General features: G+C 52.2%; 9 protein-coding genes across 19 annotated transcripts in view; 5 read left to right on the forward strand and 4 right to left on the reverse strand.

Moving 5' to 3' along the window:
* The window catches only part of MRPL11 (mitochondrial ribosomal protein L11), a 3,256-nt gene extending 1,067 nt beyond the window's left edge, over positions 1–2,189 (reverse strand). The window contains exons 1-4 of the mRNA XM_082682795.1: positions 1,966–2,189; positions 1,518–1,613; positions 654–747; positions 407–566 (exon numbers count right to left, since the gene is read on the reverse strand). Coding sequence (XP_082538921.1) covers positions 407–566; positions 654–747; positions 1,518–1,613; positions 1,966–2,088 — 473 coding nt within the window. The 5' untranslated portion in view covers positions 2,089–2,189. The remainder of the gene's footprint in view (positions 1–406; positions 567–653; positions 748–1,517; positions 1,614–1,965) is intronic.
* A 10,495-nt stretch (positions 2,190–12,684) lies between these two features.
* PELI3 (pellino E3 ubiquitin protein ligase family member 3) lies at positions 12,685–21,457 on the forward strand. 2 transcript variants are annotated; one of them, XM_082748528.1, is made up of 8 exons: positions 12,685–12,828; positions 13,971–14,123; positions 14,656–14,727; positions 16,772–16,901; positions 17,544–17,645; positions 18,432–18,626; positions 18,934–19,122; positions 20,450–21,457. In XM_082748528.1, exons 2-8 carry the CDS (start codon positions 13,972–13,974, stop codon positions 21,017–21,019), a joined length of 1,410 nt encoding a protein of 469 aa, XP_082604654.1. In that variant the 5' UTR covers positions 12,685–12,828; position 13,971; the 3' UTR covers positions 21,020–21,457. The 2 variants fall into 2 exon arrangements, with proteins under 2 accessions (XP_082604654.1, XP_082604655.1); XM_082748529.1 differs by lacking the exon at positions 14,656–14,727 and having other exon boundaries at positions 12,686–12,828.
* Positions 21,458–24,723: 3,266 nt separating this feature from the next.
* On the forward strand, positions 24,724–54,708 carry DPP3 (dipeptidyl peptidase 3). 4 transcript variants are annotated; one of them, XM_082748485.1, is made up of 18 exons: positions 24,724–24,813; positions 25,868–26,145; positions 33,111–33,200; positions 33,733–33,870; positions 34,386–34,460; positions 35,060–35,153; positions 37,074–37,204; positions 37,317–37,447; positions 37,528–37,586; positions 40,677–40,871; positions 41,052–41,164; positions 41,457–41,549; positions 42,857–42,919; positions 43,019–43,143; positions 43,259–43,379; positions 44,489–44,668; positions 50,517–50,679; positions 54,160–54,708. In XM_082748485.1, exons 1-18 carry the CDS (start codon positions 24,762–24,764, stop codon positions 54,330–54,332), a joined length of 2,274 nt encoding a protein of 757 aa, XP_082604611.1. In that variant the 5' UTR covers positions 24,724–24,761; the 3' UTR covers positions 54,333–54,708. The 4 variants fall into 4 exon arrangements, with proteins under 4 accessions (XP_082604611.1, XP_082604612.1, XP_082604614.1 ...); XM_082748486.1 differs by having other exon boundaries at positions 24,754–24,813; positions 25,871–26,145; XM_082748488.1 differs by having other exon boundaries at positions 24,812–25,115; positions 25,871–26,145.
* Positions 54,709–55,309: 601 nt separating this feature from the next.
* On the forward strand, positions 55,310–74,320 carry BBS1 (Bardet-Biedl syndrome 1). The gene is made up of 18 exons (XM_082748501.1): positions 55,310–55,459; positions 55,802–55,878; positions 55,978–56,012; positions 58,938–59,210; positions 59,321–59,367; positions 59,509–59,547; positions 59,665–59,737; positions 61,776–61,907; positions 62,753–62,859; positions 64,183–64,303; positions 64,456–64,614; positions 65,914–65,983; positions 66,371–66,529; positions 68,973–69,106; positions 70,147–70,281; positions 70,968–71,054; positions 71,252–73,950; positions 74,164–74,320. The coding sequence occupies exons 1-17, from the start codon at positions 55,413–55,415 to the stop codon at positions 71,336–71,338; spliced, it is 1,782 nt and encodes a 593-aa protein (XP_082604627.1). The 5' UTR covers positions 55,310–55,412; the 3' UTR covers positions 71,339–73,950; positions 74,164–74,320.
* A 6,724-nt stretch (positions 74,321–81,044) lies between these two features.
* On the reverse strand, positions 81,045–86,136 carry ZDHHC24 (zDHHC palmitoyltransferase 24). Of its 3 annotated transcripts, none has more exons than XM_082748557.1 (3): positions 85,796–86,136; positions 84,246–84,523; positions 81,045–81,603 (listed from the first exon to the last, which is right to left on the reverse strand). In XM_082748557.1, exons 1-3 carry the CDS (start codon positions 86,074–86,076, stop codon positions 81,308–81,310), a joined length of 855 nt encoding a protein of 284 aa, XP_082604683.1. In that variant the 5' UTR covers positions 86,077–86,136; the 3' UTR covers positions 81,045–81,307. The 3 variants fall into 3 exon arrangements, with proteins under 3 accessions (XP_082604683.1, XP_082604685.1, XP_082604684.1); XM_082748559.1 differs by having other exon boundaries at positions 85,586–86,113; XM_082748558.1 differs by having other exon boundaries at positions 84,605–86,113.
* A 215-nt stretch (positions 86,137–86,351) lies between these two features.
* ACTN3 (actinin alpha 3) lies at positions 86,352–99,806 on the forward strand. The gene is made up of 21 exons (XM_082682568.1): positions 86,352–87,125; positions 90,762–90,876; positions 91,052–91,171; positions 91,468–91,554; positions 91,640–91,727; positions 92,166–92,244; positions 92,329–92,410; positions 93,124–93,209; positions 93,517–93,609; positions 93,983–94,213; positions 94,321–94,468; positions 95,750–95,900; positions 96,480–96,588; positions 96,683–96,823; positions 97,049–97,231; positions 97,643–97,777; positions 97,873–98,052; positions 98,472–98,618; positions 98,707–98,772; positions 99,275–99,433; positions 99,516–99,806. Exons 1-21 carry the CDS (start codon positions 86,979–86,981, stop codon positions 99,672–99,674), a joined length of 2,706 nt encoding a protein of 901 aa, XP_082538694.1. The 5' UTR covers positions 86,352–86,978; the 3' UTR covers positions 99,675–99,806.
* A 142-nt stretch (positions 99,807–99,948) lies between these two features.
* CTSF (cathepsin F) lies at positions 99,949–104,921 on the reverse strand. Of its 4 annotated transcripts, none has more exons than XR_014316252.1 (14): positions 104,592–104,919; positions 104,260–104,358; positions 103,890–103,974; positions 103,736–103,797; positions 103,532–103,607; positions 102,819–102,932; positions 102,549–102,694; positions 102,364–102,460; positions 102,204–102,284; positions 101,404–101,523; positions 101,260–101,324; positions 101,071–101,161; positions 100,602–100,743; positions 99,949–100,517 (listed from the first exon to the last, which is right to left on the reverse strand). XR_014316252.1 is itself a non-coding variant. In XM_082748516.1 (14 exons), the coding sequence occupies exons 1-14, from the start codon at positions 104,799–104,801 to the stop codon at positions 100,443–100,445; spliced, it is 1,428 nt and encodes a 475-aa protein (XP_082604642.1). In that variant the 5' UTR covers positions 104,802–104,919; the 3' UTR covers positions 99,949–100,442. The 4 variants fall into 4 exon arrangements, 3 of the variants coding, with proteins under 3 accessions (XP_082604642.1, XP_082604643.1, XP_082604644.1); XM_082748516.1 differs by having other exon boundaries at positions 100,602–100,660; positions 101,404–101,571; XM_082748517.1 differs by having other exon boundaries at positions 100,602–100,660; positions 104,592–104,917.
* A 22,064-nt stretch (positions 104,922–126,985) lies between these two features.
* On the reverse strand, positions 126,986–129,767 carry CCDC87 (coiled-coil domain containing 87; the record flags this gene model as incomplete). Its single annotated transcript, XM_082748484.1, has 1 exon — positions 126,986–129,767. One exon carries the CDS (start codon positions 129,765–129,767, stop codon positions 127,182–127,184), a length of 2,586 nt encoding a protein of 861 aa, XP_082604610.1. The 3' UTR covers positions 126,986–127,181.
* Positions 129,768–129,929: 162 nt separating this feature from the next.
* The window catches only part of CCS (copper chaperone for superoxide dismutase), an 11,903-nt gene continuing 5,761 nt past the window's right edge, over positions 129,930–136,071 (forward strand). Inside the window, exons 1-3 of one of the 2 annotated variants that reach the window (XM_082748560.1) lie at positions 129,930–130,064; positions 130,373–130,445; positions 136,049–136,071. The exon at positions 136,049–136,071 is cut by the window's right edge and continues 115 nt beyond it. In XM_082748560.1, coding sequence (XP_082604686.1) covers positions 130,026–130,064; positions 130,373–130,445; positions 136,049–136,071 — 135 coding nt within the window. In that variant the 5' untranslated portion in view covers positions 129,930–130,025. Of the gene's footprint in view, positions 130,065–130,372; positions 130,446–130,917; positions 130,956–135,873; positions 135,948–136,048 lie in introns of those variants that run through there. The other variant, XM_082748561.1, reaches the window with a different exon arrangement.

Genomic DNA, 136,071 nt, shown 5'->3' on the forward strand with positions numbered 1-136,071 from the left:
ATGTCACCTCCTCTCTGCAGTCCTCACTGACATGCCAGGCCAAATCAGGAACTCTATTCTCTGTTCTCCAGACACCTGCATTTCCTTTTGTCAACACGGACTATTCAGCAGCCTAATTCTCCACTTAGCATCTGCCTCCAGCCTTGAACTTGGAGCTCTGTGGGAGTGGGGCCGAGCATGGCTACCTCGTTCCTAGCTGTATCCAATGTCCAGAACAACGTCTAACCCATAACAAGTATTTAATATTCTTATTCCACACGGATGAATAAGGCTCCCCATTCGCAAGAATCCAAGGTCCTTGACCCAGAAGCTGACCCTCCCACTGTAATAGGCCCTCTCGGCTTTGCCTCAGAGTCAAGAACTTTCCAAGCCCTCCCCTCACCCTGCACCTTCCCGAGACACTCACTCCTTCACCACACGAATGCCCAGGGAACGGGCAGAGCCAATGATGGAGCGAACCACAGAAGACAGGGGCACATCCTGCAGGGCGAAGGCCTCGTCCTGAGCTTTAACTTGGGCGATCTCGTACACATGCTTCAAGGTCACCAGGCCTGCCACTTCCTTCCCTGGGAGGAAGAAACAAGTCGGCCTTCAGGTGTCCCTGCTTCCTTCTAGAGCCCCCCAGAATCCCAGGTGCCCACCCTGACCCTTACCTGTCTGCCGGGCCCCCTTCTCAATCCCAGCAGCTGCTTTCAGGAAGTAGGAAACAGTGGGTTGTCCAATTTTGATTTCAAATGTCCTGTCGGGCTTCATAGGAAAGAAAATACATGAGAATATCTCCTGTCTCCCTTAACCCCTGCTGCCTCAGCCCAGAGAACCTCTAACTTCTGTCCCCTCTTCCCTTGACTCATCTTCCAACGGTGTCCATCTAAGAGACCATGAAACCACAGCGAAAATAAACCTGTAGCTAACAGTTTAGTCACCTCTAGTCCAGGCCCAACTCTGCTCTAGAAGCCCCAGTGAAATGGAGAGGCAAAGGGAGGAACTGCAATATGGCAAGATGGGTTCAGAGAAGATACCGCCTCGGGGCGCCTGGGTGGCTCAGTGGGTTAAGCCTCTGCCTTTGGCTCAGGTCATGATCCCAGGGTGCTGGGATCGCTTCCCTTCCTCTCTCTCTCTCTACCTGCCTCTCTGCCTACTTGTGATCTCTGTCTGTCAAATAAATTAAAATCTTTAAAAAAGAAAAGAAAAGAAAAGATACCGCCTCGTCTCCACCCTGTAAATGGGGAAAGTGGGAGTCCCTAATGGGAAGAGCCTCTCCCAAAGTTAGAAGCAGAGCAGCAACCCCAGGGGACCAGTTCCTCAGGAACTAAGAAGACTAAAGGCAAAGAAAAAGAAACAGGACCACGAGGCGATGGGGACTGAGGAGAGCACTCGTGGCAACGAGCAGGGGGCAGGTGATGTACAGAACTGACGAATCCCTACACTGCACACCCAGAACGAAGACAACACCGCATACTGACTGGGACTAAACTAAACACTTAAAGCCACACAGGATCAGAGTCCCGACCGCGCACCTTCACAAAAATCTTGGTAGGCAAAGGAATGCCTTCTTTGATGTCCTTTGTCTTCTCGTTGAACTCCTTGCAGAACTGGTTGATGGAAACACCTCTCTGGGTGGGAAGCACGGGCGTTAGTGCGGCGAGGACATCCAGGAGTCTTCCGCCCGCTTCCCCCTTCGTCTTGACCCCCGGACGTCCCCGCACGCCTTCCGCTACCCAGACTCCACTGACACTCCCCGCGCGACGACCTGCACGCATCAGCCCCTCTCCTCCCAACAGCCCGCTGAGGAAGGACCGAGGAAGCTCGAAGAGGTTACGGAACGAACGCCAAGACAAAAGGCGTGTGGGCAGCAGAGCCGAGCTTTAAGCCGAAGCCTCCCTGGCGTCAGAGCCCGCACGGTCCACCGCGTCCTAGCTCCCACCCCACGGCGCCTCCCGCTCCCAGTTCCAGCCGCGGGTGCACCTGACCCAGGATGGGGCCTAGTGGGGGCCCGGGCATGGCCTGGCCTGCCCGCACGATGGTCCGGATTACGCCGCCGGCCTCGGGCTTCCTGAGGGCCCGAGTGGCCCGACTCAGCTTCGACATGACGCGAGGATCCTGGCCCTTAGATCACCTCAGGGAGACAGCAAGAGCGACGGCTTCGGGCGCCGCCATCCTGGGTCAGAGGTCAAGGGTCCTCGAATTAGGTTTGGGCAGGTAAGGCCAATAAAAAGGAGCGTTATTTCAGCCCTTCTCTACTCCAACCAGTAAGACAAGGAGAGCAATATGAAGGGGAAAAACCTTTTAACTCGCGAAACGGAGATAGGGGAAGGCGCAATGGTTCAGATACACACATTCCTCCTGCAGCACACATAGGCAATACCTCGGACGGCTAAACTGGAGGCGGAGGAGGACCTAATGCTCGCACAGCATTGTGGGCATGGTAGTTTTGACCGCTTATGCGACTCTCGCACGTTGCTACGCTCTGGCGCGCCATCTGCTGGATGTGATTATAATCCTTGGATTTGAAAGGAACACAGATCACCTTCTCCCGCGTGAGAATCTCTTTTTTCTTTCCTCGCCTGTTTCCTCGCTGGTTGTTGAAAGGCACGATGGTTAAGAGTTCACACCCAGGAAGCAACTACCTTGCTGGCTGTGAACTTGTTCAAGTTACTTAAGTTCAGTTTCCTCCCCGTGTTCAGTGAGGATTATAGTATGTAGACATAGCTTCAGGGATTGTAGTGAGGTCTGAGTTACCAAAGTGTTACAGCAATGCCTGGCACCTAGTAAGCATGTGCTATGAACTCTACGATGAGGACAAAACCTTCACAGGGCTGTTGTGAGTGAGTGAGTGATGTTTGATGCACCATGCCTGGTAAAATAAGATAATAAAATAAAAATAAGGGAGCGTTTTACTATGTCATTTGATTTTTTATTTTTTTAGCAGTTGCAACATTCCAGGCACAATGCTGAGCACTTTAAGGGCATTATTATCTCATATAAAGGTAAATTCTTTTATTATACCCCTTAAAAAATGAGAATGTTGAAGCACAAAAAAGTAAAAAACACTTACCATGTGTGTGAAAGGCTGGGAAATAAATATTGGTGTTATCTGATTCTAGACCTTGTGCCATATACCATGACTCTGTATTGCCTCATCTAGTAAAAGGAGATAATCTGTGTTAAACCACACTGTAAACTGTGAGATTTTTTTATTGTGGATTTTTTTTGGACTCCCGCTAATTAAATGTGTTCCTGCTTCTGAAGTTTATCAAGGTCTTTCTATAATGCTCTACCTCCTTAGCCTCAGCAAGAATCTGCAATCAAGCTGACTCTTTGATTTAGTAGTTGTAAAACTCTGGGCAAAATAATTAACTTCCCCGTGCTTTGGTTTACTGACTAGTAACACGGGGCTAATAATAGCACCAACCTCCCAGGAAATTAGTGAATTTAGTTGAAGTGCTTAGAAGAGAGTCCAGTCCAGAACAAGCCCAGCTAGATATGATTTATCTCTGGGCACCCCACACCGCCCAGCCTTTAATTACAAATTATCTACAAATAAAGACATAAATCCTTCCTAAATGGAGGAATCAGGAAGCAGATGGGCATGGCAGGTGCTCAGGGAGCCAAGAAAGCTGCTTGGGACAAAGTGGGTTCTGTTGCCAATTTCCACTTTTTGTCGATGGAAGGATAGTTTTGATTATTCCAGCTCTTACAGATTTTAAGGAAGCAACTCCCTATTCTAGCTTTGGGAACGTGTGAGGTCAGAGCGTTCAGAGGTGAAAATGTCAGTGTGACAGGCGAGTGTGGGTCGGATCATACAAGTCTTGTCAGCCCTGCTAAGGCTGTGGCTTGCAGCAGGAATCACTGGAGAGAGTTAAGTAGTTGCATTTTGAAAGGTGACCTTAGCTTGGGTAGGTAGAGGGATTAGAGGAGGGCAAGGCTGGATGTAGGAAGACCCATCAGGCCAGGGCAGGAAGACAGTGGAAAGACGTTAGTGGCTTGGGACCAATTCAAGAGATACTTAGAAGGTAGAAATATACTTTAGTCAAGAAATGCTTGTGCAATATGTACTGTGTCAGTCTTTATGAATAGTAACTCATGTATACTTCATTATAATCCTATGAAGTATAAGTGCTATTATTATTCTCCACTTTAAAACTAGAAAACCGAAGCCCAGAGAGGTCAAGTCACTTGTCCAAATTTATGCTACTAGAAAGTGGCAGAGTCAGAATTTGAACCCAGACCTCTGGTTCTAGTGCACCGGACCACTCTCTAGGCTGCCTTGTCAATCAACAGAACTTAGTGCTTGGTGGGTGATTTGTTGGGGAGAGGGAGAGAGGAATCCAGGATGATACTCTAGATTCTGGCATGGAGAGTTTAGGCAAATGAATGATAAGGTCTTTCACTCTCAGTGTTGGAACACGGGAGCTGTAGGTGTGGGTGGAAGATGGTGAGTTGCGTTAGGAAGTATAATATAAGCCTAGACAGCTGGTTTCCCTTTTTTGTAATGTCAGTGCCTGGCTTAAGCTTTCGTTATGGAGGCATCCCCTTGAAGGAGACATTCATTTCAGAGATGGCTATCTAAACACATTGCCAGCCACAAGTCTAGATATAAAGACTCAGGTCAAGTCCCCTCTCTCCCTGAGGCTCCTTTGTTTTAGAGATCTTGGTAACTGAGCATTCGAACTGCTTGATTTTAGTCTTTGCGTGCTTTGGATTCCAGCTCTTCTGTTTTAAATTCGCCAGTAAATAGTGTGTCTGTGAAATTTTAGGCTCCCACCCTGGACCCCAATAAAAGCAGAACTCAAGATGGTCCCCTTTTTCTCTCTTCTTCTGAGAACTGGTTGTGTGGCCCCAGGTGTGCCATGCAATTTCCAGGACCTGTGAGTAATAACCTTTTTTAATTTTTTTGTAATAACTCCCCCCCCCCGCCAAGTTCCATGATGGTATTCCTGAAGGCATCGTCCATTCAAAATACAAACCATATGGGGGCGCCTGGGTGGCTCAGTGGGTTAGGCCGCTGCCTTCGGCTCAGGTCATGATCTCGGGGTCCCGGGATCGAGTCCCGCATCGGGCTCTCTGCTCAGCGGAGAGCCTGCTTCCTCCTCTCTCTCTCTCTGCCTGCCTCTCTGCCTACTTGTGATTTCTCTCTGTCAAATAAATAAATAAAATCTTAAAAAAAAAATACAAACCATATGGTGGGAGGCACCTGGGGGGGCTCAGTCGGTTAAATGCCCAACTCTTGATTTCAGTTCAGGTCATGATTTCAGTGTCCTGAGATTGAGCCCCACTTTAGGCTCCACACTGGACATGGAGCCTGCTTAGAATTTTCTCTCTCGGGGCGCCTGGGTGGCTCAGTCATTAAGCATCTGCCTCCAGTTCAGGTCATGATCCCAGGGTCCGGTGATGAACCCCACGTCGTGCTCCCTGCTCTGTGTGAAGCCTGCTTCTCCCTCTCCCACTCCCCCTGCTTGTGTTCTCACTGTCTCTCTCTCTGTGTGTCAACTAAATAACTAGATAACATCTTTTTTTAAAAAGTTTTTTTGAGAAAAAAAAAAAGAATTCTCTCTCCCTCTCCCTCTGCTCCTCCCCCCGCCACTCTCTCTAAACAACAAAAATGAACAAACAAACAAACAGAAAACACCAGGCCTGTCCAGCCGCAACACTGGTTGTCAGGAGCTGGGACTGGCACACAACAGGGTTGCGTGTGTGGCGTGTGGGCCCCTCAGCCACAGGGCCTGGTCTGGGAGAGATGCCTGTCCCGCACACAGAAATGCTGGCATCTGTAGCGCAGGGACTGATAATCCCTGGGGCCAGGGCCAGGACTGAGCTCACCCAAGGAGGAAAGAAGAGAAGCCAGCATTTAAAAAGGGGAAAGAAGAGAAGAGAGAGCAAGCAAAGGAAACCAAGAAGGAGCAGCCACAGAGTAGGAAGGCCAGGAGATGGGGTATCGGAAGCTGCAGGAGAGCAGTCTGAGAAAAAGAAGTGAAGAAATAGAACTCAAGCTAACACTGAGCCTGCGCCCAGCAGAAAATGAAAACGCCGGGACAATACATTGTAAGTCGGGGTTTTATACTGTGACTCCACCGTACCTGGCATAGAAGGATTCGCTGGGCTGCAAGGAAGAGAAGAAAAGAGGGGTGTGGTGTGACAGGGAGACTTAGGAGGTCCCATCTGCAAAGCTTGAAGCCAGCTCTCCAGGTGGGTAGCGGACCCCAGAAAAGCGGTTTAGGCCAGGAGTCAGTGGGTGGCTAATCCCCTTCTGCAAGGAGGCACAAGACTTTAGAGAGGGAACAGCTGTGTAGTCACAAAGGCATTCTAGGCAGGAATGCCTGTGCCCCGGCGCAGCAGAAAGGCTCCTGTGCTTTGAGGTGTAATGGAGAGAGAGCAGAGAAGCCACCAGCCATGGAGACTAAGGTTGCCTGGACAGAGGCCTTCTTAGGGTGGAGGTCCTGTCCAGCCATCTCATCAGGGACCCATGTGTACAGACAGCATTGGGTGCCAGTTGTGTCCTCCTGGGCTAAAGGGAAGGAACTCCAAATTTCCACCAAGAGAAACAGATAAGGTTGAGTCAGAAAAAAGCAAATTCTGTGTCTTATGTGCAGGAAGTATGACCTAAGATCTGTGCCTGCCATGCAAACAATATTCAGCCCTGTTCCTGGTACCCTGGGAGACCCTGGAGCAGCACAGAAGTGCAGGCAGAGAAGGGGGAGGCAGAGGGAGAAGGAGTAAGCTGAGCCGCCTTCCACTTTCGATTGCAGATATGGAGAGTTAAGGACCCAGAACTGCCCACGTGCAGTTCACCCCTCTCCCTTAGCCCCCATGTTCAATCTGTCCTGAATCCCACCCACTTATGTCAGCACTGATCCCACCAATTCTGCCATCTCCTCTGTGACTGCCAGAGATTGGGGCTGGCATCCCAAACACACACTTCTCCCTAGCTCCGTGACTTGAGGCGAATCCTTGCAGCTGTCTGGGCTTCAGTTTTCTTAACTGCGAAATAAGAATTTAAAAGCACCTACCATACAGGACTGTTGAGAGAATTTAACATGATTCCATAGACAGGGTACTTAGCTCAGGCATGGCTCAAGGCATCGGGTAAGTACTCTATGAAAGCTAACTACTAGTATTGTCATTTGGGTACTCAGGGCAGCCCCTGCTATGGCCTCTCTGCCTCCATTCTTGCCCCCCGCCCCAAGTCTATCCTCTCCAAGTCAGCCAGTGTCAGGCCCCATCTAAAACTTGTCAGTGACACCTACAGCTTCTTTTCCCAGGTGTGGGTCTTGATCCATTTGAAACGCTTGTTAAGTTCAGCTTTCTGGGATCTCCCTCCAGGGTCCCAGGGGATCCTGCTGGGACTCAACACTCTTCAAACTAAAGTCGACACTTCATAGCCCCTGCCACCTTCTCCAACCTCATATTCCGTACTTCACCGACCAATCAACCAGAGTGTACACTCCCTTGTTGCCCTATACCCCCCATTTGTAGATGTATAGACCTGGAAATTCTTTCTTCCTTTTTCTCCTGACTCCCTCTGCCTCCCTACCCCTCAGGAAGGTGTTTCTTATGGGCCAAATTCTCTTCTTTCCAAATTAATATCTTGAAGCTTTAACCCCCAGTACCTAATAATGTGACTGTGTTTGGAGATGGGTCTTTAAAGAGGTAGGAGCCACCCAGGTGGCTCAGTTGGTTAAGTGTGTCTGCCTTTGGCTCAGGTCCTGATCCCGGGGATCCTGGGATAAAGCCCTCGTCCCTGCTCAGCAGGGAGTCTCCTTCTACCCCCTCCTCTGCCCCTCCCCAAGCTTGTGCTCCCTCTCTTGCCCTCTCTCTCTGTCTCAGATTAATAAACAAAATCTTTAAAATAAAATAAAACAAAACAAAAAGGTAGGTGAGTTAAAATGGGGCAGTTAGGTTGGGTCCTAACAATCTGACTGATGTCCTTATAAGAGGAGATCAAGACACAGACATGCACAAAGACCACGTGAGGACACAGCAGGAGGGTGGTCATCTGTAAACCAAGAAGAGAAGCCTCAAAAGAAACCAGACCTGCTGACACCTTGATCTCAGACAAGACTTTTCATTTATTTATTTATTTATTTTAAATATTTTGTTTATTTATTTGACACAGAGAGAGAGATCACAAGTAGGCAGAGAGGCAGGCAGAGAGAGAAGGGGAAGCAGGCTCCCTGCTGAGCAGAGAGCCCGATGTGGGACTCGATCCCAGGACCCTGAGATCATGACCTGAGCTGAAGGCAGAGGCCATCCAGGCACCCACAGACAAGACTTTTTAAAAAACTAGCATTGTGGACTATCAGTGGACTATCAAATTGATTTCAAATAACATTTTTAACAACATAGAATGGAACAGAATAGAACACAACCAAGTACATCACATGGAGAGAAGATATGTATTGTCTCGTCACACCGGTGTTTGGTGTGCCTGTGTGTCTATGGGACCATAATAAAAATGTCTTTCTTACTAATGCTCATGGGCAAAAAGAAAAAGGAAAAGAAAAAGAAAGCCCCTGTAGTTTCAGCTGGAACAAGTCCCTGCCTGTTCAAATTGCAGAGTGTGAGAGTTTGGTTGAGCCAAATCTTCTTATTTTAAACACTTCTATTTTAAAATATAATAAACAAACAAATAGCCTACACAACATAAATGTACAGCTTGACTATTACAAAACAAGTACCCAGGTGAGTACCACTCAGTCAAGAAACTGAACAGCACCAGGGACAGCTCCCTGAAGCCGTGCGGCCCCCACCCCCACCCCTCTGGAAGCTCCTTCCCAATTATGACCACCTTCCTGATTTTTACACTATTGACTTCCTTGACTTTCTTTATTTCTTTTTTTTTTATTTTTTAATTTTTTAAAAAGATTTTATTTATTCATTTGCCAGGCAGAGATCACAAGTAGGCAGAGAGGCAGGCAGAGAGAGAGAAGGGGAAGCAGGCTCCCTGCTGAGCAGAGAGCCCGTCGCTGGATCCCAGGACTCTGGGATAATGGCCTGAGCCTGAGCCAAAGGCAGAAGCTTTAACCCACTGAGCCACCCAGGCGCCCCAAATGTCTTGATTTCTAACGTTCTATTTCTCTTGGTATACACCTAGGAGTGGAATTGCTGGCTCATGTGGTAACTCTATGTTTAACTGTTTGAGGCACTGCTGGTCTGTTTTCCTAACCAGCTGCATCATTTTACACTCCTGTGAGCAGTGTGTGAGGTACCAAATTCCCCACATCCGGACAACGTCTGCCTGCTTTTGTCCCAGTCTATGGGTCATCCTTTCCTGTTTTTTTGCATGAATTTTATTTTTTGTTGTTGTTGGAAACTGAAGATTTAAATTCCTATATTGTAGCAACTCAGTGCTGGTCTACCCTCTCCAAGTCTTGTTATGGTCCTTTGTCTGTTTAGTGACTGACTGGGTTATTTTATTTTATTTTATTTTTTAAGATTTTATTTATTTATTTGACACAGAGAGAGAGAGAGATCACAAGTAAGCAGAGAGGCAGGCAGAGAGGTGGGGGGGAAGCAGGCCCCCTGCTGAGCAGAGAGCCTAATGCTGGGCTTGATCCCAGGACCCTGAGTCCATGACCTGAGCTGAAGGCAGAGGCTTAACCCACTGAGCCACCGAGGCGCCCCTGGCTGGGTTATTTTACAATTTTTTTTTTTTTTAATTTGACAGAGAGACCACAAGTAGGCAGAGAGGCAGGCAGAGGCGGGGGTGGAGGGTATGCAGTCTCCCTGCAGAGCAGAGATCCTGATGTGGGGCTCGATCCCAGGACCCCAGGATCATGACCTGAGCCGAAGGCAGAGCCTTTAACCCACTAGGCCATCCAAGCGCCCCTGGCTGGGTCATTTTAGTGAAGTCTCTCGCCCCCTAACTCCCCCACTTCCCAGTCTAAATATAAAGCCTGCCTTGATCCTGAGGAAGTGCAGCCTTGGGTGTGCCCACAGTCACCCTGGGATGACCGTGGTCTGGGCAGCGCTCTCCTTGACTGACTCTTTCCCTGGCCACACCCAGCGGTTAAACTCCACTCAATGCTAGCCAAGTCTTCTATTGTTTTCAACAATGTCCTGGGACATAAATTTCTCCATAAACTGATCCAATCAAATTTGGTCTCTTTAAAGGGATAGGATTTGGATCCCCGAATCGACCCGAGGGTTCATTCTTTTCCCCAGCCCCCATTCTCACGTACAAGGGTCTCAGAGGTACAGCCCACCATCTTAGCCCTTCCTTCTCTCCAGATCTCTTAACCCAGAGAGTTCCTTGTTGTTGGTTTTTCTTCAACATCTTTTCTGAAGTATATACACAAATTTTCTTCCAAACTTAATGCCAGCCACTTGTCTTCAGACACTTGGACCCAAGAATTAAAGAAATAGAGAACAATAGTGCAAATTTGTATCCCATGATAGGCAGGCAGTACTATTATTCCCATTTTATAAATAAGGAACATGAGGTCTGGAGAGATTAAGAAGCTGGAGTTCTTTTTGTTTAAATATTTTTAAAATTTATTTGACAGACTGAGATCACAAGCAGGCAGAGGGGCAGGCAGAGAGAGAGAGGAGGAAGCAGGCTCCCCACGGAGCAGAGAGCCCGATATGGGCCTCGATCCCAGGACCCTGGGATCATGACCTGAGCTGAAGGCAGAGGCTTTAACCCACTGAGCTGCCCAGGTGCCCCAGAATCTGGAGTTCTTAAGACAGAGCCAGAAGTCAAGGCTGGAACTTGGGCATTTGTGTCTGTTGGTGTCTCCCTTCCTCTCTCCCACCTGGACAATGCTGGGACCAGGCTCACCCCAGGGTTCAGGAGACCTTTTGTGGTCTGGCCGTGCTCACCACACGGCTCTGTTCCAAGGTGCACTGTACCACCGGAGAAATCTCTGCCTCCTGCGGTGCCCTGGAATCTCTCTCTGTCCTTCCTGCCTGCAGTCCGCTGTCAGATGGTAGCCCTGGGGCTCAGCTGTGTGCTTGCATGAGTGTGTGACCTGGGGCAAGTATCTCTTCCCCGGTTCCCCGAGCCTCAGTTTCCTCATCTGTAAACTGGAGATTCTGATAGTTATTGAGCCCATGTTTACTGAGGGCCTGTTCTGGCAGGCAATGTGCTGGAAGCTGGGAATGCGAAGAGGAGTGAGACTGTCCCACTGTTCCTGTGTGCCATGGTGGCATGGAGGTGGGCACAGAGCAGGCATTCAGGGATGGCAGCTCTCCTGTGATGCAGGATTTGTAAGATCTGCTGCTGACAGCCCAGCAGTCTGGCCTCCTCAGTGGTGGCCTCTCAGGGAGCCTCTCTTTGTCCCTAAAGGACGTGCTGCTAGCTGCCTTCTTGTTTCATCTGGCTGCTGGGCCCCCCAAACAGTTGGCAAAGCAGTTGGCATCATGGACTATTTTTAGGTGGGGGAGTTAGTGGGGTGTGTGGATGTGGTGGGCCCCAGGGGGGTCCAGGAGACAGTTGCTTCACAAGCAACAAGATGGGAGGAGACGAGGAAGAATGCTCTCTTTCAGAATGTATGGACAAACTTTCACTTCTCCTTCATGACTGGAGCCAAAGGACACCTCCTCCGTACAGCCTTCCTTGATTTCCTCAATAAATACTCCAGAGAGTATTTAAGGGTCTACCCTGTGGGCTTCCCCCAGCTCTTGGTTATAATGTGAGAAATAATGTGCTGTAGGGATCTTATCTGATGCATTTCTGAGTCTCTCCTGCTCAGTACCTCTGAACCTCATCCTGTCATTCCTCATCATAACAACAAGGTATAGAAGTTAAGAGGCCAGATTTTGGAGTCACACGGCTGAGATCTACTCCTGTTCCTTTTCTAGCAAGATAACCACGTTCCAAGTTAAGTTTGTACAACTCTGTTTCCTCATCTGTAAAATGGGGGATTATCGTGCCTGCCTCCCAGAAATTAAGTCTTATTGCGCTCAAATCACAGAACATGGCACCTGGCATAGACTGCGAGATCTCTTGCAGGACCGGAAGGAGCTGCGTGCTCCCCAAGGTCTCCATCCTCTTTTTGGCTTCTCCGGTAGTGTGTGTGTGCTAGAGGGAAGGAGGGAGGTGTTCCCGGACACCCCGGGTCCAGAGGTCACCCCGCGAGAAAGTGACTGAGCTAGGCTGAAGACAGGTCTTCAAGTCGAGTCAATAGCAGCATTCTTCCTCGTCCTTCCTGCTAACGGACAACCCTCTCCTCCGATTCCTCTAGTATTTTTCTCCTCTCCTTCAGCCCTCGCTTCTCTCCTCTAATTCCACGGGTTCCCATTTGGGAGGCGGGGTCTTGGGCAGGAGGTGGAGAGTCCCGCAGCCAAAGGTGGGAAGAGGGGCCTCGCGTCCAGGGCGAAGTCTCCGGCTTGCGGTGTGTGTGTGGGGGGGTGCCCGTGTCTCTGGGAGAACCCGTAAGTCCCCAGAAATGAGGGCGGGGTCTGGGGAGCCAGAACCCGGGGATGGATCTCAAAGATACCGGGGAGTCCCCCAACCAGTGAAGACTGGTTAGGGAGTTCCTGACGCGGAGTGGTGGGCCGGGCTTTCCAGAGCCTGGGGCGGGGTGAGGGAGGGGGCGTGGTCTCCCCAGAGGGGCGGGGCTCTGTAGACCCGTGTTAAGCTTCGCCGCAGGGGGCGGGGTTTCGGGTGGGGCGGGGCTTCTGGGGGGCGGGCCCAACGGGGCGGGGCATCGGGACAGGGGGCGGAGTGTGGTGGTTCGCATTCGCCCCCTCCCCCGGCCCCGGGTGTCCCCGTGACGAGGCAGCGCGGAGCCGCCGCGGGCCGGGCCCATCCCGCAGCAGCGGCCCCGGGGCCAAGCAGGGGCGAGGCGCGAAGGGAGAGGCGCCGAGCGGGACCGGGAGCGCGGCCAGGTGAGACCGCCGGGGCGGAGGGGGCGGGGGCTGCGCCGGGCGGGCTTCGGCGGGCGCGGGGGGCGTGTTTGCGTGTCTGGGGGCGGCAGGGGGAGTGGGTCCGAGGGCCGCCGCCGGGGTGCTGTTTGCGCGCTCTCGGGTCCCGGGTGGGCTCGGCCCCCGTCCGGGCACTGCCTGCGGGGCTCGGGGTGTGCGGGACTGTGTGCGTGCGCGCGCGTGTTTGTGGCGAGGGGCCGCCGGGTGTGTATCTGCGTATGCGCTGGGCCGTCATTGTGCCTGCCCCCAGCGCGGGGCGCGGGCCTGCCCCGGCGCAGTCCCTCCTGCGCGGGGATGTTTTCCAAACAGGCTTCCTGCGGAGACGGGCTCTGCTGCAGCCCCAGCCGGAGGGGGGAGCGCCGCCCCCACAGGCCTCCAGAGACCCGGGCGGCCCTGGGACTGCAGACAGACACCTGAGGGAGGGAGGGGGCGCGCACCCGGGAGGGGTCCAGAGGCCTGCCCGCCCCGGTGAGGCCAAGGTGGGGAGACTGAGGCAGATGGATGGGGAGAGGAAGGTGGCCAGACAGACGGAGATGGGGAGGAGGGTGAGGAGAGAGACGGCGGAAAAAGGACAGCCCAGGAGGGCAGAGAGTCATTGAGAAAAAAGATAGACAGACAGGAGGCCTAGACCTGCAAAGGATCTGAATGATTAAGATGGATAAATAGATTCCAAAGACCCCACAGAAGGGTTACTCGGAGGCCACTGGGCCAAGAGCCAACCCAGCAACTAAGTCTAAGATGAGGAATAAGGGTCCTCCAACTCCTGAGGTGTCCCTCTTCCAAGCAGATCCCAGACTGGTTGGTGTCCTGGCCAAAAAGAAGCCTCTTGCCACCCCGTGTTGGTCCACCTCTATGGCCCCACCAAAGATCCTGACTCTCTGAATGGGGGCCCTCTCCCCTTGGTTCCATCCCACCCGGTTCCCTTCCCCCGTATCCTGGCAACCCCGGGACAGTTTAAAGGAGGCAGAGGTGAGCAGTTGCCATAGCAACAGAGGTGGTGAAAGGTCACTTAGCCTAGGTGGCCCTGCAGCAGGCCTGAGCTGGCATTGAGGGGGGTTGGGATGGGAGGTTGCAAAATTCTTTTTCTCCTCTCCCACTCTGCCCAGAATGGTGCTAGAAGGAAACCCTGAAGTGGGGTCTCCCCGAACCTCAGACCTCCGACGTCCAGGGACCCAGGGCTCTTGTGTCCTCTCTTCTCCTGGTGAAGATGCACAGCCAGGCGAGGAGCCCATCAAGTATGGCGAACTCATCGTCCTGGGGTGAGCGACCCTGGTCCAGGTGGGGCAGGGCACCAGGCACCCCCAGGGCAACAGACCAAGGGCCCCAGCTCTCCCCACGTATGACCTTCTGCTGTTTGTCCCTCTTCACCTTCCCAACTGAGAGACAGAGTTGATCAAACCCACCTCTATTCTTGTTAATTTATCTTCCCATTTTTTATAAATTACTGAGAAATCTCTTACTGCCCACCTAAGTTTCTGATCAGAAAAAAAGCAGCACCATCTGCCTTTCAAAAGCACCTAGCAGATGTAGGCTGGCGTGAAGAACTCTGGTTCTCCAGCAAAAATGCTTGGTTCAAATCCTGCCTCTGCAAGTTGCTTAACTTCCCTGTGCCTCCATTTCCCCATCTTACAAGTAGGGACGATAACAATACCTCAGAGGGTTGTCAGAGGAATGAAGGAGGAGATTTCTGTAAAGCACGTAGGACAGTGCCTGGCACATATCAGGTGTTCTGGGAGGCAGGCTTGTGCCAAGCCCTTTCATGGACATTATTTCATTTCAATCTTCACAAAGATGCTGTGAGGAAGGAGGTGAGGAAACCGAGGCTCAGAGAGGGGAAGTGACTGGTCCAAGGGCACACAGCTGGTAAGTGGCAAGGCTGGGATTCGGACCTAGGTCTTTCTCACTCCAGGTCGAGTGCACTTTGACTAAGCCACAGCTGACCCTCATGCTACAGATGAGAAAACCGAGGCCAGGAGGAGGGAAGCGATGTGAGCTGGTGGCTGGGGAGACCTCATTCCCTTCCTGGTCTCCCCCTGACCAGGAGCCTTGCACCACCCACTTAGCGCTGCCCCCAGGCGCAGATCCCTCTTCCTCCTCCCCCATCCACACTTCCTTTTGGCCTCTCTCTCTGCCATCTGCCTGGAAGAAGATATTTGATGAGCTATGCTATCATTATGATTATTTAGAAATAATAGTGGCTACCGTGTGCTGACATGTACACGTCATGTGCTTTTTCCTAATAAGTTAACATTTATCAAGGGCTTGCAATCTGTATATGTCAGACGCTGTGCCAAGCATGTTCAAATGCTTTATCTCATTTAGTTCTCACAATGAACCTGCGAGGTAGGTCCCGATTAATTAGCACCATTTTACAGAGGTAATGTGATAAGTGGAAGAGCCAGGATTGAAGCCAGGCCCATCTGTGAGTCCCGAGCCTGTGTCCAGAACTGGCCCACACCCCCTAAGTGGGAAGAGTTTAGGAGGGCAAAAGTGATTTTGCCCCTGTCAGGGCTGCTTGCGTGAGAAAAACAGCTGCTGGGTGTCCCAAAGGAAGGGCAGACTTTCAGTTGAGGGCGAGGCCACTGATGAGGGAGAGTGAAGACCTAAGGGTAGAGGCCCTCTTTGCTGTGGTTTATGCTTGCTAGAGCAATGAAGCCCCACGCTGGATAGAGCCACCTGGAGAGCACACTGAAAAGACCCCCTGACACTCCCATCCCAAACCTACAGAATCAAAGTCTTCATGGGTGGAGCCAGGGAATCTACATTTTAACAAGCCCACAAGAAAACTCTGAATCAAGTGGTCTTTGTCTGTATTTGGCACCTCTTCATCCTGGCACTCCTAGCTCCAAAACCTTCTGTAGCTCCCTAGTCTCACAGAATAAAGTCCAGACTCCTAAGCTTGGTGTTCAAAGCCCTTCCCCCAGCTTCACCTGCCTCAACTTCAGCTGAACACCCAAGTCACCACTCCCTGATCTCACCAAACCCTGCCAGTCTCAGGCCCTTCGCTTGGGGCGAGCCTTCCCTCTGGAAGGACTTCTGCAAGAGGGGCCGGAGTCAGACAGACCCGAGTTCAAATCTCTGACTTTTTCACTTACTAGCCTGGGACCTCAGGCAGGTCAATTTACCTCCCTGAGCCTCAATTTTCCTTATCTGTAAAATGGGAAGAAAGATACTTGCCTGGCAGGACATTGCACAGATTCCATTAGGTAATTAATAACGTGAAACTCCAGGAACACAGGAGGCTCCAGTCCATGGCAGTGATCAAGGCTGTGACTCACCCCATCTTTGCCTTCCACAGTCACTCCCTCTGGATAAAAGCTGGAAGGAAGGTAGAAGTTTGACATGTATGGATATATGGAGCTGGTGGCATTGTGGGTCTGTCTGTTTCTTTCATTCTGGTTTCCATTCGTACTTGTGGTGTCGTAAATGAAAGTTTGCAGTAAAGGTGAATTCCTTCCCGTTCTTCAAGGCCGAGTAAAGGTGTTCCCCCTCTCCGAAACCTGATCTGAGAATTCCCTTCTCCTGCCTCTGGGCCTGTGGTATACAGTTCGTGCCCAGCTTCCTTGAAAAGCTCAGGACACCCCTTCCCTGCCACCAAGGAGACAGAACTGACCTGCGGTGTGCCCCCTGTGGCACTCCAGCACCCAGCAGCTGACCAGTCAGGTGTCCAGGAAACTGGATAATTGAATAAAAGACCTTTTGAAGATATTCTGCTCTTCATCCTTCTCCCCAAATGCAGACTGGTAGGGTATGGTCTCCTAGTTTCCTCTGGTTCTAGAGCTTGTTTATGAAGGTAGACTGCCCAGAAGTTGGCAGTTCCTCCAAATCGCTCAGGTGCTCACTCTCTCTCTCTCTCTCTCTTTCTTTCTCCCGGCAACCCCTTCTTTTTAACCCCCTACACCCACAGCTACAACGGGTGTCTGGCAAGTGGGGACAAGGGCCGCCGGAGAAGCCGCCTGGCGCTGAGCCGCCGGCCCCATGCCAATGGCGTGAAGCCCGACGTTATGCACCACATCTCCACACCGCTCGTCTCCAAGGCAAGCAGCTTATCCCAGTGGACCTGGACAAAGGTCCTGTGCTCTCTGCCCAAGTCCCAGGTCTTCGGCCTTCCGGGTCCTACCCCCACGCGACGGCACTGGAGCAGCCTTGTGTCTTCACTCACTCATGGCCTTAGGCTGCCAGAGAAATGGTGCGGGGGAGGGATCCCTTGTAGTGCACCGTAGTAACAATTCACAAAATATTTCTTGGATGACCAGACCCCAGCCATTGAATGGAAATGGTCAGCATCATTTTGAGGCAGCCACGGCTCAGAGGAGGGACATGACAGTCACACAGCAATGGCAAAGGAAAAGCCTTTGGCTTCAGAGCACTGGGGTTAAGATACAAGCTCTCCTGTGTCTAGCTGTGTGTCTTTAGGCCAGCTTCTTCTCCTCTCTGAGCTGCAGTTCCCTCTGCTATAAAATGGGAATGATAACGATGCCTCCTTCTTGGGGTGGCTGTAGGGGTCAAGTAAGGTAACCTGCATATAGTGCCAGCCACACAGCACTTCCTTGGTGAAGGTAGAGCAGGCCCCTCGCTGGGATTGGTCAGCAGGCCTTGGGTTCTAGCCTCTGGCTCCAAGGCCCACACTTCTTCTGGCCACATGCCCTGGGAAATGACTTCTCCTTTCTCCCCACCAGGCACTGAGTAACCGCGGCCAGCACAGCATCTCGTACACGCTGTCCCGGAGCCACTCGGTCATCGTTGAGTACACACATGACAGTGATACGGACATGTTCCAGGTATACTCAGGCCCTTCTGCATGCCTCTTGGTCACTGGGCCACCAGGCCTCGAGGTCCAGCTCTGCGGGTGTTCCAGGGTGAACTTGGAAGACCAGGGCCCTGGTGAAGTTGCTCTGGGGGCCCCCAGTACAGTCGACTACGCTCCAGATGAAGAAGCAGGATGTCCAGGGAAGGCTGTTGACTTCCTGGAGTCACACAGCAAATCGGTGGCCACCTCAAAATTTAAAAAACCCAAGACCAGACACCCAGGCCACAGGCAGCTTAGGGGTTCAGAGTGTGACATGAGAGTCACACTGCCTGGGGCAGATCCCAGCTCCATCACTTACCAGCTGGGTGACTTTGGGCAAGAGTCACTCACTCGCTCTGGGCCTCAGTTTCCTCCTCTCTACAGTGGGCCCATAACATACCACTCCATGGACTATCAGGCAGATCAGCTGAGATACTGCACGTGAAGCGCGGGGCTTGGTATCTAGTACCTACAAAAAATTCACTTCCAGACTGGGTGTCACCTTTCCACTGATCATTCAAAAAAAGAAAAAAAATCAACTCGTGTTTATTAAGTAGGGGAGACAGAGAAGCCCCAGGCCCCAGTGACTGGATTTGGAGACGCCAGCTGAGAGCCCAGAGGGCCTGGGGAGCTGGGATGTTACTGCTCCTTCCTCGTTGTTTGGTGACCCTGCTTACAGAGCAGCTGCCGGGAACCCGGGCTGGCGGAGGTTGGGGGAAACCCTTGGGACTGACCTGCACACATAGCATATCTGGGCTTGCTCCCCTCTTCGTCCCAGATCGGCCGCTCCACAGAGAACATGATCGACTTTGTGGTAACAGACACATCCCCCGGGGGAGGGGCTGCCGAGGGCCCCTCAGCCCAGAGCACCATCTCCCGCTACGCCTGCCGCATCCTGTGTGACCGCCGGCCGCCCTATACTGCCCGCATCTATGCCGCTGGCTTTGATGCCTCCAGCAACATCTTCCTTGGAGTGAGTGAGCCCCCCAGGCAGGGACTGGGACGTCATCTGAGAGTGAGTAGAAGGGTCGGGTAGGGAGGGGCAGCGCCCTGGGTGACGGACCAGCCGGCAGCCATCCTAACCAGGACCTGTGCTGGGACCGGCGATGCCACTTAACAAATGAGCACTGAGAGGCTCCAAGAGTTCCGGCTGTGCAGTGTCCATTCCAGTCCTCTCTGGGTCGCCTCTTACGGTGAGGGTAGAAGGGCAGCATCCCTGGCTCACAGCTGGCTGGGGGGGGCCACTCGGAAATAGGATCTGATCCCACGTGTGGTCTCAGGAGCGGGCGGCCAAGTGGCGGACCCCCGACGGCCTGATGGACGGCTTAACCACCAATGGGGTCCTGGTGATGCACCCAGCAGGCGGCTTCTCGGAGGACTCAGCCCCGGGTGTCTGGAGGGAGATATCCGTCTGTGGGAACGTGTACACTCTGAGGGACAGCCGCTCTGCACAGCAGCGAGGGAAGCTGGTAGGCGGCCTGCTCCCTGCCCACCCTCTCCCCTCATCCCTGCCGGGCCCTTCCCCCTGATCTCCTCCCCTCCTATCCAAAGGAGCCCCAACAGGCTCCATCTAGGGGCCGTGCCCCACTTGCCCCACAGAAAGGGCCAGACCGTAATCTCCAGGAAGTAGCCCACGTGCTGCTGGAGGCCCCTGGGGTGGCGTGTGTTAGAGCAGACGTGAATGCTGCAGTACCTGGTGGCTTTAGGGAGGAATCACAGCCTCTCACGAGGCTGACACTTGGCCCATGTGTGAGCGGATTATAGCCTAAAGTGTTGGCAGTCTGTAAGGTGTCTCTCACGTTCAGATGGATTTAGCCTTATTATCCTCGCCTCGCCGGAAGGGCCCTTAGAGGAGTTCTGACTGAGGGGACAGTGAAGGCTCCACGTGGCACAGATGAGAGAACCCAGGTTCAGAGCTGCGAGAGAGACCTAGAGAGAGGTAGGGGCCAGCCCAAGGTCACGGGGCCAAGCTCGTCAAATGGGCCATGAGGCAGAGCTCTTCAGCATGTGAGCACATCGGGCCCGTGGAGGCAAAATCGCAGGGAAGAGCAGGGCTTCTCTTTCCAGAGCATCAGTTCTACCAGGAGATCTGGGAAAACGTTACTTTTAAAAACACTGTGCATGTAAATTTCACTAGCACCTGCTTGCGGAGTATCCACGACGTTCCAGGTTCCGTTCTAAGCATTTACAGTGATTGCTTCCTGAGAACCACTTGAGATAATGGGAAGTATGGGAAGTAGCATCCAGCCTGAGGATAAGGAAATGAAGACGCAGAGAGGTTGAGTAACTCGACCACAGATGCCGAGTTATAGACAGTGAAGCCAGAATTCACACCCAGACAGGCTAGCTCTAGAGTCCTTGTTTTTAGCCACAGCCAAGAGGACAGCTGCCTTGGGCGGAGTCCCCAAGTTTCAGATTGAAGAGTTTCCCACTTGTGCCCTTAGGGGAGAGCCTGGGTGTGAATTTATTTTGGTCCCGATCTCCTGATTTGACTGCTGACATGACTAAGTCCCCGCCCCACTGTGAGGGACAATGCATGCCTGGAGACTTTGACTTGCCCTCCTGTGTGGCTTCTCAGCTCTCCTGGCTGCTCTGCCTCCATCCTCACCGCTAGTCGGCCCCAGCCCTGCCCCCGCCCCGCTGTCTCCTCTGGCCTAGCTGGCCCCCCTATGCAGGGTGTGTTCTCCAGGGAGGTTTGGTGGGATGGACAGGTGGCTTGGCTGAGGGGATGGCCGCCCAACGGCCAGGGTTTGAGCGGCCTCTTGAGCAGTAAGGCCCTTCTGCTGTCTCTGGCAGGTGGAAAATGAGTCCAACGTGCTGCAGGACGGCTCCCTCATTGACCTGTGTGGGGCCACTCTGCTGTGGCGCACGCCGGCGGGGCTGCTGAGGGCCCCCACGCTGAAGCAGCTGGAGGCCCAGCGGCAGGAGGCGAACGCGGCACGGCCCCAGTGCCCCGTGGGCCTCAGCACCCTGGCCTTCCCGAGTCCGGCCCGGGGCCGCACAGCACCCGACAAGCAGCAGCCCTGGGTCTACGTCCGGTGTGGCCACGTCCACGGCTACCACGGCTGGGGCTGCAGGAGAGAGCGGGGCCCCCAGGAGCGCGAGTGTCCTCTCTGTCGCCTCGTGGGGCCCTACGTCCCCCTGTGGCTTGGCCAGGAGGCAGGCCTCTGTCTGGACCCTGGGCCGCCGAGCCATGCCTTTGCACCTTGTGGCCATGTGTGTTCGGAGAAGACTGCCCGCTACTGGGCCCAGACGCCGCTGCCCCACGGCACCCACGCTTTCCATGCTGCCTGCCCCTTTTGCGGGGCCTGGCTCACCGGCGAGCATGGCTGCGTCCGGCTCATTTTCCAGGGGCCGCTGGACTAGGCTCCCCCGGGGCCCCGGCTGCCACGCCCGCCTGCCCACCTAGATCCCCCACCTCCTGCAGCCCAGAGGGAGCTCTGCATGTGGGACTCTACCTGCTGGCACATAGCCACACCAGATGGACATGTTGGATGGATGGGCTGTGCTCCTCCCCTCTTAACTCTGGTCCCTGAAACCCCTACCCCGGTCGGAATGACGGGGCCCTCAGCACCAGCTCTGTCCTGGGCTGATGGAGGGAAGCCCATCCCTGTGCCCTGGCCCTTCCTGGGGTGTCCCACATCATGCCGCCTACACTGTGTCCCTGGGGGCGTGAAGGGGCCGTGGGTTCCTGACCCCCAGCTTAGGCTGGCCGTGCCCTGAGCCTGCCGACCCAGCTCCAGATACCCCGCTGCTGCCGTGGGTTCCTCTATAAATCTCGCTGCTCAGCCTGCCCTCACAGATCCCGCGTGTCCGGCATGCGTGCGGTGCCGCCAGCCCCTGCATGAGTGAGGGGTGGGCAGCAGGCCGGGGCCGGCATCTGCTGGTACCCACTCCAGGCTGGACTCCACGCCACGTGAGCTCTGGGGACACAGAGACGATCGGACTTGGTTCCCTGCCCGGTGGAAGGCATAGTCTAGTGGACGACAGACCTGATTACCGAATGGCAACACGGTTTCCTGGGCACCAGGATCAGAGAATCATCAAGGGCTGCAGAGCTGGTCTCCCAAGCAGGCGCGAGAGTGAGGGAGGCTCGCGTGGGAACTCCCTACAGGAAGGGGAGGGTGCTCTGGGCAGGGGGGAGGCTGAGCACAGGCGAGGGTGTCAGGAAGCAGGGACCTGAGTGAGGGGCTGGAGAAGGGGTTGCAGAGGGGGCAGAAAGAGGGCTGGAGCAAGAGGTTGGGGCTGCCCTGACGGGGAAGATGCTGGATGGAGGCTTTGGAACCTCGTTTGTGGATAGTCAGGAGCCGGGGGCAGGAAGGGGACTCGGGGTCCCAGAGTGCTGGCTGTGACAGAAGGGCCACTATTACCAAGTGCCCACTGTGCCCTTCACTGTGCTGCTGCTGCTAATAACTATCTATTAACTAACCAGAAGCTTTTGCTATTTAATGCTCACAGTAACGGGGTGGGGGTGGGGAGAGGTTACCGTTTCTGTTTACAGAGAGATTAAGGCACAGGCGCCAAGTCCCACAGCTAGAAAGTGGCCAAGCCAGGACCCAGATCCGTGACTGCCTGCCTGGCCTCAGCCTGGCCTCTTCCATCACCCTGGGCTGCTTTCCTTGGATGGGGGCGGGAGGGGAGGGGCGGGCAGCCCAGGTCACCGGCACAGCGTGTGCAAATGTGTGGCAGGGAATATGCTTCACCCACAAAGGAGTCGGGTCTGGAGGGGCAGAAAGGAGAAATGAGAGGTGAGGACATTGGGTTGGGGTCTGGTGGCCCTTGGTTGCCATGGAGACCAAGACGGAACCGGACCCTGACTCATCTTGGCTAAGCGGCACCTCTCCCTGAGAACCAAGGCAGGCTCAGTGTGCTGCTGGGGTTGCTTTTAGACCATTCCTGGGGGGAGCAAGCTAGGGAGACTGGGAGATGGAGATTCTGGAAATATAAAAAAATCTGGAAAAGAGTTTGCTAAGTATAGGCCTCCTGGTCATCATCCCCAGTTGAAGACAGCCGCCAGAGCCTTACAGAGTATAGATTCCAAGGGGAGGGCCTGCTGCAGGCCGCACAGCTGGTCGGGGCCACAGAGACCAGACCGGGGGCTCTCGAGAGGACAGAGGGCTCCTGAGGGTGGTGAAAAGGGGATCTGGTGAGATTCCTGCTCCCGGGCCCCCACATACCACAGTGGGGGAGCCCAGATGGGGAGGCTCAAGCAACTGTGGGAATATTGCGAGCCCTACATGCACACACAAAACACTGATAATCCAGTTCTCTCTTCTGGCCCTGTTGGGAACCAGGTAAGGGATGTTCCGATCCTGTTTCCAGTAAGGAGAGGAGAGAGTAGAGGCAAGCACAGAGCATGGTGCTGCCCCAGGGAGAACTTGGAGGTGGTGGTGGCGGTAAGACAGCCCTGATCTTGGCCCACCTCTGCTCCTTTCCAGCTCTTGGAGCGTCCGTCTCCTCACCTTTTAAATGGAATAGCAATTCCTATATGACCAGATGGCAGTGAATGTTCTGAGAGCACCTGTAGCACAGCAGGTATTTAATGTTCATTCCTCACCTGCCCTTCCTGCATGTCCATGGGGAAGAACCAAGGCTAGGGATGGCCGAGGCTCCAGTGACTGGATTTCTCCGTGTGATTATGCATGTGTGCATACTGGGGCCAGTGGAGGAGACAGCGTGGTGGAAGTTCTTAGGAAGGCTAGACCCCAGTTCAGGGACTGGGTGGCCTCAAGAAAGTCAATGAAACTAATAGTCCCAGTTTCTCCATCTCCTACAATGGGTAAAATGGTGATATCCTATCAGGGTTTTTACAAGAATGAAATAGCCTCCATGTTAAGCTGGTGGCATAGGACCTTGTGTGTTAACCGTGAACATAAAAACGTGGCTTTGAGGATCCCAGGAGTCCTGAGATCTTTTGCGAGCCTGAGCTGCCTGTTGATGGCTAGAGAGCACCACCTCCTTTACTGGTGCCCCACTCAAATTCACCCAAGTCAGGGGAGTATACCCATTTTAAAGACAATAAAAATTGAGACACAGGGAAGAAGAGGGGTGACCTTCCTAAGGACATAGAGAATTTATTGAGCTTTTCTCCATGATGATAGTCATCATCGGAGTCAGCCCCTCCGGGCACAACACTAGGCAGCAGACTGCCCAGTCATCAGTTTACTCCCAGCTATAGCATCCTTGGGAGTGGAGGCCGTTGTTAGCTGGGTTTTCTGGCTGAGGAAGCTAAGACTCAGAGAGGTAAAGGGTCCTGCCCAAGGCTACACAGCCAGTAGATGATGGTGGCCAGATTTGACCTTAGATGACCTGGCTCCGCCCACGCTGACCCAGGCCCCTCACAATATTCTCCACTGATCCCAGGCCTGGCACCAACGCTTGGACATGCCATGCCTGACCCAGGCTGTCCTCTTGTGAGTCCATGCAGAGGTGCAAAGCTGGGCCTCAGGCCCAGCTCGGTCCTGGTCCGCCTTTTGGGGTCCCAGGCAGCTCTCCCAACAGGCATCGGGCGAATACCAACAAGTTCCAGGCCCCTCGCGTCTTTGTGCTGAGGAAACTGAGGCTCGGAGACGTTTAGTGGCTGCCTTCCAACCCCTGGCGAATGGATGGCGGTGCAGTGAAGCACTTGTCCCTCCACGAGTGTGATCGCCTCGGCTCATCGGCAGCTGACCTTGTAGGTTCCCAGTGTCCTAAAAGTCTCCAGCTCCTGACCCTCGAATCCACTGAGGGAGGGAGAGGTTCCCACCTGCAAAACTGAGGTCCCGGGACCCAAAGGAGGGCGGCGCTGGGGCTCTGTGGGGAAGTCCCCGCTGCTCCGTACGTGACATCCATGCCGCCCCGCCCGGACTCGAAGCGTCAGCCCGGTCTGCCGGGACTAGGCCGCGGCCGGGCCGGCCACTCCGGTTCCCAGCTGCCGAGCCCGCACCCTCGCGAACAAAGGCCAAGGCCGCAGGGACCATGCCGCGCGCGACCCAGTAGGGCCCGGGAGCGGAGAGCGGCGGGCGGGCGAAGCGCGCCGAAGGGCGCCTATTGGCCGGAGCTGACGTCCATCCGGGCCCCGAAGCCCGACGATTGGCCGCGGGGGGCGGAGTTCGCGGAGCCCCAATGAATGGGGGAGCCGGAAGCAGGAAGTGAGTTTGCGATGAGAGCAGCTGCTGCAGGTGAGGAGCGGCGCCCGGGTTTCGGGGTCACAATGCGTCATCCTCGGGGGACAGGGCGAGTCTGGACCGAAGGCAGGATTATTCCTTTTCTGCCTTCCATCCAGGACCCCTTCCACGTTCCCCGCGGCCCCGAGCCAAGGAACCCTCCGGGCAGCAAAGAGTTAACCCCGAGGGTTGTGCTATTGGGGCGGGGCATCCGGAGCGGTGGGGGAGGCTGGACTCTCAGTCCCGGGACGGGAGGGCGGTGTGGAGAATGTCCTAGGTTGGGAGATCCCGTATCCCAACGGGATTGTGAGACTTCGGTAAGTCGCGTGGTCTCTCTAAGCCTCAGTCTCACTGTCTGTAAAATGAGTTTTCTTCCAGCTCCGAACTAACGTGGCTCTGTAGTTCCCCTGGCCAAGCACAGGGAGAGGGTTGGAGGATGGAAGGCCAAAGGAAAGGTGTTTAGAAGGATGAGAGCGAGACAGATTGCACACCCTCCTGGTGAGGTCGGCCTTATCATCGCCCCCATTTTATAGAGGTGGAAACCGAGGCACAGAAAAGTGAAACAACTGACTTGGTTTTAGGAGCTAAGAGCTGAATCAGGTTTGGAACCTGGATTTTCCAGCTGGTGGCCTGAAACTCTACCCTTGCCACCACAGTGCTGGGTGAAATTGAAGAACTTATAGGAGAATTCTGAAGAGGAAGCTAAGAAGTCAGGGCAGGAGTAGGGGTGCCTGAGGGCCCTGGGCTGGGAGTCTAGAGATTCAGGTCTCAGCTTCTGACCTCTCCCTTTGTGTTAGTAGGCAAAGCTCCTAGCCTCTCTGGGCCTCAGTTTCCCCATTGGTAATACTAGGTAGTTTAATTCAGTCTTTAAGGTTGAGGGCCCCAGGCCAAATATGACCTACCGGCGTATTTTGTAATATCTTTGCGTGTGTTGCCTAACCTCTGAGCCTCAGTTAACATATCTGCGAATGGGTTTGGGGGAGGATTAAGTGAGACCATGAGAGCGCTTAGCTAGGTGTGTACTCCGTATGCGGTAAATGATGGCTGTGATGATGGCGCTGGTTCTCAGCAGGGCCCATGGCGGACGCCCAGTACATCCTGCCCAATGACATCGGTGTGTTTAGCCTGGACTGCCGGGAGGCCTTCCGCCTGCTGTCGCCCACAGAACGCCTCTATGCCCACCATCTGTCACGGGCCGCCTGGTATGGAGGCCTGGCAGTACTGTTGCAGACCTCTCCTGAGGCCCCCTACATCTATGCCCTGCTCAGCCGCCTCTTCCGCGCCCAGGACCCCGACCAGCTGCGCCAGCTTGCCCTGGCTGAGGGCCTTACCGAGGAGGAGTATCAGGTCAGTTCTTTTAGGTCATTTGGCATTTCCTGAATGGCTTCTGGGTATGAGGGACCACAAGCAGGAGTACAAAGGTCCTTCTCTGTAGAGTAGACCAAGGGCTACAAATATAGGAACGTCTCCTGGAGCCTCAGTCTTCCCATCTAGAAAATGCACATGAGGGTAGTCTGTACCTCCTGGGGTTGCAGTGACCTGATTCCAAGATAAATAGTGGCCACTGTGAGTAAAGGAAACAGCTATGGACACTCAGAGATGGTAGAGAAGGAAGTTCAGGGTAGGAATCAGGAGGTCTGAGTTCGGACCAGATCTTCCTCTACCATGTTGTGGGTCCCTGCCTCTGCCCTGGCTTTTGTTTGTTTGTGGGTTCATTGGCCAAGAATTACTTAGACGCATTTGTAGTGCATTGCTGCGGTGCAGAAAGACCCAAAATGAAACGTGAACATCGCCTATTCGATGGTGGCGTGTTCAGCCTTTCAAGTCCTCTGTCTGTGTATTGCATTCCTCTATGTGTACATGAGCATGTGCACCAGTTCCTTCTTTTGTCCTTTACATAAATGGGATCATAGTCTCCGTGTTCTTTGGAGTCCTACTTTTTTTTTTTTTTTTTTTTTTAATTGAACACCATGTCTTGGAGAACTTCTGTGGGGTACATGGAAAGGCACCTCATCCTTTTTGTTGACCGTGAAGCACTTCACTGCAGTGTACACCAGAATCAGTTTATATTGTTGGACATTTGGATTGTTCCTGATTCTTCTTAGAACTAGTGCCACAGTGAGCATACTTGTGTGCATGTATGAGGAGGCTCTATTTCTAAAAGTAGCATTGCTGGGTCAAAAGCTCTGTACATTTACAAGTGATTGATGTTGTTAGGTCATCTTTTATAAAAGTTTCGCCAACAATGTATGAGAAAGTGGCCTGTGTTTCTACATGTAAAATAAAGGGATTGAATTGCTTATCTCTGAGCTGAGGCCCAGGCTGTTTCTTCTCCTTTTCTTTAACTTTTAGTGATCACATCCCATCTCTAGACCTTGACTTATTAAAAGAGCTAATGGCTGGGGAAGTGCGACCTGAGTGTTGCTATTCTCCGTGGGACACTTTTGCTTGCAAATAGCAGAAACCCGCCTCAAACTGGCTTGAGTGGAAATGAAAATCATGACTGCCAGTTTCCAGTCCGGCATGTACGGAGCTCATAAGTCACCAGTCTGTCCTAGCAAGTAAAAGGTGGAATATGCTGGAAAAATCAGTAACATTTCATCTGTCCTTAAGTAAGTGATGCCACAGGGCTAACTGCTGCCCCCACATGGGAGAGATAGACAGGTGGGTACAGAGAATCACAACTCACCAGTGCAGAAATTCATGAGCAGAAACCTCCCCCAGAACCAGTGCTGAAAACCTGATTGACAGATTGCTGGAGGCTCAGTGTGGGCAGCTCTGAGAGTTTAAAAACTCCAGGAGAATCCAGTCAGAGGAGGGGTCTCCACACTTTCAAGAATTTGGGCAATTTTACCTCTAGGATCTTGGTCCTCACAATGGATTGGATTTCAGAGAAAAAGCCCCTTGTGCTTCTGGCCAAGGGAGGGGCAGGGGAACCATTTTTGAAAAATGCCAGAACATTCTATTCTTCCCACTTAGCTCTCGGGAGAAACTGTATCAGCAGAGCCTAGAGCCTAACTGACCTGGGTGGAGGAGAATATCCCATTTCAGACAGTTCAAGAACTGTCCTGTCCCACCTAAGGAGGAGGGCGGGGACATGGGACACAGAGGCGCATGTGAAGTTCTTTGAGGTAAAGGTTCACTGAGAAACTGCCAAGACCTAATCGTGGGACTGGAGAATGCTTCACCTGCTCCCACATCTTACCATTGTACGACTAAAGGGCCCATTTACAGCAGTTCCTTTTACCAGTGCATCATGTCTGACTGTCAAGAAAAAAATGACAAAAACATACTAAAGGCAAAAAACACAGCTTGAAGAGACAGAGAGAGAAAGCATGAGAAGCAGATTCCGACGTGGCAAGGATGTTGGACTTACCAGACCAGGAGTTAAAACAACTATGGCTGATACGCTGAAGGGCTCTCATGGATAGAGCAGACAACATGCAGGAACAGGTAGGCAGAGACTCGGAAAATCTAAGAAAGAACCCAAACTGCTAGAAGTCAGGAAACATAGAAAAGTCCTAGAAGAAGCTGGAGAAAAAAATGGATCTTACCTTTAGAGGAGCAAAGATAAGAATTTCATCCAGCTCCTCAGAAACCACACAAGCAAGAAGAGAGTGGATTGAAGTATTTGAAGTATTGCAAGAAAAAGCTACCAGCCAGGGGTGCCTGGGTGGCTCAGTGGGTTGAGCCTCTGCCTTTGGCTTGGGTCGTGGTCTTGGGGTCCTGGGGTCGGGCCCCACATCGGGCTCTCTGCTCAGCGGGGACTCTGCTTCCCCCTTTCTCTCTGTTTGCCTCTCTGCCTGCTTGTGATCTCTTTCTCTGTCAAATAAATAAATAAAATCTTAAAAAAAGAGAGAGAGAGGAACAGAGGAAATCCTTCCTAATTAATTCTATGAGGCCAACATTATCCTAATACCAAAACCAGACAAAGGCAATACAAGAAAACTACAGACTATTCTCTCATTTACATAGATAAAAAAAAATCCTCAAAAATATTAGCAAATCAAATCCAAGAATGTATAAAAAACCATACACCATTACATAGTAGGATTTATCCTGGGCATGCAAATCTGTCTCAACATTTGAAAATAAATAATTTGTCTCCTCAACAAGCTAAAGAAGAAAACCACATGATCATATCAGTAGATGTAGAAAAAGCATTTGACAAAATCCGTCACCTATTCACGATCAATCCATGCAAATTAGAAATAGAGGAGAGCTTCCTCAATTTGATAAAGATAAAACCCATCTACAGAAGCCCTACATCTAATATCATATCTAATGGTGAAAAACTCAACGCTTTCTCACTTAGATCAGGAACAAGGCAGAGAAGTCCCCTCACTGGTTTTCAGCATTTTACCAGAAGTCCTAGCTAATGCAATAAGGCAAGAACAGGAAATAAAATGTATGCAGATTAAGGAAGACACAGAACTGTCTTGGTTCACAGAAAATATGATTGACCATCTACGTAAAAAAATCCAAAAGAATTGACCAAAAAACTCCTAAAACTCATAAGTGATTATAGCAAGGTTGCAGGGTGCAAAGTTAATATGCAAAAGTCGGGGGCACCTGAGTGGCTCAGCCATCAAGTGTCTGCCTTCAGCTCAGGTCATGATCCCAGGGTCCTGAGATTGAGTCCCACCTTGGGCTCCTTGCTCAACAGGGAGCCTGCTTCTCCTTCTGCCTGCCTCTCTCCCTGCTTGTGCTCTCTCCCTGCCTCTCTCTCTGACAAATAAATAAATGAAATCTTTAAATATGTAGATAGATAGATAGATAGATAGATAAAACCAGTTGCTTTTTTTTTTTTTAATTGATTTGACAGAGACAGGGAGAAAGAGAACACAAGCAGAGGGAGTGGGAGAGGGAGCCAAGCAGGGAGCCCGACGTGGGGCTTGATCCCAGGATCCTGAGATTATGACCTGAGCCAAAGGCAGCCACTCAACAACTAAGCCACCCAGGCACCCTAGTCGGTTGCTTTTATTTTCTTTTCTTTTAAGATCTGTTTGTTTGTTTATTTATTTATTTGACAGACAGAGATAACAAGTAGGCAGAGAGAGGGGGAAGCAGGCTCCCCGCTGAGCAGAGAGCCTGATGCAGGGCTCAATCCCAGGACCCTGGGAATCATGACCTGAGCCGGAGGCAGAAGCTTTAACCCACTGAACCACCCAGGCGCCCCAGTCAGTTGCTTTTAATATACCAGAAAGGAACAATAAAAATTCAAAATGAAAACCATAATACTATTTCTAAGTAGGACACAAGGAAGTGAAATACGTAGTTCGAAAATATAACAAAACGTGTTTAAAACTTGGGAAAATTACAAACTGATGAAAGATATCAAAAAAACTTAATAAGTGGAGAGATAGTCCATGTTCATGAATAGGAATATTCAGATTTATAAGGATGTCAGTTCTTGGGGCACCTGGGTGGCTCAGTCAGTTAAGTGTCTGCTCAGGTCATGATCCTGGGGTCCTGGAATCAACCCCACGTTGGGCTCCCTGCTGAGCAGGGAGTCTGCTTCTCCCTCTTCCCCTCACCCTGCTTATGCTCTCACTCTCTCAAGTAAATAAATAAAATCTTAAAAAAAAAAAAAGATGTCAGTTCTTCCCAACTTTATAGATTCAATGCAATGTGATTAAAAATCCCAGTTATTTTATTTTCAACACAATATTGGGGAAAGAGGGAAGAAGAACAGAGCTGGAGGATCACCACTCACCTTCAAGACTTACTCTAAAGCTGCAGTAATCAACACAGTGTGGTGTTGGCAAAAGGGCAGACAAATAGATCAATGCAACAGAATAAAGAGCCTGGAAATAGACCCCCATAAATACAGTTAGCTGATCTTTGACAAAGGAACAAAGCAGTATCGTGGAGTAAAAATAGTCTTTTTTTTTTTTTCTAAAGATTTTATTTATTTGACAGAGAGAGAGATCTCAAGTAGGCAGAGAGGCAGGCAGAGAGAGATGGGGTCGCAGGCTCCCTGATGAACAGAGAGCCCAATGTGGGGCTCTATCCCAGGATCCTGAGATCATGACCTGAGCCAAAGACAGAGGCTTAACCCACTGAGCCACCCAAGTACCCCTGAAAATAGTCTTTTCACCAAATGGTTCTGGAGCAACTGGACATCTACTTGATAAAAAGAAAAAAAGAAGAGAAAAAAAGAATCAAGACCAGACATGGACATTGCATCTTTCACAAAAATTAATTCAAAGTGGATCAGAGATTTAAATGTTAAATGCAAAAGTGTAAAACTCCCAGAAGATAACATAGGGAATCTAGATGACTTTGGGTATGGAGATGACTTTTTAGGTACGACACCAAGTATGATCCATAAAGAAATAGTTGATAAAGTGGGCTTCAGTATAATTAAAAAGTTCTGCTTTGTGAAAGAAATTGTCAAGAGAATGAAAAATCAAGCCACAGATTGGGATAAAAATATTTGCAAAAGGTAATATTTGATAAAGGACTCTTAGCCAGAATACATAAAGAACTCTTAAAACTCAACAATAAGAAAACAAGCAACCCAATTAAATGGGCCAAAGACTGTAACAGATACTTCACCAATGAAGAATGCAGATGGCAAATAAGCCTGTGAGAAGATGTTTTACATCGTATGTCATTAGGAAATTGCAAATAAATAAAGTAATGAGAGAACCACTACACACCCATTAGCTTTGCCGAAATCTACAACACGGACGACACCAGATGCTGTTGCAGGGGTAGCAACACCAGGAATTCTTGTTCATTGCTGGTGGGAATGTAGAATCACATAGCTGCTGTGGGAGGTCATTCGACAGCTTCTTGCAAAAGAAATGTACTCTTCCTGTGGGATCCAACAGTGATGCTTCTTGGTTATTGACGGAAGTGAAATCTTGAAAGGAGGTAAAAACGTAGGTCCACACAAAAGCCTGCAGATGAAAGTGTGTAGCAGCTTTATTCACAATTGCCAACGATGGGAGCAACCAAGATGTCCTTCAGTAGCTGAGCTGACAAATTGTGATCCATCCAGACAATGGAATATTAGTCAGTGCTGGAAAGAAATGAGGTATCAAGCCATGAAGAGTCATGGGAAGGTCAAATGCGTATTACTAAATGCAAGAAGCCAATCTTGCAAGAAGCCTACGTACATGTGATTCCATCTATACGATATTCTGGAAAAGATAAAACCATGGAGATAGGAGAGGGGATCAGTGGTTGCCAGGCATTGAGGGGAGGGATCGTAGGGTGCTAAAACTACTACTCTATAGTACAGAGTAACATGCCTTACGTAATAGTGGATATATGCCATCCATTTGTCCAAACCCACAGAGCGTGCACCAAGAGTGAACCCTTATGTAGACTGGTCTTGGGTGGTGATGTGTCCAGGTAGGTTCACCTGTTGTAACAAATGTGCCACTCCAGTGGGAGACGTTGATGATGGGGAGGGCTGTTCATGTTGGGGGGTCAGTGGGTACGTGGGGAATCTGTATACTTTCTGCCCAGTTTTGCTGTGGCTCTAGAATGCTCTAAAAAATGAAGTCTATTTCGAAAAAGAGAACGTTACTGGCTCATATAATTGAAAAATCCAGGGCTAGAGCAGGCTTCAGTCATGGCTGGATTCAGGGGCTCAGGGATACCATATTGATGCAGTCTTCATCTCTCAGCTGGGCTTTCTTTCTTCACCGCAGCAGGGGAGGTCCAGGGGCCCCAGGCTCTATGATCCCTTGTATAAAAACAGAGGCTCTTTGGCACTAGGAAATTGCCTAGGTAGGGCTCTTACCGTCTAGCGTGAGCCTGAGCCTACCCCCGGAGTCAGGGAAGGGAGATCCCTCCACCTTCACAAGAGGAAGATTGAGGTCTTGTTGCCGGAGGAAGGGAGACTGAGTTTTGGGCCTGCGATGATGTCCAGATGACCAAGGGCCCTCTAGCTCTAACATCTGATGCTTCCGATGCCAGCTGCCTGCTGGCTGGGAGCAGAAGGCAGGCTTTCTGCACAAGGAGGCAGAGGCACAGTGTTTCAGAGGTCATATGGAATGGCCGTGGGTGGCTGAGAGGGTGCTGGGCATAGTGCGAACAAAGGTTGGGTATGTTTGGGGGGCTGCTGAGAAGACCAGTTTGGCTGGACAATGGGCGTGTGAAGTTGGTCTGTGAAAGTATGTTGGGGCCAGACTGGGGCCTCCTGGGATCTGGGTCCTGCCCCCAGCTTTCCCAGCCTCGCCTGTACTGGTTCCTCTGGGTGTTAACATCTCAGGCAGGAACCTCCCTGGGGTGGGGTCTGGTGGGGCGTGGGGAGACACTGTGCTTCTGGGTCTCTGATGCCCACCTCCCTTCAGGCATTCCTGGTCTATGCGGCGGGTATCTACTCCAACATGGGCAACTACAAGTCCTTTGGCGACACCAAGTTTGTTCCCAACCTGCCCAAGGTGAGTTGAGAGCAGGCCGGGGGAGGTGAGGAATTTGGGGCCGGTGGGACAGTAGTGGGGGCCTGGTCACTGCCATGCTCCTCACCTAGCGAGGGAAAGCAGTGTGTCTTCCTGACGGTGCTGACGTGAGGGCAGACAAGGGAAGGGCGTGTGAACTTCAGTGCTTGCAAAAAGGGAGCCTGGTCATCTCATCCCTGGGGATGGTGGAGAGGCGGGGCGCTGTGAGTCCCTTGCGGGCTGGGACTGTGGAGCTCGGGCCCGTCTTGGGCATCAGCAGTTCTTACTCGCCGGCTCTCAGCACTCGCTGTCCACACGAGTCGCCTGGCCGTCTTGTTGAAATGCAGCTTCTGACTAACAGGTCTGCGGGGGGCCTGAGCTCCAGCATTCCTTCAACAGCACTGACGCTGCCCGTCGCTCAGCTGCACTTTGAGCCTGGCCTTAGGCTTCGGGAGAAGAGCTGGGGGGTGGATGTGGAGGGTGCAGAAGACAGGCTTGGGCGCTGTGGCCCAGCCAGTGGCCTCCTCCCCTGCAGGAGAAGCTGGAACGTGTGATCCTGGGGAGTAAGGCAGCCGGGCAGCACCCGGAAGAAGTCAGGAGCCTCTGGCAGACCTGCGGGGAGCTCATGTTCTCTCTGGAGCCGCGGCTTCGACACCTTGGGCTGGGGAAGGAGGTGAGGACCCCCCGATCATGCAGGAAAGTGGAGGGCATCCTTTGGAAGTCACCTGGCATGGAGGGAAGGGTACCGGGCAGGGAGGCAGTGGGCTTCTGTTCTGGCAGTTGTAAGCTAGGAAGCAGGTTGGATGCAATGCTTTCTGAATGCCCTTCCCGTTCCGACAGCCCGGGGTGGTGTGTGCAGGAGGGAGGAAGAGAGGAGCTGGGAGAGGGAGCTGCGGAGGGGCAGGTGGGAAAGGGAGGAGCCTGGGCTTCCCGCCTCTGGAGGCCACTTGGCCACCACGTGGTGCAAGGGACATGGCAAGCCTCCGGGGCGGGCCAGCCTGCGAAAGGCTGGAGCAGAGCTGCAGGAGGGCTGGAATGGGCCTCTGTGTGCGATTTGTGTTACAGTTTTGTCCCCTGGAAAGAGATGAGGGGGCAGGGGAGAGGCGGCTGGGAGGAGGGGTGGGAGCTGGAAGGAGTGTGTCCCAACCGCGGCAGTTCCTCCTTCCCACCTGTCCCTTGCCCCGACAGGGAATCACCACCTACTTCTCTGGGGACTGTACCATGGAAGACGCCAAGCTGGCCCAGGACTTTCTGGACTCACAGGTTTGAGGGTTAGGGAACGTGGGATGGGGGTTCACAGGGTCCCCTTGCCACTGGCACCCACTCTGGGGTCTCAGCTTGGGTCCAGAGACACAGCATCCTGAGCGTTTGAAGTAGGAAAGACTTGGGAATCCTTGTCTAAGAGTTGGCCTGGCTCCAGTGAGGCAGATGTTCCCAGATGTGCCAGGGACGGAGCACCCCCCTGCCGCCCGCCGCAGGCTGGAGGCCTTGGTGACAGAATGCGGGCAGGACAGCGGAGACCTCAGAGCCACTTCGGTTGGGCTCCGGAGTCCACTTGTGGCGTTTACCCCCCCAGCAGCTGTGTAAGCAGTTTCCGGGTCTGCTGCATCGCCTCGCCCTGGGTCAGCACTTAGTAAACGTTGGCGCTCAGTGCCCAGAGCAGAACGTCTCCGAGAGCCCGGCCGGGGCTGCCCACCCGCTCGCTCCCCTCGCCGTGGACTCAGTCAGGCTCCCCCGCACGCCCCAGCCTGCTCTGCCTGCGGACCGCCCCTTCCTGGTGTGAACCCCTTTCCCTCCTCCCGCCTTGTAGCCCGCTCTGGACTTACTCTTCTTCCCCCAACCCCTGCCCTGGTCTTTTCCAGAACCTCAGTGCCTACAACACGCGACTCTTCAAGGGCGTTCTCGAGGACGGGAAGCCGTGCTACGAGGTGCGGCTGGCTTCGGTGCTTGGCGCAGGTGAGCTGCTTCCCACGGCCCTTCTGCTCCCTCCTCAGCACCTCTGCCCCGGGGCCGGGACCGGGCCGGACTCAGGGCAGGGCTTAGTGGGTCCTGCCGGGAGTGACAGGCACGGTAGTCACTGCAGACGCTGACGGTGGACTTCCTGCCGCTGTGGTCACTGCTGTGCAGGATTTCTCTCTCGGCCTCCGGCCTCCTCTCTCTCACTTCATCTACGGCGTGTTCCTCCCACACGGGGCCTGATAGTCACCAGCCTGGCCACTCCAGCAGAAAGAGGGCCCTGAAAACCCCGTGTTTGTTGTCACATCTGCTGTCCAGAACTTCGCCCGGTCTGTCCCCTTTCCCACCTCAAAGCCCTGCCTCGCATCTACACCTGACGAACACCTCACTAGCTACTCCAGGACCCTGCCCGGTCTTTCCATGACTTTCTTCCCCTTTCCATCATCATACCCAGTAGCTGTGTGGGCATTTTGTTGTCACTGTTGACGCGGGCTTCTCAGGAGGACGAATTGTGTGTTTCACTGACCACGGCCCCCCAGTGGCTAGCACTCGGCAGAAACTCAGATCTTTGGTGTGGGACTAGATGAAGATGGCACCCGATCCTTTGGTGGGGGGCACAGAGCGTGGCGGAGGGAAAGTTTAGCAATTGGCACGTTGTTGGGTTTGACTAAGGGAAAGGACGCCGGGTCCATGGGACTAGGAATCGATTACGCTGCAATGTAAGCCGAGCCCATGCTTCCGTATGCTCTGCTGTGTGCAAGACAGGGTGCGAGAGGGAGGCTCTGGGGCCCGAGTGCCGGTTGTGTTACCTCCTGCTGTGTGCAGCTGCCCCCCACATTTAGGGACATAAATCCACCTCTTCACACTCGCAGACTCTGTGGGTCAGGAATCGGGATGGGGCACGATCAGAACAGCTTGTGCCTGGTGACAATGACTGGGGCCTCAGCCTGGGAGACTCAGAGGCCAGGGTGCCATCAGCAGCCAGAGGCTGGAATCCCCTGCAGGCGCACTCATCACACGCCGTCAGCTGGGACCTCCGCAGGGGCTATGGGCCGGGACGGCCCACGTGGCTTCCTGACGTTGCTCTTGTTGGCTGGCCTCCCTGAGGGAGCCTGCAGAGAGAGCCAGCCAGAAGCTGGACCCGCTTCGGCAGTCCCTGGTGTCACTTCTGCTAGAGTCACAAGCCTGCCCAGCTTCCAGAGGAGGGCAAAGAGCCCCCGCATCCCGGGGCATGTCACCTTGGGAGGTGGGAGACACCGTGCTGCTCTTTTCTTTTTTACGACATAACCTAGAAGTGTATGGTCAGGGATAACAAGCAAAATGCAAGAAATCACCACAAACACGAAACAACGTAAATTTATTCTGTTGCTGTTCTGGGGGTCCACAGTCAGAAACAAGACTCCGGTTCCTTCTGGGTCCTCCAGGCGGCAGTCTGTTTCCTTGGCTCTTAGCTTCAGGAGGCTGCTTGCTTTCCTTGGCTCCTGTCCCGTCCACCTCCTGCCCTCTCTCCAGCATCTTCTTTCATCCCGTCTCCTACTTCCTGTTCACCCTCTCATTTCCTTATAAGGCTCCTTACATTTCGGGTTGACTGTCTTTCTAAATACATTTGCCACCCTGGATTTGAATCCTGCTCTTGGCAACCTTTGGAAACTTACTTTACCTCTCCGTGCCTTAGTTTCCCCATCTGTAAAATGGAGATAACCCCCCAGAGTAGAAGTGAGGCTTAAATGAGTTAACTATATACATAGTTAATATATATATATATACACACGCGTATATATATACATTTTTTTAAAATGAAAGTTTACACCATTTCTGTAGGCAGTGGGGAGTCATTGAAGATCTTAGAGTAAGAGCGTCATGGTGAGAAGCTTGCTGGAGTGTCTTAGCCTTTTCCCCAAGCGATCCTTCTTCCCTCAGAGCCTGCTCTGCATTCTGAAATGACTTCCAAGCTGAAGAGCTACGAATTCCGGGGGAGCCATTTCCAGGTGACTCGGGGGGACTATGCCCCTATCCTCCAGAAGGTGGTGGAGCACCTGGAGAAGGCCAAGGTAGGGCTGGCTGGGGGCTGAGGGTCGCAAGCTCCAGATCCCTCTGGGCAGCTAAGACATGTGTTGCAACGAGTGGGTGGCCTGAGGCTGACCGGCCCCTGCTCACCCCCAGGCGTATGCAGCCAACAGCCGGCAGGAACAGATGCTGGCCCAGTACATAGAGAGTTTCACCCAGGGCTCCATCGAGGCCCATAAGAGGGGCTCCCGCTTCTGGATACAGGACAAAGGCCCCATCGTGGAGAGGTGAGGCATCTCCTGGCTCTGCACCCTGGCTGCCCCGTCCTGCCTGCCCCTCTTCCATCTCTGCCCTTTGCTCCCCCCAGTTACATCGGGTTCATCGAGAGCTACCGAGACCCCTTTGGTTCCCGTGGAGAGTTTGAAGGTAACTTCTGGGAGGAGGGGGGTCAGCTTGCAAATGCTTATCCCGTCTACCCTGAGGGTTCTTCCCTCCGCCCTTGGCAATAGTAACACAAATAACGAGAACCAGTGTGGACGATTGATCAGACACTGGGCACTTAGCTACAGGAGCTCATCTGGACACTGTCCTCCCGTGACAATTGCTATCCTCACTTTATAGAAGTGGCTACGGAGGTATAGTTGGTGAGTGGCCAAGCATGGCATCTTGGCTCTGAGCCACTTTGCTGTGCTGCCTCTGCTGTCTGATCCCGGCACAGGCTACGGCCATTCCAAGCCCAACTTTGCCGCTCACCCGCTGTGTGACCTCCCCAACTGGGTAAACCCCATGTCTGAGCATTGGTCACTCCCTTCTGGGTGTCGTGGGAAGAGACATTGCTCAACAGATTTCCAGGCACATAAAAGGGTCCTGGGTGAACGGGAGCATAATTGCCATCATGATAGTGAACTTGACTTGGCTGCTGTCATCCCAGGGCAGGTGGGAGGCGGCCCTGGCCCCGCCCCATGCCTATAGCCATACCCCAACTGGACCCACTTGTGGGAAGCAGGCATCTAGCCTGAGGAGTTAGATTTCTGTACAAAGCCTTATTTTCCCCAGCCTCTGGGGATAGAGTCTAGAGCATCCAGTTTCTAGAAGCCAGAGAGATTGGCTTGGGAGGAGAGAGGACAGGCCCCAGCAGCCAGTGGGGAGCTTAAATCTAAGCCCAGAGATGCAGGCCCAGGGCACATGTGTTTCAGGGACCAGAAGGGAGGACAGATGTGCACACCTGCAGCTTCTCTGCCTGGGTCCTGATTGTCCAGGCCTCTCTGACAGCCAACACCCCAGAACCTCTTGAGCAGCCTTGATCTCAGAGGCTCCCCTCTTTACCTAACTCACTGTGGTTATTAGAAAAGTAGTCCAGGGGCGCCTGGCCGGCTCAGTCAGTAGAGTGTGTGACTCTTGATCTCGGGGTTGTGAGTTCGAGCCCCACATTGGGTGTAGAGATTACTTAAAAATAAAATCTTAAAAAAAAAAAAAAAAAAGGGAAAGTCCATGTTCAGGGTCACAAATTTTGGAAAATATACTAAAAATATCATCCGTGATTGTTCCCACTTTAAGGTTAGAATTGGGAGTGTACATTGTCAGGGTTTTTTTCCCCTATTTATTAATTTATTTTTGATAGAGTGCAGGGGGGCAGAGGGAGAGAGAGAATCCACAAGCAGACTCCCTGGCTGAGCCTAGAGCCCCATGTGGGGCTCAATCCCAGGACCCTGAGATCATGACCTGAGCTGAAACCAGGAGTTGGCCACTCAGCCAACTGAGCCACCCAGGCACCCCTGTTTTTTTGTTTTTAGATAGAGCTAATAATGCTTTAAAATGTGTGTTTGTGTGTGTGATTTAAAAATCCATGCTTGTTGTAAGTAATTGGAATAATATAAAAGTATGTAGGATGAAATGTGAAATCGGCCCCCTGTGCCCCTCCTCTCCAGAGGTCAGCACAGTTCACACAGTTGAGTATAGGTCTTTCCAGAGCTTTGTTTAAGCACACACGTGAAACTTAACTTATCCAAGTAGATGCAAGTATGTTCTATGGATTGTACTGCCACCTGCTTTTTTTCACCAAATAGTTCAGGTATCTTTTCATATCAGTACATATAGACCTACGATGTTCCTTTTAGTTACTTTTTTTTTTTTTTTTTTAAGTAGGCTCCACGCCCAGTATGGAGCTTGAACTCATGACTCTGAGATCAAGGGTCACGTGCTTTACAGACTGAGCCAGCCGGACTCCCTCCACCTTGTTCTTTTCATTTTCTATTTTTTTATTTTTAAATTTTTTTAATTTTTAATTTGACAGAGACAGAGAGATCACAAGTAGGCAGAGAGGCAGGCAGAGAGGGAAGAAGCAGGCTCCCCGCTGAGCAGAGAGCCCGATGTGGGGCTCAATCCCAGAACCCTGAGATCATAACCTGAGCCGAAGGCAGAGGCTTAACCCACTGAGCCACCCAGGCGCCCCATTTTTCTTTTTTAAAAAATTTTTCTTTTTTTATTTATTAGAGAGAGAGAGCGTAGGCAAGTGGGCGGAGGAGGGGGCAGTGAGAGAGGGAGAAGCAGACTCCTTGCTAAGCCGGGAACCTGACATGGGGCTTAATCCCAAGACCCTAGAATCATGACCTGAGCTGAAGGCAGACGTTTAACCCACTGAGCCACCCAGGCGCCCCCTCTTCTTTGCTATTTTAATCATCCTGTCTTCCTGACCTGGTATGTCAATTCTACCTGACACAGTGGCTCCAGACAGGGAGGCTTTGCCAGGTCTAACCCCTTGGCCAAGTTAATCCATTCTGTGCAGGATCCTGACCATGCAGTAGTCTAGGCCGGGCCTTTCCACAATAGAGTTCCTGTAGGGGTCCCAGGAATTACACCAAGAAGGGTTCAGTGCAGAGAGACAAAGGGTCTTGCCTGCAGGACTCTTCAGTTTCTCTAATATGCAAAAGTACATTAGGAATCTCTAAGAATTTAGAGATAGAGCATATAGAATTATCCAAACTTATTTGACCAGGAAGCTCTTTCTTTAGGAAGGCTCTCATAGAAACTGCATTTTATGGAGTGCAGCTTTGGTAACAGAAATGGAAGTGAGGCTCTCTAACAACATTAAACCTAAAAAGATCAATCCCAGGCCTCCTGTGCACAGCCTCAGTCACCCCCTCATAAGCCAAATACCGAAGCCTTACAGGAGCGTTCAGTTGCCCCCAAAAGAAGGACATATTTTTTGCTCACGGAGTCCCTTCCACTGGGAATCTGCTCTTTACCCACCACCCTCTATGGGCTCCCTGCCCTCTCCTTTAAGATCCATGGCAGAGATTATCCAATGAAGCCTTCTTTCTGCATCTACCCCCTCCAGTAATCTCCATGAAGGCAGGGCCAGGCCTGGGTCCCTGCTCTCCCCACCGGCCTGCAAAGGGTACTGCAGACAGTGGACATTTTGAAACATGCATGATGGCTGGAGGGGTCGCAGGGTGGAGTGGGGCACAGGACCCCTCCCAAACCCTGCCAGCCCACAGCCCACCTCCCTCCCTACAGGCTTTGTGGCCATGGTGAACAAGGCCATGAGTGCCAAGTTCGAGTGCCTGGTGGCAAGTGCAGAACAGCTGCTGAAGGAGCTGCCCTGGCCTCCGGCCTTCGAGAAGGACAAGTTCCTCACCCCCGACTTCACCTCCCTGGACGTTCTCACCTTCTCTGGCTCTGGCATCCCTGCTGGCATCAACATCCCCAACTGTGAGCTTCCTTAAGCCGCAGCCGTGTCCCCTGAGAGGTCCCCCCTCCCCCCGCACACAGTTGGCCCGGCCACATGCCCCACTCAGTTCTCCATCCCAGCCTGGTCCTCTTGTCTAGACTTCTGATCCGTGGCCCTTGACTTCTGCCCCTTCTCACTGGTTCCCTCCCCACCCTCTGCAGATGACGACCTGAGGCAGACGGACGGCTTCAAGAATGTGTCGCTGGGGAACGTGCTGGCTGTGGCCTACGCCACACAGCGGGAGAAGCTGACCTTCCTGGAGGAGGAGGACAAGGTGAGCACCAGCAGCCCAAGGGTTGGGCGTGGGCCTGGACTAATGGCCGACACAGGAAGACGGGGCCCTGTGACTTGGCTTGTTTGCTCACCTGTCAAACGGTGGAGGTGGTCCCTTCCTCTGGGTTGTTGCAAAGAGGCGATGGGCGAAGTGAGAGTCCCCCCCTCCCCCCCCCCCCGTGGAGCCTGGTGGGAAGGAAGCCACTGGCCCTCAGCTTGGCAGCAGGGGCAGCAGGAGGCCGTGTGGCTGCGGTGGGGCGGCAGACAGCATGGGCCTCTGCTTGTCTCGGCAGGACCTGTACATCCGCTGGAAGGGGCCCTCCTTTGACGTGCAGGTGGGACTACACGAGCTGCTGGGCCATGGCAGCGGCAAGCTCTTTGTGCAGGTGAGAACGCGCCTGCAGCTTCCCTCCTCCATGATCAACCCCACCCAGGATGAAGCCGCAGCATCTTTGCCCTCACCGGCTTCGGATTAGGTGGGGGAAATGGCCCCTAAAGGAGGGAAGTTCCTATCTCATCCTCCCCCAAGATGTCCCAGGAGCCCCAAGGGCATGGGGCCTGCAGGACAGTCCAGCGCAGAAGGGGTGGCTTGGCTCAGGCCCGGGAAGCCTGCCCTGGAGGTGTGACTCAGCTGCAGGGACAGGGAGGCTGTGAGGGCAGTCTCTGCAGCTCCCAGTCCTGAGGCTGCAGCATGGTCTGTCTTGGGACTACTATGCCCTGGAACCCGTACCTTTCCAGATATTAACAAGGAGTGAGTCACTTCTCGCAAGAGCAGCCCCTTTCCTGCCAGCCAATCAGAGTGGCTGGAGCCCCTGTGATGCCCCCACTCAGGGGATACAAAGACGATAGGCAGTTGTGCCAGATGGGATGGCCAGAGGCAGGCACAGCCCGGGCATCAGAGAGAGTGGGGTTCTGTTTGGGTCTGCTCCCTGTGAGGTGGGGCTCCTCACTGAGTCCGGAGGGGCTGGAGGTCAGGACCATTCAGAGAGCAGCTCATGGGGGCGGTGGCTTGGCCCTGAGCCTTGTCCAAGCTTTGAAGTCACGGGGAAGTGGGGACAAATGTGGCCACTCTGTGTCCTTCCGCAAGTCAGTCCTCCTTACTGAGCCTCAGTTGGGCCATCTGTAAAACAGGGACCCTGGCTCCTACCATATGGGCCATCCTGAGGAATAAAAGCAAAGCCCTAGGGTTGCCGACACAGTAGATCCTTTGGAAGTGGGTTTACTGTCAAGAGATAGTGTGCGTGGAGGTTATGTGCTCGATTCCACGCTGGGGCTCATAGTCTCAGCCTCGTTTCCTCCTCTGTGAAGTGGGATAATAGAACCTTCCAGGGGTTGGGGGTGTGAGGAATAAGTGGGTGGTGCGTAAGACACTTGGCACATGGAGTGGATAGTGAGGCCGATGCTTATTGGAGGTAGAGAGTCGCAGGCTGTGGCCTCTGCCCGCATGGGGAGAGGGCGTGGGAAGCGCGTAGGGGAGCAGCAGCCAAGCTTTCTAGCCCATCCACTGGCACATATCTGGAGTCTGGGGTCTGGGTTTTGATGTGGCTTGAGGGTGGGAGGAGGGCAGCCAGGGACAAGGACTCTGGTTTGGAGGCGGCAGCACGTGGATGGTGCTGGAATCCGCGGGCTGAGGCGCTGGGGTGGGGCAGAGACACCTTTCCCTCACTTGCCCCGTGTTCTGATGCTTCTGCAGGACGAGAAAGGAGCATTTAACTTTGACCAGGAGACCGTGATCAATCCAGAGACAGGAGAGCAGGTGAGCACGGCCTCGGCAGAACCCCCATGGTGCTGGGGGGCTGGGCTTGGCTGGGGTGGCAGCTGTTCCTAAGCCTACTTCCTGGGCCTCCCCTCCCAGATTCAGAGCTGGTACCGGAGCGGGGAGACCTGGGACAGCAAGTTCAGCACCATCGCCTCTAGCTACGAAGAATGCCGGGCTGAAAGTGTGGGCCTCTACCTTTGCCTCAACCCCCAAGTGCTGGAGTATGGGCAACAGGCTTGGGGGGCGGGCCTCCCTTGTGGACGGAGGGTATACTGGCGGGGGTCCGCACCCACGCAGCCTCTGACTGCCCCTGCCTCCTCCCTGTCCCTCCGCCAGGATCTTCGGCTTCGAGGGGGCTGACGCAGAAGATGTGATCTACGTAAACTGGCTCAACATGGTTCGGGCTGGGCTGCTTGCTCTGGAGTTCTATACCCCAGAGACCTCCAGCTGGAGACAGGTAGGGGCCAGCAGGGAGCTGGGGGTTGGGAGGAGGCCTGCAGTGGGGTCTGAGGTCAGGATTCTGGGTATGGGGGTGGGACAACCATATCTACCAAAGAGGCACATGAACTGGGTTTAATCCCAGACTCCACTCCTTATGGGGGTAAGTCACACCGTTGGGAGCCTCAGTGTCCTTGTCTGTGCAATGGGGGTAATAATCTCCCTGCCCACCTCTGAGGGCGAAACCAGACCAGCTGATTTTACCTCGGCCGCTCATAGCTGGCTTGCGACAGACTTCCTCTGTGCCACACACAGTTCTAAGCATGTTACCTGAATTAACTCTTTGTTCCCCATGTCAGTCCTAGGACATGGTGCTATTATTACTCTCATTTTAGAGATAAGGAAATTGAGGCACAGAGACATTAAGTAACTTGCTGGTAAGTAGCAAAGCCAGGATTCAAATCCAAGTAGTCCGCTTCCAGAGCGGTTAGCTGAGACCGCTCACTTATGAGATGGGAAATAGGGTTAACAATAGGAGTGTTCTTCAGAGTCACACAAGTACGTTTTGATAAACTTACGTCATCAGTCTTATGTCAGTCTTGTGTTTTAGAGTCAGGAAACTTAGGTCTGAGTCCTTGATCTCTCTTAACAGCTGTGTGACCCTGAGCAAGTCACTTTACCTCTCTGGGGCTATGGTTTGTCATCTGTACTGGGGTTCATGATGCCCGTTTGGTCCCACTGTTGAGTGCAAACAAGATTGTAGAGGAGAGAGTGCTTGGGGACCTGGACTGTGGGGGACCCCTGTGGGTATCTGGTATCATCTGGGGGGTGTTCGGGAGCAGCAAAGGGCACGGTGGTTGGCAAGGGGGAGCACAGGGCTCTGGGACCTGCCTGGAAATGGCCTTCCTGTTTTCCAGGGCAGCCTGCCTTCCCTCATGAGCAGAGAGGGGAGGAAATATGTAAGGGAAGATGAGTAGAGCAGAAAAAGACCCACAGGGTAAGGGAGAATGAAGTAGTAAGAATAACCGACAATTAATTAATGAGCACATACTGTACATGAGGCTTTGGAGCAGACTTTGATAGGCCTTATCGGCATGTAAATGACTCCTTTCTTCTTGGTTCTGGCAGGCCCACATGCAGGCCCGGTTTGTGATCCTGAGAGTCCTGCTGGAGGCTGGCGAGGGACTCGTTACTGTCACTCCCACCACAGGGGCTGATGGGCGCCCAGATGCCCGGGTCCGCCTGGACCGTGACAAGATCCGGCCTGTGGGCAAGCCCGCCCTGGAGCGGTTCCTGAGGAAACTTCAGGTAAGCGGAGCCCTTTTGCCCTCCAGCCTCACCCTGTCTCCCCACCCTCTAGCACTGCCGCGGAGCCTTCTGATCATCAGCTCATTCATTCATTCATTCATTCATTCATTCTTTCATCGGACAAGTGTGTATAAAGAGTGTTATCGTGCGGGGCACTGAGCATAAGCCGTGAGCAGTTTCTTATGTTGTAGTGAACGTATAAACAATAAGTGAATGAGGTGATTTCAAATCATGACAAGAGCTGTGAAGACACTAAAACTTGGTGATATGATAACAAGTGTAATTGGAGGGGAAAAGAATGCAGAGCCTCCTTAGCCTGGGTGGTCAGGGAAGGCTTCTTGGAGGAGATGGCGTTTAAGCTGCAATTTGAGTGCCAGGCAGGAACCAGCTATGAGAAGGTCCGAGAGCAGAAGAAACAAATGCTCAAAGTCTGGAATGAGCTTTGTGGGTTGAGGGACAGAAGGAGGCCTGGAGCTTAGTAGGTGAAGGACAGTGGTCGCATGGCCCTGGCTTCCCTTCCATTAGGAACCTTTGGGGGTTCTGATGTCAGTATTAGCCAGCCATATAATTAGGGCAACCTGCTCTGCCTTGCTGGGCCCCACTTATCTGTTAAGTGGGATACATCCCGTTTCACCTGGCAGGAAGCAAATGACACAACATACTGAGCAAGGAGAATGTTCTGGATCCAAGTCAGTAGGACATTAGATGTGGTCTGTGGGCTAGTAGCATCCACATCACCCAGCAGCAACCTATAAATGCAGATTCCTGCAACCACCCCAGACCTGATTCAGAAATTGTGAGAGCAGGACTCAGGAATCTGCACGTGTAGCTGCCTGCCAAGTGAGTCTGACATTCAGCAAAGTTTGAGAACCACTCAAGACCCACTCTTTACTGTGCAGGACCTTCCTTTGGAGCTGGGTCCTGCCGGCTTTTCTTTTCCTTTTTTTTAGAAGATTTTATTTATTTATTTGACAGAAAGAGACAAACCAAGACCAGGAACACAAGCAGGGGGAGTGGGAGAGGGAGAAGCAGGCTTCCCGCTAAGCAGGGAACAGGATGTGGGGCTCGATCCCATGACCCTGGAATCATGACCTGAGCCAAAGGCAGACGCTTAATGACTGAGCCAATCAGGTACCCCCTGCTGGCTTTTTCAACTGATAGAAGGCCTAATCTTCAATTCTGCAAGGAGTTCCATGATTATACTCACATCTGTTTCCAGGAAGGATTTAAGGCATTTTTTGAAAAAAGATTTTATTTATTTATTTGACAGAGATCACAAGTAGGCAGAGAGCAGGCAGAGGCAGAGGGGAAGTAGACTCCCTGCTGAGGAGAGAGCCTGATGTGGGGCTCGATCCCAGGACCCTGGGATCATGACCTAAGCTGAGGGCAGAGGCCTTAACCCATTGAGCCACCCAGGTGCTCCAGATTTAAGGCATTTTTATTTTTATTTTTTTTTTTTTTTAGATTTTATTTATTTATTTGACAGAAATCACAAGTAGATGGAGAGGCAGGCAGAGAGAGAGAGAGAGAGAGGGAAGCAGGCTCCCTGCTGAGCAGAGAGCCCGATGCGGGCCTTGATCCCAGGAACCTGAGATCATGACCTGAGCCGAAGGCAGCGGCTCAACCCACTGAGCCACCCAGGTGCCCCGATTTAAGGCATTTTTTAATGAAAGATATATGTTTGGCCATTAAAGTAAAAGAAAATTAGAAATTAAAAATTAGGGGTGCTGCCTGGGTGGCTCAGTTAGTTAAGCATCTATCTTTGGCCCAAGTCATGATCCATTGGGGTCCCTGCTTGGCAGGGAGCCTGCTTCTCCCTTTCCCGCTCCCCCTGCTTGTGCTTGCTCGTGCTCTCTCTCTCTCTCTGTCAAATAAATAAATAAAATCTTTAATAAAAGAAAATCAGGCACCTGGTACCTCAGTCGGTTAAGTGTCTGTCTTTGGCGTGGGTCATGGTCCCAGGGTCCTGGGATCGAATCCTGTATCGGGCTCCCTGCTCAGTAGGTAGTCTGCTTCTCCATCACTCTCTGCCCTTCTCCCCAACTCATGTGCTCTCTCTTTGGCTCTGCTCTCTCTTAGATAAATAAAATCTTAAAAAAAAAAAAAATCAGTAGCTGCAGGGGTGCCTGGGTGGCTCAGTCAGTTAAGTATCCAACTCTTGATTTCAGCTCAAGGTGTGAATTCATGGTCCTGGGCTCGAGCCCCACACTGGGCTCTGCAAAGAGCATGGAGTGGGCTGGGGATTCTCTCCCTCTCCCTTTCCCTTTGCTCCTCCCCCTGCTCGCACTCTATCTCTCAAATAAATAAATAAAATCTTAAACAAAATCAGTAGACACAAAATGCAATATGGGTCTTAGATCTGGAATAGAAAAAGGTCATTAATGGGACAACTAATGAAATCTAAAAAAGCCTAGAGTTTAGTTGATAGTGATGCACCAGTTTTGTACAGTGTTAACAACAGGAGAAGCTAGCCGAGGGGCATATACAAACTCTCTGTCCTGCCTCCTGTTGGCATCAAGGTTACCAGCTCTCTGGTTTAAGCTGGTAGGATCCGATCTATCAGCTTCATGAGTATGTCTCCACTACCTTCTGTGTGCTCCATCCTCTTGGGAAGAGAGGAAGGCAAGGTGTTCTCTTTAACTGTTCCCCTGGAGGATCCCCCAACAACCCTCTGGAGAATCCTTGTAACCCTGGCTCTGCGCTGGGAGGCTTAGCTGGAGTGAGCCCTAGGGGGAGTCCTACTTCGCCACCTGCCAAGCAGCCCAACTAAGGATCAGACCCACAAAATGTCAGATATTTGGAAGAGAACCAAATGGAACTCCCAGAAATAAACTGCAACACCACTGAAACTAAAAATAGGTTAGACAGGTTTGAGATCCAGCTAAAAATAAAAGAAAGTATATGGCATGTAGCACAGAGACCAAGTTAAAAAATTTAAGAGAGATTAAGGGTCGTGGGGACCAGTGCAGAAAAGTCTAGGGTGTGTAAACGGATCCCCAAGAGGAAAGGAGAGCGAGAAGGTGGGAGGAGGCATTAAATAAATACAAATTTAAAATACAATGAAATAAACAAATCTTAATAATAAAAAAAAAAGTAAAGCGGGAGGGGGAAAACAGAATTCCCACTGAGTGCAGAGCCTTGAGGCTCAATTCTGTGACCCCCGAGATCATGACCTGAGTGAAAACCAAAAATCAGAGGCTCAACTGACTTGAGCCACCCAGGTGCCCCAGTAAGAATTTTCTTAACTGATAAAGAATGTCTCAGAAAATGAAAATACAGTAACTGTCCTCTGTCCAAACAATGGAATATTCCCTTTAAAATCAGAAAAGACAGGGGCGCCTGGGAGGCTCAGTGGGTTAAAGCCTCTGCTTTTGGCTCAGGTCATGATCTCACGGTCCTGGGATCAGGTCCCGCCCGCATCAGGCTCTCTGCTCAGTGGGGAGCCTGCTTCCCCTTTTCTCTGCCTGCCTCTCTGCCTACTTGTGATCTCTGTCTGTCAAATCAATAAATAAAATCTTAAAAAATAATAATAATAATTAATTAAATAAAATCAGAAAAAGATACCAAAATGTTCCCTAGTTCCACTTCTGATCAACAGCTTGCCGAAGGGCTTAGCTTTTGGAAGGAAACAAGACCGAATTGTGAAGTTTAGGCATTAGAAAGGAAGAACTAAAACTCTACTTTGCAGATTATGTGGCTAAGCAAGTCAAAAGAATATACAAACAAATCAATGAAATCAGCGAGTTTCACAAGGTTGAATAAAGTCCTAAAGCGGGAGTGTTTGGATGGCTCAGTGGGTTAAGCATCTGCCTTCAGCTCAGGTCATGATCCCAGGGTCCTGGGATGGAGCCCCACTGAACATCACTGCTTCTCCCTCTCCCTTTGCCCCTCCCCCCGCTCAAATGCTCTCTCTCACTCACTCTGTTCTCTCTCTCAAATAAATAAAATCTTTAAAAAAAGAAAAGAAGCTGAAAAAAAAATAAAAAAAGAAAAAGAAACCCAAGTCCCAAGAGGGCTTTTCTGGAACTTGAAAAGCTAATGTAAAATTTAGACAGAAGCATAAAGGATCACCAGTAAGAGCCAAGACACTCCTGAAGCAAAATAGGTTGGGAGACTCGTTCTACCAGATACCAGAATTTATCCTAAGATAATTAAGTTCCGTGTGGCCCTGGGGCAGAAATAGACAAATTGACCAGTGGAACAGAGCCAAGAAGCAGCAGTGACTGGGTTATATAATGGAAGGGACATTGCAGACCAGTAGAGAAGGGCGGGACCGTTCGCAAGTTGTGCTCAGACAACCCGTTATCCTCATGGAGAGACAGACTGGATTTCTACCTTCTACCATACACAAAGACAATCCTAGGAGCTTAACAGTTTATATAGAAAAGGCAAAGTTTTTGAGAAGAGTATCTTTAGGACCTCAGAGTAAAGGAAAATTTCTCAAAGCACAAGAAACACTAGCCATCAAAGAAAAGATCAGACCCTTTAACTACATGAAAAAGAGCTTTTTGGGGGGTGCCTAGCTGGCTCAGTCCGTGGAGCATGTGGCTCGATCTCAGGGTTGTAAGTTTGAGCTCCATGTTGGGTGTAGGCTTTAAAAATAAAGCCTTTTAAAAATAAATAAATGTATAAATAAAATTAAAAATACAAACGATGGTAGCTTTTATTCATCAAAAGTTACCATAAAGAATGTGAGAAGACAAGTCTTAAACGCGGATAGGATATTTACTACATAATGTGTGAACAAAAGGTTAGTATTTAAATATATAAAGAACTTTTAAAAAAAAAAGGTCAGGAAGAAAAGACAACCGTGCAGAAAAGTAAACAAAACTCATGACCCAAAGAGGAAAATGAAAAAAGCATCAACTTCTGGGAAGATGTTCAACCTCTTGAACGATCAGGAAAGCACAGCTGAAACCACGTGAGCCTGATTCCCACCAGCTTGGCAAACACGGAAAGTGCCAGCACTAGCCTGGCATCCAGAGCAGTGAGGACCGCCAGCCGCTGCCTCCGGGAGCATCAGCTTGTGCAGCACCTCGGGAGAGCGACGTGGGCGCGTGGGCTTGTCTAAGGTGGAGCGTCCACCTGTCCTGTAGACCACGGCTTCTCCCGGAGAAACCCGCATCTGTCCCTTCCATCCGTCAGGAGGCGCCCGGGGTGTCCGTGGCACAACTGAGTGGCGCATAGCAGAAGCGGCCCCTGTCCTGGGAAGGGGTTCGCCTTTGGGGTGTTTGCAAGTACAACTCGATCTTGGGCCTCAGGGATCATGACCTGAGCCGAAGGCAGAGACTCAACCGACTGAGCCCTCCAGGCGTCCCAAGCTTGCAACTCTTGATGTCAGGGTTGTGAGTTCAAGCCCCCCATTGGGCATGGAGCCTACTTAATTAAAAAAAAAAAAAAAATTAAATAAATAAAAATTTAAAAAGATTTTTTTAATTTACAAAAAGGAGGGAACTAATTCTTAAGCTGGGTGCTAGTTATATGGGTGTCTTTTTTTTTTTTTCAATAACCTAAGTATTCTTTACAACCTACATATTATAACCTACTATATATATACTACATATTTAGTACGTGTGAAAAAAAAATTTTTTTTAAAGAGCATGATGGTAATGCTTTCTCTGTCTCCAGTTCAAATGAGAAATTCAAATGAGAAACACTAGCTTCGCTTTCCTAGGTCCTTACCAGGAGCTAAGCCCTTGATCTGTATTTCTCCTATAATAAGCACAATTATATGGAGAGAGCAGGTATTCTCCAAGGTGGACCCAAGCGGCTGGGGCCCCTGGCAAAGCCCCCTGGATGCGGGGAGAGTTGCCCTTCGTAGGCACTAATTCCTTCTGCCTTCCTGCAGGTGTTGAAGTCCACAGGAGATGTGGCTGGAGGCCGGGCCCTGTATGAGGGGTATGCAGCGGTCACTGATGCACCCCCTGAGTGCTTCCTCACCCTCAGGGACACAGTCCTGCTCCGTAAGGAATCTCGGAAGCTCATCGTGCAGCCCAACACTCGCCTTGAAGGTAAAAGGACCCCCGAGCTCCCTTTGATGGGCAAAGGAGGCTTGGAACCCATCCCAGGGCTCAGGAAAGGCTACCTGGGGTGACTTCTGCCTCTCTCCCTCCCTGCCCAAGGCCTCCCCATGCCCAAACCTAGGGCCCAAACCTTAGCATCTGTTACCACCAGCCCCCCAACACAGGGCCGTGCTGTTTATAAGACAGCAACCGGAGTTTTGCAGGCCAAGTGGAAGAGACCGACCCCAGGCGCATGGGGAGGCCAGGCAGAGTCCTGGAGGATGAGGCCTGTCGGTGTGTGGAGTCGAGGTGAGGGGCAGGCAGGAGGTGGAGCCCAGCAGGCTGGTGGAACTCAGGGGACAGTGTGACTCTCTAGAGCCCAAGAGAGAGATGAGCAGCCCCATGCGCCCCCTTCTCAAGTGAGGAGTCTGTTTCCAAAGCCTTGACCCTGGCCAGGCTGCACTTGGACCTGTTGTCTTAGAAGCCCCCTGCTGCATTCACTTTCCTCTCTCTTGATCCGTCTTCCTGACGCCTGTCACTGAGGCACCTCAGCCGAGGTGGTACAGGTAGCGTTAGAGCTGTGCTGTGACCTTGTCTTTGTCCATAAAGCCTGTGTGCTGATGTGCGGGTGTGAGGCTGCAACCAACCCGAATGAGGTCGGTCCTTCAAGCTCTTACTGCTCTCCGTGGCTTCACTCTCTGAATCCTCACCATGGGGGCACCTGGCTGGCTCAGTCAGTAGAGCATGTGACGCTTGATCTTGGGGTCCTGCGTTCGAACCCTACTTTTTTTTTTTTTTTTTTTTTGACAGAGACCACAAGTAGGCAGAGAGGCATGCAGAGAGAGGGGGAAGCAGGCTCCCTGCTGAGCAGAGATCCCGATGTGGGACTCGATCCTAGGACCCTGAGACCATGAGCTGAGCTGAAGGAAGAGGCTTAACCCACTGAGCCACCCAGGTGCCCCTCGAGCCCTACATTGACATAAAGCTCACTTACAAAAATAAAATAAAACAAATTCTCACCATAACCCAATGAGATAGTTACAGTTTACAATTTACAGTTAAGAAAACTGAGGCCCAGAGACAAAAATCTCTCGAGGCTTATGGCTCTTTACTGGAGGAACCTAGAGTTAAATTAAGAATGCTTCTCGCGGGCGCCTGGGTGGCTCAGTGGGTTGAGCCGCTGCCTTCGGCTCAGGTCATGATCTCAGGGTCCTGGGATCGAGTCCCGCATCGGGCTCTCTGCTCAGTAGGGAGCCTGCTTCCTCCTCTCTCTCTGCCTGCCTCTCTGCCTACTTGTGATCTCTCTCTGTCAAATAAATAAATAAAATCTTTAAAAAAAAAAAAAAAAGAATGCTTCTCGCAGGGCGCCTGGGTGGCTCAGTGGGTTGAAGCCTCTGCCTTCAGCTCGGGTCATGGTCCCAGGGTCCTGGCATCGAGCCACTCAGAGGAGCCTGCTTCCACCCTCTCTGCCTGCCTTTCTGCTTACTTGTGATCTCTGTCTGTCAAATTAAAAAAAAAAAAAAACCTTAAAAAAAAAAAAAAAGAATGCTTCTCGCTCCCATAGTCACGGGCAGTTGTGAAGGTTAAGAGAAAGAGTTAACCTCCTACTAGCAAGGAAAACACATTTGCGAGGCTTATTTCTGACTCTTTGTGCTACACTCCAGAGGTCCCAGGGGATTTGGTCCTGACCCCTGGCAGGACTCAGGGACCCCTCTTCCTGGCTCACTTCCCTCCAGGTTCATGTCTTTCCATTTTCCAAGCCCCTGAGCTTGGCCCGCTCCCACAGCCTTTGCACTCACTGTCTCCTCCGCTGGGCACAGTCCTCCCCCAGTCTTTGGTTTGTCCTTCCTGTCATTTTGGCCTCTCTTAAGTGACACCTCCTGGGAGAGGCTGTCCCTGACCCCTTCTCCTAAAGCAATCCCTTGATGCACCATCACTCTGCTGTTTTCCCGTCTGCTTTGCTTCTACATTAGCGGGAACAGCACATCCCCAGCAAGTAGCTAGCATAGGGCCTGGCACACACAAGCTGCTCAGTGCATGTCAAATGAGGAAATGGACAAATCATGCTGGGCACATAGTAAGTGCTCATTAAAACATCATCGCTTTGATTGTCCCGGCCCTGTTGTGGGCCCTTGCGGATGGACACATGAATCAGACCCAGGCCCTTGCCTCAAGTAGTCCATAGTCCATTAGGAATAAGACCTGGAGAGAAATGATTACACCCAGGGAGTGTTGGTAAGCATCCAAGAGGCCCAAACAGTGGTCTGAACACTTAGAGAAGATCCCATTCACCTTTGAGGGAATCAGGGAAGGTTCTGATGAGGAAGTGGTTAAACTAAGCCTGTAGAGCAGGTAGGGTTTTCAGAGGTATGAGGATGATGATGGTGATGATGACAAGGAATTTTGAGGACGTCTGTGTGCTTGTCACTGGGTAAAACTTTGTATGGATGAACTCATCGACCCCAGGAGGAAGTTACTGCCCCCATATTTCAGTTGGAAACTGAGACACTGAGCGGCCATGCATTTGCCAGGATTTGAACGTGTGCTGTCTGAATCCAAAAGCTGTGCTCTTAGCCACGTATACCCCACAGGGCCACGGAGCACAGCAGGGCCTGTGAGTGGGTGGAGTAGTGGAACCATGTTGGAGGGAAATGCTTCCTATGAGCGTTCAGGCGACCTTTGGAACAGCCCATGAGTTCAGTGGGTACCCTTTTGGCTCTGCTGGGTGCTCAAGAGAATGGTGCTACTGGTAGCTAGTGCTCGAGTGTTCATCAAGGCATTACTGTGCCCCATCATGGTAGCTTCTTGAGAGAGGACATACTGTGTTCACCCCTACTTTACAGATGAGGAAAGTGAGGCTTAGTGAGGTTGTGAAACTTGCCCAAAGTCCCACAGTAGACAGAGAGAAAACAATTGTTGGACTGTAAGCTCCCGGAGTGTCGCTCTCGGCCTGCAAGAACGACCCGGAGACGTGATGCGTGGCAAGCTTCTTTATTAGTTCGCTTTCTTCCCTCTCCTACAGGCAATCTCCCCACTATATATTTCCACCGCCTCGGCCAATCACCGCTCTAGTTACGCGCCCCTCTCCCTGATCATGCAGTGCGCACGGGCTCACCCATGTCTGCCGTCAGCCAATCAGTCTCGCTTCCTCAAAACCCGGGTACTTCCGCATACGTGACTCCTTGCATCTATTGCATGGCTCTCCACACCGGAGGCCAAGGACCGTCTGTCTAACCTAATATGACACCAGAGTATATACTTATTAAGTGAATGAATGAGCGAATGAATGTAACAATTCATTGCATACTCCCCCTTTAATGCTTCCTTCTTCATAGGGTTATTGCAAGGATTAAATAAGATAATAAAACACTGAGCACATTTTGGCACAGGGTAAGAGGTCAGGAAAAACCACCTGCTCCTATGGTTATGATTGTGATTATCTGCTTCCTATTAAGACCTTTTCCTGCTGCTTTTTCTCCGTCTCTGCAGGTTCAGAAGTGCAGCTTCTTGAGTACGAGGCCTCGGCTGCTGGCCTCATCCGATCCTTCTCTGAGCGCTTCCCAGAGGATGGGCCCGAGTTGGAGGAGGTCCTCATCCAGCTGGCCACAGCCGATGCCCGCTTCTGGAGGTTCCCCAGTGAGAACCCATCTGGCCAGGCTTGAGACAGATTTATGCAACAACTGCCCCAACTCCATCAAATCAGGGCCACAAGTAGCCCCCCCTTTCCTGGGTGTGCTGGGGAGGAGCTGGAGCTTGGACCTTGGTGCTACCTCAGCCGAGGGTGGTGACACTAGCCCCTTCCGTTTGTCGGCACTTTCCAGTGTCCCGAGCGCTTCTCCTGCGTTACTTCATTTGATCTGCACTGCCCTTGGTAGAGTAGGCAAGGCCCACCCAGCTCCTTGCCCTGCTTCCCAGATGAGGGAATGGAAGTTCTGAGAAGCGACCTGTCTAGATGCTACAGGACTCAAAATGCCTCCCAATCCAGTGCTCTTCATGTGTTGCTTTTATAACCAGAAAATAAACACAAGAAACAACGACCATCTTTGCGATTTGTGTGAATCCTTGCCTCACTTCTCTTTTGCTCCCAGCAGGGTAGAGGGATCAAAGCCTGGGGAAGGTCAGTTTTAGGGTCCCTCTACAACAGGATTTTGATATCGCCTCTAAAGGATGAGACACAGGCACAAGGAGGAACGTGGCACTATTTTTACAGTCCTCCTTTGTGGCATATCCTGTATTTAAAAATATTCCAGGAACCCTGACACCGGAAACTCTCCATTTCAGTCCATCCTAGGATTTAATCTCTCAACCCTGTGCTTTGTTTCTCTGAACCCAGACCTGTAGAATAAGATGGGAAGAAAGATCATACCCCCTTTACAGCCGGGTTAACCGTGAGGATAAAGGGGTGTGGGATTAGTTTCACTTCTCAGGGACACTAGAAGGGCTGCTCTCCAGGCGAGAGGGTCCTGCCAATAATCCAGAGATCGCAGGGCCCAGCGGTTCCAGCTGGGAAGGAGCAGAGAGAAACCATACGATCTGGGATGAGGGACTGCGCCTCAGCCGGCTCAACCAGCTAAGAGGCCGGCATTCCCCGCCTGCCTGGTGGCCTCTCAGACCTGGGCAGGAAAGCCGAGCGCCCGGAACCTTTGAACGTGCTCCTCCCAGCGCACTTCCCAGAGCCCGGGCGCTTTTGGGCGTTGCGCGGCGGCTGGCCAGAGCCGGTTACCAAGGCGACGCCTGCAAAGATGGCTGCTGCGTCTTCGTCGGATTCCGACAGCGGCCGAGCTGAGAGGTGAAGGCTGGGGTCCTCGAGGCCGCCTTTCCTACAGATGTAAAGAGGGGAGCTTGGACCCCGGGATCTGGGCTCCTTCGCTTCTCGAAAAGCGCTGGCAGCCCTTGAAGGGATCTTAGGGAACCAATAGGGAAACTGAGCCCCGAGGAGTGAATGAATGTGCTTGTGTGAGTGACTCGAGGTCACTCAGTGAGTCTCTGGAGGAGCCTGGACTTGGCCCCAGGCGTCTGTACCCCCATTTCAGAGCCCCCTGCACACCTCACGCTCAGAGACTAGATCCCGCAAAGTGTTTTTTCCCCTCCCTTGGGACTCAGCCGCCACCTCTTTCCCCTCCTGTCGCAGCAACGAGGCAAGTTCGAAATGGCTGGACGCACACTACGACCCCATGGCCAACATCCATACCTTTTCCGCCTGCTTGGGTGAGTCTCTGCGACCAGGAGATGGAGCGGAATAACGGCTCTGTAGCGAAGTCTCAGGGATTGGGAAACTTTGGCTTATGGCCCTTTTGTGTTTTCCAGCGCTGGCAGATTTGCACGGGGATGGGGAGTACAAGGTAAGCACCTGACCCCGGCAGAAAGAGAAGGGGGGGCGTGGGGGAGCGTGAGAACTGACATTTCCTGATGGCTCCAGAAGAGTTCAGCATAATCTGGAACCCAAGTGTACACTGAAAAAGTACATTTAGTGTGCAATGTTATTTTTATGTGGGTAGTCAAGAGAACCTGTTGATTTCATAGTGGACTGCACAAAGGAAAGCAGAACAAAATGCTGTTGGGGATTCTACTAAGACAAAGCCTCTTAATCTCGTTGACTTGTAATTCTTTGCTGGACGGGCACATCCCTTGGTTGGGGGTGTGGCATTGGAATCTGGAGAGAAAGGAGAAGAGAGGAAAGTGGGAGTTTTATGTTTATTGAAAGAGCATAGATTTTAGGATTAGCCATGAGCTGATAATTGTTGAAGCTGAAAGCTGGGTATTTGGAGGTTCACTACATGAGTCTCTCTGCTTTTGTATATGTCTGAATCCTTCCATAATAAAAACGTCAAATTTTAAGTTTAATTTAAAACATAAAGATAAGGGCGCCTGGGTGGCTCAGTGGGTTAAGCCTCTGGCTTCAGCTCAGGTCATGATCCCGGGGTCCTGGGATCGAGTCCCGCATGGGGCTCCCTGCTCAGCAGGGAGTCTGCCTCCCCCCTCTCTCTCTGCCTGCCTCTCTGCCTACTTGTGATCTCTGTCAAATAAATAAATGAAATCTTTAAATATAAAAAAAAAGATAAATGAAATGTTAATTACTTTAAAAATTAAAGGTACAGGTTTTTTTGTTTTTTTTTTAAGATTGTGAAATATTTGGGGCATAAAGAAAGGAAGTTAACCTATTTTAGTATCCCTTCCCGGGCTAGACCCTCTTTGAGCATTTTCCCATACATAGATATTATTTGTTCCCAATTTGTTAATGGGAAAATGGATTCAGAGAGGATAAGTAAACTTAGTGAATTTGTAAAAAGTGGCAGACCTGGGCCTGTCACATTCCCGGTCATGTGTTTATTCCACTGTTGCTCAGTGGTGGGCAGTGAACCCACAGTGGGCATGCTGTTTGGGCTGTAAGAAGATAGCTCTGGAATCACATCCTTCATGGTGAGTACAGTAGAATTCGGTGGACTTTTGCCTCCAAATTCCAGTCCATAAAGCATTCTGCAATTTGGCAAGCGTCCAGCGAACCCCAATTTTGTGTCACGCGTTGTACAGACACTAAACTAAGAAATGAATCAGTACACTGTCAGGAGGAGATATGACACTGGCTTCAGTTTACCCCTGATATTGACTGATTGGTCAATATCAAGATAATAATAGTGACTGATTGCTTGGCACTGGGTGTATAGAGAAATCGCAGCCTCAATAACTAGCATGAAACATAAGCTGCTTTTGTGTAATCACTTTTTTAATGGTTAGTTTGTTGATTCCCAGCATCTGCCCTAGTGCCTGGCACACATTAGGTCCTCAGTAAATATTTGTGGAGTAAACGAGTGGATGCTGAAAACAAAAATACGGAAAGGATGGGAGCAGCAGGGAGAGAATGGTGAGATCTGTCTGGAGGTGACAGGGGGCAGTGATAAGTGAACTGGGTTTTGAAGAATGAGTGAAATGGATGAAGAAGGTATGGAGGGAAGGAGGGAAAAGCATTTCAGTCAGAGGAACAGAACAAGTGGAGGCACAGAGGCTTAGAAGTTTGTAGCATATTTGGAAAGAGTACATTTGGAGTTGGAAAGTGGAAACCAATATAAAATAGTAGTTAAGACCACTGATTGGGACAAACCTAGAGTCTGGTCCCAGCTCTACCACTTACGTGAGTGACTTTTACCTACCATCTCTGAGCCACAGCTTCCCCATCTGCGAAATGGGGCTAATTACAGCATCTGTCTCATAAATCGTTGAAAGGATTAAATGAAAGGATGCATGGGGTTCCTGGCGTGGCTCCTGGCACACTGAGCATTGTCAGAATCGAGCCATTCTGTGGCAGCCCGCATTCTGGCTGGAGCTTAGCATGGATGGCAAGGTGATGGAAAAGAAGCTGGAAACCAGATCGAAGAGGCCTTGAAAGCCTCACTCGAGAGAATGGGCTTGCGTGGCAGCCACAGTGGCTTGGACGGTGGATTAGAAGGTGGAAAAGAGAGGCCGAGGAGCTGGAGTCTCCTGTCTGTCCACACAGCACATCGTACTCTGCGTGCGTGCTTGTGTTTCCTTGGCTCGGTTCCCATCTGGAAACCAGGCCTCATAGGCCCAGATAGGAGTTTCGAGCACCCCACTGACTTCAGCCACCCTCCACTGTCCAGAATAGTACCTGGCGTGGAGCAGACTCTGAAGAAATGTTTGCTGAATGAATAATGAAAACATTGTCTGCCACCCCCTCCTCACTAGCACTCACCAGGCTCCGTAATTCATTACCTCGTTTGATTTTCACTGCAAGCGTCATGAGGTAGATAGTCCCCTCCTGCGGGTGGGAAGACTGAGGCTCAGTGAGTTTAATCAGCTTTCCCAAGGTCACACGTCTTGCAAGCCTTATTACAAAATCTCCTTGCCCCTGACTTGGTGCACTGGTGTGTGAGTGAACGAATGTGCACCAGTAAAAAGGCTAAGCCCAAAAACATTTTTAAAATCTAATAAATAAATAAAATAAAATAAAACAAGTCTAGGGCGCCTGGGTGGCTCAGTGGGTTAAGCCGCTGCCTTCAGCTCAGGTCATGATCTCAGGGTTCTGGGATCGAGTCCCACATTGGGCTCTCTGCTCAGCGGGGAGCCTGCTTCCTCCTCCCTCTCTCTCTCTGCCTGCCTCTCCATCTACTTGTGATTTCTCTCTGTCAAATAAATAAATAAAATCTTTAAAAAAAAAAAAATAAAAAATAAAACAAGTCTAAGCCTGAGAAGGGAGTCAGTGGAGGGGTCTTTAGATCTTGAGCCTGGAATAAGCCAGCCTCTTTCTACAGCTGGTGGTGGGGGACCTTGGCCCCGGTGGGCAGCACCCCCGCCTGAAGGTGCTCAAGGGACCCGCAGTGCTGACTGAAAGTCCTCTACCTGCACTGCCAGCTGCGGCCGCCACCTTCCTCATGGAGCAACACGAGCCCCGGACGCCCGCTCTAGCACTCGCCTCAGGCCCTTGTGTGTATGTATATAAGAATCTTAGGCCCTACTTCAAGTTCAGCCTGCCCCAGCTGCCTCCAAACCCCCTGGAGCAAGATCTTTGGAACCAGGCCAAGGAGGTAAGTGATGTCAGGGGTGGGAAGAAGAAGGCAAAAAGGCAGCCACTGAGTCCTCATTCCCTGCCTGACTCTGGAGCTCACAGGCTTACCTTTCTTCCTTGCTGTCGTAGGACCGGATTGACCCCTTGACCCTGAAGGAGATGCTGGAAGGCATCCGGTGAGAGCCCACTCACCCCTTCATATGCCTCCCACCCCTCCCGCAGCCCCCAGCCCCTCTCCTGCATCCCCGTGCTCTCCGTCTGACCCCCAGGGTCCTGTTCCTCCGCTAAATCTGCCATGGTTGCCCCTCTCCTTTCAGGGAGAAGGCAGAGGTGCCTTTGTCTGTACAGTCCCTCAGGTAAGGGCCCTGTGGGGGGTCAGGGCTCCCGAGGCTCCGGGGGGAGGGGTGGCTAAGGAGTGGCCTGTGGAGGAAAGTAGCCCAGGCCATGCACCTGCCAGTTCTCTTTGCGTACAGGTTTTTACAGCTGGAGCTGAGTGAAATGGAGGCATTCGTGAGCCAGCACAAGTCCAAGTCCATTAAGCGGCAGGTAACGTCCCTTCTCTCTTGATTTCCCTCTAAAAAAATATGGACAGTTTTTAAAAGACAATGTAACATCAGTGGTAGATTCTGCAACCAAACGCGACTCAGATCGCTCTGCAGTTTCCTTTCCGGCCTGTGGCACACGTATACGGTCACAAAGCTGCGGCGCCTCTCCGTGTCCGGTTGACAGTGGCAGCTTTGAATTGATATATAGTTGCATAACTTTACATCACTTCTCTTGTCCTAAGAGTAAAGGTAATATGTTTTCATTAGTGAATAAAGAGAAGTATAAAGGAGAAGTATAAATGACTATAATCTCACCACCCAGAGGTCTTCGTTCTTACTATTTGGGTACATTTTCTTCATAAATATGCTTTATAATTTGCTTCCCTTGAGTACATAACAGTGTATCTTGAGCATTTAAATAGTCTTTAAGAACTCTATTCTTTTTTTTTTTTTAAGATTTTATTTATTTTATTTGACAGAGATTACAAGTAGGCAGAGAGGCAGGCAGAGAGAGAGGGGAGGAAGCAGGCTCCCTGCTGAGCAAAGAGCCTGATTCGGGGCTCGATCCCAGGACCCTGGGATCATGACCCGAGCCGAAGGCAGAGGCTTTAGCCCACTGAGCCACCCAGGCGCCCCAAGAACTCTATTCTTAATGGTCCCTTAATTATTTCATTGATTATTAATTATTCCATTCCTAGTTTATGGAACTATTCATGTATACTGGATAAGAAATGTATCCCTTTTATTCACTTCATGTTTTTCTTAGTTATGATTTTAATGGTTTTATTGGTGAACGTGTTCATGAAAGTCTGGTGGTTACTGACCTAGGGGCTGACCCTCAGTCCAGTTCCAGAGCTGCTCTCTGTGGTTTAGAAAGCCTCATGAGAACCCTCCCCTTCTGTAGAAGCCACTCGAACCAAATGCATGGACCAATGCATGCGTTAGTTTTTGGCAAGCCTTAGACCAACGCTGTTCTCTCCTGCCGACCAGCAGCTTGGATCCACAGTTACCAATATCTTTGAGCACTTACAAAATCATGAAGTAAATTAATTATTGCTTAAAAGATGCAGTTTGGGGGAGGAAAGAAATCTTTCCAAGATATATATATGTCATGATTATATAATTGGGCGCCATTACTATCCACATTTTTATAACCTTTCTCTTTCCACCAGGCATTAGAATGATTCCTCTCTTTTAATCTTAAAGATAATCACACAATGAGCAGTTTTATCTTACAAAAGAGGTATTTTGGTCCCGCTAGATTATTTTCATAGGAGAAATTCCTAAAAAAGGGACCATCCTCTTCTCTTTTGTTTTTCTCCAATCACAATCACAAAAGGAACATGTGCACACTGTAGAAATTCTAGAAGGGCACAATGAAGAATTAAACATCACCTGTGATTTCATTGTCCAGAGATAACCAGTTTTTGTATTTATGAGTTTAGCCTTCCAGCCTGGTTTTTTATTCAGATATTTTCTATACTAGGATTATACTGACATAACGCTTTACCTATTTTTCTCTCTTAGTACATTAGAAATGTTCTGGTTGTCATTGGATCTTCCTTTAAAATGTGATTTTTACTTTTATTTTTTACTTATTTTTAAAAAAGATTTTATTTATTTATTTGACAGACAGAGATCACAGGTAGGCAGAGAGGCAGGCAGAGAGAGAGGAGGAAGCAGGCTCCCCGAGGAGCAGAGAGCCCGACTCGGGGCTCAATCCCAGGACCCTGGGATCATGACCTGAGCCAAAGGCAGAGGCTTTAACCCACTGAGCCACCCAGGCACCCCTAAAATGTGATTTTTAAAGTCACTACATGGTTTTTGATCAAATGGAAATTTGTAATTGACCTAAACAAGCCTCTTTTTTAGAAAATTAGATTTGTTGCAATTAATGCTTTTGCGCATGAAACATCCATCCCATCTCTGGTGCTCTTCCTCCTCCTTTGCCTTCTTTCTTCCCTCCTTTGGTATTCTGGGGGTGTCTGTGGGGATGGCGTTTGGGGATCCCCTGGGTGACTCCTGAAGGCCTCCTGCAGACAGTCATCACCACCATGACCACCTTAAAGAAGAACCTGGCCGACGAAGATGCTGTGTCCTGCCTGGTGCTGGGCACCGAGAACAAGGAGCTCCTGGTACTGGACCCGGAGGCCTTCACCATTTTGACCAAGGTCAGTGTGGGGCCTGGCCCTGGGCGCAGCTGAGGCCCAGGCTGCGTTCCCTCCCTCTGTTCCCCCACATCTCCTGCCCGTAGTTCTTGGTAATACATGTTGTAGAAAACATAAAATATAGATAAGCATTAAGAAAAAAATACACGTCCAAGAAAATACCACCACCCACAGAATCTACTATTAAAGTATTGGTATGTCTTTCCAGAAATTTCATATTGCGACACAGATATATAACCTATAAATACATTTTTTTACAAAAATGACTTAGTGGTAGAGGATCGTGTAACCTCTTTTCACATAATGGTAGCCCATCAATGTCTGTCCATATGTATATATAAAACCAAACCAGCCATTTTTTAAAGATTTTTAAAAGAATTTATTTATTTATTTGATAGATAGAGGGTGAGCGAGTGAGAGAGAGAGAGAACAAGCTGGAGGAGGGGCAGAGGGAGAGGGAGAAGCAGGCTCCCTGCTGAGCAGGTAGTGACATGGGGCTCCATCCCAGAGTCCTGGGATCATGACGTGAGCCGAAGGTAGTCGCTTAATGACTGAGCCACCTGGGCACCCCCTCCTTTTTTTCTAAAGATTTCTGTGCATCCTCATCTAAATATTTCTTTAGGATACATTCCTAGAAGTGGCAGTGTTTCATCAAAGGGGATAGACTTGAAAGCTTTTGCTGCATGTTGCCGAGTTTCCCTCCAGAAAAACTGAATAAGCTTAAACTGACCCACAGTGACTGAGGAGTTTGGGAATTTGGACAAGGAACCCACTCAGAGGAGTTATTTCAAGGTGAGGAAGGACAGGAGCGCCAGGAAAACTGGAATGTTTGAGCCTCTCCTTTGCAGATGAGCCTACCCAGCGTGCCCGTCTTCCTGGAGGTTTCTGGCCAATTCGATGTGGAGTTCCGGCTCGCCGCCGCCTGCCGCAACGGAAACATCTATATCCTGAGAAGGTAGCTGCATCGTGGTCTCTGGGGCCAGGAGGAGCATCTCAGAACCCCGGTGGTTTTAGGGGCTTTGGAGCTGGTATTCGGGAGTGGAAAAGCTCTTTCCACTGCAGCTCTCCAGCTGGGAACTTGACAGAGAAGGCTGAGCTCATGTGCGTAGGGGGCCATCTGGAGGCTTGTGTGATGGGGACTGGCGAAGTGAGAGACTGGGCAGGGCGGCTATAACACATGAGACGCACCGCCAGAGATGGGAAGAAGTAAAAATAGCCTCCTGTTGCCGTCTGGCTTTATAGGTATGGAACGTGTCTTTATGCATTAGGTTGATATTCCTTACAACATTCGTCTTCCAATTCCAGAAATATCTTTGAGCACCCACTCTGTATTAAGCATTATGTAAGGCATCAGGGATGTATTGATGTATTGTTAAACGGTATAAATGTAGTCCCTGCGTGCTTTGGAGGAAAAATACAAGCTCAGTGGGAAGAAATAGCGGGGCCAGGGTGATCGGTGAGCACCCGTCTGCGGAGATAACGTGGAAGGTTAAGAAGGAGCCACGTGTTCGAAAAGTGGGGAAGATGTGTTGTAGGCAGAGAAAACTTGAGCAAATGCAGGATGGGAAAGATACTGGTGTGCGCTCCTGAAGCTTGATGGGCAAGGAGGAGGGTGGGAAGAGGTGCGTGGAGACCAGGTCTGACTCGTGCATGGCCCTGCTAGGACATGGTACGGATTTAGAATTTGAAAACTATTATGGGGTTTTAATCAGAAGAATGACGCGAGCCATTTATATTTTTAAGAGATTGCTCTGCTGGCTGGAGAGTAGATTGGAAGGAGGCCAGAGACCAGAGGGAGGCTCTCAGATGGGATATGATCATCAGACTTGGTGATGAAGAAAGGGGAGCCATAGCCTGTGATTGGTTGGCTGGAATTACCCCTTCTTTCTGGATAAGAGAAACTAAGATTCAGAAGCCAGGAAACCGAAAACAGGGCATTTACACAGAGCAGACTTCGCATGCATTTCTGATGAGTTGGTGAACTGCCTCCTCTAGCACCTCATCTAGCCTAAGGTCCACTCACGGTAAACTGTTCAAGGCCAGGTTCTCACACAGATCACTGCAATGAAGGCAGCAGGGAGACCGGGAAAGAAAACACACTTTATGTGATCCAAGGTCACACAGGAGCTAAGTGGTAATGGTGGAAATAATACTACAGTCATCTACTTTGGGGCCAAGGTTCCTTCTGGGATAGTTTGTGAGGCTTAGAAAGAGGAGGGCTGCCAGGGAAGGAGAGAAGGTTTCTCTGGGGCTTGGAGAGTGTGTCTTTATCCCACAGAGACTCCACACGCCCCAAGTACTGCATCGAGCTAAGTGCCCAGCCTGTGGGGCTCGTCCGGGTACACAAGGTCCTGGTGGTGGGCAGCACCCAAGAGAGCCTGCATGGCTTCACCCACAAGGTGTGGCTTTCCCCACCCCGTCCACGTATGTCTCCCTGGTTCCCCTTCAGCAAGGGATTCCTTCTGGCGTCCCTTTCCCTGCAACTCCAGCCACCCCTTCTTTCCACGCCGTGCCCTGAACCCTCCCAAGTTAAGAAGCTCTTCCCTCCCAGGGTAAGAAGCTGTGGACAGTGCAGATGCCAGCAGCCATCCTGACCATGAACCTCCTAGAGCAGCGCTCGCGGGGCCTGCAGGCCGTCATGGCTGGACTGGCCAATGGAGAAGTCCGCATTTACCATGATAAGGCCCTGCTGAATGTCATCCGCACCCCGGTGAGCTGCTCACTCCTCTTGGCCCTGCTTCCCACCTCTGGGGCTTCTTGGCTGCCTCTCCTGATCCTTCTCCACCTGATGACCTTGACTTTTGATGCATTTTTTTTTTAAGGATTTTATTTATTTATTGGAGAGAAAAAAAGCATGAGCATGAGCAGAGGCAGGGGTCAGAGGGAGGCGGGCAGAGGGAGAGGGAGAAGCAGAGGCCCCCTGAGCAGGGAGCCTGATATGGAGCTCGATCTCAGGACCCCAAGATGATGGCCTGAGCCAAAGGCAGATGCTTAACCAACGGAGCCACCCAGGTGTCCCTTGATGTATTTCAGAAACATTTGTTGAGCATCTCATAAGCATAACTCACTGTATTCTGGGGATAAAATGATGTCTAAATCCTGCCTTCGGGGAATTTATAATCTGAGGTGACAGCCAACCAGAGACACAGCTAATTCAAATATAAGCAAGACTAAAGCCAAGCAGAGGACTGACAGAGCTCAGGGGGCCTGGTGACTGGGGTGATGGGGGAGCATGGGGTGGAACTCGCAAGTCATTTCCCAGAGCAAGTGACAGTTCTGCTGGGCCTCAAAACAGTTTGGCAAGTGGGTACATGGAGGAAGAAACTTCTAGACCAGAAACAGCATGAGCAAAGGCTGAGAGGTATAAGTATTTTTGATCAGGAATCCAGGTGGTTTGATGAGTTTGGACCAGAGTTTTTCAAACACTGAGTTGTGACTTATTCGACTCATTTAATGGGTCACAACCAGCAGCAGAAGAAAGAAAGCTCAGAGTATATCACATGTGAACTTGCACATAGATATATATAAAGTGTCCTACGTCACAGTGTCAAGTTTGAAAGCAGCTGGTTTGGACCGCAGGCTGTTGGGAGACGGGGGGGTGGGGTTTGGGGGAATGGTAGAGGAGAACAGAAAAGGCAGGTTGGAGTCAGATGTGGAAAGCCTTGGATTGTTCTAACGGGAAGCATAAAAGCCACTGGAAGTTTTCTGGCAGAAAATAGACACGATCACATTTTTGAAAGGCAGCAGTGTGAAGGACAGCCTGGGGAGAAACACTAGGCTGGGGGCCTATTAGAAAGCTGACCCCAGAAGCGCAGTGACGTTTATTCTGGAACCGTGGCTGCGGCAGTGAGAAATACAAGGCTTATTTGGGAGGCCTTATTGCCCCAGGCCTTACCGGACATCTCTTTATTATCTCATATCTGGGGTCTCCCGGCCTTATCACCCCACTCCAGTCTTGCTCTCCTCTCCAAGCTATCTTCCCCCCCAAACGCTGGTGTCTCCATCCTAGGATGCAGTGACCAGCCTTTGCTTCGGCCGCTACGGGCGGGAAGACAACACCCTCATCATGACTACACGGGGTGAGCGGACTCAGGCCGGGCAGGGGTTTTAGAGTTGGGCGCCAAGGTGATGGGCCAGATCCTGGGAAGGAAGAGGTGGCTGTGACGCCCAGCCAGGCCTGCGTTTGGAAGCAAGGCCTGCAGACACAGTGTCTCCAGCAACCCCCAATCTCCCCAGAGCCTACACAATGCCAGGAACATCACAGTCCATAAGTAACTGCTGAATGAATGAATGAAAAGACACTGTCAAGACACACTGTATTCCTTCTAGAAACCCAGAATCTCAGCAGGAAAACAGATGTGGACAGAAATGGCTCTATCTGAGGCAGATTGCTTGGGGAGGACAGGCCGGGAAGGTTGGGTAGAACTAGGAAGGATAGACCTGTTCCTGTGTGTCCATGTCCCCAGGCGGTGGCCTGATCATCAAGATCCTGAAGCGTACGGCAGTGTTTGTGGAAGCAGGAGGTGAGGTGGGCCCCCCACCAGCCCAGGCGATGAAACTCAGTGTGCCCCGAAAGACCCGGCTTTATGTGGATCAGACACTGCGAGAGCGGGAGGCTGGCACCGGTGAGACTCAGACTAGGTCTTTTCTCATCCTTCTTCATGGCTCTGAAGCAGCAAGAAACAGTGAACCCACCTGGGTTCCCTAAGCCCTGGGAGACGTGGGCAGCCAGGCAGGTCTCCGGAAGCACAGAGAGAGCCGAGGAGGTGCAGCCTGTCTGCAGTACCTCCCTCCAGGTGGACGATGTCGGGGGTGAAGGCTTGCGCCTTATCAATGCGGAGGAGAAAACAGTTGCTTCCAGATGCAGGAATTCTTACGAGAGAGGTAGAACTGGACCAGGGTTCTTCCTTTTCCTATTCGGTTTTTCCCTGCTCTAGCATCATTCTTCCATTCATCCAATACCTGGGATTATGCCCAGCGTCTGCCAGTGCCTTGAAATAGGCTAGGCCCGACCTGAGGAGCTCTGTCCGCCTTGCTAATTTCATGCTGCATGGGAGGTATAGGAGAGGTCTCTGGTGGGGCTCACAGGAGTGAGGGAGTTGGCCTGGGAGCCTGGGAGAGGCTTCAGAGAGAGCTGACGTTGGACTTCACCCTGAAATGATTACAAGTCCACCCACCAGAAAGGGTGGGTAAGGGCGATTCAGGCACAAGACGCTACCTGGATCCAAGGAGTGTCTGCATGTAGTCCCAGGCGCCGTGCAGGAAGGCGACCCAAGCAGAAGGTGACCAGAGCAGAGGCTGGCAAGTCAGGTCAGAGCAGACTCCGAGGGGCCTGGAGTGCAGAGCTAAGATATTTGGACGATTCTAGGTAGTGGGGGCTGGGAAGGATGTCAAACAGAAAAATACAGTAACTCAGCCAGCTCTGTCTCATAAAGGGACCTTGCTTATACTTTTAAGGGAGAAATTAGAGGATAAAAGAGCTAGCAGGCTATTATAGCCTAGAGAATCCAAGAGAAGCAGTTGAAACATTTGGGAAATAATTAGGAAGTTCTGTAAGGTAACCAAGTGTAAAATATACCAAAAAATCAGTAATTTGGTCTATACCAACAGTAACCATTCAGAAAATATAATGCAGAGTTTCCATTCACAATAGCAACAAAACCCATAGAAATAAACTTAACAAGAAAATGGCAGTCTAAGAAAGAAAGTTACAAAACTCTCCAGAACATAAAAGACTACCGGAATATTTCAATGATGAGACTTCGCAAGGCTCAGTGTAGCAGGACCTGATGCCTAAAGCTGTTGATTAATAGCTTAATAGCTTCTAAAATTAATCTAGGAACATAGCGATGTTACAGGGCAAATCCCAATAGGGTTTACTCTGAGGACTTGACCAGTTAATTTTTTTTTTTAATTTTATTTTTATTATTTATTTGACAGAAAGAGATCACAAGTAGGCAGAGAGGCAGGCAGAGAGAGAGACAGGGAAGTAGGCTCCCTGCCGAGCAGAGTCCGATGCGGGGTTCGATCTGTGATCATGACCTGAGCTGAAGGCTGAGGCTTAACCTCTGAGCCACCCAGGCGCCCCTGACCAGTTGATTTTAAGAGTAAATCTAAGAATTGGCAGGGGGAGGGGGGAGTTAAAGAATGAGGGGACCTGGCCGTCAGGAGAATGATCTGTGAGGCTGTAGGAATCGGCAGCAGTGGTGGGACTACGGGAACTGTCGCCGATCCGGGCCACATCTAGAAAGTCCAAAAACGGACCCTCCTCCAAGTGGAAGGTCCATATATGTTGTTTTAGAGTAGTGGGGAGAGGAGAGACTGTCCAAAAAGTATGATTAGGACAATTTGGTTCTAGAAAAACCAAACAGAACTCTACTTCAAACCAAACACATTGATTCTGGGTAGACTAAAATAAATTATAAAAGCACCAGAGGAGAAAGGAAAGATTAATGGTGGGCTACCGTAAAGACGGAGAACTTCTGAGCGGCAGAAGGCCCAGCACACAAGGAGAGGAGCAGAATCAGCCTGGGAAACGAGCATGCGAAGTCTGGAAGATTCCCAGCGGGAAGAGAGGGAGCGCCGACTCCGCGGCCGGCTTTGAGGGAGAGGCCTCCAGCCTTGGCAAATGACGAGCCTCGAGGGCAGGACCTGGGTGACTTGGTGGGTGGGGGGAGACGAGGTGGGTTTGCACGGTGCTGAGGGTGAGGTGTCGGTGGGACGTCAGGGCTGCTCAGAGGAGGCGGATGGAGGGCGAGACTCGAGAGGACACCAGCCCTTCGGGCAGAATCGCGGGCGCGGTCCGGGAGACCGGGATTGTGCGTGAGGGCAGCGCGGTGGTCGGAAGTCAGGAAGGAGGGAGCCGCGTGTGGCCCACAGCGCCCTGTGTCACCGGGAGGCCAGGCCATGTCCCCTCTGTCCTCCCTTTCCCCACGTTCCCTGGCGCGCAGAGCCGGCCTTCCCCTCGCGCGTCTGAGCGGCCGCCCACGCGGGGGACCCCCTCCCCCACCCCTGCCCCCTCCTACCCTCCTGACCTCTGGCACCAGCCCTTTGTGTCCCTGTCCTCAGCCATGCACCGGGCCTTCCAGACCGACCTCTACCTGCTGCGCCTCCGGGCCGCCCGTGCCTATGTGCAGGCCCTCGAGTCCAGCCTGAACCCCGTGTCCGTGACGGCCCGGGAGCCCCTCAAGCTGCACGCTGTGGTGAGTGAACACCCCGGTGGGGGGGAGGGTGGTCAGGCCACCTCAGGGCTGGAGGGACAGAGGTCAAGGGTGAGTAGGAACCCCTCAGCCCCAGAGCCAATTCAGAGCCCACGAGGCCTTGTGCCTGCGTCTCAGCCCCGAAGGCCCAGAGACCAAGTCTCGATCTTCCTTCAAGCGGGCGCCCTCTCTCCTCTCTGCCGTGCTGCCTCTTCCTCAGCGGGCTGCAGAGTGGGCCAGACTCCCCAGTTCCTTTGGCCCATGCTGTGCCTCACACAAGCCCCTAGATTTGGGCCAGGCTTTGCAAGTAGTGGCTTGCTAAGGGACATTAATGGCTACTAAGGGACATTTCTTCCTGGCACTGGAGGGACTCTCGCAGCCAGGCGACGGGGAACAAAGCGGTTTATTCGAGTACCCGCGGGCAGCCTGAGGTGTCGGGACTGACTGGTGCCGGAAGGGGAAGTCCTGAGACTGGCCCAGGCACAGGAGGAGGAGCCCTGCACTCGGACACAAGTGACCGCGAGGTCATCTGGGCTCTGGCCAGGGCTCAGTGAGTCCCGGAGGTGTGCTGCCTGACCCAGCCGGGTTTCCGATTTCTCTCTCCCTAAAGGAAGTAGGGGGGGGAGGGGAAAAAAGGCTGCAGAGCAACTGAGACTAAGAGGGAGGAAAAAGAAGTCATTGTGGCCACCATAGGACGAGAGCAGGCAGTGGGGACAGCCTGGGAAGACGGGCAGGGACGGTGGTGAGGCCACAGGTGGGAGCTGGGGCTTCTGTCCCCAGGCCGGCTCTGCCTCTGACAACTGAGTGGCCTGCACCAAGCCCTTTCCCCTCTCCGGGCCTTTGCTGGTCCCCGTACAAAGAGGAGCCGGCTTCCTGGGCTTCCGAGGGGCCCTGGATGAAGGGCAGGACCGTGGCGTCAGAGCAGGTGGGAAAAGGTGACTCGAGGACACTGGTGAGAAAGCTGGAGTGCAGGGCATGTGGGATCCAGCGCCCAGGGCTGCCGGTTCTAAGGGCTTTCTCCACCCACTCCACCTTCTCCACAGGTTCAGGGCCTGGGCCCCACCTTTAAGCTCACGCTTCACCTGCAGAACACGTCAGCAGCCCGGCCCATCTTGGGGCTGCTGGTCTGCTTCCTGTACAACGAGGTGCTCTATGCTCTGCCCCGGGCCTTCTTCAAGGTAGTACCGGGCCTCACTGAGACACGGAGTGAGAAAGACCGGGCTGGGGCCTGGGGAGGTGCCGCAGACCCACACAGATCGGTGGTGAGGGAGCTGCCCGGGCGCTGCAGCCGCAGACCAGGCTGGGGCAAGGCAGAGGCCTCTGGGGGGGATGCCCAAGACATGCCCTGCTGCTTTTCTTCCCGCCTGAGAGAGGTTTCGGGGAGCCACACAGAAGGTTCTGAGAGAACAGCTAGACTCGGGCTCCCAGCTGTGCCTCTCTCGGAAACCTGTTGGTGCTGGGATCCCCGAGCCCGTCCTGCCTTGCAGCCACATCTGCAGTGGGAATGGGAGCTTCTTTCTGCCCCAAGGAGACCTTTTTCCACAGTGAGGGGCCTGCTTTCCCGCCGGGTCCAGATTGGACCCTAAGTTGGGAGGACCAGAACCCAAGAAAGACTTCGGGACTTGGTTGAGAGTCGAGGGGTCTGGGTTTAATCCCGGACATCCTTGTGGCCCTAGAGCATCTCCTCCCTTCCCTGGACCCCGTGCCCCGTGAATGGGGCTCGCCCTGCCCTGCCCGTGCTGCCCCCCAGATTCAGGCTACAGCGAACACAGCTTCTGTAGCAGGCGTGAGAGCGCCCTGGAATCTGGCAGACACTGTCCACGCACGAGGGCTGATCTCCTGCCCTCTGTGTCGCCAAACTCAGGTCCCCTTGCTGGTGCCAGGACTCAGCTACCCGCTGGAGACCTTTGTGGAGAGTCTCAGTGACAAGGGCATCTCAGACATCATCAAGGTAAGTGGCCAGTGAGACCGAGGTGGACAAGGCCCCCGGGTGGCGGCCGGGTCAGGGTGGCTATCTGCAGCCTCCCAGTCCCCTTTGACAGAGCCCTGGTCGCCTGTGACAGGGGCCAATGCAGACCAGGCCAGGCTTGGGTTTGCAGGGAGCAGGGAGGACAAGGGGCCTCCCTGCCACGGGCACTTGCTCTGTAGGTGCTGGTGCTTCGAGAAGGCCAGAGCGCACCGCTGCTGAGTGCCCATATCAACATGCCCGTGAGCGAGGGGCTGGCAGCCGCCTGACCCCTGGACTGGTGTTGAGAGAGCCCTGCGGAATCAGGACCAGGAAGTACAGCTCCTTGCACCGAGCTGGGCGGAGCGAGTGGCCCCAGGCCCATTCCCCAATGTTGGGGCTACAGTTTCCTTCTCCCATGTGTCTCGTTTCTCCCCACCCTGGCTGCTGGGTGACCTGTAGAAGCAGGTCGGTGAGTCCCCAGGAGGCTCAGCTCCTTCCCCTCGGGAAATCCCAGGCATTTGCCCCCTGGACGCCTGCCGCTCCTCCATCTCCCCGCTTTGCTGCAGAATCACACCCGGGGCTGAAGGAAGATCTCGGAAGCGGTAAAGGCGAGAGGAGGGGCATAGGCCCAGCCTTCTCCTTCGCTGCTTTCCTTAGACACATTGACTCGTGTGTGGCTGCAGGTCGAGGCCAGAATTGGCTACGGCCTGACCTGGGATAATCAGAAGCTTTTTCTTGAGCAAGACTGAGCCCCCTGTTGCTGCCTGGGGTTCTAGAGGCTTGACTGACACCTAGCTCAGATTACAGGCAAATCACTGTGCTCTGATCTCTCCTTGTGAGCTGAACAAGGGCCCTCCTCGTTCTGTTCAGGGGGCCCAGGGAGTGGCTCGCTCCCCGCAGGGGGCTTTCCAGAAATTTGGGCTCAATGAAGGTCTAAGGCCTGTGATGCTTCGTGACAATACCCACGGGAGGAACTGGGGCAGGAGGGCATAGAGGGCCCGTGCAGGGAGCTAGCGACCCCCGCCGTCCCCACCAGGCTTCTGGAGCCCACACAGCTGCTATCCTGATTCAGATGTTTGTGCCCAGAAAGGGCATCCCAGGAGAAGAAGGCTCAGTTAGAGCAGAGGTGGGGCTAGGGTGCACGGGTGTTTCTGGGGTCCTGGGGAGGTGCATGGGAGGCAGAAGCCCAGAAGAGCACGGGAGGCTCTTCTGTGCCCTGGAGCCCAGATCAGTCATGTAGGTGGGAAGTTCACTGGGCAGTGCGGTAGGGTGCGAGAATGAGCGGGGAGGCATGGACCGGAGGCGCGGAGTGCGGCTTACCCTTGAGGAAAGGCACATGTTTAGACCACAAGGACCAGAGACGCACAGTCCTGGCCCTCGGGGCCTCCTGGAGCCCTGGCCGGTCTGCCTGGCCCACCTCTCAGCCCTCTGCAAGGCTGGTGCTGCAGGGCCACCCCGAGCCACTTGTGGGCCAGGACCCTGCCCCTTGAGGACCCGGATCTTCCTCTCTCTGACCAGGAGCAGCCTCGCATGTGGTAGACATGTCAGGTGTGTGGGAAGGAACCGATCCCTTGCGGGCTGCTTTCCCCACATGTAGAAGGAGGCAGTTAGAGCAGATTTAGCTCTGGCATCCTGGGAGTTGGGCAGCCCCTCTAGGGGAAATAAGTCAACTGCAGAAAGGAGATATTTTACAGGATAACTGTAGAGCTCTGGCCCTTGATACCAAGGGCCCCAACCTAACTGCTGTGCCCAGGCAATGGCCTCTGTGTCCAGGACACCAGTGAGAGATTGGCGTCCACAGCTCACAGCCCACCCCTAACCCTTCCAAGGAATGCATTCTGGGGCCAGGTTAAGAGAAGCAAGTTGGTGGGGGGGGCAGTGCGTGGGTGGCTCAGTCGGTTGAGCATCTTACTCTTGATCTCAGGGTGGGGAGTTCAGTCCCCGCGTTGGGATCCGTGCTGGGTGTGAAGCCTACTTGAAAAAGAAAAAGCATGAGGTCTGGACCAAAGAGAGAGCCCATCCCCCTCCTCTGTGCACAGTCTGGCCGCCCGCAGACATAGATCAGTTGGATTGGAACGGTGAGGGCTCTCTAGATGGAGCCAAGGGCTGGAGCAAGCAGGCGGTTTACCCAGAAATGGAGAGAGAAACGGAGTGTCACGGTCAGTTGGAGGGATTTCAGCTTAACCTGAAGAACTTCCTGAGGGAGCTTAGCAGAGTTGGAAAGACCTGCCCTAGGAGGAAATGAGCCCCTCATCTCTGGGCCGGGGCTAGCTCTTCGCAGGGTTTGTGAGCCGGGCCACGTGACCGTAGACTCTCTTCTACCCCAATCAAGGGATGACTGTGTGAACTTGGAACAGAAAGTCTGATCTGGATTCTGTTCGTAGCTCTTTCATGATGAGGAAAGTGGAGAAACTTCCAAAGCCCAGTGCCTCTTGAGAGTCTGTGTGATGTGATACGACATACCTGTGCAAACTGTATCCCTGTGGACGGGTGGAGCAGCAGGAAACCAGGGCGGTGGTGCCACCCAGGGCCCTCACTAGTCAGAGCTTCTGGAGGCTGTCGACATTGGGGATGAGGGGGGTTGGTATCTTTGTAAAAAGTATTTTTCTAAAAAATAGAACTATGGAGTTAGTTTACAAGAAAATAGCCTCTGCCCATTACCCACGACTGCTCCCTTGCTACAGTCATTTTCAGTTCTCTTAGCTTTTATTTATTTATTTTTTTTTCAGTAATTTCTCTGAGTTCAACGTGAGGCTTGAATTCACGACCCCAAGATCAAGAGTTATGTGCTCCACTGACTGAGCCAGCCAGGCACCCCATTAGCTATTTATTTTAAAAAATCTGCTTCAGTGGGGCGCCTGGGTGGCTCAGTGGGTTAAAGCCTCTGCCTTCGGCTCAGGTCATGATCTCAGTGTCCTGGGATCGAGTCCCACATCGGGCTCTCTGCTCAGCAGGGAGCCTGCTTCCTCCTCTCTCTCTCTGCCTGCCTCTCTACCTACTTGTGATCTCTCTCTGTCAAATAAATAACTAAATAATCTTTAAAAAAAAAAAAATATGCTTCAGCGGGGCACCTGGGTGGCTCAGTGGGTTAAAGCCTCTGCCTTCGGCTCAGGTCATGATCCCGGGGTCCTGGGATCGAGTCCCGCATCGGGCTCTCTGCCCAGCAGGGAGCCTGCTTCCCCCTCTCTCTATCTCTGCTGCCTCTCTGCCCACTTGTGATCTCTGTCAAATAAATAAATAAATAAATAAATAAATAAAATCTTCTAAAATATGCTTCAGGGCACCTGGGTGGCACAGTTGGTTAAGCATCCAGCTCTTGATTTTTGACTCAGGCCACGATCTTAGGGTCGGACAGCGAGCCCTGCCTGTGTCACACTCCACACTGAGCAAGGAGTCTGCTTAGGATTCTTTCTCTCCCAGGCGCCTGGGTGGATCAGTCGGTTAAGCATCTGCCTTCAGCTTGGGTCATGATTCCAGAGTCCTGGGATCAAGCCCCACATCGGGCTGCCTGCTCAGCAGGGAGTCGCTTCTCCCTCTCCCTTTGTTCCTCCCCCTGCTTGAGCTCTTTCACTCTCTCTCTCTCTCTCTAGTAAAATCCTTTAAAAAAAAAAAAAAAAAGAAAAAGAAAAAGCTCTCTCCCTCTATTCCTACTCTGCCCCCTGCTCTTATTCTAAGAAAAAAATGAAAAAATACATATATATATATATATATATATATATATTTGCGTATACTACTCTTTTTTTTTTTTAAAGAGTTTATTTATTTATTTGACAGAGAGAGATCACAGTAGGAGAGAGGAAGGGAAGAGATCACAGAGAGAGAGGACGGGAAGCAGGCCCCCTGCCGAGCAGAGAGCCCGATGCGGGACTCGATCCCAGGACCCTGAGATCATGACCTGAACCGAAGGCAGCGGCTTAACCCACTGAGCCACCCAGGCGCCCTGCGTATACTACTCTTGCTTGATTTTTCATTCTAGACACTGCTGGCTCTCTTGTAACAGATGAGCCTTCAGCTCCCTGGTGACAGGACCTTGCTCCCTTCCTGCCCCAATTTTTAGGTAAATTAATACGCACTGTTTCAATTGCTATTTATATTACTATGTGAAAGTTATTCACTGAAGAGTCAAAAATTGGGAGACAATTAGATTACTTTTGAATTTTTCATGGAGTTAACAATAGCCTTTTTTTTTTCTTTCCTTTGCTTCGTTTTCTGTATATACCAATTGTTCATTCTTCCCGCATCCAGTCTCACAGTTCTTTCTTTCTGGACACTTTCCTTCATCCTCTGCCTCAGTAAGAACTGTTCGCTCCCTAAAACTGCGGCAGAGCATTTCTGACTAGATCCTCTGGTTCCCGGGCCCCGTGTCTTCATCTTTCATAGTTCTTTTACCCTCGTTTGGTGAAGCATATCCACAAGTACCTTCTCTAAAAAGTCACTAGACTTAAAGTTTTTAAACATGATCTAAAAAAATCTTTATTCCATTCGTCCACATGTGATAGCAGGTCATAAAATTAGAAGTTGAAAATAATTTCACCCAAAATCATTTTTGGGGCACCTGGGTGGCTCAGTGGGTTAAAGCCTCTGCCTTCGGCTCAGGTCATGATCACAGGGTCCTGGGATTGAGCCCCACATTGGGCTCTCTGCTCAGCGGGGAGCCTGCCTCCCCCCTCTCTCTGTCTGCATCTCTGCCTACTTGTGATCTCTGTCAAATAAATAAACAAATAAAAATATTTTTTAAAAAATCATTTTTAAGGCAGTTATTCCCTTGTGTCCAGGTTCAGATTCCTGGTAATGCTGTTGAGAAGTTCCATACCATTTTTGCTCCCGACCTTTTCTTTCTCTGAGGTTCTGAAATGTCAGGATGTGCCTTACTGTGTGTCATTATTTGTTGTGCTGTGGGGTGGAGATGTATATCCTTCATTTCTACACACTTGTTTTATTTCTTCCCATTGTCTCTGTTCACTCTGGAATTCTCATTAAACCCAGCACCTGATAAATGGTTAATTCCAGAGAGAACAGGATTGGTCGTCTATTTTAATTCTCTCTGTTCTTACACTGTCTGTCTGAGGGATTTTTATCTTTCTGCTCTTCTCTGGAACTGTTTTTAAAATTCTATTATTTTAATTCTCAACTCTTTCTGTTCTTTGTTCAATCTTTATCTATAGTATCTCTTCAAAGACATAGTTGAGCCCAGCAAACCATCAGTCAACAACTGACTTCTAGGGAGTTACTTCAATCATAACAGAATACACATTTTTTTATCTCAAGCTCACATGGAACAATAACCAGAACAGACCACATTCTGGTCCATAAAATATGCCTTAACCAATTTAAAATAATCAAAAGAATACATCGCTCTCTGGTCAAGATGTAATTAAACCAAAAATCACTAACAGAAGGATAGCTGGAAAATCCCCAAATACTTGGAAATGAAACAACAAACTTCTACATAACACACAAGTCAAAGAAGAAAGCTCAAGAAAAATTTAAAAATCTTTTGAACTGAATGAAAATGAAAACATAACTTACCAAATTTGTGGGATGCAGCAAAAGCAGTGCTTAAAGGGAAATGTACAGCACTGAACACATGTTTTTAAAAAGAAGAAAGATCTAAGATCAATAACTTAACTTTCCACCTTAGGAAATAAGAAAAGAGCAAAATAAATCCAAAGTAAGCAGGAGTAAAGAAAAGAAAAAAGAGTTAGAGCAGAAATCAATAAAATTGAAAACAGGAAATTAGTAGAGAAAATCAACAAAATTAAAAGCTGGTTCTTGGAAATCTCATCAAAACCAGCAGGGCAACTGCTTATCTCTAGTCTAATGTGAGGTAGAAGCAGGAGGAAAACCTCTCCTGAGAATTTTTGCCCATAAGCCTGCCTGACTAGGTTTACAACCTAAACTGACAATACCTGGGTGGTCCGAAAGACCCACAGCTGAAAAGTTAGTATAAAGTGGTGCAGGGGCACCTTGGTGGCTCAGTTGTTAAGCATCTGCCTTCGGCTCAGGTCGTGATCCTGAGGTCCTGGATTGAGCCCCGCATTGGGCTCCCTGCTCAGCGTGAAGCCTGCTTCTCCCTCTCCCACTCCCCCTGCTTGTATTTTCTCTCTTGCTGTCTCTCTCCCAAGTAAATAAAATCTTTTTTAAAAATAAAGTGGTGCAGGATTTGTTATCTGGTGACTGAGAAACACATTTTCCTCTCTGGAGGAATTTACTATTGACCCATTCTCAAAAACAATCCCTCTTGATAAAATTCCAAGAAATATGAACTCCTAGTCAAACCCACAAATTGCAAGAAAATAAGACATTGTGAAGAGGAGCAACCGTAAACAATAGCCCATGTACTCGGGCCTCAGAGGCTTAAAATAATGGAATTACCAAACAATGTAAAATGTGTGTCTTCAATATATTTAAAGAAAAAAAAAAACCCTAAAATATAAGTAGAGAGCAAGAGAAGATATAAAATGAACAAGGAAATCTGAAAAAGAAGTAAACGAAACTAGAAATGAGAATAAAATATTTGATGTGTAAAACTCATGGAGGAATGGGCACAACCATTAAAAAAAAGTCAATAGATGGGTTTCACAGCTGAACAAAGACCTAACTGGAAGGTAGATCTGTAGAAATTATCCAGAATTCCAAATATAGAAAATATGAGGATGGAGTAGAAAGGTCTCATCAGAGCTTCAGTCGGGACAGAGAAAATATGTGAAGGTGTGACTAAGAATCTTCTAGAACTGATGAAAGACATCAATTCACAGAATTAGGAAACCCAAGGAATTTAATGAGGGTAAATACAGAGAAAACCAAACTCACGCAGTGAGTTTACTTAACAGTAAACTGCAGAATACTGAAGACAAAAAATCCTAAAAGCATTGGAGACAAAAGTATCTTCAAAGGAAAAACAAAAAATGACAGTTGATGTAACAGCAACAATGGAAACCAAAAGACAGAACAGTATTTTTAACATATTGAGAGGAAATAACTATTAACCTAGAATTCTGCACCCAGCAAAAAGGAACTTTTTTTAAGATTTTGTCAGAAAGCACAGCAGAGGGAGCAGCAGGTAGAGGGAGAAGCAGGCTCCCTGCTGAGAAAGGAGCACGATGCAGGACTCCATCCCATAGAACTTTTTTTTTTTTTTTAAGATTTTATTTATTTGAGAGTGTGTGAGGAAGCAAAGGTGGATATGGGTCAGAGCCAGAAGCAGACTCCCTCTGAGCAGGGAGGCTGATTCAGGATTTGATCCTGGGACTCCAGGATCATGACCTGAGCCAAAGGCAGTGGTTTAACCAAGCCACCCAGGCACCCTGGAACTTTAAATAAAAAGGGTAAAAAACTAAGAACTACAAAAGGTGAGACAAATAGAAAGCACAAACTCAAGTGGTAGAAATAATGTACCCAAGTACATTAATTGCAATAAATTTAAGTGACCAAATGTTTTAACTGGAAGAAAGTCTTGTCTAGATTTTTAAAAATCCATCTGTGGGGCGCCTGGGTAGCTCAGTCAGTTAAGCGTCTGCCTTTGGCTCAGGTCATGATCTCAGCGTCCTGGGATCAAGCCCCGCATCATGCTCCCTGCTCGGAGGGAAGCCTGGTTCTCTCTCTCCCTCTGCCCCTCCGTCCCCACACTCATGCTCTCTCTCTCTCAAAATAATAATAAATCTAACCGGGGCACCTGGGTGGCTCAGTGGATTGAGCCGCTGCCTTCGGCTCAGGTCATGATCTCAGTGTCCTGGGATCGAGCCCCGCATCGGGCTCTTTGCTCAGCGGGAGCCTGCTTCCTCCTCTCTCTCTGCCTGACTCTCGCCTACTTGTGATCTTTCTCTCTGTCAAATAAATTAATAAAAAAAATCTTAAAAAAATAATAAATCTAACCAAAAAAAGGCATGATCTTTATGAGAAAAAGTATATAATTTTATTGAAAACATTTAATGGACATACCATGTTCATGAACTGAAAAATGCAATTTCAATTTCATATGGATGTTGATCTTTCCCAAACTGATCTATAGATTCAGTTGGGTTTCATTCACAATCTCAAAGGGATTTTTTATTGCTGGAACTTGACAAGTGCATTCCAAAATTTATATGGAAGAGCAAGGACCAAGACTTAAGGAGTCATACAATAGAGGTGGACAAAGTAGAAAAATTAATTGTGGTATAGTCAGTGGCTCACTATACACCAAGGAGAAGGAATGCCCTACAGCTGTACACATTCATCTGAATAAATCTCAGAAACGTAATATTGAGTGAAAAGGCAAGTCACAGAAGAATAAACACGGTATGGTTCCATTTACATGAAATTCAAATACATGCAAAACCAATACAAACCTAGGTAATACAACTACAAGGCAAAGCAAGGGAATGCTTAAGACAGCGCAGTGTTTTCTCCACCCGGGAAGGGCACAGCGGGGGCTTCCAGAGGGTCTTCAAAGGGTCTCTATTTCTTAAATGGGGGGAGGGAGGGAGTTTATTTTATAAATATTTTCTTGCATCTCCTTACTACTTAATAAAAACAATAGAAAGCAGAGGAAGAAACAAGAAGTCGGCCAATGCTTCTGTGCAGCACCAAGTGCCAGGCACGCCACATTCCTAACTGTTAAGAACTAGCAATTGAACATGCCATTTGGGGAAACCAAGAAGTCCTAGCAGCTCAAAGCTCTGTGGGTATGGACAGGGCCTGTCAGAAGGTTGGGCCTCTCTGAGGGTTCCTGGGCGACAAGACTGCTGTCACTGGATGACATCTCCCCCACCCCAGGCAGCAACTGTAGACTTTCTCACTTAACCCCATTTTTGGTCCAGCCCCTCACCCCCCACCCTCCCCTGAGACCCCAAGCTTCTTCAGGTGACCCCCACCTGTACCCAGAGGGGTAGTTGCCTGGCTGCAAGGGGACCCTGGGTGGGGAGGGGTGACCTAGCTGCTTCTCATACAGACTTTGGGTCAGTCCCTACTGTCAGTCCCAAGCCCTGCCTTCTTGGTGCCAGGAGTTTCTGAGCCTCTCCAGGGCCCTGGGGCGCAGTTTGGCTGCCTCTCGGCCCCTCCCTCTAGGAATTAACTTCTAATTCTCTGGTAAGAGAGGAAATGAGCCTCCTCTTCCCATCTTTCAGCATGTCATCAGGCTCTCTGGTCTATTCCTGTTTCCCTTCTAGTTTGTTTATCCTTATGGACATATATGTTTTATGTCTTTACTATCATTTTAGATTTTAAAAGGAAACAGAGGTAAACCCATGTGTTTAAACCTGCCACATTTAACTGGAAGTCTGTTCACTATATTTATTTATTTATTTTTAAATATTTTATTTATTTGACAGAGAGAGAGATCAGAAGTAGGCAGAGAGGCAGACAGAGAGAGAGGGGGAAGCAGGCTTCCTGCTGAGCAGAGAGCCTGATGCGGGACTCGATCCCAGGGCCCTGAGATCATGACCTGAGCTGAAGACAGAGGCTTAACCCACTGAGCCACCCAGGCACCCCTGTTCACTATATTTAAATAAAAACATTTAACAGGGAGCTCCCAAAGGGCCCAGGGAGGAAGAGCTTCGCCTTCTGAGCAGGATCCCGCCGATGCCTGAACATCCCACCTGATTTCTCTGCCTCAATTTTGCTACTCACTTACCTCAGCCCGGCAAGGGTGAAGGAGAAAGCACAAAGATCTGGGTTCAAATCCTGACTCCTCCATTCACTGCCCCATGACCTTACCACATCAACTCTCGTAACTGCTGCCCCCAGAACCAGTTCAGCCCGAGAGGCACAGCCCGGTGGAGATGCTTCTCACCGTAAAGCACTGAACCTGAGGATGCTGGATTCTCATTCCCTGGTCACCCTGCGCCGCCCTGGTCTGCTGCTGCCCCAGACCCACTACACCAAAGCCACAGGAGGCAGAGCCCCAGCCCCTTAAGCCGTCAGGCATTCTGTGGCTCCCATGCATGGCCATCAGTGGAAACCAGAAAGAGCAGCCCGGGCAATAGAGAAGGACCAGAAACCCAGAAAGATGGAGGGAGTCCAAGAACCAAGTGGGCACTTTATTAACCCAACAAAGGGGTGACTAGGCTGGCCAAGCAGCCCCTTACCAAACCATCCACTCTACTCGGGGGGCCAACAGAGGCAGAGCTGCGGGACCCAAGCCCTGGATACCGGAGTCCAAGCTGGGCAGGGGCAAGGCCAAGGATGGGACTGGAGGCCGGAGTTGGGCCCCAAAGGGGTTAGAAGCCCCCGTCTCCTGCTACCTTCTCCCTGAACACCTCTGGCTCTTCCTGGAATCAGGAAGCCACGAGGCCCATATCTGCTGCTGTCTGGAAGGTGACCCCATCCCCAGGCAGTGGGGAAGCCAGGAAGGGCCAGAGCCAGACGAGGACCCAGCGGGGCCCCAGAGCCGCCTGCAAGTTGTGGCAAGGGCCCAGGTCATAAGAGTGCTGGCCCCGAGCCCACTCCCACGTGGTCTGGCCCCGCAGCAGCAGCATCCCATGGAAGAGCAGCCCAGCCCCACACAACAGTGCACCTGCCACACACGTGTCGGTCACAAAGGCCAGGGCAAACTGCGCCAGAGACACTCTGCCTGTAAGGAGAAAGCAAGAGCGTCAGGGGGCAGCTGCGAGCCCAGCCCCCCCGAAGCCCAGCTCCTGCCCTTCTTCGACTCCCTACCCTCCGCCACAAAGCAGGGCTCATTCCTCTGCTCAGCGAACACCGAGGGGCTACTACTCCCTGGCCAGCCCACGCCGGCGACCTGGGTAGACACAGCCCCTGCCCAACACCCGACTTGCATTCATCACAAACCTGTGAGCACCTCCCACATGCTAGACGTGGTGGCAGACACCAGGAGGAACGCGGACACCAGCTCTGACCCCAGTGTCTTGCTCACAGACAGACAGATGACTGTCACTACGAGGCTGCTGAAATAATGACCTACAGGCTGCTGTCATTCTGCTCAGTGAAAGAAGCCAGGCACAAAGGGCACATAAACGATGTCACGTCTGTAAAATGTCCCGAACAGGCAAATCCACAGAGACACACAGGGGCTGGGGGACTCAGGGGGAGTGGGGAGTGACTACTGATGAAAATGTTCTGGAATTAGACAGTGGAGATGGCTGCACCACATGGTGAACGTACTAAATTCCACTGGATAATGTACTAGGAAGGGGTTAAAATGACGTATTTCATGTTATATGAATTCCGCTTCATTAAAAAAGAGAGGCTATGTGGGGAAATGCCAAGCGGACTTCGGAGGCTAAAGGAAGTGGATTTCCTCTGTTTTAATCAAGTGACATCTTGGGTGGTGTCTGAAGGACGTATTTGCTAGGCAAAGAGGGGAGAAAACATTCTGTTTGACGGTTGTAAGGCAGGATGGGGAGGGGCCTGTGAGACGAGTATGTGGATGGTTCTGGAAGCTCTGGAGAGAAGCCCAACCCCAACATGCAGACCTGCAGGTGGCTGGCATAGGTGGTTCCAAGACCCGCCAGAGTGTAGAGAGGGTGGGAGCAGCACCACGACCTCAGCATCAGGAGACCCGGTCCTTTGGGACCCAATCAACAGAAGAGAGGGAAACCAAAACTTTAGGGAGAAAACCCTGCAGTATGAGCTTCTGGAGATGCCCGGGGTACAGCCTTTCCAGGAAGTGAGAGGCCAGCAGTTTTATGCGGCAGAAAGGTCTCGTGAAGCAAAGAGACCTCAAAAGGGTCCTCTGGGCTTTGTGGGGACCGAGGCATTCTCAGGAGGGGGAGGGGGGCAAAAGCCAGTTTGAAGCAGGTACAGGAGTCAGTGAGAGGTGAGGAAAAGCAGCCTATGAGTCCGGGGAAGTCCTTCAAGAAGCATGGCTGCTAAGAGAGGAGCCAGAGGCAAGAGCTAGGGAGGAGGAGGATGTGTGGGGACGAGAGGGTCTGTACAGGTGGGAAAAGCCAGTGGAGGGGCACTGGTTCAGCAGGAGAAAAAGCAGGCCATGGTGAGGCTTCCAAGCAGGGACAAAGGGCCAGACACCAGGAGAAGCTGGGGTCAGTCAGCCTGGCTTCGGATCTGAGAATGGGACAGCGGACATACCCGCTGACATTTTCTCCATGACAGATTTCAAGAGAGATGGGGCCTGGAAGAACAGGAAGTGGGAAGGTTGGAGCCACAGTCATTAGAGGGAGCGAGCTTATGAGGAACCAGCATGGCCAGGCACGAGTGAGGGCCAGCTGGGGTCAGCGGCCATGAATGTGACATGGGACCCATGGCCCCAAAGTACCAGCTCACAGCACCCAGCGACAGCAGACAGAAGACAGAAAGGCACCATGGAAGACAGAGCCAAGAGGGTTGAGACGTTGGCAGGAGAATGGTGGAAATGAGGGGTCTAGGCTGGACGCGGAGGTGGTGAAGGAAGGTGTTGGTGGACAGAAAGGCGAGGGCCGGGAGCTCACGGGGCAGGCGTCCTGGAGTGTAAGAGTAAGAGCCGGCTGGGAGAGGGGGTGGGGAGCAGAGAGGGGGTGACCGGCTCACGGCGTGACACACTTTGGGTCATCGAGGAGGCAGAGGAGGGCTGCTCAGAGAGCCAGCGTGGTCACAGCAAGACACTGACAGCCCCACGGGGCCTCCCAAGGCCTTCCCCCAACCCCTCCGGGCTGCAGGGAGGGGCCAGAGCCGGGCTTGGAGAGGATGAGGAGACACGGCCACTGTTCAGAGTGATCAGGGAGGAGTAACTGTGGCATGCAGAACATGGCCTGTCAGTCAGCCTCCTGATCCGTATCTTCACCTCCCAACTTCCAAAGACTGGGCTTCCCTCTGCCTGTAACTCTCACCGGCTCCCCAGTGTCCAGGCAAGTCAGGGCTCTCCCTCCTCGTACCAGCATGCAGGGATGGTCTCCACCATCCAGTCTGAAGCTACCCCCTGCCCAACCTCCATGCCTTTGTTCAGGCGGCTCCCCTCACTGAGAATGCTCCCTCCCCACTCCAACACTGCCCCCAACTCCCACCAGTCCTTCCTTCTCTGCCAACACCTAGAATCCTTGCCTGATTCTCCCAGCTAGAACTCTGTACCTGTGTCAAGGCCCTGTATTTTACGGTACCGCATAACCAGTCAAATCCCAAGGCTGCCCTCACCCCCCATAAATGACATTGGAACTGGCTCCCCAAGATGTAACCAGGAGAACCAGCCAGAAATCCCCTCCCCCACCAGAATGGCCCACTGCAAGGGCCTCCGTCTCTGTGGGCACCTCCCAAGCTCCCCACCTGTGAGCAGCATGAGCCAGGGCAGCAGGAGGAGGGCAGCGGTGTGCAGGGGCGCGTGGGCTCGCAGGAGGGCAGACAGGGCCGGGCCCAGCAGCACAGAGACGTGGAGCAGGACGCCTGCTGCGTGAAGCAACAGGCACAGGAAGGGCCGGTAGTTGCGGAATCCCACGCAGCGGCCCAGCAGGCGGCAGTGGTGATCCCGACGAAGGACGCAGACGCGGCAGGCGGAGCAATGCCCACTGCGCGGTGGCACCTGGCTCTGGCACTGGTAGCAGTAACTGCAGGGAAGGAACCACAGCGTCAGTTCTGCCAGCAGCTCGGAATGCACCCCATCGTGCCCGCTCAGCCTCGGAGCCCACCCTGGAGAAACAGGCACAGCCACTGCCCTAACAGCCTCGACCCCATCGTCCATAAACGCAGGCCGGACACCCCTTCCTGGGCCCTTCCAGCTCGAGCAATGAAGGTGCCAGGACTCTTGCAGCTCGGACAGCCCAGTCTTAAGGCTCTTCTCTGCCTCCAACATCCGGGAGCCAACTTCTCACTTCCTCCGTGGTCACCACATTCGAAGAAGTCACCATGAACTCTCCCCTGATTACCGCATCAGATTCTTAACTTCTCTCCCTGATTGATCCCAGCTCCGGTTCCTCCTGGTATCGTCTGATCCTTAAAAATCTGTCGTGGGAGCGCCTCGGTGGCTCAGTGGGTTAAGGCTCAGCTTTCGGCTCAGGTCATAATCTCCGTGTCCTGGGATGGAGCCCCGCATTGGGCTCCCTGCTCAGCTGGGAGCCTGCTTCCTTTCCTTGCTCTCTGCCTGCCTTTCTGCCTACCTGTGATCTCTGTCAAATAAAACCTTAAAAAAAAAAAATCTAAGTCGTGTCCTCCTCCTCATCTCAAAATCCTACAATGGCTGTCCATCTATCTCACTGGCAGTGAAACACAAAACCCTCTGTGTCCTACAGGGTCTTTCTATCTCTACCCTTCCACCCCTCCCTTTCACTCCACACCAGCCATACTGGTCGTCTTCTTGCTGTTCCTGGAACATGCAAGGCACATAACTGCTTCGCTCTTTGCATTGTTTGTTCCCTCTACCTGGAATGCTCTCCCCCAGATTCCCACATGGCTAACTCCCCCAGGTCCTTAAAGTATGACTACCCTATTTAAAACTGCAACCCGGACACACTCTACCCTGCCCTACGTTTTGTTTCCATACCATCTTCTGACATTCTACGTAATTCCCTTATTTATATACCTATAGCTTATCACCTGCCCCCCCCCCACTGGAATCACCTCCAGGTGGTCAGTAATCTATGCTATTGGACCTCCAGTGGCCGGAACAGTACCTTGCACGTAGTAGGTGCTCATTAAATATTTGCAAGTGAATGAATGGTATTTCTTCTGGATCTACCATCCCAGACTGTAAGGGTGTTCTGGCGCTAACGAGCGGATCCTATTGTAATCTCGTTCTAACAGCTTCTGGTCCTAGGGCACCTCCCCGTGTCCAAAGCTCCTGCTTACCCCACCCCAACCCCCAGCTCCCGCGCCCCACTCACGCCCAGCCCTGGCCCAGACCGCGGCCGGCCAGCATCACGCCCCGAATGCTAGGGTCCGAGCGCAGGAAGAGCCCCACGTTGCCCAGCAGGTTGAGCAGCTGGAAGGCGGCCAGCACTAGCTGCAAGGCCCGAGCCAGGGGTCCCAGCGGGGGCGGCCCGGGACCCAGAATCAGGACATAGGCCAGCTCCAGGCCCACAGCCGCGGCCCACAGCGCGGTAAGCACCAGAGGCAGCCGCGCGGGCGCCCCCTCTCCGGTCCCCACCGCCCAGGGCTGCCCCATGGCTTGGACCCACCCGCAGTCGGATCCCGAGTACCCCGACGCTTCCGTATTGGGGCGGAGATAGTGGCAGACGGACGCCTGCTACACCAATAGAAGCTCCGAACGGAGTTTAGCGTCACGGGGCGCGCCGGCAGATGCAGACATGTGATTGGACGGCCGCAGGAGCCTCGGGGAAGCTTATCCGCCAGGCGCTAGAGCCGGCGGGGTTTGCTCGTTGTGGCCACGCCCGCCCACGGAGCCCCGCCCCTCCCACAGAAGCCCCGCCTTCTGGCCTCGCTGGCTGGTTTGGAAGATTGAGTTGCAGCCTCGGTGCCGTCGGGGTTTCCCGGCTCAGCACATTCCCCCTCAGCCCCCAGCCGCCCCGATATTAATAGCCCTGCACCGGCTCATCCAGCTGGCCTGGAACCCCTCCCCGTGCTCGAGTGTCTCCATCACCCCAGAAAACATTCGAACAGGTCGGCGCCTCGGTGTTTCGGACTGTGAAATGGGGATAGGGTTCTCTGTTTCCCGCCTGCGCGGCGCAGAGAGACGGTCAGGAGGACTAAGGCGCAGCTTCTAGAGCGGCCTACAGTCGCTACTATTATCGATATCTCCGTTGTCCACGCGAGGAAACAGAGGAGCGGGGCTTTCTCACGGTCACACAGCGCCCAAGAGGCGGCGCCGGAACGGGAACCTCGAATCTCCGCCATAGAATCCACCCCAGCGCCCCCAAATCCTGCAGTCCCTGGTCCCAGGGCAACCACTTGCCTCGTCCAGACCCGAGCACCCTCGCCCCCATCCGGCCCCTCCCTCCTCCCCCATATTTAGCGCGAATACGATCCGGGGCTGGGCCGGGCGCTACTTAACGCGGCCCCGGTGTTCCGGAGAGCGCCGAGCGGTGCGGAGCCAGGAGCCCTAGCAAGATGATGATGGTTATGCAGCCCGAGGGTCTGGGGGTCGGGGAGGGGCCCTTCGTGGGCGGCAGCGGGGGCGGCGAGTACATGGAACAGGAGGAGGACTGGGACCGCGACCTACTGCTCGACCCGGCCTGGGAGAAGCAGCAGCGGAAAGTGAGTGCTCACCCATTTTCAGATGGCAAAACTGAGGCCTGAGAAGGCGGGCGATTTGTCCCTGGCATCTCGGCAAGTTGGGGGGCAGAGCCCATCTAGACCCAGAGTGCCACTCCCTAGCCTGGGCTCTGCCCATCAGTCCTCCACTGTCTCCCAGAGCTGGAAGAGAGGGCTGGGAGCCCTCAGGAGGGGTTTAGGATAACAAGGAGAGTTTCTCGGGTCCCCACCTCCCAGGAGTTCATTACCTTGGACGTACTGTCCCACTTCTGCTGGTGAAAAGGGCTTGGGTGAAGCCCAGGAGATCCAAGTTTGGGGAGTGTGGGGAAAATAATCTTTCTTCTCGGACCCCCAACTCTCTAGTTGAATATCTTACGACCCCACCCTGAGGACTTATAGCGGCAACTAGTGGACCTGGAGTGTGGGGGAGGAGAGAACCATCCCAGAACCGGTGGGACTCTCCCATATCTATCCTCTCCACCCTGGGGTTCATTGCCACCCATCCCAATTGTCAAATGAGGAAACTGAGGCCCAGAAAAGGGCAGAGATAGGACCCAAATCATATACTCTCAGAAAATAGGGCTTTCCTCCCCAACTTAAGGGTCTTTGCGCCTTGCTTGCCCCACCCCCACTCCTTCCCAAGATACCCCTCCCCACCGAAGGGGCCCTAAGTCTGCTGAAAAGGCCACAAGGTCAAGGAAGAGGGGAGCCTGGGTCCCCTTACACAGTAACCTGACTCTCCGGCCAGATGGACTCTTTATGCTGAGGCAGCGGCTTGGGGGAGCTGGAGTGGGGCACATGGGCAGCTGCTGCCCAGGCCCAGCCTTGTAGGGCACTCGGTCCCCCTTCCTGATCTATTTTCACTCCCAGACTTTCCCAAGTGGAGGGGGCAGGACACCTGGGTTCCCAAAAGAGAAAATGATCCGGGCTGGAGTGAGCAGACTTTGGGGAGTGGCAGACCAGGGGGAGGGAGGACTCCATGAAGTCATTAGACCCTACTGAGCCTTTGCCAACAGTGTGTGACTCCAGGAAAGGGCAGGGAGCAGGAGCGCTCAGTGGAATTTGCAGGATCTGAGAATCCTAGGATTTAGAATCAGAGCACCTCTGCTGGGTTGGATGACAGGAGATGACCCCAGAGTCCCAGAGGCTCAGTTGACTAAGCTGGGGTGCCCCCAGTGCCATGCTTCCCCTTTGGCTCCTCCTGCACCTGTCTCCAAGCAGGGCTGCGGTCCCTGGGCCTGGCAGTCTCCCAGTGATGTCATCGCTGCCCCTGGCTCCCACCGCCATCTGCTCTGCAGCAGCTCCTACCCCCACCCCACCCACCAGGTTTCCCTCAGATCCAGGTCCGCATGCCCTTCATGAGACACATGCTAGTCTGTAATTTGCCTGCATCGTTTAACAAAATACCAGGAATACCCTTCCAACCCAGCCTACAGCCACCCACTTCGTCCATTCATTCAACGGCGGCACAACCTCGATGTTCCGTAAATTCATCAGCATCTTTGGAAGGTAGCCATTCTGGAGTTTCCTTCTCCTCCAGCCTGAGTATGTCTTACTCTACTCAGCTTAGCCCCGCTCTAGCCCTGCCCTTGCACCCGTGACTGGGAGCGCTCCCTCCTGCTCCTGCCTGATGCCGGAGTCCTCTTGGTTCAACCTCATTCCAAAACATTCATTCAGTATCTCTTAGGGAGCTCCTCCTCCAGGCCAGGCACTGTGTCAGGTGTCAGGACTTCAGCGGGAAACAAAATAAACAAAATAAAGCCTCTGCCTCAGGAAGCTTACACCGCAGCAAGGAAGAGTGTTTCTGACCCTGCCCTATTCCCCTCCCTAAAACCCCTTCTCACCCCTCCCTGCCGCCCCCCCACCACCTTCTCAAGTCTCCCTCCTGTTCTCCAAAGCCGTTTGCCTCCACTCTGCCACCAGAAAGAGCTTTCTGCAACTCAGCTCTGCCCACCTCCCTCTGCCCCAAATCTTCCCTGATGCCCTGTTGCCGTCAGATCAAGTTGAAACTCCCTGGCTTAGCACCCCAGACCGTGCATGACCTGGCCCCTGCTGCCCCTCCGGCCCGCCTCTCGCTTCTTATACCCCAACACCCCCAGCTTCATTCCAGCGACACCCAGATAGCTGTCACCCCACAAACCTAGCAACTGTTTCTCAGCGCCGAGCACTTGCCTTGTGTGGCTGCCCCTGCCTGAAATGCCCTTGCCTGCCCTTCTCTGTCTGAATAATTCCTGATCTTTCTTTGCAGCTCAGATCAAATATGAGCCTTCCCCCAAGAGGTCCCCTGCCCGTTTCGAAGAACCCTTCCCTCTTCTCCCTGACGCTAGTCTCTCCCAGCATTTCTCAGACCAACGTGACCCTTTGATTGACTGTGAGCTCCTTTAGGGCAGGGACCCGATCTCAGTAAGTTATGTTTGTCACATGAAAGAATGCGCTTTCGGCCACACCCAGTCCCGCCTTTCCCCCTGCTTTATCTAGACCCAGAGCGTCTCAGACTCCAGGGTTGGAGGGAACTACAGAGAATCCAACTGCCTTCTCCCATGCTTGGGCCCCATCGAGTAGTGCTCAGCACTTGCTTGTACACCTCCAGTGATGGGAAACTCACTCCCTTTCCTTAGCAATGACAGTTCGTCAAGAATTTAAAGCATTATCTTTCATGTCCAGCTTCTAGGGCAGCAAAAAAGCTGGTCTCAGGGAAGGAAACTGGCTGAGGGGAATAATCCCAAAGGACTTCCAGGGCCATCTTCCAGGATTGATTGCTTTGTGTGGGGGAATGCTCTGAATTCTAGAATCCTACCCGACTAGAGGAAGAAGGACCTTGGGACATCATGAAGTCTGGCCAGTTAATTGTACAAATGAGCCCAAGAAAGGGCAAAGTGTATATTCCAGGTCACAGTGAGTGAGCATCTCAGCTGGGTTTGGAGCCCAAGGAGAGACTCTACCAAGCACCTTACAGCTGATGGCAGAATGCAGGGTTTAAGGGTTCAGTAGGTTGGTGGAGCTGCTGTATCAGGCTGCAGGTCACCCTGATCCCCAATATACACAGAGCTGCACAGCAGCCCTCCCATCCCGGATGGAAGCTGGGACTGACTCTGGGGAGAGAGGAAGGGCAGTCACCTCCGGGAACTGGGTCAGGCTGGTCCTGGTGTCCTCCATGATTTGGAAAGATCTTGTACCCTCACATTCTACTTGGAGGCCGATTCACAACAGCTCCGGGAGGCCCGTGGGGCTGAGAGCACAATAATGCAGGTGCACAGTCCTTCAGGCAAAACCCTCAGAACTGGGTGTGCTTCAGTCCAGGACGGTTCAGCTGTTAGAAGGGCAGTGTTACACCCCCTCAGCCCACAGAGGGTCTCACACTTTGGAGTACATGCTTTACAGGCTTCTAAAACCCCCTGCAGGGCTTAAGGCTGGCCATAGCTGGCATGCCCCAAGTCCAGACTCCGACCTGTGTGGGGCCTCGAGCCCATTTCTCCTTTTCCAGGAGAACAAAGACTCAGAGAGGAAAAGGGACCAGTCCTAGGCGCACAGCACGTCGGTGGCTGAGCCAGGACTTGACTCTGGGGCCAGCCCTCTCAGCTTGTCCCCAGTGTCCTCCAGACCCAGGGCTAGGGTCTGAGTGCTGTCCTCTGCCCCCAGACCTTCACTGCCTGGTGCAACTCACACCTGCGCAAGGCTGGCACCCAGATTGAAAACATCGAGGAGGATTTCCGCAATGGCCTCAAACTCATGCTGCTCTTGGAGGTCATTTCAGGTAAGGATGCAAATCAAGGCACAAGGACCCTAGGACCTACGGGAATCCAGGAAACTGGGGGGACACGACAGCCCCGTGCATGAGGGGACCTTGAGGGGGAGGTGGAAGTTTGAGGACAGTGTCTTCAGCTTCTTCTTGTGACTTTTGGCCCCTGACCTCTCCCCTTGACCCCCAGGAGAGAGGCTGCCCAGGCCAGACAAAGGCAAGATGCGCTTCCATAAAATCGCCAATGTCAACAAGGCCCTGGACTTCATTGCCAGCAAGGGGGTTAAGCTGGTGTCCATCGGCGCTGAAGGTGAGGAGGGGGCAGGAGGAGGCCCGGGAGGGGAGCAGAGGGCCGTCCTGACGTCAGCACGTCACTTCCGGGAGCCTGTCTTCTCAACTGTGGGGGTAACCGCCAGAGCCTCCTAGGAGGGACTGTTAACTGTGCCCGGGGCCAGCAGGTGCTCCATGATTGAACACTGACTAGGTGCCAGCTCTGGCCTGGGGGCCGAGGGCCAAGGCATGGAGCGCAGTGTGGCGGGGGGTGCAGCTGAGGCAGTACAGGCCTTGAATGCCAGATGGAAGTCACGCACGTCCCCCGCGCTGCAGAGATTGTGGACGGGAACCTGAAGATGACCCTGGGCATGATCTGGACCATCATCCTCCGCTTCGCCATCCAGGACATCTCTGTGGAGGGTGAGTGGCGGGGAAGCCCGGAGGGTGAGAGGGCTGGCCCCAGACGCCTCCTCCCCCGCTGACCCTTGTCTCCGTCCCTGCCCAGAAACCTCCGCCAAGGAAGGCCTGCTCCTGTGGTGCCAGCGGAAGACGGCGCCCTACCGCAACGTCAACGTGCAGAATTTCCATACCAGGTCTGTCTGCGGTCGGCACACGCACACAGGCCTCTGCCAGGCTCTACGGCACACGCCCCGGGGGAGGGGCCCTCACAGCCAAGGTCCTGGAATGGTGTCTGGGTGTAGGAGGACTCGGTGGATGTTGAACTGAGGGAGGGCTCCTTGGAGACATCCCGAGAAGGGCGTTTCATTCACAAGGAACCATGTGACCAAAAACCGGGAGGCCCACAACATCCAGCTAGTGGTGGGACCCAGGCACAGGGTATGGGAAGGAATCATGATGAGCTTCAAGGAGATGGTCCAAGTCTGGTAATGAAGGGCCTCTGGTGCCAAGCCGACGAGCTGAGACTCTGCTCCGTCTTACTGATGAGGCTGTCCTGATGGGGACCCTCCTGGAGTAAGGGGAGGACGGGCATCAGCTTGACTCCAGGCCTGATCCCCCTTCTCTCGGTCCAGCTGGAAGGATGGCCTGGCCCTCTGTGCTCTCATCCACCGACACCGCCCCGACCTCATTGACTACGCCAAACTGCGCAAGGTGGGCCTCGGCCACCCCTAGCCCCGACTCCCCAGCCTCTGCCCTCGGCTGACATTTCACCTGTCCCTGCTCCAACCCACCTAGGATGACCCCGTTGGCAACCTTAACACTGCCTTCGAGGTAGCTGAGAAATACTTGGACATCCCCAGGATGCTGGATGCAGAAGGTGAGACGAAGCCCCGCCCAGGCAAGGACTCCAGTTACGGACCAGAGGCACAGTCCAGCCTCCACCACCCCTGCCCCCGCCCCTGCTCTTCCCTCCTCAGTCTGCCCTCTAGTAAAAAATCCTTCCTGTCCCAGGACGCCCTCCCCAGGAGCCCTCTCTCCTGCCCCCTGCCCCTCTCCAGCCAGTGGAAGCAGCCCCTCCTTCCCCTTCCCTGGGGCACCATCCTTTGGTTCATATCTCCATCACCTGGCTCACCTGGGAGCATGGGAGCTCCTTGGGGCAGGTCCTGCCTCTTGTCCTGCCCAAGCAAGGCTCTAGTCAACTGAGGCAGCAAATATTTTCTGAACACCGACTGTGTCTGGTGCCCTAGATGTGTGGGCACCAATGGCTGAGAACTTAGGGAAAAGACAGATGGATGGACCCACAGAGCAATGGGCTGGTTGGAGACACCAGGCAGCGTGGGCTGTTGCTTCTCGAGGCCTGTCGCATCTGCTCACTCACCCCATAGAGGACAAGATTCCTGGGCCCTGGGGCGATCAGAGAGGGCTTTGGGGAAGAGGTAGACTATTGGGTTTGGGGTAGCTGGCAGCTGGTGGCTGTGACTAGATGTCTGCACTCCTCCTGTGTCCAGGGAGCTCTCTGCCTGGTTAGGGGTGTGAGCCCATTCCCCAAGCCTGGCTTTGGCCAATACATACCCCAATGCCATCCCCTAGACATCGTGAACACCCCAAAGCCTGATGAGAAGGCCATCATGACCTATGTTTCCTGCTTCTACCATGCCTTCGCCGGGGCTGAGCAGGTAAGGGGGCCCTGGTTGCTGCTGCCTGGGCTGAGCGTGTGGACCGAGGGGCCCAACGCTGGTGGCATCCCAACATTTGGAGGTGCTGGGCCCCACGTGGGCGGGAGTGCCACTGTCCCAGCTGCCTAGACAGTCTCTGGGGAACCCAGGAGCAGAGGCATCTGGCCTGGAAGCTCCCTCCTCATCTAAAAAGACGTGCTGCCCTATTTGCACAGACCCAGGTTTTAAGGGCTTTACGGAGGAAGGCTGGGTTAGGGTGCCTGCTGCAGCTTATTCTAGTGGCCACCTTTTCCGACTCCCACGACAGGCAGAAACGGCCGCCAATAGGATCTGCAAGGTACTGGCCGTGAACCAGGAGAATGAGAAGCTGATGGAAGAGTATGAGAAGCTTGCCAGTGAGGTGAGATGAGGCCAGAGAAGGCCCTTCCCCTTCCCACACCGGTGGTCCCCCAACGCTGGCTGTCCTTCCCCCGCTTCTGGCTGTCCAAGCTCCTGGTCATTCACGGAGTCACTCCCCATTCATTCGTTCACTCTGTCCTTTACCCACTCACCCATATTTAGGCATTCTCATGGCCCTTTGCTCTGTGCCGGCCTATACTGGTCCCTGACTAGGCTCAGAGGTTGACATTGGCTCCTTCCCTGATTAGTGGGGACCCCCGTTCTGCTCGGGGCCTGGCCTTCTGGCCACAGCCCGGGCGTGGGTGGGTGAGAGCCGGGCGGGGCGAGCCGGCCAGCTCTGCTCTCTCTGCGCCGCACCTGCCTGGCCTTGGCAGCTGCTGGAGTGGATCCGCCGCACCGTACCATGGCTGGAGAACCGCGTGGGCGAGCCCAGCATGAGCGCCATGCAGCGCAAGCTGGAGGACTTCCGCGACTACCGGCGCCTGCACAAGCCGCCGCGGGTGCAGGAGAAGTGCCAGCTGGAGATCAACTTCAATACGCTACAGACCAAGCTGCGGCTGAGCCACCGGCCTGCCTTCATGCCCTCCGAGGGCAAGCTCGTCTCGGTGAGCCACCCCCACTCTGCCCACATCCTCCGGGTGACATAGGGCTCTGGGTCCCCATCTGTACAATGGGCGAACCATGCTGCAAGGCGCCTCTGCCTGCCCCACAGGACATCGCCAACGCATGGCGCGGGCTGGAGCAAGCAGAGAAGGGCTACGAGGACTGGCTGCTCTCGGAGATCAGACGCCTGCAGCGGCTCCAGCACCTGGCGGAGAAATTCCAACAGAAGGCCTCCTTGCACGAAGCCTGGACCCGAGGTAGGTACACCTTATGGGGCTTGAGTCTGTCCCGGGGTGGAGACCGGTATGGGAGGAGGGAGGGGACCCTGACAAAATGCACAGGTCAGGAACAGGTGTCCTGGCAGGAAGGTGGGGACCAGTTTTCTAGAAACACCCTGACTTGCTGTGCAGCAGAGTCACGGCTCCTCTTTGGATCCCAGTTTCTCCATCTGTAAACTTGGGCCCCTGTTGCCGGGCTCCGGCCTCCTGTAGGTCTGCTCTGATTCACTGGTCATGTAGCATTTTGTTTGTACCGGTGGCAGGTGAGTCCCCAACCCTAACAGCACTTATGTTGGACTCAGCATATCCATGGCAGGATACTGCGGGAGTCACATACATCACTCCGCATGAAAGCATTCATTCTGTCTTTTATCAGGGATTCATCCTACAGATAAGTGAGCCCTGCCTAAAAATAACAAACATTAGTAATGGATTATGGACATGAAGAATAACAATGGTCTGATATAAACAAGAACTCCTTAAGTATACACCTGCTTATGGGACTCTGAGGAGGTTTCTGAATCTTTTTTTTTTTTTTAAGATTTTATTTATTTATTTGACAGACAGAGATCACAAGTAGGCAGAGAGGCAGGCAGAGAGGGAGGAAGGGAAGCAAGCTCCCCGCAGAACAGAGAGCCCAATGCGGGGCTTGATCCCAGGACCCCGGGATCATGACCAGTTCCGAAAGCAGAGGCTTTAACTCACTGAGCCACCCAGGCACCCCAGTTTCTGAATCTTTAAGCCTCGTAGGATCTCTGCAAAATACAGGTGCATTCCATAAATAGTAGGGACTGCGTTTATTATTATTATTATGGTTTTATTTGTGTAATGTAATTCATTCTCATAGCATTTTCACATTCATCATTCATTCATCCAACAGGTATTCCTAGAAGGTCTGCCAAGTGGCAGGCACTGTGCCAGGCTCTGGAGAACCTGGTGAACCCAGGAAACCAGGCCAGGGGCTCCCTGGGCTCAGAGTCGTTGGGAGGTAGTTCACGATCCTGGAAGGCCCAAACTGTACCAAGGGCCACCGTGAGATGTGTGGGATCAGGGACACTGACGTCATTTACAGGTCATGCCCAGGACCTTCATTTATCACTCTGGCATGGCAGAACAGACCCCTAGGATGAGCTGGGCAGGTATAACCACCGGCATTTCGCAGACGAGGGAGGACTCTGCACGGTCACCCAGACTGCTCCAAAACCCAGCTCCCGCCTTGGCCGCTGCTGGGTGACCTGAGCCCGGCCTCTCTCCGAGTAGGGAAGGAGGATGTGCTGAGCCAGCGCGACTATGAGTCGGCCTCCCTGCAGGAGGTTCGGGCCCTGCTGCGGCGCCATGAGGCCTTTGAGAGCGACCTGGCAGCGCACCAGGACCGAGTGGAGCACATCGCGGCGCTGGCCCAGGAGCTCAAGTAGGCGTGGCCTGCCTCTGGGCCTGCCCCCTGCGGGGACAACTACCTTACCTGGCTTTGCCCCTCGCTGCCCTGCTCCCCTCTGCCCTACGCAAGACTTCATTTTTCCCAGTTCAGGAACCCTGCCTGGGTGCCATGTCTTTCCCCATGACCTCTTGCTCTGCTCCTCCTCCTCCAACCCTGTCCCCGATGCGGCACCCACACTCTTCCCTCCCCGTTCCTGCCCCACCCCCACGGCCCTAACCTGGTGGCCCCCTTCAGCCTGCTAGCTCAAATCTCCCCACCTGCCCTGGCTTCCCCACCTCCTCCTCTAAACCCACCCCTTCTCGCATCTTCGCACCCCCCCCACACACTCCGCAAGGGACTGGAGCTCAGGACCCATGCACGCCCCCTACCCAACGAAGGCACTGGAACCCCCACCTCCACCCCCCAGGAATGAATGCCCTGTTTCACCCACACCTGCCTGCCTGGCTCCCTTGCACCGTCACCATCTGGTGCACAGTTTCCAGCCCCAGGACGGTAGTCCGGGAAATCTAGGCTGTGGTCTGACCCCCTCCTCATCCCCTTTCTGGCCTGCAGTGAGCTGGACTACCACGAGGCGGCCTCCGTGAATAGCCGCTGCCAGGCCATCTGCGACCAGTGGGACACCCTGGGCACACTGACCCAGAAGAGGAGGGACGCACTGGAGGTGGGTTTGGGGGCCAGGGAGCTGGGGGCTGGAGGCTGGAGGCCGGTGCGGGCTGGCTGGGCAGGCTGCTGACTTGCTACCCCGTGGCCCCTAGCGGATGGAGAAGCTCCTAGAGACCATCGACCAGCTGCAGCTGGAGTTTGCCCGGCGGGCAGCGCCCTTCAACAACTGGCTGGACGGGGCTGTGGAGGACCTGCAGGACGTGTGGCTGGTGCACTCGGTGGAGGAGACCCAGGTAGATGCAGGGTTCCAGGTTGGGGGGTGCTGGATGGGGTGACAGGGAAGCGGGCCTCGACTCCCGTCAGCCCTTTCTTTGGCATGGAGACGAGAGGGAAGCCCCAGTCCCCAGATGCTAGGCTGGGAGACAGGAGGCCCGCTGCGGACCCACGGGGGCGCCTGCAGCATGTGGGCTGCGGGAACTGGAGGGTGCGGGCTCACGCCTCCCGCCCGCCCTGCCCAGAGCCTGATGACTGCACACGAGCAATTCAAAGCTACGTTGCCGGAGGCTGACCGAGAGCGAGGAGCCATCCTGGGGATCCAGGGGGAGATCCAGAAGATCTGCCAAACATACGGATTGCGGCCCGGCACCACCAACCCCTACATCAGCCTCACACCACAGGACATCAACACCAAATGGGACATGGTCAGTCTGCCCGTGACCCACCCACCCTGTGTGTTCTAACCACCTTGGAACCTCAGACTCTAGTCTTCAGATCTGCGGTCTGTCACAGCCTCCGTGGGGCTTTGGATATATTGCCCTGCTTCTCACGGTCTCCTCTGCAAAATGGCCCTAACAGCAGCGTTTTCCTGTAGGGCCTGATATGAAGTAGAATTAAGCCTGGGGTATGGACATCTCGTTGTATCACTGGCCCCATTTTACAGATGAGGAAACAAACTTGGATGTCATGTGACTTGCCCAAGAGCTTGTCCTTATGAGCCCAGACATGTTGGCTCCGAGTAGCAGGGGCTCTTCTAGGGGTTGGAGCCCATCTCCCCTCAAAGCAATCGTCTGGCTCCCAGAGCTGCCCCAGGCACATAGCACCCTTCTTCCTAGGTCCGAAAGCTGGTGCCCAGCCGGGACCAGACGCTGCAGGAAGAGCTCGCCCGGCAGCAGCTGAACGAGAGGCTCCGGCGACAGTTTGCTGCTCAAGCCAATGCTATTGGGCCCTGGATCCAGGGGAAGGTGGAGGTAAGCCTCGGAGGGTGGGGCCGTCTCGGGGAGTGAGGCCAAGGCCGGAGCCACAGGGGCCTGGGAGTGCTCATCCTGCCTGTGTCCCCCAACAGGAGGTGGGGCGCCTGGCCACAGGGATGGTCGGCTCTCTGGAGGACCAGATGGCTGCGCTGCGGCAGCAGGAGCAGAACATCATCAACTATAAGAGCAACATTGACCGGCTGGAGGGGGACCACCAGCTGCTGCAGGAGAGCCTGGTGTTCGACAACAAGCACACGGTCTACAGCATGGAGGTGAGGGGCACCGGCTTAGAGGGGGCGGGGAGACGGCGCTGGCTGGGGAAGCCCAGGGCAACCATGGGGGGACCCAGCACGTGTGCCCCAGGGGGGACCCCAGGTCAGCCTGCTGAGTTCCCCAGGGCGCCCGCAGGGATACTGAGATCTAGCGAGGGAAACTGACCTGTCCAGGGTCACAGGGCCATCTGAAGCCAGGCCAGGACTGGGTGATCAACACTTAGTGCATAGTAAGTTCTCAAACTTCAAGGCAGGAAGGGCTGCGGACAGTCACTCAGCACCTAGGGAACCTCCAGATAGGGACAAAGGCCCAACAGAGTGGAAGACTTGCCCAGGTCACACAGCGGACTGGGAGTGAAGCTCGAACTGGTGGCCAGGCACCGGCCGCCTACTGACTTGAATCATCACATGTTTCTCAGCACATCCGCGTAGGCTGGGAGCAGCTGCTCACCTCAATCGCCCGCACTATCAATGAGGTGGAGAACCAGGTACTGACCCGAGATGCCAAGGGCCTGAGCCAGGAGCAGCTCAACGAGTTCCGGGCATCCTTCAACCACTTTGACCGGGTCAGCAGGGGCCCACCGCTGTGGGGTCGTGGACTTGGGGGCTGGTGGGGTTGGACAACCAAGTCTGATAATCACTCATGTGCCACAGAAGCGGAACGGAATGATGGAGCCGGATGACTTCCGGGCTTGCCTCATCTCCATGGGGTATGACCTGGTGAGTGCCCCCAGCCTTTGTCACGGGAGTCCCATCAGAGCCTCTCTCCTACAGCGTGATCACCTACTGTATCTCTCCTAGCTTCACATGCCCACTGGGGCTGGGCAGAATGACCCCATTTCTCATAGGGGCTGTTAAAGGCTCAGGTAAATGAACTTTCTCAAGGATGCAGCTAGGATTTGGACTTGGTTATAGGTGACCCAAAAGCCTGAGCTTGCGACATTTTTACCCAGAGAAACAGCACTACAGAGAGCTCCAGAAAAAAGATCAGGACTCAAGGGCAACAGGGGGCATTGCCAGGGGCAAGAAGCAGGTTTCCGCTGAGTAGAGAGGATTCCCTGTACACCCAGAGCCAAGGCTGTGGCACAGTCCATGGAGGCAAGAGAGCGCTTTATAACCCGGGCTGTCACGCCAGAGCTAGACAGTGCCCGGAGGGGACATGAGGAGCCTTCTGGCTTTAGCACCCACAGTAGACAACGGTGTCTGGCTTCTGTCCCTACAGGGAGAGGTGGAGTTTGCTCGCATCATGACCATGGTGGACCCCAACGCAACTGGCGTCGTGACCTTCCAGGCCTTCATCGACTTCATGACCCGAGAGACAGCTGAAACCGACACAGCTGAACAAGTTGTGGCCTCCTTCAAGATCCTGGCAGGAGATAAGGTGAGTCCCGGTGGCGGAGGGGGCTGGGAGGCTGTGACAAGGACCAGGGTCTGTGGGTCCTCAATAACCCTTTCTCCCCCAGAACTACATCACTCCCGAAGAGCTGCGGCGGGAGCTCCCCGCTGAGCAGGCCGAGTACTGCATCCGTCGTATGACGCCCTACAAGGGCTCCGGGGCTCCAGCTGGAGCCCTGGACTACGTGGCCTTCTCCAGTGCCCTCTACGGGGAGAGTGACCTCTGACTGCAACCTCTAAGGGTCTCTGCAGGAGTCAGAGGGAGAGGGAGCTCCCTCTGGCCGATTCCATCTATGTCTCGGAGCAAGGGCCTCAGAGAACGGCCAGCCATGTCCTTCTGAATAAAGACCCACCCGTGAGCCTCTCTTTCTTCCTCTTTCGGTTCCCGAAGCAGAAGCTGGGCCCTTAGGCTCCTGGGCAGGACCAGCTGCCCAACCTCGACCCTCCAGGAGTCCCGTCTAACCCCCCTTTTCCCTTAGGTACCAAGCACTCACACCACACTGGGGCTTAGGACACCTCTTTATTGCTGTTAGAAAAAGGCAGTTACGATAGTTTCTCTAGATGTGTAAGGAAACAATGTCCCCAAATCCAGGGGGAACCAGAAAATGTATAGCATCAGACAGAGGAAAGGCAGGGCAGGAAGCCAGAGCCTGCTGAGGACAAAGCTGGGTTTAAAACCAGAGTATCTTCTTCCCACCTGCTCCGTACCCAAGCCCAAGGTTCTTGCCCCAGCCTCAGCAGCCAGGACACCATCCTTCGGCCCAAGGGCCTCCTAGCTACCACAGGTCAACAAAGGTGCTGCTGGGGAACTTCAGGGTAGGGTGGGGGGGAGAAGGGGGTAGGGGTGTTGCCCTAGCCCAGTGCCTTTTGCTCACCCTGAGCTACCCGGTGCCTGTCCCTCAGCCAGCTGTGCCTCCTGGGAAGGGGCCTGGACACGCAGGCCAGGCTGAGGAAGGGGCTGCTCTGGTCAGCACCAGGTCCCGCGCTGGTGCTCCTCAGTTCACCACTGCCGAGCTGGCCATGGTGTTCACACCGCAGGCCCCGGACCCACGATGCAAGTAGTAGTAACCCTGGCGGGAAGGCAAGGGGGCTGGTGAGGGCGCTCAGGCGGGACCGGGCTGGGCGGGGGCCGGGGCCGGGCAGCCCAGACTCACCTCCTCGCCCCAGTCTGAGCCCCAGCTGTTCTTGATGGCCCAGAAGGGAGTGCCAGAGCCTGGGGAGCAGTGCGGGACGCAGGTCAGGGCTCCCAGCCCTCTGCACTCTCCCAGTATCTGCTGTGGTCTACTGGGACAGGTACTAGGAAAAGAGCAGAAAGCCAGACAGGCCCGCCTACCACCCTCCCGGAGACCTGGTGTGGCTCTGGGGTCAGCGGAGGACACCCAGCTCTCTCCCCACCACCAGGTTACTTATCTGAAACAGCTCTACCTCCCACTGCCTCAGCATTCCCATCCGAGAGGGGACAGCGGACTCCTGCCTGGCCCAAGACCCACAGCGGGGTAAGGACAGGGTTCCCAGGCACTCCCTCCCTTCCCCCATCCAGGGGTCCTGAGAGGCTGTGGCCCAACTCCTGCCCGTGACCCAAAGCGGCAGGGCAGAGGATGGGGGGCCGTCAGTGGAACTCACGGTTGCCGTAGCCCACGAGCAACACCGCGTGGTCGATGAGCCAAGGGCTGCAGAGGGGCCGCAGTGGGTGCGAGATCCCATGGCGGTAGAACTGGGGTGGGGAGAATAAAGAGTAGGGGGCCGCCTCCAAGGAGAGGTGGGAAGGCAGCCGGCCAGGGATGGGCGGGAGCAGCAGAGCCGGGGTCTTACCTGCATGCCAAAGGCATTGATGGCGACGGAGATGGGGCCCTTCTCAGCCAGCCAGGCCGCCAGCGCTGAGACACGTGAGGGACCGCGTCAGGGACAGCCAGGCGCAGCCGGCCTGCCCCCACCCTCGCCCTGGCCGGTACTCACTCTCCTCATTCTGGCTCAGCTCCACCGAGTCATTGATGTAGACCCTGGCCTTCTTCGGAGAGAAACCGCAGGTCTGCATGCGGCCGCGGTAGCTGTAGTCGTCCTCCGTCTCCAGCCCCCCTGGGCAGTGGCGGGGTCGGAGGGCGCACGGAGAGAAAATAGGGACCCCTGTGTGCCACACACTCGTCTTCTCCAGGCCGGGGGCCACACTCAGCCCCTTCTGCGAGGTCTCAAGGTCCCCACCCCAGACCAAGGCCCTGGCCTCTTAGCAACAGCCTCCCTCTAGAGATGACGAAACAGAGACTGAGGGGGCTGAGGGAGGAACCAGGGAGAAACAGGGCTGATCCTTACTCGTCCCAGAACTCCTAGGGCTCTTCGCCTTGGCTGCCTTGCCCTGCTCAGTCTGCTCCCAGTGTGGCCCAGACCCCTGCTGGGCTCCCAGTCTTTGCACAGCCACTGCAGTCCCTCAGACTTTCATCCCTGGGCCGCTGAAGCCCACCACAGAACTGAACTGCCAGTTTAAGTCAATACCTCCTCAAGGATGAGGTATGTTGTTACAGAAATACAGACCTCCAAGGAGCAAAAACACCAAGACCCCTGCTGTGCACCAAGGACTTTAAGTATCATCTCCTCACTTGATACTCAGAGCAGCCACGTGAAGTGGTCAAGACGAGCCCCATTTCACAGATGAAATCACAGAGCTGACTTGCTGAAGGTTTTCATTAAGGCTTGACATCAACACCCGAACCCGCTGAATCGCGCTGACCCCCACTGCCCCTCCTGACCCCGTGAATGCATACCCAGAGTCTTTATGGCCGAGTAGGCGTTGGAGGGCAAGCCACCCAGGCAGGCCTTGTCCACCTTGTCACAGTCCAAGAGCTCTAGGAGATAGAAGCCTGGTCCTGAGGAGCTCTCTGGAGGGGCTGGGCAGGGGGCAGGGGCGTTGAGTAGGAGGCTCACCCTGCTCGGAGAGGGAGAGCAGGGCCCCCTGTTTCAGGAACCACTGGCCCTCCACGTTACCAGTGACTGAGAAAGCCCAGCAGGAGCCACACATGCCCTGCAAGAGAGGGGCAGAGTCAGACCAGAGCCCCCTCCCCACCCCAGTGCAGTCCTCCTGTCCCGCCATTGCCTCTTAGAGGTCCGACCTGGTTCTTGACTTTGGTGACAGCCCCCTTTCTCCTCCAGTCCCACTCGGATGGGGCAGAGACGCCAGTGGACTTGTCTAGGCGCATGTTCTTGCCACGGTACTCTCTTAGGAGGGGATTCAGGTAGATGGTATGGAACTCCTCCTCTGTGGGGAAAGGTGGGCAGGGGATGGGGGGGTGGGGAAAAGTATAAGGCAGCCCTGATCGGGGGCCTTGGGAGGAGACCGTGACTCTTCCGGGCTCCATGAGGGCTCTGGCCACCACTGCTACCTGTAAGGTCACTGAACTTGGTGACCCCATACTGAGCTGTGCCACGGTCCAGTGCCTGGATCTTCTGTGCTCGCATCATGTTGTTGGAAAAGACAGACATGCGCCACTGGGTTTCTGAGAACCAAGGAGCAGGAGAGGAAAGGTTTGGACCCCAGGCAGATGATGAAAGGCACTTGGGACTAACAAGCACAAGGTTTCCCTGGGGAGTAGGTGGGCTCTGGATCAGGCCTCAAGCTCTTTTCAAGGACAGAACTCTGGGAAGGTCTGGAGATGAGGAGAGGTCCAGACCTGTGAGTGATAAGGGGGAAGTGGGAACAATTTTTTGGGTCACACTGAATTGATGATAGCCCAGGAGTGAAGGCAGAAGCAAAATGGGCTCCAAAGGGTATCCTCAGACAGGGGGTCATGGGAAAAGACCACCATGCTGGAGAGATGGGGGTACCAGCAGAGAAAATCTGGCCTTTGCCCCTTCCCATTCTACCCAGAATGAAGAAGACCCATGCTTTCTGATCAAGAAAAAAATATGGGAGAAGGAGACACGTCCCTGAGGCAGCTGTCCAGTCCTATGAGGCTGGGCAAGAACTTGGGGATTTAAGGAGACCCTGAATGGATGCACTGCCTCTCGTGTCCTTCCCCTCCCCAACACCAAGGTACCAAAGGGGGGTAAGGTCCTCATTTGGTTGGGACAGGTACAGCCAAGGCAGGGTCCTCACCCTCCTTCGACTCATACGTCCGATTATAGGTGGTAACGAACTCCTTGAAGATTGAAGCCATTTTCACGGAAAAATCCTGTAAGAGGCACAGGGGTCTTTACAAGTAATCTTTCACAGATTCACCAGGGAGCCCAGGCCAGGGGGAGGGAAAGAGAAGAGGAAATGAAGCAGCAGCAGGCCGCCAGATGGAGCTGGGCTGCTCACCTGAGGCAGGGGTTCCTTGTTCAACAGTGGAAGGACTGAACTCAAAGTCTCGTTTTTGTCATCTGGATAGGGTTAGAACAGAGAAGAAATCAAGGCTGAACCCTGAGTGAAGCCTGGTCTGAACTACGCCAGCATCCTCGGGCTATCCCAGCACCTGTGACCTTGGTATCCACTGGGCCGCAGTCCCTTCTCAGGAGCATGTGTTTTCCTAGCTCGTCCAAGACTTCAAAGCTGCAGAGCTAGAGAGAGAGGAGGAAGCCAGTCTGGGGGCTGGGAATGGAGCAAGGCCTTGGCAAGGTGGAGCTGGAAGGGCCTCGTGTGAAGACCCCCTCCAAAGCAATCCCCCCCACACAGCGCACAGTGAGGCAAAGTGCGCACCCCGCCATGCCCCCTCTTAAGTGCATTTTGGTTTCTGGCCCGCAGAACCTTGGGAAATGACTCAGGGTGGGGTAGTTGCTGCCTCTTCATCACTTGACCCAAACTCATCACGGGGACTGAGGAGTCCCAGGAGCCCTACAACTCACCAGGGTCTTCTTGGACACAGGGAGCTGGCACACCGTGGGGTCGTTGCAGGGAGGCTCCTCTAGGGTCGCCCTCAGGGAGTACAGCGACCCCTGGCCCGCCTGGATGGAGCAACGGGTGAGGCGGGCACGTCCCTCGCTCCTCAGCCCGTCCCTCGCTCCTCAGCCCGTCCCTCCCACAGCCCCGCCCCACCCCCTTCCTTTCCCGATCACCAGAATTCGTCCCTCCGGCATCCCGCGGCCCCCACCCCGGGCCCAGGCCAAACTTCCCAACCCCCCGACTAGGGCCCCCGCGCACCAGGACCAGGAAGCCCGCACCCCAGGCGCATCCTCACCCGGCGGACGCGACCGCGCACGGCCCCCAGCGTCGCCCGCGTCCCGGCTGCCCGGCCGCGGTTGTACATCTCCAGGGCGAAGCGGGCGGGCCCCAGCAGCTCCGGGTACGCCGCCTCCCGGGCCTGAGCGTCGGCTGCTCGGCGGGGCGGGGCGGGAGCGGCGCCCAGGAGCAGCCCCAGCAGCGACAGCAGCGGCAGCCAGGATGCCATGGCGAGGGCGAAGCCGGCGGCCCGGACGCACCGACCGACGGACGCGCGGACCAACTGACAGGGCAGCGCAGCCCGCGGCCAGAGGGGCCGACGTCCCTCCCCCTGCTCCCGGGGCGGCGGGGCGCGGGCCAATGGACGCGGGCCCGGTGCGCCTGCGCACTCGCTTATTTACGCGAGGCACGTGGGCCGCGCCTGCGGTGCAGGCGAGTCTTTGCCAAAGCGCGAGGAGGAGGAGGGGGAGGGGAAAGAGGGGGAGGAGAAGGGGGAGGGAGGGGAGGGGGAGGAGAAAGACGGAGGGGCGTGGTTGCCTTGCAGCCTCACAGCAGATCGGTCAGTCTGTGGACACGTGGCCCGCCCAGCTGCAGCCTTGGAATAATCCTCTTAGGTCTCGGAGACCTTTAGGGAGGGGAAGGGATGCTGGCCTGGAAGTGACAATAGTTAATTAACAGTTGGTTTTAGAGCCTGGGTTCACAGCTCAGTTGCCCCTTGGAGGCTCCTCCGCTCCTCAGCAAGATGGCAGGTAATATCCCCCGGACTGGCCGTGCCTACCGCTGTCGTGGGGATCTAACACAGATCCGCACGCATTCGGTAACCACTAAAGCGAGGTGCCGCGTGCAGGACTGTTCTGTGGTTCATTCAAGCTTTCACAGCTGTGTTCCAGGGCCTTCTAGCAAGAAGATGCATGAATAGATGTATTGGGCACGGGGCTGCCTGCTTGGAGCTCTGGTGGAGAGACAGGAGAACGAGATTGTCCTGCAGGGTGTTCCCAGCTAGGGAGAGAAACAGGGAGGAGAGAGTTTAAGGGAATGGAGGAAATCCCAGAAGGGGATGGAGATAGTTTGGGCTTAGAGAGCGTGGAGGACTAACACTAAATGTCACCCGGTCCAAACCTGACTTGCTGCAGCAAGTCTAAAAAGGTGAAGTGATTTTCCAGCTACTCAGAAATAAGTGCTGGAGCCAGACCAGAGCTGGCTTTGAGCTCCATCCTGGCTGAGATCTGAGATGCCTGAAGGTTTCCAGCAGGTGTTTACCTCTCCCTGCTGTGCAGTTTAAGCTCTTTGGGGCTTCCTCTGTGTCTCTTACAGGAGACAATCCCAGGTCTTTAATGCAGCGTCTAGAGCCCCTCCAGTGCCGACCAGTCAGTCCTCACCCTGTGCTGTGCACTTGAAACGTCAGCCTCCGTCCGTCTGTGTCTCACAAGTTCAAGCTCTTGCACACGTCAGGAACTTCCCACTGCTCTTCCCTCCACCAGACACCCAGACACCCTTCATTTCGCAGTGTAGAGGACACTTCCCCAGGAAGCCATCCTTGTGCCACCCCCACTGCCCCTGGCTGGGCCAGCTGCCACTGCTGCTGTACTCCTAGATGCCTAGCCCCTGAACTTCCTCTCACACTGGGCTGCAATTTCTGTGTCACTTGTGGCTGTCCTCCGGAAGGCAGGGATCGGGTCAGGGCAGGGACCTTGTCCTGCTCGCTGCCGCTTCCTCAGTACCTCGCAGAGTACCAACACACTAAATACCTGCTTAACAGATGTTTGTTGAATGAATGCATGACTCCTTTGGCGTGCCCTGGATTGGGCGTGACGTCACCCAACTGTTATTTAATGCACAGCTGCCTTTTCTAGAAGGATAAGTGATGTGAGGAATTTTGGAAATGCCTGCCTGCATCTATGGCAGATCCCATACCCACGCTCACACGCACTTCATCTCCTGACAGGTCTGAAGCTGAAAGAATTAAAAATAGAGATTGCTAAGTCCCCAGCAGAGGCAGTGGACTTTTCTTAGATCCAGGTTTCTGGAGATCCACGTCGGCCTTTGCGGGAAACGGTCATCTTTCTCAGACTTTGGTCCCTGAATGCTGGAACCACCCGAAAAGTGGCTCGTTTTCACAGCAGAGTGAGGCAGGAGAGCATAATGATAATTTATGGATTGGTAGGGGAGCAGGGTATTTTTTTAAGGTGCATGTATGTTACCTTGGGCAATTCTCGCAACAACCTGGAAGAGAAATATTCTAAGTGAGGAAACTGAAACCGAGACAGGGAAACTGAGCAGACCCCATGAGAGAAAAATCTGAGTCTTTATTCCTTGCTCATTTTCCTGCCCCTATTCATGAACCCCTGCCTTACGCCTGTCCTCTGGGTGAAGGTCAAGGAGTCAGTGATTTCTTTTCTTTTCTTTGTTAAGATTTTATTTATTGGGGCGCCTGGGTGGCTCAGTGTGTTGGTCCTCTGCCTGCGGCTCAAGTCATGATCCCAGAGTCCTGGGATCCAAGCCCCGCATCCAGGCTCTCTGCTCAGTGGGGAGCCTGCTTCCCCCTCTCTGCCTGCCGCTCTGCCTACCTGTGATCTGTCTCTCTCTCTGTCAAATAAATAAATAAAATCTTTTAAGAAAGATTTTATTTATTTTGTGAGAGAGAGCGAGAGCGAGAGCACAAGCGGGCTCAAGCAGGTGGGGGTGGGTGGGAGAGGCAGAGGGAGAACCAGACTCTCCGCTGAGCAGGAAGCCGGATGCAGGGCTCCATCCCAGGACTCTGGGATCATGACCCAAGCCAAAGACAGCCACTTAACTGAGCCACCCAGGTGCCCAAGGAGTCAGTGATTTTTTGGAGTCTTCCAGCAAACAAGATAACATTTAAGGAGTGACTGGGTGGGGTCATATACTTCTCCAAGACCCCTGACTGCAAACACCTTGACCCCAAGACCCCTGGCTCCAGGGCACAAGTGAGGACACCTGAGCGCTCATCTGTATTCCGCCAGTTCCCGGATGCCTGAGAGGACTTGTACGCCAGACCGCCATCCTCGATAAAGATTCCAGACCCCCCCCCCCACCAAAGACTCATGCTTCTTTGCTTTCCGAGGCTCACAGACACTCCACGTGTATCTGCTTTCTCTGTATCGTCAATGAACTCTACTTTCCCCTACAATTGGCTCGCGTTTGATTTCCATCCTATGTGAAGCCAAGGACCCCTCCTTGCTGGTCCTGCGGGACCCCCTCTGGATCCTTGGACCTGGCCTGTCTGCATCAAAACCAGGGGCATGCTGACATTCAGAAGCTGAGTAGGAAAGAGGGAGTGACAGAGGAGACTGGGAAGATGTGGACACTGAGTGGGGAGGAAGACTGAGAAGGTCATGTTCATAAAGTGGGAGAGAAGAGGGTGTATTTCGGGGAAGAGGAAGTGACTGTCTGGGTCAAATGCCATAGGGAAGGAAGCCAAGTAAGATGAGAGAGACGTGACCTTTGGATTGGGTGACATGTAGGTCACTAGAGACCTCACTAAGAGTGGTGGGTTGAGGGGAGAATTTGAGAAATGTGGACAACGGCCGGAGATAAGGATCTCAAGCTTTGCCATGTAGGAGATTAGAGAAACAAGGTGATAACTAGCCAGGTAAGAGGCATTGGAAGAGTATTTTTGAAGACCGCAGACTCTAAGGTTACGTGTCTGACTTTGCCTCCCGTCATGATCTCAGGGAATTGGGATCGAGTCCTGCATCTGGCTCCCTGGTCAGCCGGGAACCTGCTTCTCCCTCTGCCTGCTGCTCCCCCCCGGCTGGGCTTTCTGTCTCTCTGTTTCTCTCTTTCTCTGACAAAATCTTTCATGGCTCAATTGGTTAAACATCTGCCCCGGGCTCAGGTCATGATCCCAGGGTCCTCACATGGAGTCCCGCATCGGGCTCCCTGGTCAGCAGGGGAGTCTGCTTCTCCCCCTCCCCCCTGCTTCTGCTCTCACTCTCTCTCTCTTTCAAATGAATGAATAAAATCTTAAAAAAAAAAAAAAGTGATGGCAGAATCTAGAGCACTTTTATGGGTCGGTGTGAGTGACCAAATGGAAAGCGAGATACTGATGATTCAGGGGAAAGGGGAGAGAATAGCAGGAGCAAAGAGATTGGAAGGTAAGAGGTGATGTATTAGTTACCTGTTACTGTGGGAACATCACCGCAAAATGAACCACGAGGCTGCAGTGTCCTGGGAGACTGGCCTGGGGAAAGCTCTGCTTGGAAGCTCAGTGGTTACTGGCAGCGTTCAGGTCCTCGAGGGCTGCTGGACTGAAGCCTCAGTTCTTTGCAATCTGACTGGCAATCCGTTGCCCTCAGTTTTTTGCCCCATGGGCCTTCCAACATGGACTTTCATCCTCAAAGCTGATGTGATTTTGGAATATAGGTGAGGTTCGGTGGGGTGAGGTCTGGAGCCAACAACCAAGAAGGAGTTCCTGAGATGTCTTTGGTGCAGAATGGCGGTTTATTAAAGCATGGGGACAGGACCCATGGGCAGAAAGAGAGAAAGAGCCGCTGCTCAGGGATCTTGAGAAATGGTGATTACATACTCTGGATTTGGGAAAGTAAGGCAAAGGGAGGTTTCAAAAGACTTTCAGGAGACCTGCAAGATACCAGAGGCCATGCCGTTGTCAAGTTAAGGTTGTTTTCCTCTCTAGCAAGGCATTAACAATAAGAGAGTTGGGAGGTTCCCAGAAGAATGTCACCTGTGCCCCACCCAGGAGTGGGAGGCAGGTGTCAGCTTGTCCTTGGTCTTCCGCCAGGCTTCTGCTCACTCATCAATGCCAGTAAGGGGAAGTGAGGATATTACAACCTTGTCGGAAATAATCACTTACACATTATCATGTATCTTTCACCTGTGCCCTGCTGTGCTGTGCGTTACTGGTTTTAGAAGCCTGCCACAGATCCTTCTCACACCCAAGGGAGGGGGGAATGTCGTGTCTCTCCCTATCAGATAGGGGCCTCCAAATGGGGGGCTACTGATCGGTGGAAGCGGGGGTATGAGCCGTGAAAGGATTCACCCCAGGCAGAACAAAGGAGATAGAAGGTATCGAATACAGCAAGGGAGCAGAGGACAGGACAGAGAAGCAGTGGGTGGGGTGGTATTTAGAGGGGGAAGGTGAAGGGCTCCTGGGTGGCTCAGTCTGCCTTTGGCTTGGGTCATGAACCCAGAGTCCTGGCATCGAGCCCTGCACTGGGCTCCTGCTCAGCGGGAAGCCTGCTTCTCCCCCCCCCCCCCACTTGTGTTCCCTCTCTTGCTGTCTCTGTCAAATAAATAAATAAATAAATAAAATATTTAAAAATAAACAAATAAGAAAAAAATAAGAAAAATAAGGTGAGGGCTTATGGGGACTTTTCCCTATTTTGGTAACCTTGCCTGGTTGTAAGTAGCCCGTTGGTCGCTTAGGGTTTGTGGAAGTTTTGAGGTGGGTGTGTTCAGCTCGGTGGTCGGTGGTGATCGCTGTGGGCCCTTTCTATATTCCTTTGCTCAAGCCTGTTGCCTGAAAGCAGCTTCTACAGGGGAGACTGCACAGAGATCTGAATCTCAGGAGGCTGGGATCGTGGGGGTCACCTTAGGGTCTGCCCGCCACAGGCGTTCCCCAGGAGAGTGCTCGGCACACCAAACCATGAACCACAGTAAAAATAACGCCTAACATTTTGTGAGCACTAAGTACATGCTGGGCCCTCAGGGTCCTCACCACGTTCATGCATTAGCCCATGTAACCCCCACAACCGCCCCCTTGAGACAGGAAACAGGGACAACAGGAGAAGCAGGAACTTCCCCAAGTTGCAGAAATGGTAAATAAGGGAAGCCAGGGGACGCCTGGGTGGCTCAGTTGGTTGAGCAGCTGCCTTCGGCTCAGGTCATGATCCCAGCGTCCTGGGATTGAGTCCCGCATCGGGCTCCTTGCTCACCGGGGAGCCTGCTTCTCCCTCTGTTTCTGTCTGCCCTGTGCCTGTGCTCGCTCTCTCTCCCTCTCTCTCTCTCTGACAAATAAATAAAATCTTTAAAAAAAAAAAAAAAAAGGGAAGCCGGGTTTGAATCCAACTCTTTTTTTTTTTTTTTAAAGATTTTATTTATTTATTTGACAGAGACACAGAGAGAGAGGGAACTCAAGCAGGGGCAGTAGGAGAGGGAGAAGTGGGCTTCCTGCGCTCATCCCAGGACCCTGGGATCGTGACCTGACCTGAACCGAAGGTAGACGCCTAACTAACTAGCTACCCCCGGCATCCGAGACACTTTGGGTTTTTTAAGCCTCGATGACAGAAATCTTCTGGGACTAGGAGATGGATGACAGTGGTGAGGGATTAGACAAGATGCCAAAATCCCGGACTTTACAGTCAGATTGACGGACCTGGATTCTAATTCTGCTTCCCCCACTTCAAATTGGCTCCGAGACCATGAGGAATTTACTTCACGCTGGAGTCTTTTTTGTAGAAATCAGAAGTTAGAAATGTACCTCATTTACGATGAGGGAGCAGAAGGCAAGCTGAGCGCGAAGCACAAGGCGACACCTCGCCATCAGGAGATTGTGACTCTGGAGCCACTCGGTTCACCACAATCGCTCGCTTCAGTTGTATCTTCTCACATGATCCTGACTGGACATGTACACGTGGAAATACAGATTTCTATAGCACAAATTACTTCCATTTTACTTTCCCTTGATTTCTAAAATTATGTGGGTAAGTAGGATAGTATCTATAAATTTCATTTCGTTCATTTAACAAACATAGGCCAAGGGGTGCCTGGGTGGCTCAGTGGGTTGAGCTTTTGCCTTCTGCTCAGGTTACAGTCTCAGGGTCCTCCGATTGAGACTGGCATTGGGTTCTCTGCTCAGCAAGGAGCCTGCTACCGCCCCCCCCCCACACCCCTCTCTGCCTCTCTGCTTACTTGTGATCTCTTTGTCAAATAAATAAAAACAATCTTTAAAAAAAAAAAAAAGGCCAAGTACATGTTATGCATGAGACACTGTCTAGATGATGGGGGCAGGGGCCGGGCATTGCAAAGTATCTGTCGTTCAATGGCCCATTGGATCTGACACCGCTGAGATACACTGGTAGGCTAAGCTGATGACTACGTGACTTGAGACACATCTTTCCACCTCTCTGAGCCTCAGCGTCCTTGCAGACTGAATGAGATCACGCAGCCTCTCTTAAGTGCTCCTTGACCGGTAGCCGTCAAATTCATTTACTATAAATGCATTTCTCTACGGCACAGGTGTACTAAAACCCTTGCATCTTTCTTAAATAATTCCTCAAACTCCATTGCCTAACTGTGGCTGTATTTTGAGGCTCCTCCTCTCCCTCCCAGCTCTAGGTCGTCCAGAATCCTCACTGATTAATTCGGTCCGAAAGAGCGAGTGGTGGGACCGGGTACTTGAGGCCCTGGCTGTGGGCGGACCTCTCCCTGCACCGTTCAGGGGCCTGGAGTCTCGGACTGCCGTTGTGACTCATCTCCGCCACACGGTGGCGCTGTTGAGGCGCGGTCCCGGACTTGGCGCGTGTCGCGATCCCTCCGAGGAGGAGTTTCGGGACACTATCCCTGGGCCCGCTCTCTTCCTACGCAGCCGCTGTCTTCCAAAGCCCGATCCCTGAGCCAGGGAGGCAGGGCCAGAGAAGTGTCTGGCATCACTGGATGAAAATTAGGCCCAGGGGCGCTTTGGTGGCTCAGTCAGTGAAGGGGCTGCCCTCAGCTCAGGTCATCATCTCCACGTCTTGGGATGCTGCGGGGAGTGGGCTTCCTTCTCCCTCTCTGTCCTTCCGCTCTCTCCTCCCTGCTCGTTCTTTTTTTTTTTTTTCTTAAGATTTATTTACTTATTTGACAGAGACACTGGGAAAGAAGGAGCACAAGCAGGGCAAGTGGGAGAGGGCGAAGCAGGCTTCCCGGAAGCCCAGCAGGAAACCCAATGTGTGGCTCTATCCTAGGACCGCAGATGCTCAAAGACTGCGTCACCAAGATGTCCCTCTCCCTGCTCGTTCTCTCTCTCTCTCTCAAATAAATAAATAAAATCTTTAAAAATAAATAGTCCAAATTCACATCCCCTACACGCATCTAAAAATTAAAGCAGCGCTTCTGGCTTCACAGTAACCTTCTTGACGTCAACTCTTGAATCTCAAACTTAGCCCAAACTGCATCTGGTTTTAATCCCCACTACACTCTGGAATTCGCTATCTTAGCATAGGACATCAGTATTCACCCAGTGGTTCAGTCCACAGATGGGGAGTGTCTTTGATTCTTCCCTTTCCTTCATGTCCCACATCTAACCCGTTTTCAAGTGCTCTAGATTCACCTCCCAATATCTCCCAATTCATGACCAAACCACGATCATTGCTTGCCAGACTGGACCTACTCCTGCCTGCGGTAATTTACTCTCCATGCAGCAGCCAGAGGGACCTCCTTGAACATAAATGGGACCAAGTGTGGACTATGATGTGCAGACCAGATTCCCCCTTTGTGAATGAACTTGGTGTCCAGCTACTGTGGGAGTGCTGCCCCCACGTGTCAGCTCCCTGGGGATTGTCATGCTGCCCTCCTCCAAGCAACTGCCATCTAATAACAAATCTAAAGGGTCACCCTAGCTTCAGAACCCCCTGCAGGATCAGGAACAGTATCCATTGAGATGGCATAGCAGCTCAACCTCTCTCTCTCTCTCTCTCTCTGTCGTCTAGCCTCTTTTCCCTCTCTTTCCTTGGCGTTGATCCTGAGAGCTCCTGCTAACAGACATCCTGTCTGCCAATATCCATCTCAGAATCTGCTCACCGGGGACCCCAGCCCAAGTGACATCCCGCACCTAGAATTAAATCCAACCTCCATCCCACGACCTGATAGGCTGGGCGTGATCTGGTCCCTTGCTCTTGCCTGAATTCATCTCATGCCTCTCTTGCCACCCCTCGCCATGCCGCTGCCACAGTCACCCCTTCATGTCCACAAGCTAAGTGCTTCCCTGTTTCAAGGCCTGTGCACTGTCTGTTCCCTCTGTGTAGAGAAACTTCTGCTCTGTAGATGTCACATTCGTTCCCAACTGTCCTGTCTTTGCCTAAACACTATTTCTTGAGAGTAGGACCACCATATCTAAAGAAGCCCCACTCCGTCTCTCTCAGAAACGTTTACTGAACCCGAAGTATTTTTAAAAGTAAAAATTTCTTTCTATTTAACTGAATGCCCATAGAAAAAAGTCATTTCATGAACTTTATTGTTGAACCTGATATTCATAAATACTTTGATATAACTGAGAAGGATATTTGAGTTATAATCTCTCAACCCAAGACAATCTAGAGTATATAGGATACTGCTTAAAAACATAACCACATGGGCCGCCTGGGTGGCTCAGTGGGTTAAGCCTCTGCCTTCGGCTCAGGTCATGATCTCAAGGTCCTGGGATCGAGCCTTGCATCGGGCTCTCTCCTCAGCTGGGAGCCTGCTTCCTCCTCTCTCTCTGCCTGCCTCTCTGCCTACTTGTGGTCTCTGTCTGTCAAATAAATAAATAATATCTTTTTGAAAAACAACAACAACAAAAACAAGATATGAGATGAGGAACTAAGACCAAAAAAGGTCAGAATATGATGCTACCTTGACCCTTAGTGCGTTTGCTCTAGTCTTTGTTGAATGACCAGATGGCTGGCCGACTAGCTGGAGATTCTGGGTCCCAGCTCTTTTCCTGGAGGCAGATTCATCTCAGGGGCCATCTCTCAGCCTTGAGTGAGCAGCTATGGTCCACTTCCGGGAATCACTATGGTCCACTTGGCTGAATCATGAGGCTAAGGGTCAGGGTACCGACCTTCCACGCCTCTCCCCCCCAAGGGCTCCAGATCCTCGTGCATACATTGATTCATATCCTCCCTGCTTTGTGGCCAAAACCTCAGGCTACAGCAGCTTTGGAGAGCCTCAAAGGATTCCTGCTGCACCCTAACCCCAGAATGACCTTGACTCACTCTTGTATAAGTAAGTAGGAAGAGTCATCCAATCACAGGGATAATAACACTGCGTAGCTAGTGCTTACTCTGTGCCGTGTGCAACACCTTCTCAGGAATTATCTTTTCATTTAAAAAGGTCACCTCCAGGTGATCTGAGACCTTCAGGCACAGAAAGAGAAGCTGACATCTTAAGGACTTCCTCAACGGAAACCACTTAAATCTCTGCTTTAACCAAGTTGTTATTTTGGAGGATTTGGTCAAATGAAGTATAGCAATTTAAAATCCGAAACTAGGGTGTCTGGCTGGCTCAGCCAGTTAAACGTCTGCCTTTGGCTCAGGTCATGATCTTGGGGTCTCGGGATGGAGCCCTGCATCGGGCTCCCTGCTCAGTGGGGAGTCTGCTGCTACCCCCAACCCCAGCCCAAGCTCATGCTCTCTCTCTTTCTCTCAAACAAATAAAATCTTAAAAAAAATAAATAAATAAAGTGTTAAAAAAAAATAAAATCTGAAACCAGACCCGAGTCTAGGCCAGTACCACCGTTTGTGGGGCAGGGTTTGGGAGAACAAGTGTGGGAGTCTGTGTGCAAGGATGGCAGGAAACCAGTTTGTCCGAGGAAAGCCGGCGTCTGACAGGATGGTGGGACTGGTCATAAACCGTCCCCAGCTGGTGTGGGGTTGGCTGGCAGAGAGACTCTCCTGGGTGGGGGGGGGACACACAGACCCGTGCGAAATGTCAGTCACTTGGCGCCCATCTGCTGGGGAGAAACACAGAGCACAGCCATCCCCAAGCCCTGGTCCAGAGACTCGGGGGCCGGGTTCCCTTGCGTGCCCACAGGGTACCTCACTGCCAGCCTCCTCTGTGCCCCAGGAAAGCCCCCAGCCATGCTCCTCCCTGTCCCAGTCCTCAGGTGGGCTCCAAACTCCAGGCAGCAGTCTCCTTCCCCAGGGGTCAAACCCTGGTCTTCCGCGGGTGTCTCTCTTTTTTCTTGTTTTTTAATTTTATTTTTTTAAAATTTTGTTTATTTATTTGACAGACAGAGATACAAGTAGGCAGCGAGAGGCAGGCAGAGAGAGAGGGGGAAGCAGGCTCCCCGCCGAGCAGGGAGCCCGATGAGGGGCTCGATCCCAGGTCCCTGAGATCATGACCTGAGCCCAAAGCAGAGGCTTAACCTACTGAGCCACCCAGGCGCCCTATTTTTAATTTTGTTTCACGGGTTTCTTTCTATAAACAGATTTCCAAATAACACTTGAGATAGTCCTGGGCTTCAGGGAGAGTGCCTCTGTCACCAGAGCCTAGCTCCTCTAAGCTCCTGTCCTATGAGGCTGAGAGATTAAGCCGGCTGAGGTCTACAGCAGAGCCCCCCTAGACCCTGTGTTCCCGCCCTGAATCATGCTGTGTACACTGGAACCCAACTCTGGGCACCTCTCCTCCTTGCCTCGAAAGCAGGGGCTGATGTTGGTGTGACTCAGCTTAGAGAGAGTTCATGCCTGAAACACCGTTAGAACAGGACCTGGCGCGGAGTAAACCCTTCAACACCCTAGCTGTGGTTTTAGGAATCCTTCACACTTTGGTGAATGGCTTTTACTGACTTGTTTACAGAGACTGAGCAGGTCAGAGCTGGGCCAGACCTCGGAGATGGTCCACAGCCACCATTTCAGCTGACAGCTGAAAAGCAAGAGAAGCGATCTGCCCACGTTTCTACATGGCAGACCTAGAAATGAGGTTCAGACCTAGAAATGAGGTTCAGGGCATGGCCTTTAAGGCAGCTTGGCTCTGTAAAAAGAACATGAGCCCTGAGATATCCGGGATCCTGGCGAGCATCACGTGAGAGCATTGTGGGAAACTCCCTACCTGACCCAGTGACTTGTCCAGCACATAGCTGGTGCTCCGTAAGGTTGTTTTCCTTCTTCCTTCATACACCAGAGCTCTAGTCTCTTCGCTGAGTTCCGAGGTAAGAGTTGACAGAAATTACGAGACTGGTGGACAGTCTTGGGGAAGGGGGACCGCAGTGGATAGTGGGGACTCTAGACAGCCAACAAGTCCCAGGCCCTGGCAGAGGGAGGTGGGCACCAATGTCAAAAAGGACCTTCTGGGGGCGCCTGGGTGGCTCAGTCATTAAGCGTCTGCCTTTTGCTCAAGTCATGATCTCAGGGTCCTGGGATCGAGCCCCGCATCCGTCTCTCTGCTCAGTGGGAAGCCTGCTTCTCCCTCTCCCGCTCCCCCTGCTTGTGTTCTCTCTCTCGCTGTGTCTCTCTCTGTCAAATGAATAAATAAAATCTTAAAAAAAAAAAAGACCTTCTGGTGTCTCGTTCTCTCCCCATGTAGTGACAGAAGGACACAGGCTCTGGAGTTGCCCAATCTCTCCCACTTTATTTATTTTTTTTTATGTGACAGCTTTCTTGAGATATAATTCACATACTATCTGAGTCTCCCATTTAAAGTATATAACTCAGTGGTTTTTAGGATATTCTCAGAGTTGTGTCACCATCACCACAATAATTTTAGAATATTTCCATCAGGGGCAACTGGGTGGCTCAGTGGGTTAAAGCCTCTGCCTTCGGCTTGGGTCATGATCCCAGGGTCCTGGGATCGAGCCCCTCATCGGGCTCTCTGCTCAGCGGGGAGCCTGCTTCCCCTCTCTCTCTGTCTGCTTCTCTGCCTACTTGTGGTCTCTGTCTGTCAAATAAATAAATTTTAAAAAATAAATTTTAAAAAGATTAAAATATATATATATATATATATATATTTATATATTTCCATCATTCCGGAATTAGCTCCATAGCCATTAGCAGTCATTCCCCACTTCCCCTATATTTCCCCAGCCCTTGACAACTACTAATCTACCTTTCCCCTCCCCCCATGAATTTGCTGATTCTGGATATTTCATATGCATGGAATTATACAAGATGTGTCCTTTTTATTTGAGAGAGGGAGAGATTGAATGCACAAGCAGGGGGAACAACAGGCAGAGGGAGAAGTAGGTTCCCCAGTGAGCAAGGAGCCCCCTAAGGGACTCCATCCCAAGATCCTGGGATCATGACGGAGCCGAAGGCAGACACTTAGCGGATTGAGCCACCCAAGCATCCCATGCCTGGCTCTTTTCACTGAACATCATGTCTTCAAGATTCATCCATAATATAGTGCCAATGCATCATCACTTTTTTGCTAAATAGCATTTGATTGTATGGAGACACCCTATTATAATATATTCTTATTCAAATTAAATTAATTAACATATGTATAATTAGTTTCAGAGATAGAGGTCAGTGATTCATCCGTCTTATAGGACACCCAGTGCTCATTTCATCACGTTCCCTCCTTAATGTCCGTTACCCCGTGACCCCATCCCGCCACCAACCCTCCAGCAGTTTGTTTCCTATGATTAAGAGTCTCTTACGGTGTTTCTCCCTCTCTGATTTCACCTTGTTTTATTTTGTCCTCTTCCCTTCTCTGAAGGATTTATTTTGCTTAGCATAAGACCCTCTAGTTCCATCCATATCAATCTAAATGGTATTTGCTTTTCTGATGGCTGAGTAATAGTCCATTGTATAGATCCATATTTTCTTTATCATTCATTTTTCAATGGACATCTGGACTTTTTCCGCGGTTTGGCTCTTGTGGACATTGCTGCTGTAAACATTGGGGTGCCAGTGCCCCTTGGGATCACTACGTAGAAATGCCCCATTATAGATAATGCTGCCATGAACATTCATGTGCAAATTTCTTTTTTTTTTTTTAAAGATTTTATTTATTTATTTGACAGAGAGATCACAAGCAGACAGACAGGCAAGCGGGGTGGGGGGTGGGGAAGCAGGCTCCCCACCAAGCAGAGAGCCCGATACAGGGCTCCATCCCAGGACCCTGAGATCATGACCTGAGCTGAAGGCAGAGGCTTAACCCAATGAGCCACCCAGGTGCCCCTCATGTGCAAATTTCCGTGCAGACACATGTTTTATTTATCTTGGGTGTATCCCCACGAGTTGGAACTACCCAGTCACACGGTAACCCCGTGTTTAACACTTTGGCAGAACTGCCAGAACGTTTTCCACAGCAGCTGCCCTGCTTCGCCTTCCCACCGGCAGGGCTCGAGGGTCCCAGTTTCTCCATATCTCTGTCAACACTTGTTGCTGTCGCTTTATTATTGTAGCTATCCTCCTGTGTGTGAAATGGCCTTTCACTGTAATTTTGATTTGCATTTCTCAAATGAATAATGATATTGATCATTGTTTCATGTGTTTATTGGACACTTCTAGCTCTTTTTTGGAGAAATGTTTCTCAAATGCTTTGCCTATTTAAAAATTGGGTTTTTGGGCCACTGTGTGGCTCAGTCAGGTAAGCGTCTGCCTTCAGCTCAGGTCATGGTCCCAGGGTCCTAGGATCGAGTCCTGCATTGGGGGTCTCCCTCTCCCTCTGCCTACTGCTCCCCCTGCTGTGCTCTCTCTCTCTCTCCTTGTCTCAAATAAATAAATGAAATCTTTTTAAAAAATAAAAACTGCAGGGCGCCTGGGTGGCTCAGTTGGTTGAGCGACCGCCTTCGGCTCAGGTCATGATCCTGGACTCCCAGGCTCGAGTCCCACATCGGGCTCCCGGCTCCTTGGGGAGTCTGCTTCTCCCTCTGACCTTCTCCTCTCTCATGCTCTCTCTCACTCATTCTCTCTCAAATAAATAAATAAAGTCTTAAAAAAAAACAAATAAAAAAATAAAAATAAAAACTGCACTGTCTTTTTATTATCGAGTTATGAGTTTTTTTTTTTAATATATTCTAGACACGATTCCCTTAGCAGGTATGTAATTTGCAAATATTTGCTCCTATTCTGTGAGTTGTCTTTCACTCATCACCCCATCTAAACCTAATTATCTTCCGAAGGCCCCGCCTCATAATACCAGCACGCTGGCGGGTAGAGCTTCAATATAGGGTTGTGGGGAACACATTTAGCCAATAGCAATGCCTAACTCAGTGGTATTAGATATTAGGAGAACTTTGTATTTAGAAATTAATAGCTTTAAAAAAAAAGATTTTATTTATTTGACACAGAGAGAGATCACAAGTAGGCAGAGAGGCAGGCAGAGAGAGAGGGGAGGAAGCAGGCTCCCTGCTGAGCAGAGAGCCCGATGGGGGGCTCAATCCCAGGACTCCGGGATCATGACCTGAGCCAAAGGCAGACACTTAACCCTCTGAGCCACCCAGGTGCCCCTAGAAATTAATAGCTTTTTAAGAAAGTGTAGCCTTGGTAAAATTTTAATCCAATTGTTTCTATATGTATTTTGGGTTCCAAATTGATACTTTCACTCTAAAAATAGCCTAGAAAATTACAGATTTGAGATGAGAGGCGCTACACAAGAAGTGTGGATAAGCGTGCTGTTCAAAGAGAATTCCTATCTTTTTTCTTTTTTTTAGATTTTATTTATTTATTTGACAGAGAGAGATATCACACTGAGCCACCCAGGCATGCCAAGAATTTCTATCTTTAACAGAGTTTCTGTCCTAGTCTATTAAAACACATGTGCCCGTGGATCTCCACTTGGATGCCCTGCAGGTACCCACAACCCTGTCCCATTCCACTCCCACCAAACCCTCCTTCTCCGCATCTCAAGAAGGACCCCACCAGACGCCCAAGCCAGACAGATCCTTCTCCCTCTGTCATTCCCCACTTTGCTCTCTGTGCTCCCTGGCTCTTTCTATCTCTCTGTCACATAAATGAACAAAATCTTTAAAAATTGATTTATTTGAGAGCGAGCGAGCGGGTGGAGAGGTAGAGGGAGAAGCCTATCCCTCACTGAGCAGGGAGCCCCATGCAAGTCTTGATCCCACCGGTTTAAGGGACAGTCACCCAGGCGACCCACCTGTCTGTATTGTTTTTTGTGGTCGCAGGCATCTGCTGCGGAGTGCGTGGCTTCTGGCCCCGCCCACAGCAAAGCCCAAACTCCACCTGGCCCCGCCTCCGCCTCTGCCTCTAGCCTCACTCCCTTCCAAGAACTTGAAAGGCTGTTAATGCCTTTAATTCCAGTGTTCTTGTACTTCTTCCAAATACAGCATGCTCATGGCCCATATTTTGCTTATTCTGGACTTAGAAAGCTCTCCTCTCCTCTGCCACCATGTGCCGGACAACTCCTGCTCAACCTTCTGGAAACTAGATCCTGCCCGGGTGTAGCCTCCTCCGGGAGGGTGTAGCCTCCTCCGGGAGGCTCTCCCTCATCTCTACCATCTCTCTCCTCCCTCCCAGCGCTCTTGCATGCCCTCTTCGTCGGGTCCCACAGTGCCCTTTACTTGCTACCTTGTTGAAATTCTCTTCCCCGCTCAACTTGACACTCCTCAGCAACAGGGACCGGGTCTCTTCTGGTTTCCTCCAGTTTCCCACCTCCCTCTCCCGGGGAAGATCACCTGGCGCTCCGGAGAGGCTCAGGCAAAGGGCTCTAGACAGGAAAGAATCAGGCCGAGGGGCTCAGTCAGAGTCTTTTCTGGGAATTAGGTTGGCTGAGAGCCTGAGTTCCTCAGGGTACAGGCAATAATGAAAGTCAGAAATTTGATTATATGCAGAATCATCCTATGGACTCCAGCTGCGCAGACTTGTTTTTCTAGATCTTATAATAAGAAACAGTATAATGGTTAAGAGCATGGGTGGCTCAGTGGGTTAAAGCCTCTGCCTTCGGCTCAGGTCATGATCCCAGGGTCCTGGGATTGAGCCCTGCATCATATAGTATTGGGCTCTCTGCTCAGCAGGGAGCCTGCTTCCTCCTCTCTCTCTGCCTGCCTCTCTGCCTACTTGTGATCTCTCTGTCAAATAAATAAATAAAACCTTAAAAAAAAAAAAAAAAGAGCGTGTATTTGGGAGTCAGACCCCTGGGTCTGAATTCAGGTGCCTGTGTTCCTAGTTGTGTGACCTTGGGCAAGTCCTAAAACCACTCTGCTCCTCAGTTTCCTCATCTGGACCTTGAAATAACTGTAGTACCTACCTCACTGCATTGCCATGAGGACTAAATGAATTACTGTGTGTACAATGTTTAGAACTGAGTCTGGTGCTTAATAATCACTATATAGATATTAGCTAATATGATTTAAATTGTCCTTTTTTCATTTAGAAGAGATTTATTTATCCATTTTGGGGAGAGAGAGAGTGAGAGAGCACGTGGGAAGGGTTAGAGGGAGAGGGAGAGAATCCCAAGCAGACTCCCTGCTGAGCGAGGAGCCTCACACAGGACTTGATCCCACGACCCTGGTATCATAACTTGAGCCAAGATCAAGTTAGACACTTAACTGACCAAGCCACCCAGGTGCCCCTCTTTTTTCTTTTTCTTTTTTAAAAGATTTTATTTATTTATTTATTCATTTATTTATTTATTTGACAGAGAGACAATGACAGAGGGAACACATCAGGGGGAGTGAGAGAGGGAGAAGCAGCCTTCCTGCTGAGCAAGGAGCCTGATGTAGGGCTCAATCCCAGGACCATGGGATTATAACCTGAACCGAAGGCAGATGCCCAACCAACTGAGCCACTCAGGTGTCCCCCCAATTTTTTTTTCTTTTAAGTTGTAGTTTTACCTCTGGCCTTGCCCTTGACATTTTATAAACAGACATTCCCAGTCAAACCAACCCTTCCCCCATGTCTACTGCCCTTGTCCCAGCAACTTCCCAGTCCCGCAATCCAACATGTCCCACTGCCTCACCACCATCCTCACAACTACCTTTGTCCCCATGTCTGTCTCTTCTTCTACTTAAAACAAAGAAACAAAAAATACAAATAGGGCCCCCAGACCCTTTCTGGGGTTTCATGGTGTCAGAACTATTTTCATAATGTTGCTAAGACATTCTCTGCCTTTTCCACACTCACTCTCTCCTGAGTAGAGAGTTTTCCAGAGGCTGCGTGACCTCTGGATATTGCAACAGACGCATGCAGAAACTGGTTGGAGAACCCAGCTAACTCCCAGTAGGCTAGACATTAAAAATATTTGCAAAAAAGCAAAACTGCTTCACTAAATTTTGGGGGGGGGGAGTTGTATTTTATAAGAATATGTTATTTATGTTAATGTATAATGAGATTCGTGTTAATTTAGCTAATAAATACATATTTAAATATGCAAATGAGAGACCCATCCTTTTAATGCAACAAATAGAGAAGATATTGGGTTTTTATGGGCTTTGTCCCTGCCCCTGCCCGGGCAGCAAAATGGCTGCAGCAAATCACCCCAGCTGGACTGGTAGCCTCTGGCAGGCACAGAGCTAAAATGTCTACAAAAATTCTCAGGAATTTAGAGAATTGATTTTCATCCAGTTATGCTGGAGTCTGGTTTCCCTAGAGGAAGGTAAAAATGCCTCCTCTTGCTTTGCAGGATTGTTGTGAGGATTAAATGAAGTAACAGCATTGGGGCCCCTGGGGGGGCTCAGTCAGTTAAGGGCCGGCTCTTGATTTTGGCTCAGATCCTGATCTCAGGGTCCTGGGATCGAGCCCCACGTCTGGCTCTGCACTGAGCAAGGACACTGCCTGAGATTCTCTTTCTCATTATGCCTCTGCCCGGTAGGGGGGCAGAATCTACTGAGGGAGTGTTCTGAAGCAGGCCTAAAGGTCTCTGTCTCCTGTAGCTTCTCATCTGAAGCCTGTCTTGGGTTTTATTATTTTTTTAATATATATATTTTGAAAGATTGTATTTATTTATTTGACAGACATCACAAGCAGGCAGAGACAGGCAGAGAGAGAGGAAGGGAAGCAGGCTCCCCGCTGAGCAGAGAGCCCGAAGTGGGGCTCCATCCCAGGACCCCAGGACCATGACCCGAGCCAAAGGCAAGAGACTCAACCCACTGAGCCACCCAGGGGCGCCAGAGAGATCACAAATAGGCACAGAGAGGGGGAAACAGCCTCCCTGCCAAGCAGAGAGCCCAATGCAGGACTCAATCCCAGCACCCTGTGATCATGACGTGAACTGAAGGCAGAGGCTTAACCTACTGAGCCACTCAGGTGCCCCTCTGTCTTGGGTTTTAAGACAGCTTTTTATGCCACTTGAAACCCAGATATCCCAGCTAGGCCTGTGTATCTAGGAATGTACCCTCCCTATCCTATCTCTGGGCACTGACTCTATTTAGAACTGCCAATGAGAATGCCAAAGGACTAATTCACAATGAGATACTGTTTCCCAGAACTTATTTCCCAATAAACATAATGGCTATCAACAAATAAACGGCTCTTTGGTCAAAGTCAAACAACTGAATTTTTTTGCAAGACCTATCAGAGCTTTCGATATGCTAATATGTATTATCAATCTCTGAGGGAATGCAGAAATGCACGTTCAGTGTTCCCCCAAATCATTTGACCATAGAACCCTCATTCCAGGACTGTTAACCCAGAAATTAGTGTACAATGCAACACACTTTGGGAAATGGCAGCACTAAGCTTCCTATCTTGCTCCTCTTGAGTCTCTGCTTTTTAAAGGGGCTGATGCGCTGGTGTTGGTTAGCAAACTACAGCACGGGGGCCAAATCTGGCCCTGTTTTTGCAAATACAATTTTATTGGAACACAGCCCTGTTCCATTTACTTAATGTTTTGTCCATAATTACTTTCACACAACAAAAGCAAAGTTGAGCCTTGTGAGAGAGAACGTATCACTCACAGAACCTAAAATATTTCCTATCTGGCCCTTTACAAAAGAAGTTTGCTGTAGTGTTTCTCACCTGGATTACGTGCACTTTCTGGAGAATGTAGCATTATGCCAGTAGAGACATGAAGCCACAATATATACTAAATACAGCATAGCTTCCCGGAAGACCAGTTTAATCCAAAGATAAGTAATTTCAAGCATCATTCTTATCTAAAAAATGGACAGAGTATGGAATAGAATGCAAATTTTACATAAATTCAAAAAATAAAAGACTATAAATTTCTCAGACCTCAAGCTAGCTAGCACTGCTTCCCACACTAGCTAGCACTGCTAGCCCACACCCTCCCTGACCCCAATCCTTTATACCTGACCAAAAGGCTTGTGTTCCTCCGTTCTAAGGGGAATTGGGGTGGAAACGCTTGGGAAATGCTGTTTTATTGGGAAAACAAAGTGGAAGTTTATGTGTCAGCCAATTATGAGCGAAAGAAATCAGAGGTGTTCACATTATCTATGCAGTCAGTGAAGGCGGGCTGTGTTTAAGAGCTCTTTTACCGTATCTCTCAGAATCAGTATACCAAAAAGACACCTGTAGGCTTTGGGGTCAGACAGACCTGGGCTTGGGTCCTGACTCTCCCATTTATGTCCCTGGGTAAGGTACTTTACCTATCTGAGTCTTCATTTCCTCAGCACAAAATGGCGATTGAAATATGTGCTTTACAAGGTAGTTGTAAGGAGTCTAAGAAATCAGGTAAGGAAAGTGTTCTGCACAAGGTAAGAGTTTAGTAAGTGTTAACTACTAACATGTTAGCTGAAGTCCCTAAATATATAAAGAGCTCTGAAAAATCAAGAAAAAGTCAAAACCAATTGAAAAGTGGGCAAAGCGCATGGGCATTTTACGGGAAAGGAAATACAAAGAGCTTTTAAACATACAAAAAATGCAACTTCGCTCATAAGAGAAATGAGAACACAACTCAAATGAGATACAATTTTTCACCCGCTAGATGGTAAAGGTTGAAAAATTTGGTAATATTCTACTGGTGAGTGGGGAAAGAAATATACTCATGTAATGTTAATGATACTATAAATTGTTACCACCTCTGTGGAGGGCAATCAGTAATATCTTATCAAAATTACAAATGTTTTTATGTAAATGCTTGTACATAATTCCACTTTCAGGAACTTAAACTATAGAAATAGTTGTGAACAAGGATGTTTTCTAGAGCATTGTGTGTTTGTAAATGTCCATTAATGTGGGACTAGTTAAATAAAATAAAAAATACACGCAGTGGAATACTATATAGTTATCGTATGAGGCAGCTCTATGTGTGTTAATATGGAATGAGCTCAGGACATGTTAAGTAAAATAAGAAAGGAGCAAAATGGCAGTGTGGTGTACTATCAGTGTCGCTATATACATATGCATAAAGAATATATGCATCAATGCTCGTGCATGCATAGGCTTTCTCTGAACTAGTTCATACAATAGCCCATGAGACCTAACATATTCTAACCTGTCCCTTGGCATCTTGTAATGACTGCACTGACTCCTCTCTCCCCCTTGTTCTGCTCCACCTGCTCTGGCCATCTTGCTTTTCTGGAACAGTCCAGGCACCTGCCTGCCTGAGGGCTTTGTATAATGTCAAGAAAGTTATCCTCGATGTCCACACAGGGCTCACTTCTCCCTTCTTCAAGCCTTTGCTCAAACTTTCCCTTCCCAGTGAGGCCAGCACTGACCACCCTAATTGAAACACATCCCTCAGCCTGTTTCCTTACCTTAATCTCCTTTTTCTTTTGTCTGCGGTATTTAACACCTTCTAGCATTCTATTATTCAGTGTGCTTAGGTCCTATGTTTATGGCTTATGGCCTAAGTAATGTAGATATTCAGTTCCCTAGGGAGGGGAATTGAGGTATGGGAGGTTGAGATGGGAAAGAGACTTTGTTTTCAGTGTATACCCTTGTGTTCTCTGCAACATGTGTTTGTGTCAACGGGTAAAAATGTAATACAGCAAACTGAGGGTTTGGAAGGGAGGGGGGTGGGGGGATGGATGAGCCTAGTGGTGGGTATTAAGGAGAGCATGTATTACATGTGCATAAACAATGAATCTTGGAACACTGAAAAAATAAAATTTTTAAAAAATGTAATACAGGGGCGCCTGGGTGGCTCAGTGGGTTAAAGACTCTGCCTTTGGCTCAGGTCATGATCTCAGGGTCCTGGCATCCAGCCCCACATCGGGCTCTCTGCTCAGCAGGGAGCCTGCTTCCTCCCTCTCTCTCTGCCTGCCTCTCTGCCTACTTGTGATCTCTGTCTGTCAAATAAATACATAAAAAAATCTTAAAAAAAAATTAAAAAACTGTAATACAAATGTTTAGCTCTACCAACCGGATCCTAGAAGTGGAAGTGACAACTTGGACTCAACCCCTCCATCTTATGCTCCAGGGTTGGAGCAGTTAGGGAATTTGCCTGAGGTTACAAAACCAGGCTTTAAATCCATTATGTCCGGGATGCCTGGGTGGCTCAGTGGGTTAAGCCGCTGCCTTCGGCTCAGGTCATGATCCCAGGGTCCTGGGATCGAGTCCCGCATCGGGCTCTCTGCTCAGTGGGGAGCCTGCTTCCCTCTCTCTCTGCCTGCCTCTCCATCTACTTGTGATTTCTCTCTGTCAAATAAATAAATAAATAAAATCTTTAAAAAATAATAATAAATCCATTATGTCCTAGAACCTCTTGATTTGGGACTCTAATCAGCCATTTTAAATGTAGTGTGACAAATGCTAAGCTAAGGAGTCGGAAAGGTGAAGGTTGGCCTCTGCCTGACATCTCCCGTTACAATGAATTCCAACAGATGGTCTCGGTTTTTTGGATGTGTGAGATTTTGGTTGCAGTGTGCATGAAATAAATGGGCATACTGGGTTTCTGGGCTTGGGGAGTCTTTTATGAGCACTTTACAGTCAAAATAAAGTATTACTCTCGGTCCCTTGGTAGTTGGAAGCACAATGTTCCCGAATCCTGCACTGCCAGATAATTTGTCTTCTGAAGCAGTCAAGAGGTCTAGAGGATCTGCTGTGTGTTTGGGGGTGAGGGAGGGGTGGGAGGACCCTCGGCCTTGTCACAGAGTAATGGGAGTATTTCCAGGAGTTATTAAAGGCTGGCTGCTGAGATTCTTGAACAGCCCTGGCTGGTGGGAGGCCTTCTGACCCTGGGTCAGGTGGCGGACCCGCTGCCGCTGCTGGAGCCAGTAGAGCATCTCCACCTTGTCGTGCTTCATCTTGTCCAGGTATCGCCGCCCCCTGAAGGTCACTGGCTCCCCAAAGACTGACTCAATCTCCTCCAGGAGGGAAGCCAAAGGAGCCTGTAGTACACTGATCTTCCTGTGTAGAAGGCTGCGGAACTGACTTTCCTCCAGGAAGCGACTCAGGTCCATGGCAGTCTTTTGGAAGAAGCGGTTGGGGTCAGAGGCTTGTCGCTCAAACCATTCTAGTCTCCCCAGCAACATCTCCCGCAGCTGAATGGGCTTCAGGGCTTGCTCCCAGGCACTCACCAATGAAGGCAACTGCCTCAGACGGGCATTGGAGCTGTACTTGATGGCCATGTCCAGCCGGTCCTTGTCGGGGACCTCCAGCATGGACCACAGGCGTTCCAGACGCTTCTGTAGGTTCAGGATTTTGTAGGGTTCTCCCAGGAGGCTGATCTTCTTATTTCCTAGCCTGTGCTCTAGCACTGTGTTCCAATCCCACTCTCCTGGCACAAAGTCTGGCTCTTCATCTTCCAGCAAGGGAGGTGGGTACTGAATCTTTAGGGGCTCTCTGACAGGGGCTTTAATCTCCACAGGAATTTTCTCTTCATACATTTGGAAGATGACATGGAGGAAATCGGTCTCTTGGTTGGTGAGGTACTTGAAGTAGTCATCCACAGACAAAGTGGTTTTCCACCAGCTCATCCAGGAGACTTTGTTTGACCACTTCTCCCAGCCTTTGCTTGCTTGGAGTGATGTGAGGGAGGCTGCCCTGTCAGAGGACTGTACAATGTTTGCTCCCTGGGAATAAAGCCCAGCTAACTTGGGATTGATGACGCGATACTGTTTTTCTTGACGTAGAATGGCTGAGGACAGGAAGGCTGACCAGTCTTTACTGGCTGCAGGCTCGACCAGGGGTCCCTGGTCCAAAGAGAAGTGGTCAGGAGAGACACGGCTCATCAACTCCTTGTAGACCTCCTTGATGTTATTGCCAACAAAGCAATTGATATCCATTTCCTCAATAAGTTTGGGTTCTAGTTCACCAGCCAGGTGGTTGTATAGGACTCCGGCCCCATCGACGTGGAAGGAGTCTAGGAAGTTTCTCTCAGACAATTGCACAGCAGCTGCCTGGACCACAGCCTGATTTCTTAGCTTCAAAGTAACAGTTACTGGCTGTGGTTGAAATGGTAAGGATCTGGGGCACTGGAGGCCCCACTGCCCACTGGCTTCTTCCTCTTCAAGGCTCTTCAACATTCTCTGCAGTTCCTGCATGCGATGTGTGGCAGCTGGGCGGCGGGTCAGGGCACCCAGGAGTGGGGGCAGGCCCGAGTCCAGCGGGGAGTAGTGAGGTCTCTCCAGCTTCATGTTCTTTATCATCTGCTTCAGATCCTCAGCCACCATGTCGCCTGCCAACTCTGTTTTGCTTTCTGGAACCAGGACCAGTGGGGTTAAGGGGCGAGGGGGGAGTGGAGGAAGGCCCAGCTCGTTTGCTAGCTTCCAGCCTTCCCGCAGAGAGGGCATGGACTGGCCCCTCTGGAGTTGGGAGTAGAGGGGTGGGTGGGAGGAGGGGGAGGGAGCTCTGGTGGTGGGAATCACGGAGTACTTGGATGGTGACACAATCTGTGCGGAACTGAGGTTGCTCTCTCTCTTCTTCCGCATGGTGGACAGCCACTGGAGAGGCTTTTTCTTCTTCAGCTGGGGGATGGACTTCAGTTCCTTCACTGGATCCATTTCAGGCTCGCTGAGAAACTCCTGCGGGCGGCTGAGTTGGATGAGGTAGTTTAGGGTGAGGTTGCAGCTTGGTACTTGGGCGAAGCTGGTGCTATGAAGCCATGGGATAGAGTAAAGCTTGAAGGCCCCACTAGGGCCTACCGGGCGCAGCTTATGCATGCCACCGCGGGCCTGTTCTACCTTCAGCAGGGCGAGGAAGTCAGCGAGCAGGCAACGGTAGACCTCGGGACTGGTAAGAAAGATTGTGCAGTCCCTGGCGAGGCTGGCGGTCAAACGGGTGAGTGTGGCTGATTCAGTGAAGACCCCTCTGCGGGTCGACATGGTCTTCAGCAGGTGCAGGTAGCGTAAGAAGAGCTGCTCGCTGCTGAGCAGTACGTAGGTCTGGAGCCGTTTCCGCAGTCTCTGGTTGTTCAAGTGGCTCAGGCTAGGTTCAGTGGGAGGCTCCTGCCAGCTGCACTTCAGCTCGTCCAGGATGACCTCAGTGAAACGGAGTCGGCTTTCGGTAGGCACGCGCACCGCCAGCCCGCTGCTGGCCAGCCGGTTGGTCACTTGGCTGCACAACGACGCCACCGTCAGCCGGGAGACCGGCAAAGGCAACAGCATCGGAACCTCCGGCGGAAGGCGCTTCTGAGATTCTGGGCGTGTCGCCTTGCGGGGGAAGAGCGACAGCGGGCCCAGCAACCGGTGGTAAAACCGCTGAAGCTCGGGCTCTGGTTTGTAGGGCTCCATCTTTGCGCTGGCGCCGCGGGAGGTCTGGGCAGAGGAGGCCAGGAGGTTACTAAGGCAACCAGTGGCCGAGGGCCCGAGTGCGCCTGCGCAGCCAGTGCCTTCCGACGCGTGACCTAAGGGGGAGGGCCTGACGTGCGCGCGCTCCAGGAGGCGGGGCAAAGCGTGGCTTCTGAAGCTCCACCTCCCCGCTACGCCGTTAAGGTTTTGCGCTTGAGCGGCGGAATAGTTTAGGTCTTTCGGCCGGTGGCTGGGTCCGGGATGGCTTCGGACTCCGGGGACCGCGGGACCGCCTGCACGGTGAGCGTCGAGGCCTCGTGTGCGAGTGTCTCGGCCCCTGGGGTGGTTGTTAACGCAGGGAAAGGTTAACGCAGGCACCTGGGGCGGGGCCTCGGGCCTCCGCGGGTAACGGGTTCGAGATTAGCAGGGCCCTTGGCGTTAACGTTGGGGGTTTGGTTTGGGACCGATAACGACTGGTAATGAGGGTCTGAGAAGGGGTCACGTGAAGACATTTCCCAGGGCTTTTGGGGTGGTCCTACGGCAAATAGTGAAACAGTCACGCAAAGGGGTTCCCGAGTCTCATCAACCGGTCCCTGCCGCCCTTGCAGTTGGAGTTCACAGTGCAGATGACCTGTCAGAGCTGCGTGGACGCGGTGCGCACGTCCCTGCAAGGGGTGACAGGTAAGAGCCAGAACAACTTTTGCGGACAGTCGGAGGCCTCTAGAAGGAGCCGGCTAATCTCTTAAACCAACAACACTATTCCAATTTACACATGTGGAAGAACACAGAGGTAGGAAGGAACGTCTTCCGAGTCGCACGGAGACCCGGAGTCAGAGCCTTGAGTACAGATCTCCAGCCTGCCAGGCCAGAGCCCTCTACAGGCTCTGATGCGTCTTACATCTCAGGTGCCCAGGGAGTGAGGAGCTAGACTGGGCATACATGGGCCCACCTCCAGAGGGTGTTTCCTGGATAGCAAGCCGCTCTTGCTTGCGAAATGGCATAATCTTGACAAAGCCAACAGCAGCCCTGGCTATGTTCCATCCTAGGCAGCTCCCAATTCTTATGAGCCAGCTAACTGGTCTGGAGGTGACCTTGCACGGTCAGAAACATCTGAGCAGGCAGAACCACCAGCGTGGCCCTGGGAACCGCTTGCCTTTGATTCTGTTAAATGTTCATCCAGTCATTCAGCAAGTATGGACCGGACCCTGGGGGCTTTTTAGGGAGAAGAGTTCACAAATGTTTCAGACACAGTCCCTGCCCCCAGGGAACGATGAGCATGCGAGCGTCGCTCATGGGAGAGATGAGGTGAGATGGATTCTAAGCTGGGACAGTGGTGGCACTTGGCCGGTACAGGGCAGCGATAGTGGATAAGGGTATGTGACTTCAAATTCCTTTCTTTGCATTCACATCCCAGCTTTGCCTCTTAGCCTCACGTAGACGTCATGCATGTTACTACTTTTGCCTGTTTCTTCCGTGTTTAAATGGGGATGATAATGGAAGCTACCCTGGAGGATTGTCATGAAGAGTTAGTTGGTTAATACCTGTAAAGCACTTTATTTATTTATTTTTAAAGATTTTATTTATTTGACAGACAGAGATCACAGGTAGGCAGAGAGGCAGGCAGAGAGAGAGGAAGGGAAGAGGCTCCCTGCTGAGCAGAGAGCCTGATGCGGGGCTCCATCCCAGGACCCTGAGATCATGACCTGAGCCACCCAGGTGCCCTGTAAAGCACTTTAAAAAAATGTAGTGAGAGCGCACTAAGTCTTAGAAAATATGAGAGGAAGGGCTTACAGGTGGCAGTTTGATTGGGCAGAAGCACTTGGGGACAGACATTGAAGCAGAGCAAGTGAGAGAGAGAAATGTTTTTAAAAAGATACTCTTTATTTATTTGACAGACCACACAAGCAGGGTTAGCGGATGGGCGGGGGCGGCGGGGTGGGGTGGGGGGGGGCGAAGCAGGCCCTGCTGAATCTTGCTCAGCTGCGGAGCCAGCCTCCTTCTTGCTTCAGGTGTGGTTCAAGAATTCTAGAAGTGCACTGTTGCAGGGAGTAGCCCACTGGGGCCCTCCCACTCAAGGAGCAGAGAGTCAACTCTTAGGGACCCAGGACAGGAACCCACCTGTGTGGAAGTCAGTCCCAGTCAAAGTCTTGTCTGCACTGAATCTAAAATATATTCGGAATTTAGTGGCCTCTCTTTTTCCATTCTTTGGCCTTCACACGAATCCAAGCCACCTTCCTTCTCCCTGACCCACACGAGAACCTCGTCTTCGGGCCTTCCTCTTGCCTCTGTTGTCCCCTCCAATAGCTTTTCTTTTTTCTTTTTTTTTTAATTTTTATTTCTTTATTTGGCAGAAAGGCAGGCAAAGAGAGAGGGGAAAGCAGGCTCCCCTCTGAGCAAAGAGCCTGATGTGGGGCTCGATCCCAGGACCCTGAGATCACAACCCGAAGGCAGTGGCTTAACCCACTGAGCCACCCAGGAGCCCCATCCAACAGCTTTTCCGTACAGAAGCTCAAGTGATTTTAAAATTACACCTTAGAGGGGCGCCTGGGTGGCTCATTGGGTTAAGCCTCTGCCTTTGGCTCAGGTCATGATCTCAGGGTCCTGGGGTCGAGCCCCACATCAGGCTCTCTGCTCAGCAGGGAGCCTCTTCCCTTCCTCTCTCTCTGCCTGCCTCTCTGCCTACCTGTGATCTCTGTCAAATAACTAAATTAATTAATTAAATAAAATTACACCTTAGGGGCACCTGGGTGGCTCAGTGGGTTAAGCCGCTGCCTTCGACTCAGGTCATGATCTCGCGTCCCGGGATCGAGTCCCACATCGGGCTCTCTGCTCGGCAGGGAGCCTGCTTTCTCCTCCTCTCTCTCTCTGCCTGCCTCTCTGCCTACTTGTGATCTCTCTCTGTCAAATAAATAAATAAAATCTTTAAAAAATAAAAAAAAATTACACCTTAGATAATATCATTGTCCTGTTCATTTAGGCCTTTAATAACCCTCTGAGTTAGGTAGTAGTAGTATATCCATTTGCAAATGAAGCAGCTGAACAGAAAACTCAACAGAAAGGTTGATAACTTGTCTAAGGCCACACAGGTGGTATGTGGCAGACTCAGGATTTCAACTCCAGAGTCTACTCTCAACCACTGTACACTGTGCCTTCTCTCAGTGGCCTCCCAGTGCATTAAAATTGAAATCCGGATTCTTTCCTGTTGGGCCTTGCTTGACTGGTCTCCACTTATAGCTCCCTGTCTCATTATTGTCTTTATTCCCAACTGTAGCCACACTGGCCTTCTTTTCTTCTTGGAACACACGTCACTGTTGTTCCTGCCCATGCTGTTCCCTCGCTTGGAAGGCTGTTACCTGACTACAATCAGGCCTTTGCTTAGGGTCCCAGACCAGCCTCAGTGGCTCGCCCACATTTGTTCCCTAACACCTAGCTCACCGATCACTCCTTTCACTGTCTGCATCGCTCTTGTGTGTATATTGGACATTTGTATCCCTGCCCTGGAACACATGCTATTTCCTGGGGCACAGATGTTGCATGACTTGTTCCCCGCACACTTCTACTGGCTGGAACGCGGCCCGTGATGGGTGCTTAGTGTCTGCTTGTTAAATGAGGTGAGCAAGCAAAATTTCTCATACTGTGCACCCTACTGGGCTCTGGGAGCCTCCATGGGAGCTGAACCGCACTTTCTGTGGGGCAGGGGGACCGAGCATCAGCTTTGGGGTGGGACAGGCTGCCTTCCGCACTTTGGGACCTCAAGCCAGTTGGGTCACCCTCTAGCCTCCTTTCCTCACCTGCCAGATGAGGGCAGTATCCTCGTCCTATTGTGTGTAAGACGGAGCACAGCTCTTGGCATCCCCTGGAGGCTCGGAGCACTGGAGTCCCCCATCACCCTCCCGTACCCCCTTTGCGGCCATGGACATTCAGAGGCATCTCTAGGCGGACCCAGAACTCACAACGCTCCACTGGCTGCCTGGTGGCACAGGGTAGCATTTTGTGCGAAGTGAGGGCCAGTTTGGTAACTTGGAGGGTTTTCTTCTCACAGAATCGCCCTGTACTTGCAGGGGTGGGGCTGCAAGTCTCCCCACTTCTGCCCCTCCCCCGACAGTGTCCCTGCGCCTTGCCTTGCCCGTACCCTGGGGGTTGTTATTCCCGTCTCTGCCTGGTGGTTAATCCAGGCATAGCTTGGCTTTTCCCACAGCCTGGGAGGACCCCTGGGGACAAAGACCAGTGCGTTCCCTGACCCTGGTCTCTTCCACACCCAGCCCAGCACACATTTGGTGAGAGAATACGGAGGGAACCCAGAGATGAAGGGAACAACAGTAGTCCGTGTAGCCTTCGGTTCACAGAGCGCCATCTCAACAGCGTGAATCTGATTTAACCTTTGTCTTCTTGACTGCGCACTGCTCCCCTGGGCTTTATGTGCGGAGCAATAAACACATTTGCCAAGATCAGAGAGAGATGAGTTGAGAGCAGCATGACTGTCCCCAGTCCCTCCCCTGTGCACTGGCTAAGGTTGGAGAGTTCTCTTAAAAGGCTTGGGAGCCCTGAGTATCTGAATGAAAGAGAAGTGCCTTCTCTTCCTTCTCCCGGGTGGCTCGATGGCCCCCGAAGATGAGCAGGTGTCCGAGTCATCCCACAGTCTCTGCATGCAGGGTGACGTCGGGGATTTGGTGGGCAGTTGAAACACACTAACTTTTGAACCTGACCCTTGTGGATCACACAGAGCTCTCGCGCTTACAGAGGATTGTAGTCAGGGCAGCGTGAGCTCCTTGGGGGAAGAGGGAGCTACAGGAGGACAGAGGATGGGGTCCTAACCCAGCCTGCAGGGTGGGGGCTGTTTCAGGGTGACCAACGTCCGGATGTGCTCCAGAGCTAGGCGGCCTTAGATGAGTTCCATTTCTACAACTTACTACACTGTGCCTTTGAGCAAGGTTCTTAAATCTTTCTGTGCATTGGGCGCCTGGGTGACTCAGTGGGTTAAAGCCTCTGCCTTCGGCTCAGGTCATGATCTCAGGGTCCTGGGATCGAGGCCTGCATCGGGCTCTCTGCTCAGCTGGGAGCCTGCTTCCTCCTCTCTCTGCCTGCCTCTCTGCCTACTTGTGATCTCTGTCTGTCAAATAAATAAATAAAAATCTTTAAAAAAAAAAATCTTTTTGTGCATTAATACTCTCATCTGTGATAAAGGGATAATAGGACCCACCTCGGGGCGCCTGGGTGGCTCAGTGGGTTAAGCCTCTGCCTTCGGCTCAGGTCATGATCCCAGGGTCCTGGGATCGAGCCCCGCATCGGGCTCTCTGCTCAGCAGGGAGCCTGCTTCCTCCTCTCTCTGCCTGCCTCTCTGCCTACTTGTAATCTCTCTCGCTGTTAAATACATAAATAAAATCTTTAAAAAAAAAAAATAGGACCCACCTCACAGGGTCACCTGACTGTCTAATGAGCTAATATGGGAAAAGTACAAAAAAGCCCACAGTGCACGTGCGGCAGATGTGAGTTCTCATGATGATGATGATAGCTCCCCCCCACCCCGTTTTTTGATGTGTGTAACAGCTTTATTGACATATAATTCAAATATCACAAAATATTCCCATTTTAAGTGTACATTTTAATGGTTTTTAAGATGTTCAGAGCTGTGCGGCCGTTACCACTGCCACTTGTATGTTTCGGCCCCTCGTGAAGGAATCGCGCCCTTCAGCTATCGGCCTCCCGTTCCCCGATCCCCTCATCCACTCTCTGGCTCTAGGGTTTTCCCTCTTTGGGATTTTCTGTCCATGATGGCATCACCTACCACATGAGCTTTTGTGGCCGGCGCTCACTTCACATCGTATTTTCAAGCTCCTTCCCTATGGTGGCATTATGGGCAGTTCCTTCCCTTGTATCTTTTTATGGCTGAGAAATAATGGCTACCCGTTTTCTTTATCCATTCATCTGTTGATGGGCATTTGGGTTATTTTCACCTTTTGGCTGTCATGAATCATGGACTGTTAATTGATGGGCCGCTTTTATAAAAACATCTTAAATAATTATTTGTGTTTTTCAAGTTGTAAAGCAACTTAAGGACCAACAATACTCCTGGGGGTGAGGGGGCCTTATCCCCACTTTATTCCTAAAGATACAGACTCAGAGAGGTTGAGGGCCCGGCACAGTCAGAAGGCGGTTTCCGAGCTCGCCTGCAGCCGTGGGAAGGTCGGTGAAGATGAGGTGGGGAGGGACGGGTCTCTCTCATCCCTGCTCCCGACCCAGGGGTGTCAGCCCTCTGCTGCCTTCTCCCCTCTGTCTCCTTCCAGGTGTCCAGAGCGTGGAAGTGCAG

The sequence above is a fragment of the Mustela nivalis genome, assembly GCF_964662115.1.
Source record: "Mustela nivalis genome assembly, chromosome: 9".
NCBI lineage: Eukaryota > Metazoa > Chordata > Mammalia > Carnivora > Mustelidae > Mustela > Mustela nivalis.

Excerpts from the sequence above, each read along its gene's own strand:
- DPP3 (XM_082748485.1), top strand. The coding sequence starts at position 24,762 with ATGGGGGAGCCGGAAGCAGGAAGTGAGTTTGCGATGAGAGCAGCTGCT. Across the intron at positions 41,165-41,456 it reads TCCTGGAGGAGGAGGACAAG|GACCTGTACATCCGCTGGAA; the intron begins GTGAGCACCAGC and ends TTGTCTCGGCAG. Across the intron at positions 50,680-54,159 it reads GCCCAACACTCGCCTTGAAG|GTTCAGAAGTGCAGCTTCTT; the intron begins GTAAAAGGACCC and ends CCGTCTCTGCAG.
- ZDHHC24 (XM_082748557.1), bottom strand. The coding sequence starts at position 86,076 with ATGGGGCAGCCCTGGGCGGTGGGGACCGGAGAGGGGGCGCCCGCGCGG. Across the intron at positions 84,524-85,795 it reads GGTCTGGGCCAGGGCTGGGC|TTACTGCTACCAGTGCCAGA; the intron begins GTGAGTGGGGCG and ends CCTTCCCTGCAG. Across the intron at positions 81,604-84,245 it reads CTGGCTCATGCTGCTCACAG|GCAGAGTGTCTCTGGCGCAG; the intron begins GTGGGGAGCTTG and ends TTCTCCTTACAG.
- BBS1 (XM_082748501.1), top strand. The coding sequence starts at position 55,413 with ATGGCTGCTGCGTCTTCGTCGGATTCCGACAGCGGCCGAGCTGAGAG. Across the intron at positions 56,013-58,937 it reads ACGGGGATGGGGAGTACAAG|CTGGTGGTGGGGGACCTTGG; the intron begins GTAAGCACCTGA and ends CTCTTTCTACAG. Across the intron at positions 66,530-68,972 it reads AGAGCGGGAGGCTGGCACCG|CCATGCACCGGGCCTTCCAG; the intron begins GTGAGACTCAGA and ends CCCTGTCCTCAG.
- PELI3 (XM_082748528.1), top strand. The coding sequence starts at position 13,972 with ATGGTGCTAGAAGGAAACCCTGAAGTGGGGTCTCCCCGAACCTCAGAC. Across the intron at positions 18,627-18,933 it reads CCAGCAACATCTTCCTTGGA|GAGCGGGCGGCCAAGTGGCG; the intron begins GTGAGTGAGCCC and ends GTGTGGTCTCAG. Across the intron at positions 19,123-20,449 it reads CACAGCAGCGAGGGAAGCTG|GTGGAAAATGAGTCCAACGT; the intron begins GTAGGCGGCCTG and ends TGTCTCTGGCAG.
- CTSF (XM_082748516.1), bottom strand. The coding sequence starts at position 104,801 with ATGGCATCCTGGCTGCCGCTGCTGTCGCTGCTGGGGCTGCTCCTGGGC. Across the intron at positions 103,975-104,259 it reads CTGTGTCCAAGAAGACCCTG|CTCTGCAGCTTTGAAGTCTT; the intron begins GTGAGTTGTAGG and ends CTCTCTCTCTAG. Across the intron at positions 103,798-103,889 it reads AGTGGATACCAAGGTCACAG|ATGACAAAAACGAGACTTTG; the intron begins GTGCTGGGATAG and ends AACCCTATCCAG.
- ACTN3 (XM_082682568.1), top strand. The coding sequence starts at position 86,979 with ATGATGATGGTTATGCAGCCCGAGGGTCTGGGGGTCGGGGAGGGGCCC. Across the intron at positions 91,555-91,639 it reads CCAGGACATCTCTGTGGAGG|AAACCTCCGCCAAGGAAGGC; the intron begins GTGAGTGGCGGG and ends GTCCCTGCCCAG. Across the intron at positions 96,824-97,048 it reads ACTCGGTGGAGGAGACCCAG|AGCCTGATGACTGCACACGA; the intron begins GTAGATGCAGGG and ends CGCCCTGCCCAG.